General features: G+C 34.0%; 1 protein-coding gene across 2 annotated transcripts; it reads right to left on the bottom strand.

Annotated features, from left to right (window-relative positions):
• Positions 1-38,224: 38,224 nt before the first annotated feature.
• Positions 38,225-119,004, bottom strand: CWC22 (CWC22 spliceosome associated protein homolog). 2 transcript variants are annotated; one of them, XM_074215575.1, is made up of 20 exons: positions 118,925-119,004; positions 106,057-106,211; positions 104,325-104,383; positions 101,900-102,001; positions 99,938-100,192; positions 95,459-95,587; positions 93,710-93,878; positions 93,324-93,377; positions 91,000-91,135; positions 90,704-90,910; positions 90,536-90,598; positions 79,184-79,282; positions 78,301-78,382; positions 72,744-72,804; positions 51,523-51,600; positions 50,685-50,837; positions 48,845-48,972; positions 46,997-47,098; positions 46,669-46,880; positions 38,226-43,814 (listed from the first exon to the last, which is right to left on the bottom strand). In XM_074215575.1, exons 2-20 carry the CDS (start codon positions 106,162-106,164, stop codon positions 43,237-43,239), a joined length of 2,775 nt encoding a protein of 924 aa, XP_074071676.1. In that variant the 5' UTR covers positions 106,165-106,211; positions 118,925-119,004; the 3' UTR covers positions 38,226-43,236. The 2 variants fall into 2 exon arrangements, with proteins under 2 accessions (XP_074071677.1, XP_074071676.1); XM_074215576.1 differs by lacking the exons at positions 104,325-104,383; positions 106,057-106,211 and having other exon boundaries at positions 38,225-43,814; positions 118,925-118,985.
• Between the last annotated feature and the right edge of the window lie 25,175 nt (positions 119,005-144,179).

Genomic DNA, 144,179 nt, shown 5'->3' with positions numbered 1-144,179 from the left:
TGAATTTACATATATTATTTTCATCTTACATGAGTGTTGACCATTGTGGAAAAGCTTTTGTAAAAACCTTTCATACTCAATGGAAGTAATTCTGGTGGTAGCTGTGTGAAGTAATCTATTCACACGTTTGGTTGCTAATATTTTTGGACATAGACTACAGATTTATATGAAAACTGAAGATAGCATGCACTTCATGTAATAGAGATTTCCAATGGTTTCTTTCAGTCTATGTGTTGTTCTAGTTGTTCTTAAGTTATAAAGTAGTCAAATAAATTTAGTTCAACTGATACTGACTGCTATTCATCTTACTATTGTACAGAAATGCTTTTGTGATTATATTTTTAAAAATTATATTTAAGGCAAAATAAGTGACTTGCTCAAGGTCACACAGCTAAGTAATTAAGTCTCTGAGGTGAGATTGGAACTCAGGTCCTCCTGACTCCAGAGCTGTTGCTCTCTGGCCTGAGAAGTTTATATTTTTCTGTGTGCTCTCTGTCTCTCTGTCTCTCTGTCTCTCTGTCTATCTGTCTGTCTGTCTGTCTGTCTGTCTGTCTCTCTCTCTCTCTCTCTCTCTCTCTATATATATATATATATATATATATATATATATATATAGAGAGAGAGAGAGAGAGAGAGAGAGACATGATCCAAAGATCAGTATATTTTAAACTTTCACCAATTAATTACTGTATTGGAAAAAAGTATTTGGTACAATTTTGAATAAATAATATAAGAATATGAGCAAATACATTCTATATAGCCCATAGTTATCATTGACTTTAGGTAAGTTTATTAACCTCATTATTTTAAAGTTTACTTGACTGTAAAATGAGAGGTTGGGGACGGTAATATTAGATGACCTTTAAAATTCCTTCCAACTTTAAATCTGTGATCTTATGATATGAGAAGTAGTGTGGTGCAGTACTGGACTTAGAATAAGGACAACCAGAATTCAACAGACCTTTAATATTTTCTAGCCCTGTGATCATGGGCAAATCACTTAATCTCCCTCAACCTTCTTCATCTATTAAATGGGGATGAAAGTATCACTTCATAGGATTGTTTTAAGGACCAAAGGAAATAACATATTTAAAGGGCTTTGCAAACTTTAAAGAACCATGTAAATGTCAGTTATTATTATCCTTTGAACAGATATTAAAATATTAAAAACAGCCATCATCATTGAACTGAATAATAAGCTAAAGGTTATAAAAACTTTAGGAACAAGACCCATAAACAGGGTAATCATTGAATATGCTAAGCACTGTCTTTAATAAGAAAATGCAAAATTAAGATGAGACATTCATTTTAATAGGAAAATTGATTGCAGGGTAGCTTTAAACATGGGAGAGATTTGTGCAATAAAAATGTGTTGAATTTTCAGGAGGTGAAAAACAAATTTAATTTCTCTGGCAGTTAGGAGAATAAGTATGAGCAGTTGATGCATTGCCTCCCTCCCTCAGTTTTCAAAGCCTCTGCCTACAGATTCTCCAATGGCTTTGCAAATGACTGAATCTGCTGGGAGGCCTCATTTAGTTTCTCAGATGTATTTCCTCATAAAGGAGCTATCGTCTCTAACAAAATCACTGCAAATTTTAAAAGAAAAATGAGAGGGAGAAGCATGTGTGCAATTCCCTATGAAGCTGAGAAATAAAATGCTCTCTCCTTACATGCCTCATCAAGGGCTGCAAAATGGAAAATAATACATTTCTGGATTTTCGATCCCAGATGCCTTCACAGTTGGAGAGATGGAGCTGTCAATTCAGGCTCTTGAGAGTGTTCTTTATGAAAAAAAAATCATCTTCCAAATGACATATATCAGAGATTTACTAACTGTGTGACCATGAGCAAATCACTTGGTATCTCTGAGCTTCTGTTTATATTTAAAATGGGCAAAATATTACTTATAGCATCTACCTTGCAGGGAAATTGTAGGTATTGAATGAGACAGTGTACATAGATGCTTTGACAATCTTAAAATATTATTCAAGTATCAAATAGTTGTTATCATCCGGATTATATTGTGCTTGGAGTTCACTGTGAGAGAAATATTATTAACAAGGAATGACATAGGGAGATCCAGAGTTACCCCCTTTTTCAAAAGTACTGATTTCAAAAGTTCAGTTTCTTGAAGGACATTTCTAATAATGAGATTGGATTAACTTTCCTAAAAAATTGTTCAGATCCCACTCAGATGGAGAAGCACTGTACTCTACTCAGGTTTTGGATGGGGGAGTACATTCTTTGAATAGATAGCCCAAGGTTGGGGAGTAACTTAGAAGCACATGACATAATCAACATTCATTTAAATAGGTTAAAATCCTTATTGTAATATTAATTTTCTTGTTAATTGCTAACCAGTCAGTGCTGATTGCCACTCTGAGGAACACCTGCTCTTCCATGGGCATATAAACTGTGAGCCCTTGCTTGCAAAGGCATGGGAGAGTGCCACTGACCCTTTCTTAAAAAGTGCTGGCATTATTACTAAAATGATTAAATTATCCAGAAATTATGTCTCTAGAACTTTTTAAAATGTCACACCTATCAAGACTCAGGGCAACAGAATACATTAAATGTCCTTCCTACCCACGAAAAAAATTGGGGCAACAAAATCAATTTTGAGCTAAACAATGGGAAAATGCTGATTGATGCAAAAGGTACATCTTAACTCCAAGGCAAAGGTGAGTTCATAGGATCAGAGACTCAGAATTGGAAGGAATCATAGATACTAGTAAGTCTAGCCACCACATTTTATAGATGGGAAAAAATGAGGGTCTTGGAGGTTAAATGATTTCCTCAGAACCACATACTAATGTAGCAAGATTGAAACCTAGATCTTCTTGATAAAGGGAAGCTATTTTTTTCATTTTTTCAAACCTTGGGATCTCTAGAGTTGGTGGCAGGGAGACAGTGAGGCCCCATATTAAGTTGCTAGATAGAGGTTGGTAAGGAAAACTTTAGAGAAGAGGTATAGGTGTTACGAATTTCAGAAGCTACAAGTGATGAGGCTGAGCTTTCTGGATAGGACTCAATCTGATTGTTGGTAGGTACTTTTAAATGAGTGCTTATGCTCCCTGGTCAGGTTCATGGGTACTCCACCAATCTATACCTAGGGTAGATCTTTAAAGTGAGAATAAAATGGAGAATATCTATTAACATTTCAGACAGTTTCAGATAGTTCCAGAGTTCTGATTGGTTTCAGAATGAATTCAAGTTTCTCTGCAAATTGAGTCTTGCTGGGATAGCTAGGTGGTGCAGTGGATAGAGCACCGGCCCTGGAATCAGGAGTACCTGAGTTCAAATCCAGTCTTAGACACTTAATAATTACCTAGCCACAGCTACTTAACCCCATTGCCTTGAAAAAAACTAAAAAAACCCAAAAAAACAGATTGAGTCTTGCTCCAGACCATGTTTTCTGTCAGACAAGAAGCTTTGGACCTGAGTCAAACCTTAGTGTGATGAGATATAAATCTTCTAGAAACCTTAGAGAGAATTCTGATTTTCAGGGTAGAAAAATGGATGAAGATTGGGGGAAACTATAAAACTTTCCAGATCAATTGAGTGAGGGTTCATTTACAAAGACTTCCAAGGGGAAGCTAGGTGGGACAATGGCCTGGAGTCAGGGAGACCTAAGTTCAAATCTGTCTCAGACACTTAATAATTCCTTATTAAGGACCTCATTAAGGTCACTTATTAAGTGACTTTAGGCAAGTCATTTAATCCCATTGCCTTGCAGGAAAAAAGCCCCCCCCCCAACCCATGACTTCCCAGATGAGAGTAATATTTAAATGCTAAGTATGTTATTTATATATATATATATATGTATATATATATGCTAATATGTGTATATATAAATTCTAAGTATATATATTTTCCCCTTATACTCCACATATATTTCCTAAAGTCAATTAAACCCCCTAAATAATTAGATTATAATAAGATTATATATGCTTCTGTTCACTCTCAAGAGTTTCCCCAATGCTTGAAATTCCTTAGTCTCCATCTTGGTAAAGTGAGAAAAGTGCTAGTCTGTGTGTCAATTGACCTGCATTTTCTTTAACTTATAATTTTGTGATTTTTAGATTAATTACTTCATCTCCCTGAGCCTTAAATTAATATTCAGCCTGGGGATTATTCTTCTATTATTTACCACAAAGCCTTATTATGAGATTTCAGAAAGATAATATTTACAAATCACTTTGTAAATCTTAAAGGTCTATATAAAAGTGGATATATATATATATATATATATATATATATATATATATATATATATGTTTTAGGTGCAATAAATTGTGAACTCTTCCATTATATGAATCCTAATCTTCTGTCCTGTCTCTAGGACAAATTTGGGCTGATCCCCATGACCTAAAAAAATTTCAATAAATGTTATCTCAGGAACCTGAAAGTGTGAACAAGTAAATGTGTTTCTGCATCTGTTAAAATAATAATTGTTAGTAATTACATAGTACTTTAAGGATTGAAAAGTACTTTACAAATATAACTCATTTTATCTTTACCACAAATCTACAAAGTAGGAGCTATTATTCCCATTTTATAGATGAGCAATCTGAGACAGAGAGAGGCCAAAAGGATGTGCCTAGAGTCACACATGTAGTGGGTATCTGAGGCAAGATTTGAACTCAGATCTTCCTGATTCCAGGTCCAATGTTGTATCTACTGCTACCTAATTGCCTAATGTACCAGTTAGGTTGAGTAGTGGATACTGCACTGGTCTTGGAGTTAGAAAGATGGGAGTTTGAATCCAGCCTCAGATATTTGACATTTACTAGCTGTGTGATTTTGGGCAAGTCACTTAATCCTGACTACCTCCCATCAGGGCCTTCTCTAGTTGTCCTGATTCATTTCTGGCCAGCACCCAGATGACTCTGGAAGAGAAAGGGAATCTGGTGACTTAGCACTGCACCCCCTCTCACTCAAATCCAATTCAAGTGCTTGTCATGGCATCACCTCCTTGATGTCATGATTGTCTTTGAGAATGAAGGACAAAACATTAATGTATCACAGTGTCATAAAGATTATTCCACTAAGAATACTTGCCTCCTAACACTTAAATTACAAGTTTCTTAGATACATAGTTGTAAGGCAAGCATTAAACCCCACAGGTAGGAAACTCTCCCCATTGGTTATTTAATGCCTTTCTCTTTCATGACAGAGTTGGTGAGTGCTAGAGAGAAGAGACAACCTAGTCTTGTGTCATCCTACTTCTAGAGAGAATATGTACCATTCCAAGTTCTTTTTAGGACACATTGGAGGGAGAAAGACCCTAGAAAGAAGCTAAATTGCAGAGGGGATGATACTTCAATCATGTCAATATTCTCAGCTTATCATACCACACAGACTTCAGGGAATTTTCCCTTGGATGTGATCTGGAATCTAGGTTTCATTTTATCTCTTATTTGAGCTGAGTTATCTCACTTCCAATAGAACAGCTCATTCATTCTGTTTATCACTGGTATGTATGTATGTATGTATATATGTATACATACATATAAATATATATATATATATATTCTACTTTCTCTGATTTCTGTTTGTTGTATGTTCAAATAAATGGGTTTATATGCTATGTTTGTTCATTGTGGAATTGTCATGTGGTGGGAAGGGAATTAAGCCTTGGATATATGGTTTGGGACCCTCCTTCTACATTAAAAAAAATAGGGATCAGGAGTACAGCTTGAATCTAATAATCACTACTCCTAGATTAAAAAATCTTCCTTAGAAAAAGGGAGGGGATAGGGGAGGAGCATCGAGAAGCAGACGTTTTTGCTTGCCTGTGAAAAACCTATGTGGACTACACACATCCTATATGGGCAAAACAGTGTACAAATGAGCAATCACATTTATTTGCACATTTATTCACTATCATGTTATTCATTTGGAAAGAAACAAAAATAACAAAAACATTTTAAATATTATCAAAGAGACTATTATATCTTTTGGGTTCAAGGACTTATAAGGTTGTGAAAATTATACTTTTAAAAAATAATCTATTTGGTATATTTTGTAATGTAGAAGTGAGATTAATAAATATCAAATGAGTAAAAAGTACAAAAGTGAACTGGATATTCAAATCATACAATAGACAAACATTTGCTATTTGGATTTGCCAAGAATTTAAGAAAGATGAAATAGGTTTTTAATATTCAACATTTCTGCCTCTAGAATATTAATCATAGATTTAGAGTTCTCTAATTCCATTCTATTTATCTTGTACACATATTAATCATGTCACTGATGGCATTTTGTGTTCTGTTTTTGTCTGGGTATTTGTTTTTATTAAGGAGGAAAATAAAATATCTTTAAAAGAAGAGAATTACACACAGTGACATCTCAGAAAGCTCGGATAAAAGAAAAATTATTAACAGGAATGGGGTTTCAAAGGAATAAATTTTTTTTTATAATTATCATTACAACAAAGTATAAGGCTGACTTTATTCTTTGTAATTGTCCCAAGAGAATAACACACACACACACACACACACACACACACACACAAATACATATCATAAGATCCTATTTTAAAATAAACTGAGTTAAAAATAGCAACTAAACCCCTTATACCCATGGACATTAAGCACCCGCTTATTCAGTTGAAAGCTTTAGGGATAATAGAAGTATACAGAACCAGCCTTCTTTGTAACAAAAATAATTGATGTGGTCAAATGTTTAAAAGGACAAACATGACCAATGCCAAGTAAATCAAATTTTATAAAATATTTACATTAATTTAATTCATGTAATTTGATATAATACCTAATAAATATAAGAAATACACTATCAAAGCATTAATATATTATTAATCTGTTGATATTTTAAAACTAGTGTTATATATCATATACATCAACACCAAAAATATGTATTTCTGTTCAATATTGTTTTCATCAAAACATTAATCTCTAAAATGAGATCTCTTTCAAAGTATATGCAATGAAAAATAATTCTAAAAGCTTACCATGAATATATTTTCTTTGAAAGTTGGGGTTTCTTTTTACATTCTTTTGATTCAAATAAAAATGTTTTTTCAATTTTTTCATCTTTTTGTCTTCTCCTTTGTCATCATTCTCATCTTTCCACAATGGCCATTTCACTACCCTTTATTGTTCTTAAAAGACAGCATTTTAAAAAAACAAAGCTGTTCATTTTAGTGGGGGGGGAGGGGTTAAGGGGTTAACCCCTTAAGTACTTAATACTTAAGTACTTACTTAATTAATTAATTAAGTACTTAATACTTAAGTATTTCCCACACAGGTGAAATTCACTGGCTGGAAAAAAATCCACTAATCACTTTTTAATTTTTCTACCTGGTTTGTGGTCATGTCTGAATGAGAAGACTAATAAAATACTGTCTTCAGAGGTTGTTTTGAAGGACATATGCTCTGAAACACTGAACTGTGAAAGGTCAAACATAGATCCTTGTATCTATGCTTGCCATTAGAAACTCCCATCTAAGTTTACATTGGGCTACTAAAGACTATGCTTCAACTCTGACCATTCAGGTACTGCCTAATTCCTAAAACCATATGTCTCCATCTTTCCAGTTCCTGAAAATCCACACACACACACACACACACACACACACACACACACACACACAGACTGTCAAATGTTTTACTAAAATATAGGTAAACTATAAGCATAGCCTTATCTTGGCTATACAGTTATGCTTCAAGGAACAGTATGAAATGCAATATGGTTAGACTTGAGCATTAAGGGATTATTATGTCAGCTATGAAAAAATAGATTAGAAGGGGCAGCTAGGTGGTGCAGTGGATAAAGCACTGGTCCTGGAGTCAGGAGTACCTGGGTTCAAATTCTGAGTCAGACACTTAATAATTACCTAGCTGTGTGGCCTTGGGCAAGCCACTTAACCCCATTGCCTTGCAAAAACCTAAAAAAAAAAAAAGAGATTAGAAAGGAAAAGGGGGTAAAAAGAGAATGGATACAGAAAGGCCATTTAGAAAACTATTTCAGTAGTCCAAACTAGAAGTGCTGTGGGCCATCTATCTGCATCTGGGGCCCATCAGCATCTGAGCCCTTGCCAGTTGTCCTGACCTATGTCTTGCCACTGGACTGTGATGACTCTGGAAGAGAGAGTGAAGCTGATGACTTTACACAGCTCTGCCTCATTTTAATCCAATTTACTTGCAAGACAAGACATCATCCTCCTGATGTAATTGGTCCACTTTCAGAAAGGACAAATGACAACAACAAACGTGGGCCTAAACTGCGTTGGTGGCCATGGTTTTAATGAGTTTTTTTGAATTTTGCAGAGGGGAACATGAGGTGAAAAGAGAGTCAAATAATTCTCTAAAATGTTGAACCTAAGTGACTAGGAGAATAGTGATGATAATCATGAAAAAAGAAGGGAAATACTTGGTGGGGGAGGAATGATTCAGAAGCAAACGTATTAAGTTTGGCATGCATGAAGGTGGTTGAAATAGGAGGAGATGCTGAATGTGAGAGAGCTGGTGGTGCTTGAAATAATAGGATTTAGCAGCTGACTGGATCTGTGGGGTGGGGAAGAGAAAGGGTGAAAGAGGATCTATGTTAATCTATGTTAAGCTTCCTCTCCTACCAAAGATATATAGTAAAAGGGTCTTTAGTTGCATTTGTCATCATCATGTTAGCTTAACTTAAAGAATACACTGTTGCGAGCATGTTTTTATCAAGGATACAAAAAGAAGACAGACTGTTCCTGATTGAGTGAGGAGGAGGAACAGCCACAGTGACAACACAAATTGGAGACTCCAAGGCAGAGAATCCAGGGAAGGGTTACATAAAGATTATGACAATTATTTGATTTCTCGGTCTTGTCTATTCTCCCTCTCCATTTCTCCCCTGATATTATAGGATATTATATAAGCAGAGCATGGTCCATGAATATTATTGTATATCTGGAAATTCCTAGGTGGCTCAATGGATAGAACACCAGGACCTGCAGCCAGGAAGATTCATCAGTTTTGGCCTCAGATGCTTAATAGCAATCCTGAGCAGATCACTCAATCTTGTTTATCTCAGTTTTGCTCATCTGTAAAAAGAGCTGGAGAAAGAAATGGCAAACCCTAAACCATATTGCATTTCATACTGTTCCTTGAAGCATAACTGTATAGCCAAGATAAAGCTATGCTTATAGTTTACCTATATTTTAGTAAAACATTTGAATTTTAGTGTGTGTGGGGGGGCGTGGCAAGGGCCCATTGAGCACCAACCCTGGAGGACCTGATTTCAATTCTAGCCTCAGACACTTAATACTTAATTGTGTGACCTTGGGCAAGTCACTTAACCATTATCTTGCAAAAAAAAGAATAAAAAAGAAAACCCAAAATGGAGTCATGAAGTCAGCCAACTGAAAAAAAAATGATAAAAGGGAAATTCTTAATATTGGAAATTTATTAACAAATAATCTTTAGAAGAGAGGCAGAATGGTAAGGAAGGTGTATCAGAGTGGGATATATAGACAATAGGAGAATCCCTGTGTGGACTGTGGGAAATCAAGTAGGTTAGTTAAAGTCTCACGCTTCCTGTCCCTATGACTGAGATCAGTACGGTGGAACCCTAAAGCTTAGATGCATCTATGAACCTCTCTTTCCCTATATTACCTTTTGAATTCACCTCTCTAGAAGATGCAATAGAAGGAGAGCATGACTGTAAGATAGATTGATTAGAGGATTATCATGAAACTTGGAGACTAGGAGGATAACTTACTTATTAACAGAAATATAATAGGAAGAATGGATTTGGAGGGAAGATAATAAGCTTACACATGTTGAATTTGAGGTACCTAAAGATTATCTAGATGGAGATAATCTGAATTTAGTTAGAAATATAGAATTTGATTGAGAAAGTAAAGATAGAAACTTATATTTGCATAGTCTTAGATTTAGATTCAGGGATCACTGATTTCAATTTATTTAGATCATCAGTTTAGAGGAAGAAGGGACCTAAAGGTATATCTAGTTAAGTAGTGTAAATCTGAACCTGAATTAAATTAAAATGAATTGCGAAATGTTTAACAAAATAAAAGTACAAATCTATATAATTTGTGGCTTTTAAGTTACTATGTGAACTTGATACCTCTAACCAAGTCCAATTCTCTCATTTTACAGATAAGGAAATGGGACACAGAATAGTTAAGTGAATTGCCCATAGATTAGATTTGGTGACAAAAAAAATTAGGACTGACCTTGTAACAGTGCTTAATAAAATAGCTGTATCAAGTTGAATGAAAATGTTTCAGGTATAAATATATTAATATTATAGGTAACTGAGTAGGCATATGAAGAACTCTGAAACTACAGCAAAGTTTAATTGTTTGTTGGAGGGTTTGATTCTATCACTTTTATCAAAATTTTTTTTCTGCTGTTCAAAGATTAGGAAAGGGGGGGAAAGTGTGATGCATCAGCTGATAGTGCTTGAATCTATGGAACTGGAAGTATGGCATCCTCAAGATGATTGAGTCTGGGGAAGAGAAGATCATACATCCAGTGTAGAGTCTTAGAGGTTTCTCACTGCTTTTTTATAGTGTCCCATTTGAGGACTGACAATGAATCTGAAACTTGCTATGGGATGGGGAGGCAACAGTGGAGAGGATGAATGGGAGGAAGAATTGTTTTGGCTGCAAATATCTCTAGAACGAATTGAAGTCTGGGCTCAGTAAGGGTTTTTAATCTTCATTCACCCTGCTGATGAAAGCCAGTGAAATTGAGACAAAAGTATTTTTATGTGATTTTAGAAAATGTGGATTGACGTTACCCATTGATTAAGTTTTAAAGATGTCATAAGATATTCAACAGTTCATTGTTATTGGAACTATAACAAAACTAATAATGGAGGTGTTTTTAGTTACTAATCTACCAGACTAAGAAAGACTCATTTCTGAAGTACCCATCTACTCTTCTTACCCTGTGTTTTTATTATATTCTTTATCCCCAGGATCCAACCTGGAATTGTTCTTTTGTAACAAGTAGTACTATGAAGTGCTCTTGAAAGGTGAGCTATTATTTACAGGGGATCATGTTTTATTTATCTTTGAATCTCTCTCAAACACCTGGCACTATGCGGGACACCATCAAAGTACTTAATTCATGTTTATTGAATTGAATCGAATACTGCTTCAAGCTTTGTCCTTTCTTGATTCAATATATTCTGGTTGAAGTTTCTATTAGAAAATTCACAGTACTCGGGGCGTGGGGGGGGGGGTTCACATGTCAGCTTAAGCTAAAAAGGCCACAGACATACACATGACACACTTTTTCTAATTTCTGATAATTTAATTTCATTGCACAGTCTGACTTTTCTGCTCCCATATGTGAGATTCAATTCCTCTCTGAAAGTTATCCTTATTACCCCTACCAAAGATAGTTTTTTGTGGATTGGCATTTATCTGATTTCTTCATCATTGATTTTTAAGTTTGTTTGTTTGGTAGCCAAATCAATAGTTAATGAAGCCAGCAATCCTCAGGTCCAATATTGATTTTTGGTGGGGAAAAATCAATTTAAAAAGACCTTTATCATAATTTTGCTTTGCACTTAGCACATAATCCAGATTTTCACCAAATGTACTTCCCTATACACTCCTCTATGGAACAACTTCTTGAATGGTTAACATATGTGGCTGACAATGCATAAAACAATAGTTCTAAAAATAGGACACTGAAAGATAGAAAATAGGAACTGCAACTCCAGGAAAGTGAGTTGCTGCCTGATGAGACAGAGCTGAGCCAGGCAAAAAAAAAAAAAAATTCAGAAAGTGACCTAAAAGCACAGAGAGCAGAAAGGTCTCAGAAGGAGTAAGACTCTTCTACAAGATGGAAAGGGGGGAAGTCTTCTTAAATATAAGGAACATACAAAAATTGCTTTTTACATCAAATAGGGAAGCTGAGATGACTAGTTTTATTTCTATTCTCCATTATGTTCATGTCTACTATTAAAGTCTATTTGCCTAAGCAAAGTAGCTTTCCTCTCCTCTTTTCCTCCTCTCCTTTTGTTTGTCCTTCATTCTTGAAGACCATGACAGCAGGGACGTGATACCATGACTTGCAAGTCAGTTGGATTTAAGTGAGAGTTTGCTGTGCAAAGTCACCAGCTTCACTTTTTCCTCTGGAGCCTTTTGGGTTCAGTGACCAGATATGGATCAGGGCTACTGGAGATGCCCCTGATAAGTGCTATCAATGGCTTGTAATTATAAATACTTAGTCCAGAGTGATTAAAATGACTTTAATTTACTTATTTTCAAAGCAGGGACATCTCTCAATGTCCAGTCTTATATGCAATTTTGCTTGTTCCTCCCCTTCATATCAATCTGGTTAGGTATGTAAGAGGAGATTACTAGCATATATTTAAACTAACAATCTCCTCTTATGTTCCATGGAGACCAAACATTCTAAATTCCTCACAATAAGTAAATACAGAAAACACAGATTCTCAGGATTTAAGGAAGCTTTAGAAAGGACTTCTTGGGAGTCAAGTCCTTCAAATGAATTATTTTAACCAAGTATATTGATGACAAATTAACTATTATTTTGAGATTGCAAAAGTAATAGACTACTGAGATTGAAAGCAGACTGTTAGATGGGTGATGGTAAAAAGATTGACTTAGCTATTGATTTAATGTGTTATCTGAAAGAAGAGTCAAAATAACATATGTTGGTTTAAAGAGCAGACGCCAATGGAGTGGATTTTAGTCACAGGGCTTATTCATATGAAAAGAACTTACTTTTATAGCTAGCCATAGAAGAGGAAAGATAGTAAGTAACCACAAGGAGAAAATGAGACATATAAAATCCTTAATTTTACCTACTATGAAATTATAGCTCCCCACACATCCTTAGGGGAAAAGCAAATTAAAACTAAAAGTCAGTGCTCTTACAAGACACTATTTGAGGCTTTCTCAAATACACAGTTACCTATATTTCAATGTTATTCTGGACAGTAAAACTGTCCTACAATTGAGCATTACATATTCTTTTTTTTTGAAGTGATGTTAATTCTTTTTTTAAATTTTAATACATATTTATTTATTTTCTTTTTATTTTCTTTATTTTTTAATTTATTTTTATTAAAGATATTATTTGAGATTTACAATTTTCACCCCAATCTTACTTCCCTCCCCTCACCCCCCCACAGAAAGCAATCTGTCAGTCTTTACTTTGTTTCCATGTTGTAATTGATCCAAATTGGGTGTGATGAGAGAGAAATTATATCCTTAAAGAAGAGACAAGAAGTCTAAGAGGTGACAAGATCAGACAATAAGATATCTGTTTTTTTCTAAATTAAAGGGAATAGTCCTTGAACTTTGTTCAAACTCCACAGCTCCTTATCTGGATACAGATGGCACTCTCCTTTGCAGACAGCCCAGAAATGTTCCTGATTGTTGCACTGATGGAATGAGCGAGTCCTTCAGGGTTGATCATCACCCTCATGTTGCTGTTAAGGTGTACAGTGTTTTTCTGGTTCTGCTCAAGTGATGATAATTCTTACATCTTTCAAATTTGTTCTTATAGATTTTTGTATTAATTGTTGTGATTCTCATTTTATTCTTCATTAGTTTATAATGATCCTCAAAACTATTAAGTTTAATAATATTATTAGTATAGCATTAAGTTTTCAGGTTCTACTCACTTAATGGCATATTGCTTCTTATAAGTTTTTTTATGTCTTTTTGAAATCAACTTATTTACTCACTTCTAACAGCATAATAATATACCTTCACTTTCATATGCCACAACTTATTTAACCATTTCTCTATTTTTGGGCATCCCCTTAATTTCCAGTGTTTTTCCCACCCTCTACAAAAAAATGCTATAAATATTTTTATACATATAGGACTTTTTTCCTTTTTTCCTTTTTTCCTTTTTAAATCTCTTTTAGAAATAGGCACACTAGTGGAGCATTACATATTCTAATAACATTCCTTAACTTAGCCCAAAAATGTCCACACAGATGTATTTGAAAGAAAAATAAAATTTTGCACATACATCCTTTCCTTTACATTATTACATTTTTAGAATGCTTATTTTTTTCTGGTAAATTTAAAGATTTTAAAATGCATAAAAGATTCTTATAGTTGGTAGGGACACCATAAGACATCAAAAACTATTTTTTAATATGAGAATCCCTTATACAAAATTTCAGAGAGGAGGGACAGTTTCTGTTTAAAAAGTTTTCCAGGATCAGTGAACTCATCATTTTATGTGGTAGCTCGTTGTATTGTTAGACAGCTCTATCTTTTGAAAAGTTCTTTAACTTAAACTTGCCTCCCTATAAATTTGATCAATTGTTTGACTACATTTTATCTTCAGAGATGAGTAAATAAATCAAATCTCATTTCTATGTGAATACTCTTCAAATACTGAAAGAGTATATGCTATTGTTGCTCATTCACTTTTCAGTTGTGTCCAACTCTTTATGGCTATATTTGAAATTTTCCTTGATAAAATTACTGGAGTGGCTTGCCATTTTCTTTTCCAGCTCATTTTACAGATGAGGATATTGAGGCAAATCGGGTTAAGTGATTTGCTCAGAATCACATAGGTAGTGTTTAAGGCTGGAATTTAGACTTGGGTCTTTCTGACTCCAGTCCCTAAGCGCTATCCATTATGCCACTTAGCTACTTTCACTTTCAAATAACTAGGATAATGAATAAAATAATGACAATGTCAATAGGAGGCATTTGTGTGGTACTTTAAAATCTATGAAGTGGTTTCTTTATAAACATTAACTTAAAGATAACATATAATACTATCTGGCTTTCATTCCTCTATTTTGTTGACAAGTACAGATGCAAAACTTTTACAAGTGCTTTACTGTTTCTTGAGTCTAATTTAAATAGGCAATTCTAAGTTGGAGCTGACACAGCTTTTCTCATCACTTCTTCCTCCAATTCTTGATTAAGTTGTATACAGATTTAAAACAGCATAGACCATAACTTTGAACTAGCGGAGAGAGAGATAGGAACATCCTGCTTTTATCTCAGTCAATACAAAGAAAGACTCAGAATTAAAGACATCAGATGCTGCAGCTGCATTATTTCCCCTACTCTGAACCAATGTACCCTTGCACCCACTCCATTCCCTCTCTCTATATTCCAGTTTAGGTCAGCTGGAGCCAGCATAAAACTCCCCCCCCCCCCCCCCCACAGACGATCACTAAAATATTAAGTAAAAGTATTGGTGACTATATACTTAAGATCATAGTTCTAGAACTGAAAGGGATGTCAAAAGTGATCTAGTTAAAAGGCTCATTTAACATATGAGGAAATTCCTCACACTCTCCAAAATTACCAGACTTCAATCGACAAATCCAATGGGCTTACTCAATTCTCATCCTTCTTTTTTTTTTTTTTTTTAGGTTTTTGCAAGGCAAAGAGGGTTAAGTGGCTTGCCCAAGGCCACACAGCTTGGTGATTATTGAGTGTCTGAGACCGGATTTGAACCCAAGTACTCCTGACTTCAAGGCTGGTGCTTTAGCCACTACACCACCTAGCCGCCCCAATCCTCATCCTTCTTTAGTGCTCTCCAACCTTTGACACTCAGTCACTTTCTTCTCTTTGACCCTTTTCTCTCTGAGTTTTTGGGACACAACTTTATCCTGGTTCTTCTCCTGATTGTAAGACGCTTCTTGCTCAGTGTCCTTTACTGATTTTCAACCAGATTTTAACCTTCTAATAAGGCTCTGTCCTTATGACTTTTTTATTTGTTCTATAATATTTCATTCACTTGGAGATCTCATCAAAAACAAAAATTCAATTTTGATCTCTATGTATATAAGTTTCAAATTTTTCTATCTATCCAGGGTCAAATCTTCAACTTCTTATTGGACATCTCAAACCTGATGACATTTTAAATTTATTATAGTCAAAACAGAACTCACTGCTTTTCCTCTAAATTCTTCACTCTCCATAACTTCCTTAATACTCTCCTCAATACGCATTTTTCCAGTCACTTTCGCTCACAACCTAAGTGTCATCCTTGATTCCTTAATCTCCTACTCTTCATGTCCCATTGATTGTTCAATCAAGTTAATTAGCTCTTTTGTAATAACATAAATGTATTCTTGAATATGTCCCCTTCTCTCCTCTGACAATGCTGCCATACTCATCTCCTCATTTCTGGTTGATCTCTTTGCCTCTAAAATTCATGACTAACTACTTTACCCCTTCATTCCACAAACTCTAGTGGCTCCTAGTTACCTCCAGGATCAAATATAAAATCCTCTTTCTGTTTATTAAATTCTCCATAACCTGTCTCCTTACTATATTTCCAGTCTTCTTCCTCCTTATTTCCCTCCACATACTTAAGAATGTAGTGTCACTAGCCTCTTTGTTGTACCCCCCACAAGTTATTCCTCCCAATAACAGTCATTTTTGCTTACTGAAATTATCTCCTTTTCCCGGCTCCTGTCTTCTTTCAAGTCTCAGTTAAATTCCCACCCTCTGCAGGAAGTCTTTCTCAATCTTTCTTATTCTAGTGCTTCTTCTTTGAAATTATCTCCATTTTATTCTGTATTTATATATATTTTTACTTAGTTGTTTGCAGGTTGTCTCCCTTGTTGGATTGTAAGTTTTTTGAGGGCAGGAAATATTTTCACCTTTCTTTATCTGGTGAGTATTTAGCATAATGCCTGGGACTGTGCTTTATAACTGCTTATTGACTTGATTGGAGAAATCAAGATTCAGAGAAATTAAGCTTTTTTGAACATGGTCACACACACACACACACACACACACACACACACACACACACATATATATATATATATATATATATATATATATATATATATATTATACATCAGAAGTGAAAGTTGAATCCAGATTCTCCAACTCCCAAGACAATGTTTCTTCCACTATACCACATTAGCTATTTTCCAGTTCCTATGATTGTAGGAATATTCTGTCATTTTCACACTCCCTTACCTCTGACTACAAAGGGGGACCATTCTGCCTATTGTCCTAACATTTACATTGTCTCTACACATTTCTCTCATCAATATACATTCAACTCAAAAATTGAGAACTCCTTAAAATGACAAAATGGTTTCCCAGACACCAATAAACGATAAGTGAAATAAAAAAGGGAGAAATATTATCAGAGAGTGAGTAATTCTACTGTAGAGTCTAAAGGTCCTGAGCAGATGGATTATAGAAGTAAAAGTCAGAAACATGATTTTGAATGTGGGCTACAGAAGATCCCAGCCAGAGATTTTCTGTAATACTTGAAATTTCCTTCTTTTCTCCCCCCCCCTCATTTTCTGTTTCTTTCTTTTCCTTCCTCCATTTTTCTTTCACCCCTTTTTCTCTCTTTCTCTTTTTTCCCTTTTTTGCTCTTTCTCCTTTCCTTCCTTCTTTCCTTCTTTTCTTTCCTCCTTAATTTCTTTATTCTTTTTTCTTTTCTTTCTTCCTTACTTCCTTTGTTTATTTTTCTTCCTTCCATTCTTCTTTCCCAGGTTTAACATAATAGTAATAGTTTACTTTATTATGTATTTTTACAGAATGCACATGAAAAAACAGATTAGCAAGACTATCTAAAGGAACTATGAAAAAATTTGTGAATTGTTCAGGTAGACCTTATTTTTTAAAATATTTTTATTCTGAACTAAACAAACGCCAAATTGTAAATTCAACCTGTAGCTTTCAAAGATATACTTTCCAGTGTTTGTTTCTTTCTGGCATTCATTCTGTTCATTGTATGTAAGGGTAATGTTTCAACAGGTAAATATGGGGTACAGCATTCTAAGAACAGTGAATGGTGTTAGCAAAGGTTGAGAGTGGAAAGTCACAAAAGAGTAAGTTGTTCAATTTGACTAGACTAAACCATGAGAAGGAGAATCATGACAGTGCAAAGGGTGGTTGAAACTGAATTGTGGAGGACCTTGAATGATTAGCAAAAAGTTTAAAATAATTTTAAAAAATAGGGAGCCCTCAAAAGTTTTTGAACTGGAGAGGAACATTATCAAGCTCTGCAATAGAAAAAAAAATTACTTTGACAATGGTGAGTAGCATATATTTGGATCACAAAAATACAGTCTAGGAAACCAGGTAAGAGGCTATTGCAATAGTCATAGTAAAAGTAATTATATACTTACTTGGTGGTGAGGGGACATTATAGATGGGATTATCATGAATGTTGTTACTATTAACAGATAGTATGTTAGGAAGAGAAGATTTTAGGGGGAAAGATGCCATGCTCAATTTTGAACATATAAACAATAAGGTTTTGGGAGAACATCATAAGAGAAGATAAGTAAATAACATGGGGTTGGAAGCTCAGGTGTGGAATTTAGAAAAGGAGACATGGATTTGATTTTTTGTATCACATAATTTGAGGACTAGGAAGTAGTATTGCTGAAGCAGTATTATCTCAATGATACTCTACAAATGAGTTCCCTGCTGAAATAAAGTATTCCTGCCTCACCTTTGCTTCTAAAAAGGCCTAGTTTTCTTCAAAAATCAGTTCAAGCACTTCCTCCTAAAGGTCTTTTTTAAAATCCCTATAACTTTCTTTGCTGTCACCTATAAAAATTTGTTTGAATTTCTTTTGTATGTTTTATATATATATATATATATATATATATATATATATATATATATATATATATATATCCTTTTATTTCATTTGTCTTCTCTTTAGGAGTACTGTTTCATTTTTGTTTTTGAATATGCCAAAACTAGAAGACCCATAATGGGTCTTTAAAAGTATCTATTGATAAGTTATATAATATTATTCTATAAGAAACCATGAATGGTTGGACTTTAGAGAAGCCTGGAAAGAATTACAGGAGCTTTTGCTGAATGAAGGGAGCAGAACCAAGAGAACATTGGTCACATTAACAAGTGCATTGTGAGTTGATCAATCCATAAGCAGTTCAGAGAGCTAGGACAACTCTAGGAGACCTGTTATGAACAACACTATCCACATCTAGAGGAAAACAAAGCAAATACTATGTTCACTTTTTAAAAACTTCTCTTATGTTTTACCTTTCTTTTCCCTTAGTTCTAACTCATCATTCATAAAAATGACTTAAATATAAACATATTAACACAAATGAACATGTACAATTTTTACTAGACTTTGTTTCTGAGGGGAGGAAGCTGGGGAGAGTGGTAGAAAGATGGGTAACATAAATATGCAAGTGGATGAATATCAGAAAACATTCATAATAGGTAATTGGAAAAATAAAATAAAATATCAAAAAAGTGTCTGTTAATTAGACAGTTCTAATTGTTAAAAAGTTTGTCCTTGCATAAAAGCTGAAATTTGAATCTCTAAAGTTTCTCATTCCTGTTTTTTTTTTCTTTCTGTCTCCATGTTTGGTTCCTTAAACATTAGAAGACAGCTATCCTTCCCTTCCCCACTTTTTAGCTCTTTATCTATGACCTTAATGGATCAATATTAAACTAGAAGATGTCTAATTAGGACTGAGGGTTCTGTCCTTGGTCTAGCTCCATTTTCTGGGATGAACACATAGATGGTATATTTATAAAATTTGCTGAAACCATAAAATTTGCAGGAAGAAATAGCCAATATGTAAGTTGGCAGCCATAATTCAAAAAGATCATGACAGACTTAAAAAAAGATCCACATCTAATAAAATGAAATTCTAAGCAATAACTATGAAGTACTATATATAGATTAAATATATCAAGAGCACTAGTTCAAAGACAATAATTCATATGTGAAAGAAATATAGGGGTTTTAGAGGACTTCTAGTTTGATATAAACAATTGTGTGACACAGAAACCAAAAAAGTTCCTTTAATCTTAGGTTGTAATGAAGGTAAAGAAATGGCAGTTCCACTGTACTCTGGACTGACCAGACATCCTATGGAGTAATGTATTTTATTTTAAGCACTAACTTATAGGAAGGACGTTGACAAACTGGAATGGCTCCAAAAGAGAGCAGCCAGTAGAATCCATGCCAAATGTGAATCTCCAGGTAGGTAGAGGAGTAGGATAAGTCCAAGGAATAGAGCAGTTTCAGGAACTATCAGAAAAGAGAACTAACAAGTTGCCTCCCATGGGAGTTTTTTGTTATGTATACTCAGCAGCCAATCAAAGAGATATTTTTTTTTTACCACCTGGTAATGAGACAGGGAATAATCATAGAATACCTATGTATCTACATAGAGGATTGCATGGACAAACAGGTTATACTTGCTCTTTTGGCTATGTATCCTAGGTCAGTTTCCTAGTATGAAAGATAGCATGGACTATATCAATTACATAGAATTGAAAATTTTTTGCAGAAACAATTTAAAAAATTGGAAAGCAATTTTGAACTATGTCCCTAAATTCAATAAACTATGCATAGCCTTTGACCCAAAGATATCACAAGTGATTTATATTTCAAAGTGATTAAGGAAAAAGGAAAAATATCAATATGAATACAAATGTACATAGCCACTCTTTTTTGTAGAAAAGACTTGATTGCTGGGGAAATTGATATCATTTAAGGAATGGCTGAACAATAGTTAAGCCATAATAGTGTAATGAAATATTCTTGCAATGAAGGAAATGAAGACATAGTTTAATAGAAACCTGGGAAGACTTATGGAATGAAATGAACAGAACTAAAACAATAACACTGTAAAGAACAACAATTTTGAAAAACTTAAGAATTCTATTATTAAAGAACCAAATCTGACAACAGAAGCCTGTTAATAAATAAGCTACTCACATGCTAATATAAGGGTGATGGGCACATGGAAAATAATGAGACATATTTTTAGATAGGACAAATGTATAGATTTATTTTGTATCTTTTTTGTTTGAAGAATTGTGGGTTTGTTTTGCTTTCTTTAAATTGTGGGAAAGAAGGAAGTTGGTGATAGTGTTGCCAAAAAAAGAAAGAAAGAGGTCATTAAAGCATCTTAAAAATGTACAGAAAAGAGTAAAAAAAAATTTCAGAAACAAAGATGAGCATTAAAACCTTGAAAACAACATGTTGAATGACTAACGTGGAAATATATTTTGTACAAATGCACTTATATAACCTATATCAAATTGCTTGCTTTCTCAATGAGGGATATAGAGGAAAGAAAGGAAAGAGAGAGAATTTGGAACTAAAAAATTTATTAAAATTAGGTTAAAAATATTTTCTATGTATTTATAAAAGTAATATTTTTGAACTTATAAAATGCTTTATTTTTAAAATAAAGCTATACAAAATGGAAATTCCTGACTTTGTATATAATACTGTGTTATATATAATTAATATAACATAATTATATTTGGAAATATTTCTATTGTTCATGAAATTAACTTCAGAAAAAATACTCACAAAACATAACTATTTATGTCATAAACATTTTTCCAATTAATTATTTCTTCTCTGATTTAAATTGATTCTATCTAAATTTTTTGGATTATTTGGAATCTTTAGCTCATTGTTTTACACATAATAAACACAATAGTTTTTCATTTATTCATTCACAGAATAACATCATTTGTCTAATTTTACACTTAAATGAATCCCAGAACAAAATTACTGGAAGAAACATAGTAAGAGAAAACCTACTATCTCCCAAGATTATATCTCTTAATATATGGAGAGGTTACAAACACACACACACACATACATACATACATACATATATAAATATTATAAATCTCTACTTATTAGAGTATTTTCCTTTATATTAAGCTAATGTTTGTCCCCATGCAACTGTGTAATCCTCTGAATTTTGCCTCCTGGGATCAAACAGAACAAGTTTGATACTTCCAACATACATCAGCCTTTCAAGTTTTCTCTTCTCCGTGATTAACATTTTGCATAACAACATGAATTTGAGAATCCTGAGAGAACTTTCCCAGGTACTCTTCTCTGGATGAATTCTATCTTGTCAGAATCCTCTTAAAATATAGTGCCGAATCAAACAACAAATCATAGAAGTAATCAATAATTTCATCCAAGACCATGACAATAATAGGACAACACACCAAAACTTGCAAAATGCAGCCAAAGCAGTCATTAGGGGAAATCCTATATCTTTTAATGATCACATGAATGAAATAGAGAAAGTGGAGATCAATGAATTGGACATGTAACTAAAAAAGCCAGAAAAAGAACAAATTAAAAATCTCCAAATAAAAGCCAAATTAGAAATTCTGAAAAGCAAAGGAAAAGTTAATAAAATTGAATGTAAGATAAACATAGATAGATAAACATTTGGTTTATTTGATTTTTAAAAAGGAGAAAGGAAACCAAATTACCAGTAGCAAAAATGAAAAAAGTGAATTCACTATCAATGAGGAAGAAATTAAAGTAATAATTTGGAGCTATTTTGTCCAATTGAAATGCCAATAAATCTGACAGTCTAAGTGAAATGGATGAATATTTACAAAAAATATAGATTGCTCAAATTAAGAGAAAAGGAAATAAAATACTTGAATAGACCCCTTTTCAGAAAAAGAAATTGAACAAGCCTTTAATAGACTTTCTAAGAAAAAAATGGATCAATTTCAGATCAAAGTGAATTCCACTAAACATGGAAAGAAAAATTAATTCCAATGCTATACAAACTGATTGAAAAAATAGTTGAAGTGGGGGAGGCTAGGTGGCGCAGTGGATAAAGCATCAGTCCTGGAGTCAAGAGTACTTGAGTTCAAATCTGGCCTCAGATACTTAATAATTATGTAGTTGTGTGGCCTTGGGCAAGACACTTAACCCCATGTGCCTTGTAAAAAACCTAAAAAAATAGTTGAAGAAGGCATTCTGCCAAATTCCCGTTATGATATCAATTTTTGCTTTATTACCTAAACCAGGAAGAGCCAAAACAGAGAAAGAAAATTATAGAGCAATTTCCCTAAATGATGCAAAAATTTTAAATAAAATATTAGCAAAGAGATTGCAGCAAGTTATCACTATGATAATACATTATGATTAGGTAAGATTTATGCTAAGAATGCAGGATTGGCTGAATATTAGGATAATAAGCATAATATACAATACTAATAGAACTTATATGATTACTTCAATAGTTGGTGGAAAAAGCCTTTGACATAATAGAGCACTCATTCCTATTAAAAACATCAGAGAACATAGGAATAAATGGATATTTTCTTAAAATGATAAACAATATCAATATAAAACTTTCAGCAAGCCTTGTATGTAATGGGTTAAGCTAGAAATATTCCAATAATATCAGGAGTGAAACAAGGAACAAGGATACCTGTTAAACACCACTATTAATCAATATTAATTAGAAATGTTATCTTTAGCAATAGGAAAAGAAAAAATTGAAGGAATTAGAATAGGCAATGAGGTAATAAAACTCTCACTCTTTGCAGATGATGTGATGGTATATTTAGAGAATACTAGAAAATTAACTAAAATATCTACTTGAAACAATGAGCAACTTAAACAAACTTTCAGGAAATAAAATAAATCCATATAAATCACCATCATTTTATATCTTACCAACAAAGTCCAACAGCAAAATATAGAAAGAAAAATTTCATTTAAAATAACTGTAGACAACATAAAATACTTGAGAGTCCACCTCCTAAAACGAACTTGGAAACTATATGAACAGAATTACAAAACACGTTTCACACAAATAAAGTCAGACCTAAACAACTGGAAAAACTATCAATTGTTCATGGTTTGGCCAAGCTAATATAATAAAAATGACAGTTCTACTAAATTAAATTACTTATTCAGTGTTATACCAAATAAACTACCAAAAATTATTTTATAGAGCTAGAAAAAGGAGTAACAAAATGCATCTGGAACAACAAAAGGTGAGGAATGTCAAGGGAATTAATGAAAAAAAATGCAAAGGAAGGTAGCCTAGCTCCTCCATGTCTATGATGGTATTATTTTAAAGTGAGAGTCATCAAAGTGTCTGATATTGGCTAAGAAATATAGTAATGCAGGGACGGGTGGTTGCTGGGCCTCAGGGGTGGTATGTGGCCTCGGGGCCTCTTGACTCCAGGGCCAATGATCAGTCCAGTGCGCCACTCAGCTATCCTACAAGCACATTTTAGAAGAAGGATAGAGTGAAAGGAGAGAGAAAATATAGTATATGGTGGTGGGGAGGTATGAATGGAGGGAGTTGAGATCAGCAACAGCAAAGGTGGCAAATAAGGAAGTAGCTTTTGTGATGGACTTATCATAAAGAATGTGATCCACCCAAGACAGAACTGATGGTATCAGAAGACAGACTGAAGCACATTTTTTTCTATGTCCCTTACTTTATTTTTCATGAGGGTCTATTTTTTGGGGGGGAGGGGGTATTATATTTACTCTTAAACAAGAATATTTTAATAATGTATAAAATATCATATATACAAAAAAGTCCTTGTCTTTGGAGGCAAAGACCTTAGATTAAATATACATATATATATATATATATATATATATATATATATATATATATATAAAATGGTGGATCAGTGTAATAGATTAAGTGCAAAAGCAACAGTAGTAATGACAATAGTAATTTATTATTTAATAAACTCAAGGACCCTAGCTTCTGAGCTAAAAATTCACTGACAAAAACTGCTAGGAAAACTGGAAAATACTATGACAGATACTACTGGACACAGACCAACATCTCATAACCTATACCAAGATAAGGTCAAATAGGTATATGATTTAGACATAAAAGTTAATACCATCCCAGAAATGTTGTCTCCCAATTCCAGAGCTTTCAGATCAAAGTGAAAACACTTTAAGCAGAAAGAAAGAAACCATCTGAATACCATGGTACCAGTCAGGATTATACAACAATGGCAGCTACCATCTTAAGTAAGCAGAAGTCTTGGAATATGATATTCTAGAAGTCAAAAGATTTAGGATTAAAACTAAGAATAATCAACCCAGAAAAACTGAGTATAATACTTCGAGAAAAAAAATAGATATTTAATGAAAAAGAGGACTTTCAAGCTTCCTAATGAAAAGACCAGAGCTGAATAGAAAATTTAAATTCAAAAAATAAAAAGGTAAATAAATAAGTAAGAGAAATTTTTAAGGCACTCAATAAGGTTAATCTGTTTACTTTTCTATATGGAAAGATGATACCTGTATCTTCTAAGAACATTATCACTTTTACTGAAGTTATAAGGAATCAACATACAAAGAGGGGGCATGAGTGAATTCTATTAATATAGTGGAATAATGTAACAAAATGGGTAGCTGAGAAAGGGGGTTTCCCTGGAAGAATGGGGAAGGGAGAGAAAGAATGGGGGAAATTATTTCACATAAAAAAGGTATGAAAGGAAGATCTCTTACAGTGGAAGTGGAATGATGTATGGAGAAGTGGGAAGGCAATGTTTAAAATTCACATTTATACTGTTTCAAAGAGGCTAAAATATATATTCCTACTCAATTGCTTTAGAAATCCACTTTACCCAATAGAAAAGCAGGAAAGGAAGGGGAAATAGGAAGGTGGAGTTAAAAAAATAAGGAAAACAGATAAAGAAGGCAATGGTCAGGAGCAAACTGGACTTTAAAGGAGTAGATTAAAAGAGGATAAACAGAAGAAAAGAGGATAGAGTTAAATGTATAGTTAGAAAGCATAAGTATGAATTCAAATGGGATGAACACACCCATAAAATGGAAATAGATAGAGAATAAATTAGAAATCAGAATCCAATAATCTGCTGTTTACAAAATGCACACTCGAAACAGAGACACAGAATTAAAATAAGAGGTTGAAATAATTTATTATGCATCCACTGAAATAAAAAAGGCAAGAATCATTATGATATAAGATAAAGAAAAAATAGAACTAATTAAAAGCAATAAGCTGTAAAATTACATCTTGCTAAAGGGAAACATAAACAAAGAAATATTATCAATACTAAAGACATAAGCACCAAATATCATAGCATCTAAATTATTAAAGGAATAGCTAAATGAATTACAGGAAGAAAAAGTCAATCTACATTTATGGGGGTACTCAACTTTTCTAAAAGCTAGATACATCTAAACATAAATAAGAAGGAAAGAAAATGAAAAGAAAATTTGGATATAATAGATCTCTGGAGAAAAAAGAATAGGAGTAGAGAAGAAAAAACCTTTTTTTCCTTCCCAATTCAAATTCCTTCAATTTCTTTTTTTTTCTCTTATTGCTGAAGCTAACATTTCTAACACAATATTAAATAGTATTGGTGATAACAGGAATCATTGTTTTACACCTGATCTCATTGAGAATTCCCCTGGCTTATCCCCATTGCATATACTGCTTTTTGATGGTTTCAGATAGATACTGCTAATCATTCTAAGGAACAATCCATTTATTCCTAAGTTCTCTAGTGTTTTTAGTAGGAATGGGTGTTGTATTATGTCAAAGGTTTTTTTCAGCATCTATTGAGATAATCATATGATTTCTGATAGGTTTAGTGATGTAGTTAATTATACTAACACTTTTCCCAATATTTAACCAAGCCTGCATTCTTGGGATAAATCCTACTAGGTCATAATGTATTATCCTAGTGATAACTTGCTGTAATCAATTTGCTAAGATTTTATTTAAGATTTTTGCATCTATATCCATTTAGGGAGATAGGTCTATAATTTTCTTTCTCTATTTTAGCTCTTCCTAGTTTAGGTATCAGCACTATATTGGTGCCATAGAAAGAGTTATGCAGAGTTCTGTCTTCACCTATTTTTTTCAGAGTTTATATAGAATCAGAACCAATTGTTTCATAAATGTGTGATAGAATTCACTTGTTAATCCATCAGGCCTTGGAAATTTTTTCTTATGGAGTTCAATAACAGCTTGTTGAATTTCTTTTTTTCCTGGTAGGATTATTTTAGATATTTGATTTCCTCTTCATTTAACCTGGGCGACTTATATTTTTATAAATATTCATCCATTTCATTTAGATTACCAAATTTATTGGTATACAGTTGGGAAAAATAATTTCAAATTATTACTTTAATTTCCCCCCATTGCTGGAAATTTTATTTATGATACTAGCAATTTGGTTTTCTTCTTCTTTTTAATCAAAATAACCAGAGATTTATCTTATTTTTTCATTTTTATTTTATTTTATTTATTTTTTAGGTTTTTTCCAAGGCAAATGGGGTTAAGTGGCTTGCCCAAGGCCACACAGCTAGGTAATTATTAAGATTCTGAGACTGGATTTGAACCCAGGTACTCCTGACTCCAGGGCTGGTGCTTTATCCACTGCACCACCTAGCTGCCCCCAGAGATTTATCAATTTTTTTTCATGAAATCAACTCGGTTTTATTAGTTCAATAGTTTTCTTCCTTTTGATTTTATTAATTTATCATTTAATATTTAGAATTCCTGATATGGTATTAAATTGGGGGATTTTAATTTGTTCTTTCTCTAATTTTTAGTTGCATATTTAGTTCATTGATTTCTTCTTTCTCTAATTTATTCATGTAAACATTTAAAGATATACTATATCCCCTGATAACTGCCTTGGCTGTATCCCATAAGTTTTGATATGTTGTCTCGTTATTGTCATTATCTAGGATGAAATCATTAATTATTTCTATAATTTGTTGTTTGATCCATTCATTTTCTTTCCAATTAGTTTTAGGTCAATCTCTCTATGGCCCATTATTACATGTGATTTTTATTGCATTATGATCTGAGAAGGATGTATTCACTATTTCTGCCTTTCTGCATTTGATTATAAGGTTTTTATGCCATAGTACATGGTCAATCTTTGTGTAAGTGCCATGTACTGCAGAAAAAAAAGTATATTCCTTTCTATTTCCATTCAGTTTTCTCCAAAGGTCAATCATATCTAGGTTTTCTAACATTCTATTTACCTCCTTAACTTCCTTCTTATTTTATGATTAGATTTATCTACATCTGAGAGTGGGAGGTTGAGGTCTCTCATCAGTAGAGTTTTGCTGTCTATGTCTTCCTGTAACTCATTCAATTTCTCTAAGAATTTGGATGCTATACCACTTGATGTATACATATTTAATATTGAAATTGCTTCATTGTCTATAGTACCTTTTAGGAGGATAGTTTCCTTCCTTATCTCTTTTGATGAGATCTATTTTTGAAGTTGCTTAGTCTGAGATAACGATTGCTACCCTTGCTTTTTTCACTTCAGTTGAAGCAAAATATATTTTAATCTAACCTTTTACCTTTACTTGATATGTATCTTTCTCCTTCAAATGAGTTTCTTGTAAGCAGCATATTGTAGGATTCTGGTATTTAATCCACTCTGCTATTAGCTTACATTTTAAGGAAGAGTTCATCCCATTCACATTCAAAGTTATAATTACTAACTCTTTATTGCTCTCCATGCTATCTTCCCTCTGTTTGCATTTCCCCCCCTTTTTTCACTTTATCCACATTCCCCAGTATTTTGTTTCTGAATACCACCAGTTTCAGTGTTTTCCCCCTTGTATCTAATCTCCCCTTTCTTTCCCCTTTCCCTTTTCCCCTTCTTCCTTCCCTTCCATTGGTTCCGCTTTCCCTCCCCCTCCCCCTTTCCCCTTTTAATACTTTAAAGGTAAGTTTCTTAATTTAACTGAGTGTCTGTATGTTAATTTTGAGCCAAATCTGATGAGAGTTAAGATTCAAGCAGTTCTCACTTCCTCCCTTCTTCCCCTCAATTGTAATAGATACTTTGTACCTTTTTATGTAATGTGACTTATTCCTTTCTATCTGCTCCATCCTCCCTTCTCTTTACTGTCACCCCCTGTTTAAGGAGATATAGTTTTTTAAATCATTCTATCAGAGTCAGGGATAAGTCATGAGTGTCCATTACTTCTGGCTAAGTATATTCTCTCTAATAGAGTTACAGTTCTCAAGAATCATGAGAATCTTTCTCTCAGGTGGCAATATAGCCAGATTCATCTTATTGGAGGGAAGCTTTTTCTTTACCCTTTTTTTTTTAACACTTTCATATGTCTCTTGAGTCTCCTGTTAATTTTCTATTTAGCTCTGGTCTTTTCATCAGGAAAAGTTGGAAGTCTCCTATTTTGTTAAATGTCCATCTTTTCCCCTGGAAGAGAAGGCTCAAGTTTTGCTGGATAGTGAATTCTTGGTTGTAGTCCAAGCTCCCTTGATCTTCAGAATATATCACGCTAGGTCCTTCGATCTCTTAATGCTGGTGCAGCTAGATCTTATATGATCCTTACTGTTACTCCTTGGTCCCTAAATTGTTTCTTTCTGGCTGCTTGCAGGATTTTCTCTTTTATCTGATAGTTCCGGAATTTGGCCATAATATTCCTTGGGGCTTTCATTTGGGGATCCCTTTCAGGAGGGGATCATGTGTTCTTCAATAACTATTTTGCCCTCTGGTTCCAAGATATCAGGGCAATTTTCCATCACTAAATCCTGTAATATTGAGTCTAGACTTTTTTTCTTTTTAATGTTTTCAGGAAGCTTAATGATTCTTAAGTTGTCTCTTCTAGATGCATTTTCAAGATCAGTGGTTTTACTGATAAGGTATTTTACATTTTTCCTCTATTTTTTTCATTTTTTTTGTTTTGTTTAACAGATTCTTGTCTCATGAAGTCATTAGTTTCTACAGATTTCATTCTTCTTTTTAGAGAAGAAATTTCTTCATTTACCTTTTGCGACTCCTTTTCCAGTTGGTCAGTTCTATTTTTGAAGGAGTTTTCCATTTGTCTAATTGAGGTTTTGAGAGAATTATTTTCTTTTTGCATTTATCTAGTTGCAAGGAGTTAATAATATTCAATATTCTCTCAAGTTTCTTTTCCCAATTTTTCCAATTGATTTTTAAACTCCTTCCTGATTCCTTCTAGGAAGTCTTTCTGGGCTTGAAACCAATTCATATTTTCCTCAGAAGTTCTAGATCTCTCTAAGTTAGGATCTTTGTCTTCATTGTAGTTTTCCATGGACCCCCTTTCCACTGGTCTTTCTTCATTTTCCTAGGATCTTGTGTTAGGGGAGGAGCTGGTTCACAGTCCTTTGGTGTTGAATACCCTAGAGGCTTTTCTCACTTGGCTTTGTAATTTCAAGTGGTCTGGCCAATAGGTGGCGCTGTTTGCTTCCTCTGGAGTGCCTGTGACCTTGATTTGAGACCCACTCCCCAGGCCTAGAGCATGGGGGGTTGGCACAGCTGGATACTGTTGTCTTTGAACAATGTGGGCTGGGCCATATGGCTAGATAGTTGATCTCCCTATTTAGCAGAAGGAGCTCTGCTGTCCTCTCCTGAGCCTGGGGGGCTGTTACTGTGTTCTGGGAAGAGGGCTCTACTGAAACTAAGGGGCCTGCAGTTGCCATCCAGACCAGCCGAGTCCAGTACATTGATGTCCAGCGACATGCTACAACTCTGTACTGGAACTTGCCCTCCAGCCCTGTTAGGGCTCCCCTGTCCCACTGCTTCCACAGTCAAAACCTCTGTGGCTTAGGTTAGTCCTTGGGCTTCACCCTGCTGCCTCTGGGCTGGTTCTCTGATCTCTGCCCCTGGCTCACCAATGCTCCCCTGAGACAGACCTTGTTGATAGATGTTCTTCTCCTAGTTTCTTTTTCTGGATATTGTTGTTTGAATCTCTGTTAAAAGGTGAGTTCATATTAGTTCTGAGGGAAAGCCAGCAGACCTTAGCACAGTGCCTGACTTCTCTCTGCCATCTTGGCCAGAAGTCTCAGGATGATTTCAAAAAAACATGAGAAAACTTATATGATGATCATGTGAAGTGAGTAAAACCAAGAGACTATTGCACACGATAACAATATTGTAAGGATGAACCATTGTGAAAGACTTGGGTCCTCTCATCAAGACTGATCCAAGATGATTCCAAGGATCTATGATAAAAAATGCTATCTACCATCAGAGACAGAAATGATAAGCAGGTTGAACAATGCAGATTGAGACATGCTTTTTAAACTTTATTTTTAATGTTTTATTTTATTTGTATTTTCCTCCTTAACATGTCTAAATTGAAACTATATTATGCATGTATAATATAAATGCATGGAAATAGAATAATCCTATCTTCACATCTATCAAACCACTTACCTTCTTAAGAAGGGAGAGTGACAGGAAGAAGGAAATAATTTTAAAAGTGATAGTTTTTTTAATTTAGTTATATGCATACCTAGGACTTAAGACAATATTTCATATGTAGTTTGACTCAGGGAGAGCACAGTGAGACTGCTGCATTTTTACTCCTTGAAACTCCCTTACATTAAGTAAGGCATGCAAATATATTATAGCAATACAGTATTCAACTGCCCAAAATTCCTCTCCTGTGTTCTCTGAACGTTATGTGAATATACATAGATAATCTGAATAATTAAACATTTTAGAAAGTTAACAGGCATTTATTTTTTCCCATCCAACCTTTCTCCCATTCTACTAGAGATAGAATAGTAACAAAACAGACCAACCCTTATAATAAATTTGCAGTCAAGAAAAACAAAATTGCATTTTAGTCGAAACTATGTGTCTCAATTCACATATTTAGTCCAGTTCTGTCAAAACATGGGTAGCATCATTCATCATTTCTCCTCTGGAATAATGGTTAATCCTTGCATTGAGCAGGGTTCATAAAGCTTTTAAAGTTATGTGTTTTTACAGTATTGATATTGTAACAAATATTATCCTGTTCTTCTCACTTCACTTTTCATCTATTCATAGAAATCTTTTCAGGTTTCTCTGACATAGATTCCTTTCTTATCAAGAAGGATCTTATCCTTTCTTATCCATAATTTATTTGGCCATTCCCATACGATAAGAACCCCTGAAATTCCCACTTATTTGTCTTCACAAAAAAAAAAGCTGTTATAAATACCTTTGTACATATTTGACTTTTTCTTCTTTGATCTCATTGGCATATAGGTCTAGTGGTATGGCTAGGTCAAAGAATAGGTACAGTTTAGTATTTTGGGACTATAGCTTTAAATTGATTTCCAGAATTGATGCATCACTATGGCTTATTTTTCTTTTTCTTTTTTGTCAACTTTGTCAGTTAAATGGGTATATGATGGAACCTCAGAGTTGCTTTGTCCAACTTACCATTTTTTATTGATCATATATTTATTTCTCTGCTAGAACTTACAAAGATTTTCCTGGGTAATTTCTTATTTGTTACATTCTGAGGTGTGTTCAATTCCACCAAGTACTTTTCCACAGCCCTCTAGATAAGTGTACACTTTAATTTTTCAAAGACTATAGTTATCTTCAATTGTAGCTATGTAGCATTACTAAAAGAATATTGATGTTAAAAAGATGAGCATTAATAAAATGTAAAAAGAACAAATCAATGAATTGGCCATGCAATTAAAAAAATTCTACAAAGAACAAATAAAAAATTCCCAGTTGAGTACCACATTGGAAATCCTGAAAATCAAAGGTGAGATAAATAAGGCTGCAAGTACAAAAACAAAATTGAATTAATAAAAATATGAGAATTTATTTCTGGGAGAAATTTAGTCATGTAAAAGTGCCAAGTAATTTATCCAAAATAATCCAGAATCTTCTCATCCAATATTAGGTCTTGGTCATTTTCCATTTGTGTCTGACCATAGTGGAGTACTAATGGGTGAGCTTTCAGGATTGTTTATCCAACTACACATTGTTTACACAACCGGCCTTCTTCATTTACTTTTTCCCCATATTTTTCTTTTTTTTCTTTTCTCTTCTTTTTTGCTTTTGTAGAAAGTCAGTCCAGGTATAAAATATTTAAGTGTCTACCACTGTCAGTCTCTATGCTAAGCAATGGGGACACAAAGACAGGCAAAAAATATTCCCTGTTCTCAAAGAGTACACAAGGAGACCACATAAAAATTACTATGAACAAATATAGCGTAGATAGGAAATAATTCACATTAAGATGATGCTAGAACTTGGAGGGTTAGGGAAAGGTTTCCCAGAAGCTGATTTTAGATGTAACTTGAGCGAAGGTAGGAAGTGCAGATGAGAAGAGCTTTCCACACCTCAGTTAGAGACAGTGAAAATACCCAGAACCAATAGATGGAGTGTTAGTATAGGTGGTAGGAAGGTATAAGTAGACTGGAAAGGTAGTGGAGGCATGATATGAAGGGTTTCGAATGCCAAATACAGAATTTTATATTTGATCCTGGAGATGATAGGAAGCCATCAGAGTTGACAATGATCAGTCTTGTACTTTAAAAAAATCACTTTGATGGTTGAGTGGAGGATGGACTTTCATAGTTCATGGGACACCAACCAGGAGGCTATTCAGTAGTCCAGGCAAGAAGAGTGGTGGCAGTCAGAAGAGAGAAGGGGACACAGAGAGATGAATAAAGCAGATCTTTTTTGAGAGGCTCTCCTATGTTTTGGCGCTTGCCATTTTAAATTGGTTCACCTGAAAAACCTCAGACTATAAGTAATTTATTTTATTTAACTTCAGCTTCTGATATCTATTGTAAGAATGTCTGACTCTGGGCAAACATCAACTGCTACCTGTCTAGTGCTCTACCAATCAAAACTCCAAAAAATCACTTTAATAAGTTAGAAAAAGTTGTAAGTAAATTTATATGGAGAAATAAAAAGTCAAGAGGGACTCAATTGAAAAAAAGTACAAAAGAAGGTGGTGACTTAGCCATACCAGACCTAAAATTATATTATAAAGCATCAGTCATCAAAACTTTCTGGTATTGGTTAAGAAATAGAGTGGTGGATCAGTGGAATAGTCTATGTGCAAAAGCAGGAAATGATTATAGTAATCTGCTATTTGATAAACCCAAAGAGTCCAGCAATGGGGATAAAAATTCTTTCTTTGATAAAAACTATTGAGAAAATTGGTAGTATGGAAGAAACTTAGATTAGACCAACATTTCACACTCTACACCAAGATAAGATCCAAATGGATATAGTATTTAGACATAAAAAAACAATATTATTAGCAAACTAGAAGATCAAAGAATAGTTTCCCTGTCAGATCTATGGAAAGGGAAGCAGTTTATGACCAAGGGAGAGATGGAGAATATCATTTAGAACAAACTAGATAATTTCAATTACATTAAAGCTTTTGCACAGACAAAACCACTGTAACCAAGATCAAAAGAAATGTAGTAAATTGGAAAACAATTTTTAAAGCTAGTATTTCTGAAAAAGGACTCATTTCTAAAATATACAAAGAACTGAGTCAAATTTTCATAAAAACAAGTCATTTCCCAATTGACAAATGGTCAGAGGGTATATGCAAAGGCAATTTACAGATGAGGAAATCAAAGCAATCCATAGTCATATGAAAAATTGCTTTAAATCATTACTTATTAGATAAATGCAAATTAAAACATCTCTGAGGTACCACCTCCCACCTGTCAGACTGGCCAATATGAGCAGAAAGGATAATGATCAATGTTGGAAGGGATGTGGGAAATCTGGGACACTAATACATTGTCGGTGGAGTTGTGAACTGATCCAACCTTTCTGGAGAGCAATTTGGGATTATGTCCAAAGGGCAACAAAAATGTGCATATTTGATCCAACAATACCACTACTGGGTCCATACCCTGAAGAGATTATGGAAAAAGGTAAAAATATCACTTGTACAAAAATATTCATAGTGGCCCCATTTGTGTTGGCAAAGAATAGGAAATTAACTAAATGTCCTTCAATTGGGGAATAGCTTAACAAACTGTGGTATATGTATGTCATGGAACACTATTGTTCTATTAGAAACCAGGAGGGACAGGAATTCAGGGAAGCCTGGAGGGATTTGTGTGAACTGATGCTAACTGAGATGAGCAGAACCAGAAAAACACTGTAGACCCTAACAACAACATTGGGGTGATGATCAACCTTGAAGGACTTGCTCTTTCCATCAGTGCAACAATCAGGGACAATTTTGGGTTATCTTTGATGGAGAATATCATTTGTATTGAGAGAAAGAACTGTGGAGTTTAAACAAAGATCAAAGACTATTACCTTTAACTCAGGAAAAAAAACCGTTATCTTATGTGATTTTGCTGTCTCTTGTACTTTTTTTTTCTTCCTTGGGGATATGATTTCTCTCTCATCACATTTAACTTGGATTGATGTATACCATGGAAACTGTGGGGACTAACAGACTGTGGGAGTGGGGGGAAGGGAAGTTAGATGGGGGGGAAATTGTAAAACTCAAAATAAATAAAAACTTTCTTAAAAAAAGAATGTCTGACTCCATTGGTGAATATAAATTTTCCTGTTTTAGGTCTTATTTGAAATTATGCATATTATATGTCTCAATAAAAAGAGCTTTTTAAAAGCATTCTACAAAAATAATTCTTTTATTTCTTGTTTTTCAACTGCATTGTAGAGCAGATTGTTAGAATAGATCTTCATCAGAGAACATTTTATTAAGTGCCTAATTGTATATTATACAGATTTAGGTGCTGAACAAAGAAAACTACAGTGATCATTAGTGAACATGCTTGTTTAGAGTTAATCAGAGAACAATAATACTGTGCTTTATAAATAAGCCCACAAGCACAAATAAACATAAAATGTATTTTTCCATATCTTATGTGATCTGTAATACAGACCTTGTCTTCAAATTAGTATACGTTTAAAGTTGTGCTTTAACTTGTTCCACCATTAGAATGTGGGGGTGAGGATTTGAGGAATATGAGGATGCATACAAGTATATATAGTATATGACAGACACTATGGTAAGTGTTTCAAATATCTCATTTGATCTTCACAATTTTGTGACATGAATATTGTCTCCATTTTACAGTTAAGGAAACTGAGGCAGACAGTGTTAATTGCTTTGCCCAGAGTCACATAGCTAGTGTCTGAGGGCAGATTTCAACTCATGACAATGAGCTTTCCTGACTCCAAGTCCTATCTACTGTACCACATGGTGGCCCTTCTTTCCACTTTAATTAAGGGCATGTTGAATTTGGTGGGACTTGAAAGTAAAATGTCAGGTAGTAAGTTGGAGATTTTGTGCAGGAAGTTGATGATCTAGGAGACTTAATGCAATCTGAGAAAAAAGAATTTGAGCAAATCATAAATGTGCCCCTGAAGGGTAAAAAGGCAGAATTGGAACTAAATGGATTCATAAAGAATGAAACATTCAAAGAAGAAACAATTTCAATTCTACAAAATTTATTTGAAAATAGGAAATAAGTCCTATACATTTTTTCTGTGATAAAAATATGCTCCTGATAGAAGAAAATAAAAATTTAATTTAAAAGACAATAAGTATTAAATTTTAAGACAAAGCTTGAGAATTCCCATTCTGATATATAGAAGTGAAAGAATAAGAAGCAAACAGAAATGAAGAAAATTCAGTAGTTTGGGGATATCCTCAGAGCAATGGCAAAAATGTAAGAGGGATAATGCTTTTCATTGTTTCCTCTTCCATTCTTGCACAGGTCTAGTTCATTCTCTACATTATCTTTCTTTCCTTGGAGAGGATATGGGAAAACTGGGACACTATTGGCGAAGTTGTGAGCTGCTCCAACCATCCTAGAGAACAATTTACAACTATGCCCAAAGGCCTATAACTGTGTATACACTTTGAAACAGCAGTATCACAGCTAGGTCTAGGTGTCTAGCCTAATGAGTTTTTATTTTTTTTTAAATGGAGAAAAGAAACTGTAGAAAAGTATTTATAGCAACTCTCTTTTTTGTGGTGGCTAACAATTAGAAATTGAGGGATATCTAACAATTGGAAAATGACTGAACAGGCTGTGGGATATAATTGTAATGGATACTATTGTGGTATAAGACATGACAAGTTGGAAAAACTTGCGAAGACTTATATAAGTTATGCAAAGTGAAATGAGCAGAATTATGAGTGACTTAGCTATCCTCAGCAATACAACAATCCAAGACAATCCCAATGAAAAATTGTATCCACCTCCAGAGACATATTCAAATATTCAAATGAGAACTATGAAAGCCTTGGTGGAGAAGGGTTCCATGTGAACAGTGGTTGAACATGGATCAGTAGGTCCTGAGAAATAGGTGAGCAACAATTTGAAGGGACAGGTAATGGCTTCCATTAGCCTCAGCTAGGTGAAAGGGAGTCGAGTTCATATTTACAAATCCAGTGTTGGAGATACGTGTCCTGGGAATTGTCCTAGTGTTAGATGAGATCCAATCCTAGGAAGAGTACTACAACTAACAAAGTAATATAGAATTATGAATGGCAAGCTGACATTTTCCTAGTGTTAAAACTGTTGCCAATTGTGTCTAAGGTCTGAGAAGAAACCCAACTGATAAGTTCATCAAGAGACAGGTCAGGATTTATTGAGTTGTCTCATTCTGTAGCCAAATATCACATGTTGGTGATTGTTCTGCATTGATGAAGCACCATGGTGCCTCTCTGATTAGGAGGAAATGAAACCAATTTAAAGCCAAGTGATTGTCACAGCAGCCAGACCATCTCCAATAGTCGTGTTTGCTACAAATCAGGATGAAGGTGGAACGATTCTGGTAAAGGCAAGTGGGAAAGATGCCTTACACAGCATACCCACATCATAATAAACATAACTGTGCAACTCATGCCACCAGTCACTTGATTGGTTGGTTGATGTGATCCTCTTCAATGCTGAAAAACTAGTAGTAGTAGTAGTGCCCTCAGTAGCAATAAAGTCTGGAAGAAAACGGTTTTGGAGTAAAGATAATAAATTTAATTTTGGACATGGTGAATTTAATTTATTCGTTCAGTTCAATAGGCATCTGGGGATTTGAGACTGATGATCAAAAGATCAGGGCTGAATTTGAGAATCATTAATATAGAAATGGTAATTGAATCCATGACCCCTGATAAGGTCATTAAGTGAAAGAGTATAGAGGGAGAAGAGTCACAGAGAAATATGGGCTGAAACAAATTCTATATGCCTCAGCTGAATACAAAACAAAATGACAATGGAATTATTATTTTGGATACAGCAATAGTAAATGTAATCTAAACTAAAAGAGATGAACTAGATCTTGCTGAAAGGTAAACTGGACAATGAACTGATTTCAACCCATTAACATATATGGACCCAATGGCATTGTTTCTAAAAATTTAAAGGAAAAGTTCAATTCACTGAACTTATAACTCAATAAGGAAAAATAGGCCATGAAATTGTAACAGTGGAAGGGGGGAGGAGTTTAATTTATTCTTATCAATCCTACATAAATCTAACTGAAAAAGAAAAATTAATTATCTGAATACAATTTAAAAAAATATTAGAAAAGATTTACCCCTAGGGATCACTCCATGGAAATAGAGAATAGAACATATTTTCATCACTTTAACTCAAATAAATCCAAACATTTCCACGATAGACATTAGGAACATAAAAACATCAGAACAAAAAATGAACAAAAGTAGAATTATTACACCCTTCCTGATTGCAATGCAATAAAAATTAAAGAGAAGTTGGAAAAAAAAGTATTAAAAGGTAACTGGAGGCTTTTTAACTTAGAATTTGCGGGTCAAAGAACAAATCATAGAAAGATTATTTCATTAAAAATGACAATGAAATAATCTATGAAAATTTGTGGGATGTAGACAAAACTATCCTTTGGGAAAATGTATATCTCTAAATATTTTTGAACAAAAAAAGGGAAAGGAAAGATAAATGGATTGAGTACAACTGAAATAACTAGAAAAATCAATAAATTAAAACTCCCAAACTCCAAAATAGAAAGTGAGAATCAAGAATGGACAAAATTGAAAACTATTACTTCAATCCTTCAAAATTTTGTCAGATGAATACTTTTTGGACATAGATAAAATAATAGATGAGAGCTGTCTGGAACACATAAATCAGAGAGAAATGTAAAAGGTGAAAAGTAGTTATCAAAAAAACTGACCAAAAAGAGATGCATTGGTCACATAGCAAGAGAAAGGAATGCCTGAATGCTTCACTGGTAACCTTGGAAGGTTAGAAAAGGTTAGAAGAAATCTCAGGTTGTTGGGTTGGCCTGCTGTGGTGAATTTGTAGAGGACATGGTGGTGGTGGTGGTGGGGCATTAAGTTGCATAGGAGGACAATAGAAATCACAAATTCACTCAATATTCATAGATCTGATCATCTCACTCCTTTTCTTAGAAAATCTTAAGTGGCTGCTATACTAACTTCAAACTACTTTGCCATTCTAGATTTTCCCTAATCTGGCATTTTAGAATTATTATTCTCTATACCTCCATTTCAATTCTGATAGGTTATACTCAAGCAGACCTGAACAATTCTACTCTGAACTGCCTTTGCTCATTATTCTCTATGCTTAAAAATATCCTTTCTACTCCTTTCCCTGTCAAATTTTGACTAGTCTTTTTAAAATTAAACTCAAATGCAACCACTCTTTGAAACTTCCCTGATCCCTCATCAGTTACTTTTGTTTTCTCAGATCCCACCTTTCTTTGTTCCTCTAACACTTATAATTTGTATTCATATAAATTTATATAATTATTTGCACAGGTATGATAATCTTCCCCTCCCCCAAAAAGTGAACTCCATGAAATCTTTTATTTGTCCCCAGTGTGTGTTATACTGTAGAAACCAAAGATGCATTGAATTGGTATGGGAATATTGAAATACTAGAGAACTATAGACATACTGAACTTGAAAGAAACAAAAAAACCTTTACAGTTGAACCACAAATTTGAAATGTTTGTAAACATCAAATACATAACTTTGGTCACAAAGGTGGTACTAAAGAATTACCACATCTGGAAATTAAAAGTTTGAATATTGTTATCTTTATTACACCTTGATTCCCAGAGAAATTGTTTTAAATCAGTAAGCATAGCTTCATTCACAAAGCTACCTACTGTTAGACTTGGGAGAAAACAAGTTACATTATGTTGTACCATTGCTTAGCCAAGAGATTTGAATCTTCACAATGTGCTACACATACTTCCCCCCCGCCTCCTTTAGGTTATAAATGTGCAGTCATGCAAAACATTTTCATGATAGACATTATGAAAGAAAACAGATGATCCCTCCAAAAAAAAAGAGCTCAAGAAAAATAATTTTTTTTAAAAAAAAATTATGTTTCAATCTATATTCAGACACCATCAGCTTTCTCTTGGGATGTATAGCATCCTTTATCATAAATCCTTTAGTTGTCTCTACAGTAACAGTATTGGTGAGTAAAGCTGTCATTCACAGCTAATCCTCCTACAATAGTTATTTTGTACACATTTCTTTTCACTTTGCATCAACTGTCTTTAAATTTTTACTCACTATTTCTTATACCAGAACAGCAGTCATTTTTTTGTCTTCTTAGCCAATTTAATAAGTATAATATAGTATTGTGCCTCATTATTGTTTTCATTTGCAGTCCTCCAATCTATAGTGAATTAGAATTTTTATAAGGCTTTAGATAATATTAATAACCTCAGCTGAAAACTGCTTAACTTTAGATTATCAATTGAGGAATAACTTTTTACCTTTGTATGATTCACTTGAGTGTAATCTAAATTTAAAGATCAAATTTTCTATTCAGCTTGTCATTTCATCAGGAAAACTCGAAAATCCCCTATTTCATTGAAAGTCCATCTTTTGCCTTGAAGGAATATGTTCAATTTTATTGAGTGGTTGATTCATTGTGATCCAAGCTCTTTTGCTTTCTGGAGCATCATATTCTAAGCCCTCTGTGGAAACTGCTTAAGCAATCTTGTAACAGTCAGCTCCATGATACTTGAATTGTTCTTTTCTGGCTGCTTGCAATATTTTTCTCCTGACCTGGAATTTTGGAATTTGGCTAGAATATTCCTTAGAGTTCACATTTTGGGATCTCTTTCAGGTGACTGGTAGATTCTTTCAATGTCTATTTTATCCTATTTATACCAAGGAAGTTTTCCCTTGCTAATTTCTTGAAAGATGAGATCTAGACTTTTTTTTTGGTTTTGTTCATGGATTCTAGGTAGTCCTGTAATTTTAAAATGACCTCTCCTGGATATCTTTTCCAGGTCAGTTGCCTTTCTGATGAGATAATTTAACATTTTGCTATTAAGTTTATATGTGGCCTGCAAGGATTCTTATGTATGGACCAGTCATCCCATTTCTATTTTAGTCTGACTACAATGTTCCATGTAACCTTTCACATACTGAAATTCAGATCTTTCTGTATTGAAGTGTTTTGTTAGACTTCAAGCTGTATTTAGGCAAAAGTAAATAGGATAGTGAATGTAAATAAAGGATTCAATTTAAGTTGGAACTTAATAGCAACACTGGCCTTTAGCAAATTATTTAGATAATTCATCAAAGATAAAGAAATGGTTTTGACAGATACTTCCATTTAAAGATACTGCAATTCAAATATTTCATGGCAAACATAAAGAACCATTTATAATACTGAGAGATATTAACTCAAAGTTAAAGCAACTAATAGAGGGAGTGGCTATAATTTCTAGTTACTGTCCCCTCAAATCTTTATTTTGATCAACTAAGTACAATGAATAAGCAAACTAAAATTCTCATTTCTCTATGGAAAATAACATTACCAAAAGATGGCTATTACAATCCTGCACTAACCTAATGTGGTTCCTTTAAAAAATATTCACATTTTAACCAAACACTAGGAAAACCTAATAAGACTATTTCTAAGCTTCAATTATTAATATATAGGTATATGTATGTATATGTCTAATCATCCTGCTAGATTGAGTTGACAGGAATTTAAACAAATATGATAGCTTTTAAATCAGTGTCATTTTCAAATAAAGATGGTATTTTATTTCTATCTCATTATTTCTCTTCAAATAAAGATGGTACTTTATCTATATCTCATTGTTTTTCTTAAGCCTTTCAGTATCTAATCTAGTACAGGTTGAATTAAAGCAATTCTCACTGAGACAGGTTCTATGGAGAAGATTTCCGTAAACTCACAAAAATGTTTTCTAAATATAGTTATTTCATTTTCATAGAAAGTAATTTACAGTATTTGTAAAATACAAGAATTTTATGTAAGGCTATTCTGTCTCTATTGGATGTGTCTATGTGCCAAGCTTCAGAAGGCCCTAGATCTGATTCAATCTAACTATGTAATCCCAAAATTAAACAACTTACCTTTTCCAGATTAATGCTTTTTTTCCACTATGTGCATGTGTTACATATAATCGTTGAGCCTTCCATTTGAAATTTTTGGAATGTTAATTTGTATTAGTGTTAACATAAATGTCTGTGATTTATCTTTCTCAAAACATTAATAATGAATTATGGCATTCTTTAGGCAGAAAAGGAACTTATACCCCCCCTCTCCTTTCTGTAAATTCATCACTATTATTTACATTTGTTTGCACTGAGGAAAATATCTGCAGATATATACTATATAGCAATGTCAATTTTTATACATGTGGAACTTGGAGATTTTGGTAGATTCAGTTTGTTTCACCCTGTTAGAATCTCAGTGCCTTGAGCTCTCAATGTATTTGTGGGTAACTTACTTTTATTTTCTCAATATTTAAAAAAAAGGGCTATATTTGCATCTTCCTAAATTGTCTGGATGAGGTGATATAGGGAAATAGACCCAAACAAGTTCTTTCTAGGCTTATCAATCTATTCACTAACTAAACATATACTAATCAAATATAAAATTGAAGCTACGCTAGTCAAAAGATTACTTTGACCTTGTTAACTTACTTTCGGTCATGTGTTTTTTGTGCCCAGGTTTTATAATAAAAGTCAGAAATCTGAATCCTCATTTGCTAAAAGCAAAATATTAAGAATTTAAAAAACACACCTATTGGTTAAAATGAATTTCATGCCTTTGAGATAACTAACAGAAAATAAGGGAAAATTTGCGTCAGAAAATCTGATTTCTCAGAGGAAATATTTTATTTTTAAAAAATAAAATAAGTTGAAGTATTTCAAATGGTGGGAATTACAATGAAATCCTTTAAAATTAAAGATAACATTTACCTAACCACTAAAATATTCCTTGGAGGGGAAAAAGGATGTGCTTGCCTATATTTGTACAAGAAGCAATTTACAACTTGTAATTAAGTCTCTCTCACTTTCAAAAACTGCAATAAAAAATGAATAAATTCATATTATTATGTCCTCAGACCACCAGAAAATATTTACAGAAAAACAATTTTGTTATAGATAAATACTCTGATTCAATGAGAGTTTGACAATTTTATTCACAAAATATAAGCAAGCATTATGTTGTTCTCCTAAGTGAAAATGTTCTCTTCAAATATGATTAACCAAGTTTTTTCCTGGGGGAGGAGGGGGAGAAGGGTGTAGAACTGAATATAAAACATCTTTCACTAAAAACCTCTTAAAAATGTATAATACAAACCAATACTTTATACAAAGCTTCTTTTTTATGAAATAAAGTTCAGCAATTAATGTAAAAAAATTCTTCTTAAACAGAATGAAAGGCATTTTAGTATTATTTTCGCCTTGTTGGAGAGCTTTCTCTTCGTCGGCCATGATTCCTCTTTGACTCTCGGGACTGTTCAGAGTGTCTGCTATGTTTTTCAGATTCCTTTTCTGTCCCATTCCAATGCCGATTTTCCTCATCTCTGGGGTTTGGATGATTTCTATTCCTTTCTCTGGACTTTGATCTCTCTTTTCTCCTATGATTCTCACTGTCTTTGTTTCGGTGTTTTTCTCTTTCATTTTCAGAAAAAGAATTTCTTCTTTCTCCTCTCCTCTTCTTGGTATCACCAGTTTTATTTTCTGGCTCTATGTATTCATCACGATCTCTATCCTTTAAAGCCCTATAATTGTTTCGTTCTACAGGAGGATCTCTGTCAGAAGCCTGTTTTGATGAGTTCTCTCTTGAATTTGAATCTCTTAAATTTTGATCTGTATTTTTTTCTAATCTTCTCTCTCTTTCAGTTTTTATCTGTTGTCTTTTTTCCATTTTATTTTCCATCTGTTTCTTTTCAGTTTTCTTTTTCTTAACTGTTTTATCGGTTTCTTTATTTTTCTTTTTTCTTTGTCCTTTTTTCCTTCTATTGTCACCTAATAGTGAAAGTATAGTACATATAATTAATATTTTAATCTAATTTTTAACTTGTGATAACACATAAAAATGACATTTTCAGCTGTCCAATGGAGAAAAATTTTAATAACCTCAGAGGAATTGGGAGGAAAGTCAAGTTTAACTGAGGAAAAACTCTGAATTATTTATTTTTTAAAAGATCCATGATTGTGATCCTCAGGCACAAAATAATAATATGTAATGTCACAAATGCTCTTTTGTTTTGTTTCTTATAATAATGTAAAAAGAAAGATGACAGATTTTATACTAATATACTAATGAGACTTTCATGTCTTTCTTAGAACTGTTTTTCTAAAATGGAGTTGTGTCTATAAAGTAAAAGAAAGAGCCATTCTCTCCTCAATAATAAGGGATCTATACTGTGCCAGATTTGCCAGGAATCAAAATAAGACCACAACACTGAAAATGTGGGAAGATGGAGAAATACATAAATACAGTAAATATTTATGAAGCATTTTCCATGTACCAGGCACTGCACCAGCCGGGACACACAAAATGAAAAACTAATTCTGGCTCTTAAGGAGCCTGTATTTAACTAATGATTGCATTATTTTTAACTTTAGAATTATTTATTTATGGAGACTGTCTCATTAATGTGACCATGCTGATGATCTGCATGGAGCCTGACCTGCTCCTCTGGCTGTATGAGTGTGGACATCTGGTTGGCTTTAGTCATCCTGTAGCTCAGAACCCTCAGCTCAGGGGATCTACCAACTTCAGACTCCTCAGGTTCGAGATTACAGGCATACTGCCACCTTAGATGAGTTTTAAAACGTCTAGGGTATAGGGTTAAGAGTTGCACATTAGTTAACATTTTGATGATTTTATATATATTGATTATGTATATATATATGTATATGTATATGTGTGTGTATATATATATATATATATATATATATATATATATATATATATAGTTCCCACACACAAAGAACTAAACACTTCTGAGAGATATTTAGGACCTTGATGTGTTTCTGTTAAGCGAAATGGAATATTAATAGCAGAGTAGCTAAAAAAAAAGTTTTTTTCCTTCAAATTGAGATCCTTAATATGGCAGCAACAGTTTTGTTTTCATGTACTATCAGGGCAGCATTAATTACATGGATGAAATAAATGTTAAGCTCTATTAAATAAAAACCATAATATTAATAAGCATTTCATTTCTGAGAAAACTATCTTAAAATAACTTAGGCCATTTATGAGTTGTAAAACTAAATATTTATGTCAAAGTTACAACCCAATATTTAATCATTTTTGCTTTGCTTCTCTAGTTTGGGTACATAAAACAAGTTAAATAGCTGAGATAAACAAAATCATTCTCTTTATGGTACTGGCTCATGCACAGCCAAACAAAAATATAGTAGAAAAATATCTTAAATTAAAAATACTGTCACTCCATACCCACCTAAATCATTCCCCTTCCAACACTTACTCCAGCAGGCTGTAGAATTGGTCATCAAGCAGCTCAATTATGCTGCAGCTGTCCATGCAGAAGCCAGCCAGTTCTTAGCTTGAACCACTATTTCTCTGACCCTGATAAACCATGCCCTTACCTTGTGGTTTACTATCACTAATGCTTTACTATCATTAATCCTTTGACTTTACAATGATAATGACTTCAGGTATTGTCAATCTTACAAGTTTGCAAACAATTTCACTATGATGACATTATGCCATATGCATAATTCATCTTGCTTATATAATGATTACTGACTTATTTACAAAAATTCATTGTTGAAATCATATAATAAATCAAATTAAGTTTGAATCAGTAAGCTTCCTTACTACAGAAGTTCATGCTGTGTTATCATCTGGTCTCAAAAAAGACTCAACAAAAGAACAAGATTTTTTTTTTTAGAGTTAGACTAGATGAACATTAAATGACCATTATTTATCATAGATTATGTCAAAAACAGGCTTTTCATCAGAAAATAAAACATCTTTTCTGAAAAACATAATGGATCCCCATAATCCTGACTATTATATTGTTTGCTCACATCTGAAAAGGAGTACTACATCCCCAGAAACTTTTCAGGAGCTAGCAAACAACAAAACCTCCTATCTAACTTGATACTGCATGGCAAAATACTACACTGCCTCCCGGTTCATTGGACAAAAAGAAGAGGATATAGTCCACAGATATTGTACCTTAAGAAGTCATTAAGAAAGTAAAAAAGAACTGCTATAAGGTGAAAAGAACAAGTGGCTTCTAGAAGAACTAAAGCTAGAATGATTCATACAATGAAAAACCTAAAAACCTTTTAACAGTTTTTCCTATACCAAAAAGAATTATGAAACACACACACACACACACACACACACACACACACACACACACACACACACACACACACAAACGTGTGCATGCATCATTATCATCTGTGTATCATGTCTGTGCCAAGAAAAGTTTTGGATCGTAAATACTGGGGCATTTCAGAATCTCAAGGTAACGTTTTTCATCAAAATATAATCACTGACTAGTTGAACTCCTAAATCGATAATATTCTCTTCCTTGGTTTCTATTGAATTAATTCAAGAATGTAAGCTCTTTGAGATTAAGATAGTTTCTCTTTTTTTTTTGTATTTCCAGTAATTGGAACTGAATAAGTGCTTACTAAGTGTTGGCTGAATGAATGATTTATTCTCTTAAAAAAAAGATTTTAAACTAAGAAGATGGCAGCATTATGAATATCATCTAAGGAAATACTGAATTAAAATACTGAACTCATTAATGATACAACTTCACAAAAAGCATCATGAGTACATGGGGCCCAGAAGAGGCAAACTCAATTTCATCTATTCGTCTTTTACTACCTGAGTCAGAGCTATGGTCACTTGTGGATGAGGAATCACTGCCACTGGAGGAGTCTGAGCTACTATCACTGCTGTCAGAATCAGAGGCTGAGGAGTCAGAGTCGGAGTCTGAAGAGGAAGAGGAGGAAGAGGAGGAATCTGATGACTCAACATCCGGCTTCTTTGCTATGATGATCTTAGGTGCATTTTTCAGATGTTCTCGTAATTCATCCCTATCCAATAAGAAAATTTCATTTAGTTTTTTTCTTTTCCCCAAAATAAGTATTGATTAACTTTAAAGAATATACAATTAAAATGTAACAGAATTTCAGAAAAAAAAATGTCTTACGTTAAACCTCCAAGACCTATGGAAGTAAAGAAATTGATGGCAAAGCGAGTGTTTCTTGGATTATCTCGGGGTAGTAATCCTTCAAAGAATGGTTGCAATGTTCTAATAAAGATAAGAATCAAAAAGGAAATTGAATGTAGCATAATTTGAAGACTGAAATACAAAATTCTTGCTTTCCTAATATTGAACTACTCCTGCCTACCTGATATTTTTTACCTGATATGGTATTTTAACCTAATCTTTTTGCTAAAATTTTATTTAGGAATTTTGTAACAATATCCATTAGGGAGATTGGTCTATAACTTTGGCTGTTTTGGCTCTTCCTGGTACAGGTATCAATCAGCACTATATTGGTGCCATAAAGGGAATTTGGCAGAACTTCTACTTTTAAAAATAGTTTATGTAGAATTGCAATTAATTGTTCCTTAAATGTTTGGTAGAATTCACCTGTGGTAGAATCTATTTGGGTCTCAAGATTTTTACTTAGGGAGTTTATTGATGGTTTCTTCAATTTCTTTTTTCTGAAATGGGGTTATTTAAGCATTTTATTTTTTCTTCTGTTAATCTGGGTGGTATATATTTTTGTAAATATTCATCCATGAAATACAAAATTCTTAAAGAAATCATCTGAAAATGTACCGAGATTTTTAAAGTAATATCTATCTATCTATCTATCTATCTATCTATCTATCTATCTATCTATATCTCACAGCCAAATAAATAATTTTCTCAGTAACAGTGACAGTAAATCATCACATGATGGACCTGAATGTGAGATAGTGTGGTGCAATGAAAAGAGAATTCAACTTTCTCTTGCGGAGATAATTTCAGCCAAATATCTGTGTAATGCTGAACAAATCATGTAAATCTCCATGAGCCTCAGTTTCTTCATATGCAAAATGAGGTAAGCACTTAACATTGCCTACTTCACAGGGTTGCTGAGAGGAACAAATCATGTACCTGAAGGTACTTTGCAAGCATAAAGTGATGTAGAAGCTATGAGTGAAGCTTTAAAGTTTAATTCAGAAACATAAATGTTACAAACTTACAAAACAACAACTTATAAAAAGTAAATTACTTAAAATTTTAAATGCTGATATTACATATATATATATATATATATATATATATATATATATATATATATATGATATGTCTTTAAACTTTGTAGAAATGTTTGGCATTGGTTACTCAGTGATTAAAGGTTTCTATTTGTTATCCTAGTCTTAAGGTCAGCCTAATGCATAATGACAGATTTGATGTTACTCCACAAGAAAAAGTCTCTAATGGAGATATATCATCTTACCAAGGTGGCCAAGAAGGATAAATTCCTTCACTGATTTTGCCAATCTGAGAAAGAGTCATCTGGAATCAATGCATAATGGCAGGGTATCAGCTTGCTAAAATTATAACTTTGTGATTTTAAATTTACCAAGTTAAAGTTTGAAAGAAATTTAAATTTTTAAACTTTCAAATAATAGTGTTTTTATTTTTAATTTTATAGTGGTTAAATTATTCAATCTTAAAAATGCACTATGACCTTTGGAACATGCTGCATAATAATAATAAAAAAGTTAAGCTTAAATAGAACGAAACCACATAATGCAGTATGAATTCAGTGTTCTTTCTTCCAACTGTGTCAATTTTGATTCATATCATTGACTTTGGCTATCTATTCTAAGCCATGGCTTTTGGGATTTCAAAGATTTATCTAAGTGAACTTGCAATTCATATTTTTACAATTGAGTTTTATGTGGGTGGGGATAATAGGTAAGAGGCAGATGTATAAAAGGTAGGATTCCCCAAAATAATAAAGATAAAGAATGAATAATAAAATTATCTGCTTACTCATCCTTCAGTCTTGCATTAAGTTTAGGAAGTCCCATGTATTCACAAAGTTCTTGAAAAAATATTTTGACAAAAATTCTGCTGGAAGAAGTAGTAGTTTCTTCACTCAATGTTATACATTCAAGAACCTGGAAATGAGAAAAAAAGCAGACAATTTAACTTTAATTTTCAAAACATGGAAACAAAAGAAACATCAGAATCAGGTTTGACTAGATAATCTAGAGATTGCCTCCATTTCTGAGATTCTATGATCTATACTTACAAGTGCTATTAAAATCATAGTAAACATTAACTTTATATCAGAAAGTGTTTGACTAGAATTTGACTTTTATACAAATGACCACTTGGTGAAATTTAAATATTTTTCTGTACTAGTTTCAAAACACAAAGGATATCCTATGATTGGGCTCATTTTTTTCTTTGAAGAAAACAAACTGGAATCCCATGGAAGAGATTTCAGGAAATCCGGCCTACTTCTGATAATGGAAAAGATGTGTGAACAAAATCCAAGTACCTTCATATCTTTAGGGCTCAGTTTTCTTATTTGTCAAATGAGGGGGTAAGAGCAATGGCCTCAACAGTTAATATTTTCTAATTTTTGACATGTTTTTTTTCTATCAAGAATATTCTGGCTTCTTCATTATATAATGATGAAACCAAATATTATTTAGGTCCTAAAAATTTTGGAGTTTTACAAAGAATAGAATCAATAGATAACTACTAATATAGTCTATAGGACTAATCAGCACTTCTGTGCAATATATGGCAAATATTCAAATAGACTATGAAATCATTAAGAGAGAGAGGATAAGGTGAAAAAGAAGTTAGCTGTTCAGAATATCATATCTGGAAATCATCCCTTGATCCATGAATGAATAAAATTATATAAGAAAACAAAATAGAGGCTACTTCCAATATATGAGTAGCTTGTAGCAAAAAATTAGTTTAAGGTAGTATTCTCTAGAAACTACATCATAAATGGGTATTATGATCCCAAGCTCAACTCACAAAAATCTATTTAATTCCATATTTGAGAATACTTATTATTTGTAATATTGTTTCTATGGAAAAACAGAGTTCCAACCCAGGATATCTTATTTATCTCTTCTTATTTCATATGGCAGTACCAGAAAAAAAAAAAAGGTCAAGTAATTCACTTGACTCTTTTCATCATCCTAAAAGAAAACACTTATTTAAGTGAAATGCTTCCCAGATGAACTATACTAAGAAATAAGGGCTGTTACTGCTCTGCTGGAGTCAGGAGTTTAGTATGCCAAGGACTGCCAACTTTACAAAGCAAACAAAACAGTTTACAAGGTAAATAAAAAGTACTTTACACTAAACAGGCCCATAGATTATAAAGTCTAAAAGATGTCAGGACATTTTTTTTTTATTAAATGTATACATTACAATCTGTTGACAGTTTACTTAGAGATCTTGGTAGAACATTTTTACATTTTTGTGATCAGGGTAATGGAGAGGAGATAGTCTCCTAAAGATATTCTCAGAGCTACTGTCAGAGATAGACCCCTGAAATGACACTGGATGTCTTGTGTACTTATACTAACTACTCATTTTTCAGAATTTTTCTTGTGAGAAACATGGTAGAACTTTCAATTTCATTTTTAAAGTTTATTTCCTCAGAAGTAAAAGTATGGGAACAGCTGGGTGGTGCAGTAGATAGAGCACCAGCTCTGGAGTCAGGAAGAACTGAGTTCAAATCTGACCTCAGATGCTTAATAATTGACTAGCCGTGTGACCTTGGGCAAATCACTTAACCCCATTGCCTTAAATAAATAAATTAAAAAAATTAAAAAAAAATGCAGAGTTTACTACTTACACTCCATGGAAGTGAATCAGTATATAAGAGATGAGCAAACATTTTGGCAACGTTTCGCAATTTGTTTGTTTCCAAGCGATGAATGGTATCATACTGTTCCTTAAAAATACCCTCAAAGGATTCCATATATTCCTTTTTTAGCATGCAGAAACGCTGAAGAATAAAAACAAGTAGAATAAATTCTAAGGACAATGCCCCCAACCTAATTAATAAATTAAAACGTGAATTTCCTACATCAAATAATACACACACACACACACACACACATATAAAATGATGATATATGCTATCTAGAGAAATAACAATGAAATCTCAACTTATTGTAGTTGTTTCATAAAGTCAAAAAATGTGTGGCCCTTACTGACTCAGAACTTACATATATTCTTAAAGAATTATATTTGCAAAAGATTATGGATTATTTGTACAGAGAAGCAATACTGCAACTGGAGTTGAGCTTAGAAGATGATTGAATACAGATTTTTAAATATTTCCTAGATCTTTGAATATGCTGTCTGATATAAGGAACAGAGGGAAAAATAAAAACAAAACCTATACTTAATTATAGTAGGATGGGAAAACTACCAGAAAGAAGTAGAAATTTCTAGAAGGATGATCCATTACATCACTATGTTAGGGTGTTCTGAGCAGTACAATGATGCATAGGAAAGTGTGTGTTTAGAAGTGGTCTTGGGAAAATCTTTTAAGAGAGCTTTAAACTTCTCTCTCTCTTTCTGCTTTTTTAAAAATTAAAACATAGTTTGTTATTCTAAAATATTCATGATTAAAAAAACAAACTGTATCCTGTGTTATGAATTAAAGACTGAAATATGAAACTCACCCCTGCCAACAAGCCAAAAAATTTTTCATATGTCCTCTGTTGGGCACAGCAATCAAGTATCATATTGCAAAGTTCTTTCTAATAGGAGAAAAAAATTAATGCAATTATTAATTCTCAAGAAAAACTTGCATACAAATCTATCCAAATATTACACTGTTAATTTTCAACAATGTGACAAAAAGCTCTGTTGTAGAAAGGCAAATTAAGATCAACAAACCACAATAAACACCCAGTTTAAAAAAAAAATCACTTGTCCTGCTTTTTCTTATAGTGCTAATCATAGTAATTAGAATGAATTTTTTTTTGAAGGGGGAGGATGGTCCAGACTTGAGATATCATACCAGGAAATCACTACTAAAGTAGATCTGAAGATATGCTGCAACTTAGTTTTCTTAAAAAAAAGTTGACTGGGGCAAAAAAGTGACGTTGAAACCCTAGAAAAGCCATGTTTTCTCCAAGGTCAGCATTGTATCCATTGTACCATCTCACTTCTCATAGCTACTTAAAATGTACATAATTTTGTTCCACTTGAAGGAAATCTGTTATATAAGAATCTAAAATTATATGACAAATCATGGGGTAAATTTTCACCAAGTTTTTGTTTTTTGTTTTTTTTGGAAGGACTTCCTTCAACAAACATTTTTCAGGCACTGGGCTAGGTCCTAGGAATACAAAGACAAAAATTGAAAATCTTTTTCTTCAAGGACTACATTCTAATACAGTGGGAGGGAAGAAGGCTATGGAGAAACAACACAAATTTTTAGGAGATGATACTAGGAAATGCTGGGGAGGGGATCAGAATGGGTTTCCTTCTGTATGAAGTGACACCTTTAATTGAGCCTAGATAAGGTCCAGGATTCCAAGAGAAAGCATAAGAGTAATGCATTCTAGGCATTGGGACTGGAGGCAGTCTGGGGTAGGTGGAACTTTGCATTTAGAGAACAGCATAAGGGTCAGTGTAGCTAGAATGTGAGGTGCATGAAGAAGAGTTATATACAATAAATCTGAGTAAAGTGAAATGGAAGAAAATTGTGAGGAGTTCTGTGTAAAAGAAAATTGGTCCTTTCCTGTACATGTTAAGCTTAAGAGGCCCAACAGACAGGTAAGAAACTGGAGTGAGATTTATGAAAGAAAGAAATGATGTTTAAATTGCTGGAGATAATGGAATCATCAAGCTGAGGCTATAAAGAAGGAAGAATAGGGCAGAGGATGAAATCCCTGTGGCCAACTGTATAGAGGAGGGAGCATGGAGGATGATGTGCCAAGGACACTGAGAAATAGCAAGCAGTCAGGAGACAGGCTGCCTAGCAGGAGAGAATGGTCTACAGAAGGATAATAAAGAAGTGTCACCTGATCTGACAATTCTAACCTTGGAGGGAGCAGTTTCAATTGAGGTTAGAAGACAAATGGGAGATGAGAAAATGGATGCAAGGAATGTAAATAGCTTCTTCTAGGCTAGAGGCTGTTAATCTGTGTACTAGTTTGCTTCCTTAATCTTACTTATTTCATTTTATCCATTTACATATTTTTTTGAGAAAAGAATCATGAGATTTCACCAGAATGAAGTACATGATACAGAGTCAAGAATACTTCTTTGAGGTGTAGGCTGTGAAAGGGAGCAGGGACATAAGACCCTAGAAGTGGGATGGGATATATATCTAGGCATATTTGTGAGTAGTAGGAGATGGTTGATACTTAGGAAGAGGAAGGGGCAAGCACATGAAGAAAGGACACAAAAAAAGCAGCTGGAATTTGCAAAAAGAAAGGCAAACTTTTCCTACAACAAGAATGAGGAATGAAATTACATAATGAAATACAGACTTGGGGAAAAGTCAGTGTTTGCAATAGATGGTCTCAATTTTTTTAATGAGATGACTCATGGTTCCCTTTTACATTTAAAACAATTCAAAGGATCAAGATTACATTTACTTTATGGAATACAAGGTATACTTACAAATGCTCTAAGTACCAGGATTAGCAGTTTTATTTTAATTAACATTTAGGAGAAGAATGTTACCAATAATGCAGAAAATATTTAAAAATGAATAACCCTGCAATAAACTAATTGAAAACTGATTCATTAAAATCACTGGCTTTTGCGCAATCCTTATTCTTGCTGCCCCCCTCTCCGGTGTTGGTCATTGACTAATGGCTACTTCTTAAGTGTTTTCTTCAAGATCATCTTCCATGTTCTTGTCTCTAAGGGTGGGCATCTTGAAATCCTTAACTCCCTGCAAGGCTGAGATCAAGTACATGAGGTTTTTCCTGATCCTAAATAGTCCCATCCCATCCTTCTGAAATTACTATTTATATAATTCATATTTATTTTATCTAGGTATATATGCATTTTAACAACCCAGAAGAATTCAAGTTCTTGTTTCTTTTTAGTCTACCTTTAATAAGTAGGATAAGTACACTGCCCCAAGTGAGGGCATAATAAATGCTCAATCAACGATTGATTTCTTGAATTATAAATGATGTTGCCCATACAACGAAGAACTTCAGGGACCTTTCAAAAAAATTGAATTATAAATATTTTCAATTAATAAAAAACAATTTTTTTTCTCTCTCAAGTCTCTGTTGGGGAAAAAGAAGAAACATAAAAACTATGAAATGTTCAGAGTAAAGCAAAACAAATGCCTGCACTAGTATTATTTAAAAAAGCATATGTCTCATCTGAAACCCTGGCTTCATCAACTCTTATCAAGCAGTATGCTTTAGGTGCAGCTAGGTGGTGCAGTGGATAGAGCTCTGGCCCTAGAGTCAGGAGTACCTGAGTTCAAATCCGGCCCCAGACACTTAATAATTACCTAGCTGTGTGGTCTTGGACAAGATACTTAACCCCACTGCCTTGCAAAAACTAGGGAAAAAAAAGTATGCTTTGTGATTTCTCCTCTGGAATTCAGACTCTTCACTGTGCAGCTCAGAATTAAATCTTTTGAAGTTGCTCATTTTTACAATATTGTTATTGTATAAATTTGTTTTGGGTTCTATGCATTCCACTCTGCATCAGTTCATACAAGTTTTCCTAGATTTCCCTGAAAGTGTGGCTCATATCTTTTTTCTTATTCATACTTTCATACAACACAATTTATTCAACCATTCCCCAATTGATAAGCATTTTCTTAGATTTAGTTGTTTACCACAGTATCATCTTGCAAATGTCTTTAGTACTGACTTTTTAATATTTCCCAATTGCTTCAATACTTGTAAATTTACAACCAAGTTGTAATTTTGATTTCTTTTATTAGTCATTTGGAGCAATCTTTCATGCATCTTGAGTTGGAAATATCTATTCTTTGGAAAACTGGTTCATATTATCTATTAATCAATTCCCTATTTATCCCAGAGTTTGATAAAATCAAGATACTTGATTCAAAAGCCATATAATAAGATTCTCCAATTCAAAAATTGAAAAATACAAATTAAAGCAATTCTTTAAAAGATTCCTCCTTACATACCATTAGGTGATAAAGCTGATTGAAAAATGTTGGAAGAGAAGAGGAAAAACAAGCACATGGGTATACTGTTGGTAGAACTGTGAATTGGTCCAATTATTATGGAAATCAATTTGGAAACATGCCAAAAAAGTGACTAAACCTTTTGACCCAGCAATACCACTAAAAGAGATCATTATGTACAGACATAGCAGATTTTTTTGGTGGCAAACACCTGGGAAGTAAAGGGAAGTAAAGGAGGTCAAAAACAAAAGAAAGGTCTTACATGTGCTAAAAACTGCACAGTGATATTGTTTATGGAAGCAAAAAACTGAAAACAAAATAAAGGTCCAAGTATTGGGGAATGGCTAACGAATGTAAGAATTGGGCTACTGTAAGAAATGATAACTGAGAATTCAAGGAAATAAAGAAAGGAAAGGCTCAACGATCCCTTAATGGGTATGTGATGGTAGGTGTTCTTCTTTCAGGCAAGAGTTGGATCTCAGGCAAGCTGCTAAAGCTTCTGCCATCTCTGAAATTCTAAGATTCTGTGAAGACTTATATGATAAATGAAGGCTTTCATCAATTTGGACTGATCTCCTCTGAAGAATTTATGGAAAAAAGACCACTAAGAACTATACAAGAAAAGGAAGAATTGAGGGGTTGTAATCTGCAGGGGAGAAAATACCTATGCTAATGAAAGCATGGATCCAACAAAGTTCTAGGTGCTCAATATTCATACTTGATTTCAGGGAAAGGTTTTATCTTGAGTATGATTTTTCTGGGTATAGGACTCTTAGAATTTTAAAGTAAAATAGGTTTTTTTATGTGGGAGGTCAGGTGAGTATTAAAATAAACTTTACATATAGCCCCTAACTTGCATATATTTACAACCTATATCACTCAGAGGACTGATTTTACATATAGTACTTGAAATTCTTGCCTTATAGAAATGTACATGTTTTGGTTAAAAATGGTTTAATATGTTAACATTTTGTTAAAAGCAAATCTCTGAAACACAGCAGAAAGATTCTGATCACACAGCATAATAAATTTAAAATTTGTAAATGTATGTAAAAATATACTAAAAGTATTTCAATCTAATCAGAAAAGTATCAAAACTTAAAGTCATAGTTTTCTTGAACTATGTCACATTACATTAGATTGATGTATTAAAATGCACACTAACATTTTATGCTTCTTTCTTAAAGAGTAAAACTGTAGTTCATCACATTTTAAACAATGAAATTGGTTAAAATACTGATACCAGTGCCAACAAAGTCAGCAGTACTTGCAAAACAAATTACTTTCCCCATTCTACTCCCAAGTCTAAATGCAATTACAGTACTGTGATCCCCTGTGGCTTACAATAATTAAATATTTTAACATTTTAATTAAATATTACAATGATTTTTAGGAGAGCATTGCAAATAACATATGCATGATAAAAGATTTGCTCAGAAAAAATCTTGCAAATGTTATCAAGAGAATGAGAAGAGTTCTAGGATAACTATCCTCTGGATTAACACTGAAGTTTATAATACTTTAATTCTATTTTTAAGTGATGTGACAAGTTCACATAGTAATTTTGTCTTCAATTAGAATTTTAAAGGTTAACTCATTAATATATTTACTTCCACTGATATACCTCTAATAAAAACCAAGGGACAAATATGGATCTTTAAATTTCATTATGTAGCCAATTAGCTTCAGAGGGGGAATTAAAAAAATTGTCGGGCGGGCGGCTAGGTGGCGTAGTGGATAAAGCACTGGCCTTGCAGTCAGGAGTGCCTGGGTTCAAATCCGGTCTCAGACACTTAATAATTACCTAGCTGTGTGGCCTTGGGCAAGCCACTTAACCCCATTTGCCTTGCAAAAAAAAAAAACCCCTAAAAAATTGATTATCCTGTAAATTTAAAAAAAATATTATCTTTGTTCAGAATTATGTGATATATTGTTTTCATAAGGTAAGAACAAGGAAGGAAGCAAAAATGTCCTTCTGAACATAATTTCAATGTGCAAGATCATCTCTGATTTCTTAGCTCATGTCATATATAACAACTTTGGGAAAAAAGGATGGCAGGGAGCACTAAAAGTAAGTATCTTATTAAAAACAAGTGGTAGCTGTTAGCTGACATCCAGGGAAGAAAGAATAGAACTCTAAAAGAGGGTATATTCAAGGTGTATTACAAGATGAGGCACACTGCTCAACAAATGTTATAGAGCACTAAGAAACACCACTACATGACCCTAAGTGAACAAGAGAAATTTAAATTCCATTTTAAAAAGCCAATACATTTTGGTTTGGAATACATACACATATATTTGTATATATAATATATATATGATGCATATGTATATATACTATATTGGTTTTGTTTTCATTAAGGATTCTTAAAATTTAAATACTTTTGCTTAAGTGATCTAAAAGTTCCACTTTGTAATATATTTTCTGGTAATACTGGGCAAACGAATGCTTCCTTCCTACAAATATATTCCATACTTTAAAGCACATAATCTATTTCAATACATATTCAAAAATAATTTAAAGTCATATCTCCTTAGGCAAAGAAAATCAGAATGTTTGTGATTATCTGGATAAATGCTTCAAATGTCAAGTTTTTGGGGGTGATGAAGGCATTTTACAAAGATACTTGAGTCTAAAACAAAGAATCAGGATTGTTAAATATGAGATGAAGAATCATAGCTATCCAACTTTTCAAGAGCATGGTCTATTAACCAAAGAAAAAGAGACACAAATGCCAGACCAAAGACAATCAAGAGATATGTCTGGTCACACTTCCTCTTCCCTTTGAGTAACAGAAAAGATTTGTATAAATCATGATACTTTTCAGATGCAGAGTTTGATTACTCTTATTTTTGATAACAAAAATGTGTTCCTTCTTTTCACTACATTTTTATCGAACTAGAATAAGTTCTCTGTCTTGAGTCATTTTGTGCTTATACTTTCCAACTCTTTGACAAGAGGTGTTAATAAACTTGAAGGCAGGGTGGCTAGGTGGCACAGTGGATAGAGCACCAGCCCTAGAGTCAGGAGTACCTGAGTTCAAATCTGGCCTCAGACACTTAATAATTACCTAGCTGTGTGGCCTTGGGCAAGCCACTTAACCCAATTGGCCTGGCAAAAACCTTAAAAAAACAAACAAACCGAAAACCAAAAAAAATAAATAAATTTGAAGGCACCATTATAGTAATTTCATGTTTCAAAAGCTAAGGGGGGGGGGGGGGGCGGAGCCAAGATGGCGACAAGAAGGGATGGAGTCTTAGGAGCTCTCTGATAAAATTCATCAGCTAGAGAGACAGAACCCACAAAGGGTCCCAGTGAGGCAGTTCTCCTACTCAAGGTAACCTGGAAAAGAGCAGAAAGGCTCTGCTCCCCGGGATTGGAGAGGCGGCCCACCAGAGCCAAAGAACCTCAGCCTCCCAGAGGCAGCCCCAGGGCGCTGGGAGTCTCAGCTCACAGCAGCAGGGGAGTCTCCTGTGCTGCACCCCGAAGAGCACCGGCACAAAGTGGGGGAACAGCGGGGTACCTCTGCCAGAGCGAGCACGTGGAGCACAGCACTCAGGGCACACAGAGAGCAGCTTGGTCTTTCCCCAGCCCTGATCCACGAAACAGAAGCAGGTGGAGCCTGTAAGCAGGTAAGCAGGAGCCTGCAGAGCATGAGCCCATTGAGCTGAGGGAGGGGAGTGAAGAGAGACTGCAGAGCTCTGTCCTCTGCCTCTGGAACAGGACTCTGGGGCTCTGACCACACTCAGATCCTGATCCCAGTCTAGGCCCCCCCATAGAACAGCAGGGCCCCCTCCACCTCAGCCCCATGGCAGAGGGAGGTGCTTATGGCCATTCACAGACCAGGAGGGAGGACAGAGCCTCACACACTGAGACCCTTGTGGGAGTGTCCCAAAAAGTTCAAGAAACACCCCAAACCAGGCCCAGGCTGGGAAAATGAGCAAGCAGAGAAACAAAAAGAAGACTATTGAGAAATATTTTGCAAATGAGCCCAAGAAGGACCAAAATACTCAGTCTGAAGATGAGGAAGCACAAGCTCCTGCATCTAAAGACCCCAAGAAAAACAAATTGGGCTCAGGCTATGACAGAGCTCAAAAAAGACTTTGAAAATCAATTGAGGGAGTTGGAAGAAAAACTGGGGAAAGAAAGGAGAGAGATGCAGGAAAAACATGAAAATGAAGTCAGCAGCTTAGTCAAGGAAATCCAAAAAAATGCTGAAGAAAATAGCATGCTAAAAACCAGCTTAGGTCAAATGGATAAGACAGTTCAAAAAGTTATTGAGGAGAAGAATGCTTTAAAAAGCAAAATTGGCCAGATGGAAAGAGAGATAAGAAAACTCTCTGAGGAGAACAAATCCTTCAGACAAAGAATAGAATTCAGGGAGATTGATGAATTTAACAGAAATCAGGAATCAATACTTCAAAACCAAAAAAATGAAAGATTAGAAGAAAATGTGAAATATCTCATTGAAAAAACAACTGATATGGAAAACAGACTTAGGAAAGATAATTTAAAAATTATTGGAATACCTGAAAGTCATGATCAAGAAAAGAGCCTTGACATCATTTTCAAAGAATTACTACAGGAAAATTGCCCTGATATTCTAGAAGCAGAGGGCAAAATAGAAATGGAGAGAATCCACCAATCCCCCAGAGAAAGAGATCCCAAAAAACCAACTCCTAGGAATATTATAGCCAAGTTCCAGAACTCCCAAGTCAAAGAGAAAATATTACAAGCAGCCAGAAGGACACAGTTCAAATATCATGGAGCTCCAGTCAGGATCACACAGGACTTAGCAGCAGCTACATTGGAAGCTTGTAGGGCTTGGAATACAATATACCGGAAGGCAATAAAGCTTAGAATGCAGCCAAGAATGAACTACCCAGCAAGGCTGAATGTCCCCTTCCAGGGAAAAAGATGGACTTTCAATGAACCAGGGGAATTTCAAATGTTCCTTTTGGAATGGTCAGAGCTGAACAGAAGGTTTGATCTTCAGATACAGGACTCAGGTGAAGCATGGAGATTGGAGGAGAGGGGGGAAATATGAGGGACTTAATGAGGATGAACTGCATATATTCCTGCATAGAAAAATGACACTGATGATACTCATATGAACCTTCTCAGTTAATAGAGCAAGTAGAGAGAGCTTTTATAATTGAAGCACAGGAGAAAGCTGAATTCGAAGATAAAATATGGTGTAGAAATGGAATCGATAGAAAAAAAGGGAAATGGAATGGGAGAAAGAAAAAGGAGAGGGGGAATAGTCCAAGATATTTCACATAAGATTTTTTTTTTTATTACAATGAGCTGTTGCAATGATATGGAAGGGGGGAGGCAAGGGGGAATGAGGGAAACTTTGCTCTCATCAGAAATGGCTAGGAGAGGAAACAGCAAATATACTCAATGGGGTATAGACATCTGGAGTAAGAAGGAGGGGGGAGCAGGGGGAAGGGGTGGGGATGTGAATAAAGGAGGAGAGGATGGACCATGGGGGGAGAGTGGCCAGATATAACACATTTTCTTTCTTACTTCTTGCAAGGGGCTGGGAATGGAAGGCCTGCCCAGGACCACGGGGCCAGGTGGATTCTGGGCCTAAGGGGTGGTATGGGGGCTCAGGGCTTCTTGGCCCCAGGACCAGGGATCTGTCTGCTGTGCCACTCAGCAGGAGAGAGAAAATAGAGTACACGGTAGTGGAGAAATACTCAGTGGAGAAATAAGAAAGGAGGGAGTTGCGATCAGCAATGGCAAAGTTGGAAAAATATGGAAATAACTTTTGTGATGGACTTATCATAAAGAATGAGATCCACCCATGACAGAGTTGTTGGTGTTGGAACAAAGACTCAAGCACATTTTTTGTTATTATTATTTGGGGGAGGGTGCAGGGCAAGTGGGGCTGGATGGCCTGCCTGGGGCCACATAGCAGGGTGATCTTTAGGTGTCTTGGGCCGGATTTGGACCCAGGCGCTCCTGGCTCAAGGGCCAATGCTCTGTCTGCCACCCAGCCACCCCTACTATTATTACTATTTTATTTTATTTTGGGTCTTTTTTTTTTCTTTCTTTTTTTTTTGGTTTTTGCAGAGCAGTGGGGATCGGGTGGCTTGCATGTCACACGGCTGGGTGATTCTTGGGGTTACGAGGCTGGATGTGGACTCGGGTGCTTGTGGCTCCAGGGCTGGTGCTTCGTTCATTGCGCCACCTGGTCATACCTACAATTATTACTATTATTATTTTTTTATTTTAATTTCTCTCCCCTTTACTTTTTTCACCCAAACAAGTCTATCTATATTCATGGGGGAGGAGGGGTATTTTGTTTACTTGTAAACAAGAATATTTTATTAATGTAAAAAAAACATTTGTACAAAATGAGAACAAAAAATAAATTAAAAAAAAAATAAATGGCTGAGGCTGGATTTGAACTCAGGTCTTCCTGGCTCCAGGTCCAGTACTCTATCCACTGTGCTATCTATCTAGCTGCCCCTAGATTTGATTTAATATGCATTTCGTGTATTACAGACTTGTAGCATTTTTGCCTGGTCTTTTATATAATTTATAATTCTTTTGAAAACTGTTCAGATTTTTTGACTTGTTATCTATTGGTGAATGCCTCTTAGTCTTATATATTTGTGCCAGGTCCCTATATATCCTGGGTATTATGCTGATATCAGGGGTATTTGCTGAAAATATTTTTTTCCTTCCCTACAATTGTTTTTTTTTTTTAAGTTTTTTGCAAGGCAATGGGGTTGGGTGGCTTGCCGAAGGCCACACAGCTGTGTGGTTGCTGGGTGTCTGAGGTTGGATTTGAACTTGGGTGCTCCTGACTCCAGGGCTGGTGCCACCTAGCTACCCCTACAATTGTTATTTTTAATTGATTTTATTTGTATGAAAAACTTCTTTAGTTTTATTGATCAAAATTGTCTGTTTTGATTGCTTCTTTATATATATTAATTAAGAGTTTTTCACTTAAACACAAATATAAGCTATCTCTTTCTGTTCTCCTATAACTTCTTTAATCACCTTTTATATTCTGGATTCATACGCATATTATATGTTTAAATTTAAAAATGACTCCTCTTGAGATTACTTTGTAACTCTCTAAATAAACAATGTTATTATTTTTGCCTAATTCTATAAAGTATCCCCTTGGTACTTTTATGGGCATAGTATTAAATAAAACATTTAAATTAAATGTTACATCATTTATTGGGGAAAATTATGAAACTCAACATAAACAAAACCTTTCTAAAATTTAAAAAAATAATAAAATTTTGTAAAATGAAAAAAAAAAAGCTAAGGGAGGGCAACTAGGTGGCGCAGTGGATAGAGCCCCGGCCCTAGAGTCAGGAGTACCTGGGTTCAAATCTGACCTCAGACACTTAATAATTGCTTAGTTGTGTGGCCTTGGGCAAGCCACTTAACCCCATTTGCCTTGCAAAAAAAAAACCTAAAGAAAAAAAAGCTAAGGGAAATTGCTGCTTTGGAATTTATTTTCCCAAAAAAGAAGTAAAAATCTGAGAGGCAATGATAGTTCCATCTTAAAGTTGGCTTAGTGGACTCCTGGTTTGGGAATTTTTTACTTGTGTGACATTGAGACATTTTATTAGGGCAAGAACATCTCTGAATTTCATTTTCCTCATTTGTAAAACAAGAGGTTTGGCTTAGGTAGTTTCTAAAAAGATTCTCTTTCAGTTTCAAATTCTATGAATTTATGATCCTAAGAAATCACTTATGATGCTATATCTGCAAATGATTTATATGAGGAAGGAAAAGGGGAAAAAAGACTCATGTGGGGAACTTTCTTTTTATAAGTTCCAATTAAAAAAAATACTTTTCTATAGTAGTGATCAAAAGATGGTTTTCAAAAGTTATAACCATTTGAAAGACTACTCTAAGCTACTATTAATAAGGAAAAGGCAAATAAATTAAAACTCTGAGCTTCATCCCATGAAACTGACCCCCCCCCCAAAAAAAAGTGAATAGAAGCAGAGTATCTAATGCTGGAGAGAGTTTATGGGAAAAGAAGGATGTAATTCGCTGTGTGGAGCACTGGAAGATGGTAGAACTATTCTGTTTGGAATTGGATCAGGAAAAAGGCCATTCAACTACTTTTACTCTGCTAGACCTACTAGGGAAAGGCAAGGAGTAAGTAGGTATACTAATATATCAATCTTTGTATTTTTGTGATAGTAAAAAACTAAAACAAAATGGGTATCAACTGAGCAAAGGTTAAAGATTCTGTTGTATAGGAAAGTAACTGAATATTATTGTATTTTAAAGAATAATTAATTTGTGAAATTGAGAGAAATACAAGAAGTTTTATGAAGTTAATGAGGAATGAGAGATGAAGATTCAGGAAAATAATATATACAACAATACTATAAATAAACATTAAAATGAACCTGAATTCTTCACTAATAATTGTCTGTGAACCTGGAGAGGAGATAAAGAAGTTACTTGTAAATGTAAGTCAATTTCTTTGAAGAGGTGGAGGACTATGGTTGAGGGATATTGCATATGCTGTCAAATGTGGAAGCAAGTCCAATCATTTGCTTTTTTGCTTTGTTCCTATTTGTTTCAAAATAAGGTTCTTTGGGAGAGGGCTAGAAAGAGAAATTCAGAAATTACTATGATCTAAAACAATAGGCACCAAATAAACTATAAAGAAATAAATGAAAAAATAATAAAAAAATCAATTTTTCCTCATTCCATAAAAACACAATTCAAAGATGGAAGTGGGAATGGATAAGAGGACAAATATACAAGGTTGGCATAAATGTTAATGTAAACATATTGTTGGGAAGAATGAAAACTAGTATGAATTGTTCTTTATAATTTTTTTCTGTTTGCATATTCCAAATTGGGAGTTTAATTATTATTATTATTGACCGAGTAGCATTTGAAAATCTTTACTCAATCCACATATTCTCTCCTTTGAGGAAAAAAAAATGAAACACTGGCTCAAGTATTAAAGATTTAATTTTTCTCTACATCTATCATAATACATTTCAAGTCCTCCTTTATTAAATTCAATATTAGCAACTGAAATTGCTCAGAATAAAAAAGAGAATATTTTCTTATTAAGGTAGTACATATTGAAACAATTTTTTGAAATGCTTACATTTTCTTGTGACAATAGTGCCTTATACCTAAGTAGGAACTCTCTTATTTACCCCCAAACTAGGTACATACATGTTTAATAATGATATAACTTCATTACCTATGCAGCCTTTTAAGAAGATGTAGTTTCCTTCATTGTCCCTTTTAATGAGATCTATTTTTCTTTTGCTTTGTCTGAGATATCATTATTAAACATGTATGTACCTAGTGGTATGGTGCTCAAATTCTTAAGAGGAGAAGCTGAGTGAACTACAAGGAGAAACAGATAGCAAACTTTAATAATGGGGGGCCAAAACCTCCCTCTCTCAGAACTAGATAAATCTAACCACAAAATAAACAAGAAGGATGTTAAGAAAATGAATGAAATTCTAGAAAACTTAGATATGATAGACATTTATAGAAAACTTAATGCAGTATATGGATCCTATACCAAAATTAACCATGTATTAGGGTTTAAAAAAACCTTACAATTAAAATGCAGAAAGGCAGAAATAAAAATGTATGCTTTTCAGATCATGATGCAATAATAATTACATGCAATAAAAGGCCATAGAAAGATAAATGGAAAATAAATTGAAAACTAAATAACTTAATTTTAAAGAATTAGTGGATAAAACAACAAATCACAGAAATAATGAATCATTCCATCCAAGAAAATAACAATGAAACATACAAAATTTATGGCAGCCAATGAAGTTTTTAGGGAGAAATTTTATATCTCTAAATGCCTATATGAATAAAACAGAGAAAGAGGAGATCAATGAATTGGGTAAAAAGCTAGAAAAAGAACAATACCAAATTAGAAATTCTGAAAATCAAGGCAGATTAATAAAATTGCAAGCAAAAAACCCATTGATCTAATAAATAAAACTGAATTGTTTTATGAAAAAAATAAAATAGATAAACCTTTGGTTAATTGATTAAAAAATAAAAAAACCAAATTACTAGTATCAAAACTGAACTAACCACCAATGAGAAGGAAAATAAAAAGATGATTCAGAACTATTTTGCTGAACTATTTGCCAATAAATTTGATAACTTGAGTGAAATGGATGAATAGTTACAAAAATACAAACTGTCCAAATTAACAGAAGAAGAAATAAAATACTTAAATAACCCCATTTCATAAAAAGAAATTGAAGAAACCATCAATAAACTCCCAAGAAAAAGTTCCAGGTCGAGCCTGATTTACAAGTGACTTCTACTAAACATTTAAGGCACAATTAATTCCAATTTTATGTAAGCTAATTTAAAAAAATAGAAGTTCTGAAAAATTCCTTTTATAAAACCAGTATGTTGCTGATACCTAAACCAGGAAGAACAAAAAGAGAAAAAGAAAATTACAGACCAATCTCCCTAATGAACATTGATGCAAAATTCTTAAATAGGATTTATACCAGGTAGGTAGGGATGGTTCAATATTAGGAAAACACCTAACATAACTGAACATATCAATAACAAAACCAATAGAAATCCTATGATTATGTAAAATAGATGCTGAAAAAGCCTTTGGCAAAATTAACATCTATTCCTATTAAAAAGACTAGAAAGTAAAGGAATAAATAAATGGAGTTTTCCTTCAAATGAAAAAGCAATATCTAAAACATCAACAAATGTATGCAATGGAGATAAACCAGGAGCATTTCCAATAAAACCAGGGTTTTGTGAAACAAGGCTGCCCATTACTATTGAATATAATATTAGAAATGCCAGCTTTAATAATAAAAGAAAAAGAAATTGAAGGAATCAAAATTGGCAATGAGGAAGCAAAGCTTTCACCTTTTGAAGATAAGATACTTAGAACACCCAAGAAAATCATCATAAAACCTATTGAAACAATTAACAAATTCAGCAAAGTAGCAGAATATAAAATAAACCAACATAAATAACAGCATTTCAATATGATTAACAAAATTCAATAACACAAGATAGAAAAATATTCCATTTAAAGTAACTGTAGACATCAAATACTTGGGAATTGACCTTCCAAGACAAACCTAAAAACTGTTTAAACACAATTACAAAGCTCTTCTCCCACAAATTAAGTCAGATCTAAACAACTGGAAAAATGTCAATTGCTCGTGATTAAGTTGAGCTAATATAATTAAAATGACAATTCCACCTAAATAAAAATACTTATTCAATGTCATAACAAACTACCAAACAACTATTTGACTGAGCTAGAAAAAAGTAGTAACAAAATTCATCTTGAACAATGAAAGGTCACGAATATCAAGGAAACTGATGAAAAAAATGTTAAGAAAGGTGGCCTTACTTGTGTCAAAAATTGTTGGGAAAACTGTAACAGTAAGTCAAAAACTAGTTATATAGACCCACATCTTACTCCCTATACCAAAATAAAGTGAAAAATGGGTTCAGGATTTAGACATAAAGTGTGACACCATAGACTAATTAACAGACCAAGAAATACTCTACCTGTCAGATCTATGAAAAGGGAGAAATTTATGATCAAGCAAGAACTAGATTACATTATAATTTGCAAACTGGATGATTTTGACTATACTAAATTAACCAATATTTGCACTAATAAAACCAAAACTGACAAGATTAGAAGGAAACAGAAAGCTGGGAAATAATTATCACAGAGTGTTCTGATAAAAGTCACATTTGTTAAATAGATACAAAATCACACCAAATTTATAATGTGAAAGTCTGCTACTTTCTATAGCATATGATTCCATTTTGATCAGTTCTTATTATTATAATTTTCCCTTGATGTAAACCTAAATTTCTATCTCTGCAACTTAAATTATGAGAAAATGTCAATTGTCAAGAATTATCTTAGAAGAAAAATTCTATTAAAAGTCAGTATTTCTATTAAATCTTATTTTCATTTTGAATTATTCAAAATGAGATGTAAATATATGCTACACACTTTTAGCTTATTGCATTAAAGTTTGATTTATAGAAAAAGTAAAACCTCAATAGTCACTTTCTTAAAAAGCAATAGTGATATTTATGTTCTCAGTAGCTAGCAACAGATTTAATGTCTCTATACACAGGTATATAATACTTTTTTTTCACAGATCTTAGTCCTTTTTTTCCTAGGATTTTATGGTTTTCTAAGAAGTACACTTGGTAAGAGAATAACAAAACTCTACCCAGGATAATACAGTTCTGGCTATCAAATAAGACTTTAAAAGAACAACAACAAAAAAATAACTTTCAAGTTTGCTAAATTATATTAAGACCTTGCATTATATTAAGAAAAATCAAAATTCTGCTTATAATTAGTTGCAGTTTGCATATTCATTGTTATCCTGTTCTGTCAGTAACTATTCTATCCAAGAGCTATCAAAGATGTCTAAATTGACGAATCTTTAAACATTTTAGACTTATAATCCATTACTGTAGGTTATAAACAATTGCTGTATATTTATAACCTACTATCATGCCTAGCTAATACAATGCTAGCACCATTTACATTGTAACCAACTAGGCAAACCAATCAATGTGTAGTAAGTCTTCTATGTGTCTTTCAGGATACATGAAACTCAGGTACTCCTGACTGCAGGGCTGGTGCTCTATCCACTGCGCCACCTAGCGGCCCCAAGTCACTTTCTTAAAAAAAATATTACTTAGTATTTGACTTTGATCCAACTCATGTAAAAACATTGTTTAACATGTTTTAAAAACCTTTTTAAATTCCAAATTCTCTCCCTTGTTCCCTTCCTATTTCCCTTCCTCTCCTGTTCCATTGACAAGGTAAACAATTTGATTTAAGTTATAAATCTGTAGCCAAGCAAAATACTTCCATTATTAATCATGTTATGAAAAAAAAACAGCCCCCCCAAATTCAAGAAAAATAAAGTAAAAACCTATGCTTCAATCTATATTCAGACATCATGAGCTCTTTCTCTAGGAATGTAAAGTATTTTTCATCATAAGTTCTTCAGTGTTGCCTTAGATCATTATATTGCTGAGAATAGATAAGTCATTCATAGCTGATCATCTTACAATATTGTCATTACTTTGTCCACAATACACACTTTGCATCAGCTCTGCAAGTCTTTCCCAAGCTTTTCTGAGTGTATCCTGCTCATCATTTCTTAAAACACAATAGTATTCCATCACAATCAAATCTACATTTTCCCCACATGCCTTCCTACATTTATCATTCTCCTTTTCTGTCCTATTAATCAATCTAATAGGTATGAAGTAGTATCTCAGAATTTATTTGTATTTCCCCAATCTATAGTGAGAGTAATTTTTTTCATGTGGCATTAGAGAGCGCTGATTGCTTCATCTTTTGAACATATATCAACTGGGGAATGGCTCTTATTTTTATAATTTTGGCTCAGTGCTCTATGTTTTAGGAATGAGACTTTCATCAGAGAAAACTTGCTCTATTTTTTTATGCTAGTATTGCTAAATTTATTTTCCCCCATTCTATTCCTCCCCTCTCGTTTATTTTTTTTTTCATATTTTTCATTGAAGGTCCATCTTTTCCCCTGAAAGAGTGTGTTCAGTTGTGCTAGCTGCTGATTCTTTATTGTAATTCAAGGTCTTTTGCGTTCCAGAGTATCATATTCCAAGCCCTATGATCCCTTAATTATAAAGTGCTCTATTTTGTGTTATACTGACTGTTGCTCCATGATATTTGAATTTCTTTCTGGCTGCTTGCAATATTTTCTCCTTGACCTGAGAGCTCTGAAATTTGGTTATGACATTCCTGGCAGTCAGTTTGGAATCTCTTTCAGGAAAGATCAGTGGATTCTTTCAGTTTTCATTTTACTCTCTGCTTCTAGAATGTAAGGGCAGTTTTCCTTGATAATTTCTTGAAAGAGAATGTCTAAGCCCTTTTATGGATCCTGGCTTTCAGGTTGTCCAATAATTTTTAGATTATATATCTTGGATCTATTTTTCATGTCAGTTTTTTCCAATGAGAAATTTCAAATTTTCTTTTAGGATTTCATTCTTTTGGTTTTGTTTTATTGGTTCTTGATTTCTCATAATGTCATCAATTTCCCTTTGCTCCATTTCTCATACATGCACACACAATACATACATACATATACATACATACACACACACACATATGTAGTAGGCAATGGGGTTAAGTGACTTGCCCAAGGTCACACAGCTAGGTAATTATTAAGTGTCTGAGGCTGGATTTGAACTCAGGCTCTCCTGACAGCCAGAGTCAGTGTGCTCTATCCGCTGCGCCACCTAGCTGCCCCTCCATTTTATATTTTAAGGAATTTTTTTCTTCAGTGAGCTTATTTTTGTATCTCCTTTTTTCCATTTGGTCAATTCTGCTTTGAAAGGCATTCTTCTCAAGACTTTTGGACCTCATTTCCCATGTGGCTGAGGCTGGTTTTTAAAATGTTGTTTACTTCAGTATTTTTTGTATCCCCTTCACCAAGTTGCTAACTTGGTTATCATGATTTTCCCATATTGCTCTCATTTCTCTTCCAAATTTTTCTTCTACTCCCATACACGATTTTTAAAATCTTTTTTTTGAGCTCTTCCATGGCCTTAGACCAATTCACATTTTTCTTGGAGGCCTTGAATGTAGAAGCTTTGACTTTGTTATCTTCTTCTGAGTGTGTACTTTGATCACAGTAACTGTCTATGGTCATATTCCCTCAGCCTCTGACTTGATTTTTACTCTAGGCTTCAGCCTGTGACCCAGAAGAAAAGTTTGGAAGAGAAATGACATCTGTCCAAATCTGCAATAAGCATAATGTTAGGAAAGTATGATCAATGTCCTCTACTAAGCGTGGCAACATGTAATACATTACCATGCTGTTTTCTCTTTTTATCTTAATTGAGATACTCTTCCTCCATTCAGTTTTAAGTTTATAGATTTCACTTTAACTTCTTCATGTAAAGAGGTAATTTTCAACCCTCTCCTATAAAATATATTTATTTAGACCAAAAACTGTAGATATGAAACTTATTCAAACCATCAGAGCTAATGGTCTGAAGCATTACAGATTCTCTTTCCACACAATTTATCTATCTTATTTATCACCTATGGTTTGGAATGAGAACCTATAATGCTATTCAAACTATAAGGTCTTAAGTTTGGACTATGCTTTAGTATCTAGTTATAGTCAATTCTCATATATTATTAATGTAACATTTATTTTCTATAGTATATAAAATACTATATTGATATTTCTAAATTATATTATATGGATAGATGACCACATATAGACAGATAAAAAAGTCTTTCTAACTACTTATAGGAGATGGAATGGAAGCTTTTTCAAATTAAAAGTTGAGGGTTTGGATATGTTTCTTATCTAGCTATATTCAATAAATATATTCAACATACACAATATATAGTTCTCTCTCTCTCCTTGTTATTTTCACCTGAGAATTAGTAGGCACCATCTTAATTTTTTCTTGTTAAGTGACAATCTTCCATATTATTATTATCATTAGTTCTGCCATTTCATCTACCATAGTTTTCTCCACATTTCTCTCAATTTAAACTAATCTCATTTTTTTCATTCTAAGGTTACTAGATGTTAGGTAAGGGGAATGTTGTAATACAGCCTACAAAGATTTTAACATAGTAGTCAATAAAATATTGTGTTTCAGAGAGATATAGGATGAAGTTTAGATAAATTTGGAACTGGTGAAACAGATTCAATCAAAATAATAATAATGAGGCTGCTGGGTGGCAGAGTGGCTAGAGCATCCTTCCTGGAATCATGAGGACCTTAGTACAAATCTGGCTTCAGACACTTGATATTTATTTACTAGTTGTATAATGCTGGACAAGTCACTTAACCACAAATGCCTCACCAAAAGGGAGAAAAAAATTAAATCTACCTAAGATGAGGTCTCTAGTGAAATAAACTACTTTTGCTTTTGTTATATTTAATACTGTCCATTATTTGAAGAAAGCAACCTAACTTTAAATTTGTAGGTGATACAAAGATGGAAAGGTTAGATAACATGCTGATGAATTTGTATTTGAAAAATCTTCTGCTCACATCACTGCTCCAGCATTTCAACTATTGCAACTCTGATTTATCCTTAAAATTATGCACAAGTCACAATTCAAAAAAAAGTATTTGTGCTAAAGCTGTGTGAACTCAGTCAGGTTACATAATCCATATGGGTCTGTTTACTAATCTCTAAATGTAGATGATATTGGTAGTCTCCACTTCAAAAGAGAAGCTGATCCTGGGCAAGCTATAAAGTTCACATGACATAATGTAGGTAAATCCCCTGATCTTCTAAAATGTGGAATGGAAACCTAAAATGCTCTTCAAACTATAAGGTCTGACAGGTTGGATATATCTCATATCTAGTTATATTCATTATATACCCAGCACTTGTAGTCTAAAAAAAGACTATGAATTAGAAATAAATTTATTTCTTTTTTAATAATTCTTTTTTGTTAAGAGAACAAATAGCAAAGGGAAATGAGTCACAGATACCTATGACTTTTCTCATATCAATACAAATATCCACCTTTTCTTTCAATAACCTTTTGATTTCATCAATTGGTATATCCCTATTCATAAACCACATCATTTTCCACACTTCAATATATGATATTTTTTTTTGCAAGGTGATGAGGTTAAGAGACTTGCCCAAGGTCACACAGGTATTTATTAAGTGTCTGAGGTGGAATTCGAACTTGGGTCCTCCTGACTCCAGGGTCATGCTTTCTCTACTGCATCAACTAGCTGCCCTCTCAATATATGATTTTTATAAATGGGTATGGCCCATGATTTTTATCATTTAATGGTGGTTAATATTCTGGTGATAAACTTCTTGACAAATAGTGAGCTTAGTTCTGTTATGACAATCTTTTACTGGATCCAAACTCCAAGTCATGGAGTCTTTATCTAAAACTTAAGAAGATATTGCCTACTTCCTTTCAGAGCACTTGAGTCACTATCACAATAGGAAAAAAAACCCCAAAATTTTGTGACTGATTTGTTAAGACTACTATTTCCAAAAGAAGAGTGAGATACCCCAATTGTGATAGAAATATTGGTAAGACATGATTTGGCTCATTGAAATTACATCATGTTAAATGCAATCAAGAATAAATAAAAAAATAGGAAATTTGTTCTCTGGTGTCAAAGAACTTACAATCAAATTGGGGAGACTAAAAATTAACACCAAATAATGAGAAAAATAGTTGATAATTTCCCACTCAATTCCCCTACCAGACTAGGAACTATTTTATATTTTGATAATTAGAAAATTTTTTGGTATAAGTACCTAAAAATAGAGGCAAAGTAGTGGGGAATTATTTTCTGCACTACGGATACAATGTGATAAAACAGCAAGACGCTGTGGATTTTTGCTGTTTTTGCATTAACAAAGAATTTTCACTGTATTAAAAAATTCAACACAAATCAAATTCATCAAAGTATTTAAAGAATCAAATTTACATCCAAATTTTCAAAAAACATTTATGCATGCAAACTCCAAATTTGATGTGTTTTCCCCTTTACCAATAAACAAATTAATATGGAGGATAGGTTACTATACTATACCTCTTGTAATATCAATGCTAGGCTCTGTAATTTAAATCATTAAAGCAAGGAAAACTAGTCTTTACTGAATAATATTTTCACAGTTCACAAAACCTAACTTTGCTAAACATCATATTATACTTTTCCTTAAAGAAAATGACACCTTACTGTTTGACTGTCTGGGAATTCCATTTTCAGTAATTTGTGAGCGCATTCTTCAAAATCTAAACTGTAGACAAAAAAAAAGCATATTTTAGATTTGGAAGTCACAGAATTTGTTTAAAGAACACAAATGAATAGCACAGCACCTCCTTTCATTGTTAATCTTGTATGATTATAGTTTTGTGCAATTTCAGTAGTCTGGTATTATCTGAAGGAAAATAAATGATATTTATCAGATACATAACTATCAAAGATAATAATTAATATTACCACATATGATTTTCAGTGTTAAGTCTTTGTATTTTAACAGTAACTCTAAAGAAAAGTCCTTTAATTTGTTTTGATTTATTTATTCAGTTCATTGTCTTTAGTTACAAATTTAGCAAAATAAATAAGTCTAATTCAAGCATACCTCCTCAGTGAGAAAAAATTTTGAAAATACAAAAGAATAATGAAATAAAAACTAAAAAATTATGAGTCTTTGCATATTATATACTCTGAAGTATTTCTTGAAATTTTCAAATTAAACAATCCAGGAATTCAGTCTAAAAAAAAAATAGTTTAGATGTCTGAATTTTAGGACATCAGACTCCTAGGTTCCACACTTTAAAAATATGGTATCTTATGATGCAAAGTAAGCCAGTTTTTCACATAGCTGCTCTAGAAAAGCATAAAGAATAAGAGAGTTAAAAAATGTTTACCTAGATAAAATTAAGAAAAATGAAATAGTAAGGACAAGGTAGAAACAGAAAGAAGATGGAAATTTTTCAAGTTGATGTTATTATTGGGGGAAAACAGTCACATCACACATCATAAAAAAATATTTAATTCAGTGAGATAGTCTAGTGAAGTCAACAATGATTTTAATTCAGTGAGATATTCTAGTGAAGTCAAAAATGATTAAGTACTTATTATGTGGCAGGTATACTAAGCATTAGTTAAACAAAAAGGGGACAAAAATAGTCCTTGCTCTCAAGAAGCTCATAAGTTACTGACCCAATCTTTCATTTTGCAGACCCAGAAAGGTCACATAACTTGCTCCAGGACCACAAAGATATTAAAGTAACAGAGTCAGAATTTGAATTCAAGTTCTTTGGCTTCAGGTTCACTGCTTCTTCCTTACATCTAATTAATACCAGAAACTCTGAACTTCATTCAAGAATAATGTTAACACTTTGATGTGATTTTTACAAGAGGTATGTTTCCTTATTAGTTCTCATTCTGCTTAAATTTAGAACTGAAAATATAAAAAAAATCAACAAAAATTACATTACATTAACTTCACCCCTGACTACCAACTTACCACTACAGCTGAATTTTATAAAACAATGCATTAAAATAAGGCATAATGAGGAAAAACCACTGATCTAAATGAATCATTAACCTTTATAGTTATGCTGTACAAAATATAACTTGAAAAGTCAAAGTCAATTTTGAAGAGATCATTTTCAAAAAAACCCAGAAATATTAAAATAGCGTTTCTTCTTAATTTTCTTAAAAGAGAATTTAAATTATAGGAAAAATCTAAACTTTGAAAAAACAAATCAAGTAGTTGATGGAGAAAGTAATAAATAGCTGTCTCCCTTATTAAATTTTATTTTCCTTCTTGCCTAGTAAGTGAAACATCATAGAGAAAGCCAGCTGCATGAAGAGGCTTATTTTTCTTGTTTCTAATTTTATTTATAAAGTACGTGGTCATTTTCCAACATGAGAGGTCATGTTGAAGTTATACTCATTGTTCTATGAAGTATTTTAAAATTAAATTTAAAACCTCCGATATAGATTAGTTCCTGGCATAAGTTTTCAATTTTTCCAATAGCTCCAATAAAATAAATTTTACAACTGATTCAAAATTATGAAAGTTAATTATTTTTGACATTGCAAATTTACACATAAAAACAACAAATTCACTTTATGTTTAAGTCTTAATGTCTCAGGTTGTGTTAGAAATGAGTGAATGCATTATTAGTGGTGAAAGAATGAGTAAAAAAGGGCATACTTGGTCAAAATAAAATCAGCAGAGTATCAAGCCTACCTACCAACAAATCTAAAATTTAAAGAAAAGGAAAGATTCAAATCATATAAAGTCCTTGGAGATTTGAAAAAAAGGTCAAACCAAGCTGAACTGAACTAAAACCAAAAAGACACTTAAAACATTTTCAAAGGACAAGCCAATCCTCAAGGAAGGAAACACTTGTTATCAGTCAAAATTATTCAAGTGGTCCAACAAAAGTGGAAGAATAAGGCTGTGCTAAGATGAGTCTTAATAGACCAATACTAAATAAAGACAAGATGGAAAAAGTTATTTAACTCAAATATTTTGCAGAAGTTTGTTCAAAGATTACCTAATAAAATTGGTTTTGATTTGCTTAAAAGGCCCCACAAGCTACCCCACACAACGAAGTGATGGACTTGGGAGGTAGAATGAAACATATATTTAAAGTAAGATTAATGAGGGAATTGGCATTGCCTAACAAAAACTAGGGCTTCAATTTTTTTACTTTTGTTGTAAAGGTGGGAAAGGGAAGAAAATAAATTCTTGCTAATAAAAAAAATTAAATACTTTTTAAAAATGTAAATTCTCAAAAAAATAAAAAGAAAGTAAATTCTTATAATAAACTTTATTTTGGTACAATAAAAACACTGTATCTACATCTGTATCTACTGTAGCAGCCCGCTACAGGTCTTTTTAAAATTTAACTAGTCTTTTAAACAATGCCTTTTAGACTTCAATCTCTCAACAATTTCTAACAGCCTAAGGCAGTAGCCAAAGTCAATTTAAATGACATATTTGTGTTAGGAGTAAAAAAAGATAAAAGAAATATCCTCTAGCTCCAAAAACTTTTACACTGGTAGGAGACTTAAGCTATAGAGAAATGGCTTTAGTTTGAAAGTAACATCCTAAAGCCATGTGCTAGGTTATTCATTAAAAGGTTATAGATTAATTAAGTGGTTCAAAGGACCAAGGTTCCTTCTTGGTCAACTTGATCATTGTTCCTACTCTCCTTTCCTGAGTCATAAATATGTTCAGGAACAATACAAAGGTCAAGATGACTGGAAATGTCCAAGGGTGTAGCAGATGAGCTTGGTGTCTTCAATGTCTGATCAAGCTCTTAAGTAATCCATAGTGCCTAGCTTCATGGTACTTAGAACAAACTGCACATGCCCATTCTGTCATGAGAAGTGTTCATATGATTGGGTAGATACCCTCCTAACTCAACAATGAATTTGAGGTCTGTTGGTTATCCTCAATCTAGTTTTAGGCTGTCTGCTGAGATGGTTTTAATTTTACCTGGCTGCCTTTGTGGCTGCTATGCATGTTGAGGCTTCTTAGAGCCAAAGATGAGAGAAGGGATTATAAAAATAGTAAAGGAATAAGGGAAGTTAAACTTCTGACTTGTGACTAATACCAATCGTTTGACCAAGAATGGAAGGTACTATCCCCTACCAATAGATACCCATTTTCTGTTCTGCATACTCTTCTTCTGATCTAAGAAAACTCTTTTTTATTAACTGTCCAATGGATCACAACTTTTGTATTTTGTTCTATTTTAAACATTAAATACCCAATCAGTCTAGTCAACTCTGGACTAGTATATGGCTGTAATAAAAATAAGACAATAAATGCAAAGAAGAGGACTCTGTGAGGTGCTATGAACAATTCAAAAAGGAACCAGAGAAGGCTTCATAAAGGAAATGGATTTTCAGCTGGTCACTAAAAAAAGGAAAATATTCAACTGGAAGAAGTAATGGGAGATGATAATCTGACGGTGTCATATATTTTAGGAATGTAAAGGAAGGGGGATAAGAAAAATAAAGACATCCAACCTAGCAAAAAGAAAAGTTTATCAGTACCTTGGAAGACATTTCAATGGTTATCATGATGGAAGTCAAATGGTAAGAAGTTAAAGAAAGGGTAGAGAGTAAATGGAAGTAGCACGTACATCTTATAATCTATTCTTTCTAAGACTCTGGAAGTAAAGATTATAAGTAGGAAGGAGGGGGACTAGTAGTGGTGAAGGGGACAGGACAGAAGGTGAGTAAGACTAGAGAAGATGGGAGAGGGTTTAGTCAACTAGGTGATTATAAGGGGAAAACACAGATTTAAAAGATAGAAGTTGAGGAAGTACCTGTTAAATGGCCTGAATCACCCTATTAAATGACAAGAAGAATATTAGTCAGCTAAAAGGTGAAAGAAAAAGCACTAAAAGGGAGGAACAACACAAGTGTAGAGTGGCTGGGTGACTTGGGCCCCAGGGGAAGGACAGTGATCTAGAGCAGAGACCTCCAAAATGGTGTATCCTCATAGCTAAAGTTCTTGTATCCTGATAACCTGATATTGAGGAGAGAGGTGGAAAGAGGGAAATTATATTTATAATATTAATTATTATATAACATTATATTACCTCTACTACAATATTATTTATTCATTATCTTTCATTTTCTCTAAAATTGCATGTTTTAAAGAAGAGGTCTTTCAAGTTCTTAGAGTGCATAGCAATTATAAAGATTGTTTACTAAGTTCTAAGAGTGATTATGATCCTGCTTAGGGTGGTAGAAATAAACTAAATTATGTTTTGAAGTGCTAAATAAATAATTTATTTTATTCAGATTATTAAGAATATGTGGACAATCTCAATAAAAAAAAGGGAAGGCTCTTCCATAATAGTAACAGGGGTTAATTTATAAGAATTCAATAGAAACTGATATTTGTTTAATAGAAAAGACCAAAACAAAATGTCAATCTATCTCTATGGAATGTCAACTTCATTAAAAAAAAGTTTAGTTTTCTATGACAATTTAATCTGAAAAGAATAAAGTATTTAAAGGGATTTTCTTCCTCTCAGGAAAGAGGTGAACTAATAGTCAAGCCCAAACCAAAAACTCTTAACCAATATTTTGCTCTGTAACATTCTAGCATTTGAAGATGAAGCTAAAGCCAAGAAAATTTTCAGACAGAGTGAAAACAAGATGACTCCTACTTATGAATCATAGCTATTACATCATACTAAGTAGAAATAGACAAAACCTAGTAACAAAACAAATCTGGGAAAACATTCTGCCTCCAGTATAAAATGTAAACACTGGCTCCACCATCTCAGTTTCTTCACTTTCAAAACAACAGATGTAGTAATTATTTAACATTTCACATAATTCTTTTCATAATTAAACTCAATGACTTCTAGTCTAAAAGGAATTGCCTTGTTTTCAAAAGTAGTTATTGCCTTTATTTAATCTCACTTTGAAGGGTCTTTAAAATTTGAGGACTTGTTTCTAGTATTATTCAATTTCCATGTACACAGATCTTTTCCCATCTGTACTGCAACACACAAGATGAAAAAGTTAGCAGAGAACTCCTTTGCTTAGAACTAGAACTTGGAATCCAAACAAGTAAAAATAAATCATTAAATTTCCACTATATCACTGAAGGAGCAGTTCTCGAGATTTTGGTTCACGATTATATTTAACTAGAAGAGAATAAGATGGTAAATAGTTTTCTATTATAAAGCAAAGACTATCAAAGTTACAGAGATGTTTTTAATACATAATGGTAGGAACTTACCTTGACTGAATAGCAAGATAAATTGTTCGACGAAATGATACAAGATTGATTTCTGTTTTGTCATGGATAGTCACTTTTTGTCCTGGAAGAAAAACATCAAAATGAGTGTGAAACAAATGCGAACACACTTTGTTTAATTGTATTTTATTAACATCAAATCAGATGGATTTGTGCAAGATATTTTCTCAGTTGCAGGATAGGTGAACAGTTCTAGAATCTGTAGTCAGTAAATTTACTGAGCCATTAGGCTACAATCTAGCATGTTCTATGTCAGTTTCTAGGAAGAGAATCAACTTAATTTGTAAAATCCTTTAAAAAAAATCCCACAAAAAAAAGAAGAAAAAAGCCCACAATGTCAATCTAATTGTGGTGTTTTTTTTTTAAAAAGAGAAAAATAACAAAAATAAAATGGGTGGGCAATTTTGGTGGGCAACTTCAAAAAGTTTCTGATCCAAATGAAGGAAACCCCTTGCTACTACCTATGTACTTTCCTCCGATTATAGAAGGACTTCTTCCAGGTTACTGTAAATAACATTTTAAAGGTGGACATAGATGTAGATCTTTTGGAAGAAGTAGATGCTTTAGAAGAATTCATTCTCTTATGAATTCATTCTTTTATTTCTGAGAATAAAGGACTCACCATAAAAAAATCAATAAAAATACATAAATACAATATAAAGGTAAATGAATGTGAGTCACATTTGTTGTCTAATTCATGAAAATTTTACTCAAATTTGCTTTTAAGTTTGAAAATGAGGCACAGAAAATACAAGCATAAAAATCAATTTTCCCTTTAAAAAATATAACAGACTGATTCTAAGAATTAATTATACAAATACCTTATTTTCTTAAATACTACTGCAATAACCTGGGAAAAGTTTACCTTCTTCATCTTCATCCCCTTCTTCTTCCTCTTCATCTTCTTCACTACTTCTAGCATCTTGGTCTGTGTTTGAATCACTGTCACCCTCATCAAGAATTTCTAGAAAAAACAAAGTACATAATAAAATCAAAGCAAAAATGTAAGATCACATGTCACCTGTATCACATTTTTAAACAGTATACCTGGTTCATTCTTTGTTTCAGGGCAGTTAGAGAGCACCAACCCCTTAGATAACATGAGCCAAATCAGCGTGCTCTCCTGGGAAAAAAATCATATAAATTATCCTTCTGTCAAAAAAAACTATGTAGTCATGACATAAAGACTGAATAAGGAGAATGAAAAGAAGTAGATAGTTTTCAAAACACAATGTGAAAAATTTTAGAATGGAAACTGGCATATTTTGAGAGGCAAAAATTTCATTATAAGGAGAGTTGTCAACTATGAAGACCAGGGTAGGGTAGAGAAGATGAAATAAGACTGCTAAGGATTTCAAGGTTCTCAAATGCCTTTAATAAAACAGGAAAAGGGGGAAAATGCCATTATTTCTTTATTATTTATTTCATGCCCTACATGGGTTGAATATCAGAAACTTCTGCTATTCAAAGTCCATGCCTAGGTGAATATATTTGCTGTTTGGAAAGATTTTCCTCATTTTAAAACAATTGCTCTAAGGGACTTCTGGCCAAGATGGCAGAGAGAAGACAGGCACTGTGTTAAAGTCTCCTGATCTTCCCTTATATATAATATGAAACAAACCTCTTAGCAGAAATCCAATTGACAAAACCCAGAAAGAGAAGCTAGGAGAAGAACATCTACCTCAAAGTTTGTCTTTTCAGATCGTGGGTGAACCAGGTAGCATAGGGCAGACTCTGCTGGGAGCACAGGACAGTATGAGAGCGGGACTAGCCTGATCCGCCACAGGGGCGGGGACCAACTGGGCAGCAGAGGAATTGGTTGTGGCACTGACTCTGTGGAGCTTGCTGGCAGGACAGGAGGGTGAGTTCCAGTGTAGGACAGGTGCAGACACTGATCCCTGGGCTCCTCTGGTCTGGAGGAACTCAGAGTCCATATGTTCATTTCAGCTGAAGTTTCATCCCAGAACAAAGGCAATTACAGTTCACCTCTGCCCCAGAGGTGTGAGCAGCAGAATTCCCTCAGCTGTGAATAGGGACAGCAATTACCTTGTCCTAGGGCAAAGTCCATCATTGTTCAAAGATAAAAATAATATTCTTCAGCAGATTTAACCACCCCCTCCAGGCCAAGAGAGAAGACCTCAAATCAAGGTCACAGACACTCCAGAAAAAGTAACCAGCGCACCACTGGCTGGTCCATGTGGAGTTACTAAACCCAGTGAGTAAAGCCTTTAGGAATCTCAACACCAAATCTCTGCAAACCAGTCCCTCCCCAACACAAGGTCTTAGGAAAATGAAGAAAGGCCAGTGCAAAGGAAGGTCCATACAAAAATTCCTAGAAGGAAAAGACCTAACTCAGAGAGACCTAGAAGCTCTGAGGAGAATAAGATCTGGTCTCCAGTGCAGAAAGACTTCCTAGAAGAAATCAGGAAGAAGTTTAAAAATCAATTGGAAAATTTGAGGGGGAAAATTTGAGGGAGAAAATTAACACCTTGCAACAAGAAAACAAATCCTTGGAAAATACAACTGAACAAACATAAAATGAGAAGAATTCTCTCAGATCCTCAATTGGTCAAATGCAAAAAGAAAATAATTCTCTGAAAACCTCAACTGGTTAAATGGAAAACTCTTAGAAAAACAGAACTGACCAAAAGGTAAATGAAGAAAATTCTTCTCTAAAAAAAGAATGGAGTTTTAGGAAACTAATGATTTAATGAAATAGCAAGAGTTTGTTAAACAAAACCAAAAAATCAAAAAAAATTTAAGAAAATGTAAAATATCTTATCAACAAAACCACTGACCTACAGAATAGATTGAGAAGGGACAACCTGAGAATTATTGGTCTTTCTGAAAACATTGAAGAGAAAAAAGCCTGGACTTAATATTATAGGATTTAGTGATGGAAAACTGCCCCTGATATCATGGAACCACAGGGGGAAAAATGGTCCCTTTCCCTCTGGAAAGAGATCCTAAAATGAAAACACCAAGGAATGTTATGGTCAAATTCTAGAATTATCAGATAAAAGAGAAAATCCTGCAAGCAGTCAGAAAAAAAACAATTTAGATACCAAGGAGTCACAGGCAAGGATCACACAAGACCTGGCTGCATCTACATTAAGGGATCAGAGGACCTGGGATGAGATATCACAAAGAGCAAGGGAGGCTGGAATGCAGCCAAGAATCTACTACCCAGCAAAGCTGAGCGTTCTCTTCTAGGGGGAAAAAATGGACATTTAAAGAAATGGGAGGATTCCAACAATTCCTGATGAAAAGACCAGAGCTAAATAGAAAATTTGGACATCAAACAGGAGGCTCAAGGAAGACACATAATAATAAAAACAGGGTAAAGAAAAAACTGCTATCAAAAAGATGAAACTGGCTATATCCCCACCTGGGAGAAAGATTCTCATAACTCTTGAGAATTGTAACTCTATTAGAGAATATAATTAGCCAGAAGTGATGGACACTCATAACTTTTCTGTGACTAAGATATGATTTAAAAACAATACCTCCTTAAAAAGGAGGACAGTGAGGAAATGGGAGGATGGAGGAGATTGAATGGGGTCAATCTCATTACATTCAGAGGTACAAAAGAGAGGAGGTGAGAAGCACATGAATCTTGCTTTCCTCAGATTTGACTTAAACTAACACACACACTCAGTTAAGAAACTTATCTTACCTTTCAAGTATTAAAAATGGGAAAAGGAGAGGGGGGATGGGGAGGGGAAGAAAAAGAGGAACTAACAGAAGGAAGGGAAGGAAGAAGGGGAAAAGGGAAAGTGGAAAGAAAGGGGAGGGAGGTTGATATAGGAGGGCAAACACATTGAAAGGGGTGGTATTCAGAAACAAAATACTGGGGAATATGAATATAGTGAAAAAAGGGGAAAAATGCAAACAGAGGGAAGATATCATGGAGAGCAATAAAGAGTTAGTAATTATAACTTTGAATGTGAATGGGATTAACTCTCCCTTAAAACGTAAGCAAATAGCAAAGTGAATTAAAAACAGAATCCTACAATATGCTATTACAAGAAACTCATTTGAAGCAGAGAGATACATGTAAAGGTAAAAGATTGGAACAAAACATATTTTGCTTCAGCTGAAATGATAAAAGCAGGGGTAGTAATCCTATTCTCAGACAATGCAGCTGCAAAGATAGATCTCATTGAATTAGATAAAGAAGAAAATTATATCCTCCTAAAAGGTACCATAGACAATAATGTAATTTCAATACTAAATATGTATGCACCCAACAGTACAGTAACAAATTCTTAGAGGAAAAGTTGAAAGAGCTACAGGAAGACATAGATAGCAAAACTTTACAATAGGAGACCTCAACCTCCCACTCTCAGATAAATCTAATCATAAAATAAACAAGAAGGAAGTCAGGGAGGTAAATAGTGTTAGAAAATGTAGATATGAAAGACTTATGGAGGAAAAAACTGAATGCAGATAGAAAGGAATATACTTTTTTTCCTACAGTACATGGAACTTACACAAAAAAAAATGACCATGTACTAGGTCATAAAAACCTAATGATCAATTGCAGAAAGGCAGAAATAGTGCATACATCTTTCTTAGATTATAATGCAATAAAAATCACATGTAATATTGGGCCAGGGAGATATAGATGCAAAACTATATTGGAAAGTAAATAACCTTATTTTTAAAAATGAGTGGATCAAACAACAAATTATAGAAAGAATTAATTATTCATCCTAGATAATGACAATAGTGAAACAACATATCAAAACCTATGGGATTCACTCTAAGTAGTTGTCAGAGGATATTTTATATCTTTAAATGCTTACATGAATAAATTAGAGAAAGAAGAAATCAATGAACTAAACATGCAACTAAAAAAATTAGAGAAAGAACAAATTAATCCCCAATTAAATACCAAATTAGAAATTCTAGAGATTAAAGAAATTAATAAATCAAAAGCAAGAAAATTATTGAATAAACTGAATAAATAAATAAATAAGTTGAATAAATAAAACCAAGAGTTGGTTTTAAGAAAAAATCCAATAAAATTGATAAAGCTCTTGTCAATTTGATTAAAAAAAAGAAAATCAAATTGCTAGTATCATATATGAAAAAGGTGAACTCAAGACCAATAAGGAAGAAATTAAAGTAATAATTCAGAAGTATTTTGCCCAACTCTTTGTCAATAAATGTGACAATCTAAGTGAAATGGACAAATATTTACAAAAATAAACGTCACCCAGTTTAAATGAAGGGGAAATCAAATACCTAAACAACTCTATCTCAGAAAAAGAAATTCAACAAGCCATTAATGAACTCCCTAAAAAAAAAAATCTCCAGGGCCTGATGGATTCACAAGTGAATTCTATCAAACATTTAAGGAAAAATTGGTTCCAATTCTATATAAAATCTTTGGGAAAATAGGTGAAATTGGAACTCTGTCTAACTCTTTCTATGACACCAATATGGTGCTGATACCTAAACTAGGAAGACTTAAAACAGAGAAAGAAAATTATAGACTGATCTCCCTAATAAATATAGATGCAAAACTGTTAAATAAAGTCTTAGCAAAACGATTATGACAAGTCATCACTAGGATAATACATTATGATCAAGTAGGATTTATCCCAGGAATGCAGGGTTGGTTCAATATTAGGAAAACTGTCAGGATAATTGATTATATCAATAACAAACCTATCAGAAATCATATGATTATATAAATAGATGCTGCAAAAGCTTTTGACAAAAATGCAGCACCCATTCCTACTAAAAACACTAGATTGTAGGAATAAATGGATTGTTCCTTAGAATTAATAAACAGTATCTATTTGAAACCATCAACAAGCATTTTATGCAATGGAGATAGGCTAGAGGCATTCCCAGTAAAATCAGGGGTGAAACAAGGATACCCACTATCACCATGACTATTCAACATTGTAGTAGAAATGTTAGCTTCAGCAATAAGAGAAGAAAAAGAAATTGAAGGAATTAGAATTGGGAAGGAAGAGATAAAACTCACTCTTTGCAGATGATATGATGGTCTACCTAGAGAATTCCAAAAAATCATTTAAAAACTACTAGAAATAATTAGCAACTTGAGCAAAATAACAGGATATAAAATAAACCCTTATAAATCCTCAACATTTCTATATATGACTAGCAAGATACAGCAGAAAAATCCCATTCAAAGTAACCTCAGACAAAATAAAATACCTGGGAGTCTACCTGCCAGGGGAGACTCAATAAAAAATCAAGAATTTCCAGGGATTCAATGACAAAAAGTGCAAAAGAAGGTGGCTTAGCCTTACCAGATCTAAAATTATAAACCATCGGTTATCAAAACTGTCTGGTATTGACTAAGAAATAGAGTGGTGGATCAGTGGAATAGACTAGGTGCAATACCAGGAAACGATTATAGTAATCTGCTGTTTGTTAAATCCAAAAAGTCCAGTTATTGGGATAAAAACTCTCTTTGATAAAAACTATTGGGAAAACTGAAAGTTAGTAAAGAAGATACTTAGATTAGACCAACACTTCACACCCTATTACCAAGATAAGATCAAAATAGATACAGGATTTAGTTATAAAAAACAATATTATAAGCAAACTAGAAGATCAAGTAGTTTCCTTCTCAAATCTATGGAAAGAGTAACAGTTTATGACCAAGGAAGAGATAGAGACCATCATTCAAAACAAACTAGATAATTTTGACTACATTAATTTAAAAAGCTTTTGCACAGACAAAGCCACTGTAACCAAGATCAAAAGAAATGTAGTAAATTGGGAAACAATTTTTGTAACTAGTATTTCTGACAAAGGACTCATTTCTAAAATATACAGAGGACGCAGTCAAATTTTCAAAAATCAAGCCATTCCCCAACTGACAAAAGGTCAAAGGATAAGCAAAGGCAATTTACAGATGAGGAAATCAAAGCAATCCATAGTCATATGAAAAATTTCTCCAAATCATAGAGAAATGCAAATTAAAGCATCTCTGAGATACAACCTCGTACCTCTCAGACTGGCCAATATGATCAGAAAGGACAATGATCAATGTTGGAAGGGATGTGGGGAAATCTGGGACACTAATACATGGTTGGTGGAGCTGTGAACTCATCCAACCGTTTTTGGAGAGCAATTTGGGATTATAACCAAAGGGCCACAAAAATGTGCATATCCTTTGATCCAGCAATACCACTACCAGGACTATACTCTGAAGAGATGGTTAAAAAAGGGTAAAAAATCACTTGTACAAAAATATTTATAGCAGCCCTGTTTGTGCTGGCAAAAAATTGGAAATTAAGTAAATGTCCTTCAATTGGGGAATGGCTTAACAAACTGGGGTATATGTATATTATGGAACACTATTGCTCTATTAGAAACCAGGAGGGATTCAGGAAAGCTTAGAAAGAGTTGCATGAACTAATGCTGAGTGAAATGAGCAGAACCAGAAAAACATTGGGGGTGATGATCATTTTTTTTTTTTTTTTAGGATTTTGTAAGGCAAATGGAGTTAAGTGGCTTGCCCAAGGCCACACAGCTAGGTAATTATGAAGTGTCTGAGACCAGATTTGAACCCAGGTACTCCTGACTCCAGGGCCAGTGCTCTATCCACTGCGCGGCTGCCCCTGGTGATGATCAATCTTGATGGACTTGCTCATTCCATCAGTGTAAAAATCACAGACAGTTTGGGGTTATCTTCAATGGAGAATACCATCTGTATCCATAGAGAGAATTATGGAGTTTGAACAAAGATCAAAGACTATTACCTTTATTTTAGGAAAAAAACTTGTTATCATACTGTGTAATTTTGCTATCTTGTATATTTTTCTTCCTTAAGGATATTATTTCTCTCTCATCACATTCAACTTAGAACAAGGTATACCATGGAAATAATGTAAAAACTAACAGGCTGACTTCTGTGGGGGGTGGGGGAGGGAAGCAAGATTAGGGGAAATATTACAAAACTCAAAATAAATAAAATCTTAAAAAAAACCCTGAACATTAAAATCAATCATATAGGTCAACCAAAGAATGGTCATATGTAAAACAACAGTAGCAGAAATTTTATTTTGAAAAAGAACTATTTATTTATGAGTTTTACAATAGAATTTACACTAGTTTAAAACCCAGGACACTCCTGGCTTCTAAAGTAATTTGTTTGATGATATTGTCCATAAAAATCAATGAGTTTATCAAATCTTTTCAAATCTGTAATTTCAACAGCATAGGCAACAGCACTGTGCTTACCTAAGGTTTTTTCAGATGGCAATTTTCTAATGATGAGGCCTCTAAACACATCCAGGCTTAAATTCAGACAACTCACACAGTCTGTAGCTGACCCTATATTCAATTCTAGCTTGAAAAGGCCTACATTATCTTATATTAAGCTGGCAAAGTCTTCAGGAAACTAAGTCAGGTCCATGCCATAATGAGGCAATCAGAACTTTCTTTTTAGGTTCTTTTCTTTTTTTTGCAAGGTAAACGTGGTTAAGTGGCTTGCCCACAGCCACACAACTAGGTAATTATTAAGTGTCTGAGACTGGATTTGAACCCAGGTACTCTTGACTCCAGGGCCGGTGCTTTATCCACTACGCCACCTAGCCACCCCTGGCAATCAGAACTTTCAAGTCAGAAAAATGTCACAGGATCATATTCAAATAATCCTTGCTTTCTTTTAAGGATTCTAAGTCACTTATAGTAGGTAGTTTACATGTAAATGTATACCTGAAAGCTTCCAAACAAATCATCTTGGCAGAAGTATTATTACTTAAATGGAGAAGAGTATGATACTATTTCAATGGTTTTCTAGCAATAAAATTTGCCAGTTCTCTTGAAGGAAAAATTATAAAATTTAAAGTCCAAAATTTCACAACATAGCTTGGATATACTTTTTAAAAAAGAGAAAAATACTAAACTTGAAAGTCAGTCAGTAATAAACAATGAATAAGTGCCCATCATGGCCTAGACAGTGTGTTAAACACTGCTGATACAAAAAAAGATGAGAGTCCTTGTTCTCAAGGAACTTGTAGTCTTATAGGATTGAAATAACACTGAAAAAAAAACCCATAGAGAGGATAAACAGAAAAAATAATTCATAAAGACAAGATATTAATAATGAAAGGGATTAGGAATGGCTTCAAATAGAAGACAAGATTTTAGCTAGAACTTGAAGGAAGTCAGGGAAGTTAGAAGATGAAGAAAAAAAGTATTCTGGCATGGGGAACAATGGGTGGAAATGACCAGGGGATGGAATGTTGAGGTGTCTTACTCCAGGAACAGCAAGGAAGTCAATGGGGCATAGGTAGGGTGTAAAATGGACAAAGACTGCTTAGGAAGCTGAGAGAAGGGATAGGTTATAAAAGGTTTTGAGTGTTAAAGAAGATCTTATATTTGTTCCTGGAAGTGTTAGGGAGCCACTCAAGTTGGGGGAAAGAGGAACAACAAAGTCAGACAATTTAGAAAGATCACTTTGACAGGTGAGGGAAGGATGGACTAGAGTGAAGAGAGATTACTGAAATAGTTCAAGAGTGAAATGATAAGAGCCTCTACCGGGGTGGTAGTAATGCCAGAGTAGGGGCATATATGAGAGATGTTACACAGTTGCAAGAGTTAGAGCTGGTTAAGTAGGTTTGACTATCATAAGCATAGAGATGATAACTGAATCCAGGTGAGCTGATGAGATCAACAAAGGGTATGGAGGAAGAAAAGAACAGTGTCTAGGAAAGAACCTTGTAGGATTCTCATACTTAGCAAGAACAACCTGAATGAAGAGGAGACTGAAAAGGAATACATGGAAAGGCAGAATAGAACTAGGAGTGAGCAGTGTCACCTGAAGAGAACACAGTATTCAGGAGAAGAAAGAGATCAAGAGTGCTAAAGGCTATAGATAAGTCAAAAGGACTGAAGTGAAGTCACTAGATTCAGTAATTAAAAGACAATTAGTAAACTTTGGAGTGATGAAATCAAAGTCAGGTCTACTGCTGTTATTATTTGTCCTTTGTTCATGAAGACCACCACATCAGGGAGGCAATGCCATGACAAGCACATGAATTGGATTTGAGTTAGGAAATGCTGTGCTAAGTCACCAGTCTCACTTTCTCCTCTAAAGCCATCTGGCTCCAGATATAAAATATGAATTAGGATGACTGGAGATGGCCCTGGATATCAGGCAATCAGGGTTAAGTGACTTGCCCAAAGTCACACTGTCAGTAAGTGTCAGGTGTCTAAGATCAGGTTTGAACTCAGGTGGTGCTGATGTCAGGGTTGGTACTTCATCCACTGCTCCATCTAGCAGTCCATTTAGCATCCAGGCTATAGATAGTTAAGAAAGTAGAAAGAATACCTTGCTTTCCAAATGCTACCAGACATAAAGCAAACACAACTCATTAGATCACTCCATATTATTAATAATACTATGCCCATCCCTTAATACTGTCATTTTTTGGTAACCAGTCCCTAGTGATGCAAAATATTTTTGAAAGAATGAAAGTCAAAGAAAATGCAGTGAGTAGTTCAATTAGTTTCTCCTGACCTACAGTGAATTCTACTTAACTGAGAAAGTTGATTAGATTTCATTTTTAATAACTAGGTAATTTTAAAAAAAGAGATTACAATCTCAAGGGGAAAAAGGCATAAAGATGAAACTTCTTATTTCTTTGGGAACAAATGTTAACAATAAGAAAAAGAACTAACAGTTAAAATTTTCAGCTATGTCAATAACCTAAGGAAATAAACTTGTAATTATAATTAAAATGTTCTTTAATTTTGATTCCTCAAATCAAAATATCCAATTTGTATCAAAGAAACAAGCAAATGGTTTGGGCTTTTCGTCAACCCATAGACATTTAATATGCATTTACAATGCATTATACTTGTTGCTAAAAAAGTTAAGTGAAAAAAAGTTCACTTCAAGTCACTTTCATTCTAGGTATAGAGACAATATTAAAAGACATAAGAAAATTAGGAAAAATTCAAGATAATATATTAATAGCTGAATTATATAATACAGCCTTAGTGCTATAAAGGGTATTTTAGAGGGTTAGGGAGACAGATAAATGAAATAAACAGTCAAGGGTAGGACATGCTGGAATAGAAGGGCTAAGGCTGAGGAAGAAATAGAGAAGTAAGAAGAGTCAAATAACAGGTATCAGAAGGAAAGTTATCAAAGTATTATTTTAGAAAAATGCATCTGGAAACTCAATTCACTAAAGTTAGTGAAATCAGCCAGGTAATTGTTCAGTAATGATAAAAATAATTTCTAAAGACAATGTGAGGAAATTCTTGATAGGACTGGGAGGATTGATTAGATTGAGGTGATTAAGGAGAGATAATAGTCAAGGATAACTCAAAGTTTTTTTTTGGTCTATGACATTTGAGCCACCTTGTATATATCACTTAATCTCTCTTGGCCTCTAAAGAAGTAACAAGGTAATGGAAGGAATAAATTAGACAACTTCTAAGATATTTTAATACTCTAAATCCTAAATAACAACAAGAAAAGGGAGCTTTAAGAAGTGAAGCTGATTTGAAGTCATGGTTGATGGTTCAATTTCAGACATGTTTAATTAGAGACAGGATATCTGAGGCGAAATGTTCAGGTGAGAGATGGAAATGGAGATGACACGAAAATAGAGGTTGAGGATGAAGAAATGAATGTCATCGCCGTTTGAATTTGGCTATGTGGTTGATAAAAACAATAGAGGTAAAATTCACTATGTTTTTAAAGTAAACACATAAAAAAATTATGTGATATTATATATAGATGATAGGATCATAGAGTTAGAAGGGATCTCAGAGTTCCAAGCTACTCAACATACAGATGAGGAAACTTAGGCCCAAAGAAGAAAAGTTTATTTGGGGGTTACACAAGAGCTTTTTTTAAATATCAAAAAATGGAATTTGAACTTAAGTCCTCTGACTCAAAATCCAGCATTCTACTCACTGTGCTAAACTGCCTCCTGTAAGGCCAAATGCTGGCTCAGAAGAAGACTGTCATGTTAAATTCTCAGTCTCCTTATAGTCTTATCACCCATATCAATTCAATTAACATGTTCCAGTTTCTAAACAGTTTTTCTGTTATTTAAAATTCTTAAGCTTTTAAACAAAGGGCATAATTCTTAAAAATTAAATATTTTAAGACAATCACAAAAATGAATGCTCCATTAAAAATATAAAATTGCAGTTGTCTAGATTTTTTACACTTGAGAATCAACTAAAATAAAATTCTACTGACCTTTCTTAATAGTTTTATATTTTTCTTCATTTTCCATAAAATTAGGATCCAATTTGAAGACATCTTTTAAAAAACAAAAACAATATATTTTAAAATCATGAAAACACTCCTGATATTTATATTAAACTCCATGCTTTGATAATTTTTTTTTTTCTGTGTCTAACTTACTAAGGACATCCTCTGGATTATAGTCATCTTCCAATGGAAGCATATGAGTGAACTGGTCTTCTTCTTCTACCAGATCAAGTCCATCCAGAATAACAGGATGATCCTTGAATCCATCCTTACGTACTGCAAACATCACTTCAATCATATATTGAACTCTTTTGTCAATTTCAGATTCATGGAGAATGTTGCGAAGGCGTTCAAATATAGCTATAATTCAAAAGAAAAAAGTTATCTGGATAAAAGACTCACACAATATTCAACCAAAACCCCAATTCTATAGTAAAGAAAATACTTACCATTAATTCCCCTAGGTGATACTTCTGTTAATTTTAGGCCACACTCTTTAAGAAATCCAATTGCTACTTCAACACTATCATCTGTTGGTCTTTCAAGAAGTAAGGTGAGCATCTCTAAACATAAAACTTCATGTGCCTGTAAGAGTTGGATTAGTATGATGAAAAGAATATGCTTCTGGATAATTATTAAAAAATAATACTTTTAAGTTATATAATATCAATGAAAATTTCTTTGAGCCACTAAGTTCTATGACCTGCTACAGATTAGTTAACATCAGTAACTCACTTAGTAAATTTATTTCTTCTACTTCTGTCTTCTACTTTTGTACATCTTAAAATCTGTTAACAAATGTCCCAAAATTGTTCAAAAACATTAACTCAGATTAAATAGAGGGACTGGTAGACCAGGTGTTCCTCTTCACATCTGCTACATGCCAGGTTCCTTCTACCAGCCTAACTCTTCATCCTGGAACCTTAATCCAATCTTGGAATTTTTCACTGGATATCACCTCTGTCCTTGAGACTTTCTCTCTAATTGGATGGATGGCTTCTTCCATAATGTCTAATAAAAGAGTGCTCCAAACCAACCCAGACTAATTCCAATCCAGGGTTCACTCCAGACGTCCTACACAATGGAGGAATGGCAAACCTTTATATTTCCTCCTCCTCCTTCTTTCAGTTTTCCTTTTATGGGCAGGGGCTGTCTTTTGCTCTACTTATTACCAGCACTTAGCACAGTATCTGTCACACTGGTGTTGCTGTGTAGTCATTCAGTCCTGTCTGATTCTTTTTAACTTCTGGACCACAGCAGGCCAATACTGTTCATGGGGTTTTCTTGGCAAAGATAATAGGAGTGGTTTACCATTTCCTTCTCCAATGGATTAAGAAATACAGAAGTTAGATGACTTGCCCAGAGGTCTTCCTAACTCCAGGTTCAGCACTCTAACTGCTGAACCACCCAGCTGCATCTCACATAAGCGTTTAACAAATAGTTGATTGGCTTATCAATGCCATTATTTTGGAAATATTCTAAATGCCATATTTTACCATCTTCAATCTATAAATTTCAGTTTTCAAGTAGAGAGTACTTTCAATAATTCTGGATTAGGGGCAGCTAGGTGGCACAGTGGCTGGAGCACCAGGGCTGAAGTTAATTCAAATCTAGCCTCAGACACTTAAACATTACTGAGCTGTGTTCGACAAGTCACTTAACCCCATTGCCTTAAATAAATAAAATTTTAAAAAATTGTGGATAGGAGTATGTTGTTTAGTATAATTTTCTGATTAAATCATATGCAACTAATAATTTAACCTTATAAGATCTCTCATTATATGGTCTAATGTTTAAAAAAAAACATGAATTTTGGGGGTAAAGGGAAAAAAACCATGTAATTCTATAATAAAAACTATCATAAAACCAATATTTCTTATAATGGAGCCAGACAATTTAGACAATCTTTATAAAAATCGCATGTATATTACAAGAAGGGAAAAAAAGTCTAAATTTCATCATCATCATATCAAATAATAATATTGTATCAAATAAATAAAATCATATCAAAATAGATTCAAAGGATAATCTCATCCCTATAACAGAAAAATAATTATTCCACTTCACAGAGAGGAAAGAAATGTAAAATACCCCAATTTAACTTTTTGGCAAAAACCCTGAACATATCTTCAATTAACTTTATACTATTCACTACAGTGTTTGCAAATCTTGTGCAATTTTGCAATGTCTCAGCATATGCAAAATCAATTGTCTAAAGTATTAAGGAATAGTTTATTTGTACTCTCATGATGGTTAAGGAAGTGGATCTCAAATTTTTTTCATGAGTACGAGTGAATCCCAATAATTAAAAGAAATTACAGAAGGAGACACTGAAACTGGCACTTAGTAACCCTAAACAAACTTGATTTTCATTTATTATTTCTTCTATTTGTTTAAACTGAATAATCTGAAGGCAGAGATGCTCCCACAATCATGGTCTAATGAACAAATGAGAAGGAAAAATAGCTTTCAGTTTTACTCTCAAGATTAAAAAATAAATGAAATTACATTATTTCAAAGTATATCAATTTGTAAAGTGTTCACATGGAGCTTGCTAGCAATATAAAATGTAAATGTTAAAAAAATCTAGATATTTTCTAGTTCTATATCAAAAAATATTAGGTATGTTCATTACAGTCATTAATTAAAATACTTAAGAAAAAAATAAATTAATTCAAATATTGTACGTCACAACAAAAAAGCAACAAAGGATGTTACAGAGTTAGATTCCTTGCTTTATGGAATAGATCAAAATTTCAAGAAAACTACTTACCACATTCTGGTTGATAAGATGTGCAACAAATTTTGAAGCAGTTAGACAAAGTTGCTGTAAAATGAAGCAACAGAGTTAAGATAGAAAACTGGAATTCCTGAGTCTTAAATATCTTCATTTAGCTACAGAATACATAGCATTTTAAGAATTTATCTAAAATGTAATTAGTATGAAAAACTTATTTTTTCAAGTAGGAAAATAAGTACATAATAAATAACATTTGCATATACAGAATAAGTTGTTAGGGGTGTTAATTCATTGTGATTTATCACTGGAAAAATTCTATAAATTATAGGAATTTAAGTATTATTAACCTTGCTCTGCATTGTAGTTCAGTCTCAGATTATTACCATTACAGAATTTAGAATGCAAAGTTTATTACAGACCTTATCATTTCTTCGATAGCCTTTTCGAAAATTGAGAATTAACCTCTTGAGGATAAGTTCTCCAATATTTGGAAACTTTGAGTTGATAATTGCCACAAGGGCTGCATAAACATGTGTAAAGATTGGAGATGCACTTTGTGCTTGCAAAACAGATCGAGACAGCAATCCCCTGTGATTTAAAAAAAAAAAAGGAAAAATAAATCAAAATTTGGTTTAAAATAAAAAAACTGCAATAACAGAAATTTTCTCCTATAAGCAACAGTGAGAACCAAAGATAAACCAAATTTTTCATCACTTTAAATAAACACATACTACGTGGTCTTCATAACCCTAAAATAAGCCTATTTCTCCAAATCTAGGAGTAGGCTGTTATAGGTTATCTCTTTTAGCTCCTAATTTCTGTTAAATCATGACCTATGGCATTCTGAAATAATTTAAAAGTTAAGATACTGGAGTGGTGTATTTTCCTCAGGCAAGGAAAGTTGAAGTGACCTGCTTAGGGTCACACAGCTAAACACCAAATTGGACTTCAGAAAGATGAATCTTCCTGACCACCCTAGCCATGGTACACTACACACCATGACATGAAGTTGCCTTTCACACATTAGCTACAGTACTAACTATAAAATATCTATGGTATCAATGATAAAGGCAGACTAAGAAAAGATTTTTCTATGAAACAGAGCCTACTGTCACCATAAAATAAAAATTAGTCAAACTTTGTTTGGGAAGACCCTTCCATCTCATCTAAAAAAAAAATCTCTCTCCCATATCATGACAGTTCTTATTTTCATTCACCAAGTCTCCTGCAAATCTATGCTCTATTAGTTACCTAGAGCTATCAAAACCTTCAGCACCATGAAGTAGTTTGCCTCACCACCCCCCAACCTCCCTGCTCCCCAATCAAAATTCATCAATCTTAGCTAACGAAACTCAGAGGAAAGCTAATAGACAAAATTATATTGCAGTCCAAAAGCTCCACAGAATTAAACTTTCCAATAGGGTACTCATGCCTCCCTCTTCCCCAAGAAATGGCAAGATCTTTCCCTTTTTCTTTCTCTTTTTAAACAAATAATACTTATGATAAGTGAATGAGGTGTATAGAGGTACTTCAAAAACTGTGAAGCATCAATGAAATATAAAGCTGAATTATTTCTGTTGTTCTCTTAGCCTTGTGACAACACAAGGTCTAGGACAACAAAAAGGTTCATCATCTTTGAAAAATGTTTCTAACTTTCCAAATTCTCAGCCCATTCTCAATTTATTTTAAAAAGGTTTTTGGGGGGCAGCTAGGTGGCACAGTAAATGGAGAACCAGCCTGGGAAGATCTGAGTTCAAATCTGGCCTCAGACATTTAATAACTGTCTAGCTATGTGACCTTGGGCAAATCACTTAACCCTATTGCCTTAAATAAATAAAATCTTAAAAAAAAAAAAAAAAAAAGAAATAAGGTTGTTAAAAAGTTTGACCAGTTTAAGACAATGGATATGAAAAATAACAACTGGATAACAAGTTCTATTAAAAAAGGTTAAGTGAATAATGTGTGATTATTATTATTATTACATGGAGACCTATTACAATCTAAGTCAGAAAGAATTCAGTTTAATTAGCAGTTCAGATATATACCACTGAAAGAAAATGACACAAAATTAATAAAGATTAATATTTTAAAATAGTCATGTTTGTTTTTGTCATTGTTGCTAGGTTACTTTCAAAGAAATTTTGTGAAATGAAGTACTTGATACTTACCTGCCCCTCACTATATTTTCCTGAAGGAGTTCTTGAATGATAATTCCTATGTTAGAAATGTTCACTTTATTGATAAGACCATTGATTGACTTCTTTAAGGCCTCCCAGCTCATTCTTTGGTATGCCAGGCTATAAAAAATTTAAAAACAGGAAACTCTCAGAATGTTATGTTACCTTCGAAATCTACTCATAGGTAAATGTCAAGTAGAAATATGAAAATTAATTCCACAATACTGTTTGTTAAAAAATGTTCACTTTTACCATACACAAAATACACAATTCAATATAATGAGACCACAGAAATAAAAGTCAATTTTCCTAAATTAAAAAAAAAAACCCTATCTTCCTGTACATATTCTAAAGTGCAAAACTGATACTTGCTGTATTATAATGAAAAATTTTCCATACATGGTAGAATAATGCAGAAGGGTTATAATCTCTTCTTAGATATTGCAATTTTCTTTATTTCTGTCTTTTTTTTTTTAGTTTTTTTGCAAGGCAAATGGGGTTAAGTGGCTTGCCCAAGGGAACACAGCTAGGTAATTATTAAGTGTCTGAGGGCCGGTGCTTTATCCACTGCGTCACCTAGCTACCCCAATATTAAAATTTTCATAAAGAATTCATTTCTTAAAAAAAATTTTATTTTTCCCCAATTACATGTAAAAACAATTTTTATTTCTTTTTTAGATTTTGGATTCCAACTTTGATCCTTCTCTTCTTCCCCTCATCCTTATAATAGTAAGAAATTTGATATAGGCAATATATGAGCAATCACATTTCCATATTAGTCATTTTGAGTAAGAGTCAAATGAAAATATTCACTTTGTAAAGATTTAATGGGTAAATATACTCTTGTATTTCATCCCTTCATCCAACAATCCAACATTGTTATGTAGATAAACTAAATTTTTTCCCTAATAAATGCAAAAAACTATTTTTTAATTGCAAGATAAAATTAAAAGCAAAACATGTTATACATTTTATTTACAATGAAGAAGCACTGAGGGAACAAATTCACATCATGTAAAAAAACACAAATAAAATGAGGTTAGTAGGAGGGTTTAGGAGATACTGAAATCTCCCTTAATAGCAATTTTTCAAGAAAATGCTAGATGACTCCTTCTGAGGTATGTTATAGCAAACAACTATGTACATGTATAACTTGTACCAGGTGGTCTCTGTAAAATGGACATATGTGATTCTGTGATATTTTTCATAAATTCATATATAAAAGACTAGATGTTACTTGATTTCTTCATTACCTTTGAAGAGAACTATGTTAAGCAGATCAGAAAAATGAATATCTTCGCTATTTTAAAAAATTGCTACTTGACCTTAGGCAAACTACTAAATGTCCTCTGTAAAAATGGCAGAGAACTTATGACTATGTACAAAAACTGATTTCATATCTTTCCATGTGAAATGTGTTCTATGGTTGAACAAATCTGACAATAGATCTTCCCTGAATTATTAGAATGAAATATCAAAAGCTTATTAAGAAGCTTAAATTTCATGTCTGATTATTAAATAACAAATAGCATACAATAATAGCAATAACAGTAATAAATAAATAACAAGCATTTACAAAGTGTTTTAAGGAGTACAGAGCACTTTATATTTAACTGACTTAGTCCTCACAACAATCTTGTGAGGTTCAAGTTATTACTTTATCCTCATTTTACAGAAGAGGAAAATGAGGCTAAGAGTCAAGTGATTTGTTCAGTCATGCGGTTAAGTGTCTCAAGAAGGATTTTAACTTAGATCTTTCTCACTCTAAAGTCCAGTGCACTCTATCTACTATATCACTCTGCTGCCTCTATTCTGCTTTAAAAGAGATTTTTTGGAAGCTGAAAATTATTAATTTTTTGGTAGCTGAAATTCTTATTAAAAATTATAAGGAAACTAATAATTACTGGAAATAAAAAAAAATGAAGGCAAGCAAAGACCAATCACATTTCCTGGAAAACTCCATCTGAAATGGTTGCCCACAATAATGTTCTAATTTCATAGTGCTCTTGTTTTATGATTCCATGAAAGGATGGAAAAATGGGAGATGATGAGTAAGATATGAGCACTACACTGGTATACATGCAGATGCTACATACAATTCAACTGTTAATGGCACCTGTCCAGATGATCTAAAACAAGAATTCCTCCTGTACAAATATGATCTTTGCCAAGTAATAGCTGTTCAACCTAGTGGCATCATTTCTCTGAGTCTATTTCCTCATTTATAAAACATGGGCATTGACCTCTGTCTTCTCAGACTCCTTTTGATCCTAATGACCAGGCTCATTTTAATTACTTCTGGAGTGTTCAGCTCATTATTTTATCAGGATGCCTGTCCTGCTATTTTATACCTGTTAAAAAGTCCTTTCCTTACAATTAGCTCAAATCTACCTCTCTGTAACTTCTATCCTTTTATCCTAGTTCCAAATAGAAAGACTCTTTATTTGTCCTTATAGTACCTTCAAAAGTGGAATGAATGCTCCCTCTAATTGTAGCTTTTCCAAGCCAAAGAATCCCAATATCTTCAACCATTTTTCACATTAACAGTTTCTAGACCCCTGACCATTCTAGCAACTCTCTAATGGAAAACTTCAGTATATCAAGTGTTCCTTTTATGTAGTGATTGACACCTAGAATTAATGAACTAACATTGATAGAATTAAGAGGAGCTAGTTTCCTCTTACTCTACAGGTTTGTCTAAAGAATATTTCAATGGAGTAACAATAGAAAATCTGTTTAAAGGGAATTACTTAATGAAATCAGTATATTTCATGAGCATTATTTTGATAAAAGGTAACAAATTGTAGGAGTAGAAATTAGAAGCAGCAAGATAGGAATTTTGTTCTAAAGTGATTAAGAGCTAAACTAAATTAGTAGCTAAAAAAATAAAGATAATGGTGAACTGGATACATTTCAATTGAATACACAGTGCTTTTCATACAACAGGCTCTTAATAAATACAAAATGAAATGTTGAATAATCAATAAAACTCAATGGCTATGGTAATAAAAAAACAACATTCTTCTTGGTCAACATTTCCCTCAATGTTTCCAAACAAATTATGATGACTTTTGCTGAAGTGGATGTTTTCAAAATCTGTGGGCAACACATAGAACTCCAGGGGATAGCTATTATGAGAAATGAAAGAATTAAGATTCATAATGATGTTCATAGATTAGAATACTGAGTCCAAATTAACAAAATGTCATTTCATAAGGATTAAAAAAAGGAGATTCCTTCAAGTAAACTAAAATAAAAAAATTGTAGGACTGATAGAAATTAGTAAAAAAGAGCAGATACATAACATCTGGAATTAAAAACTGCATATTCACAGCCGTTCTATTTTTATAGTAAAAAAAGCAAACACCCAATATTCCCCACAATTAGGGAACAGAGACTAAATTATGATATATTATGCAACAGAATGTTATATTGCTATAAAAATTACAAATGAAACATACAAGAAAATTTGGAAAGATATGTGTAAGGTACTACAGAATAAAACAACTAGTATCAAGATCATAAATACACTGGCTAAAACTATATGGAAGGAAAATTCCAGATGGCGGAATTTAGGGCAGGTCTTGAGGAAAATAAACAAAAGCATCTTATTTGCTTGGCTTTGTTTGCAAATTCCTTTGATTCTACCCTGTTAAAGGATAGGTTTGGCTAAGATCTCGAACTTTCTTTTGTATGTATATTTGACTGCTTGCCTTTGATGCTTAGTCAGCTTGGAAAAGAAAAAACTTTGTAAAAATCAAAGCTATCCAATTATGCATCTTACAGCAGTAAAGAAGCAGCAACCTCTCTTACTATCATTCCAGCCTAGTCTAAAAATTGGTCAGATTTGTTGCAAAGGGAATTACTCTGTGCCAAGAAGAAGCCTGGATTGCATAACCAGCTACGGTCCCTTTTAACTCTGCTTCTGGCCCATTGAGACAATATGTCAAGAGTTATGTCTATGATTCTATTCTTAACTAGTAACTTCTTTCCCTTTCCGTTTGTAGAGAGATGAAATAGGGCAACCTACAATGTGATGTTTTATTATAAAATCAGATTGCTATTGGGTTGGAATATTTTCTCTTTCAATACTAAAAACAAATCTGTAATACTAATGCCCAGATTTATCCTTACACAGGTTGCCTTCAAAAAAGTTCATAACCATTTGGTAGTAAGCATGGATATAGCAACTAAATATATACCAAAGAAAAAAGTACAATTCATATTGTCTTTGTTCAAAATGTCTATTTCATTATTATCAAGAAGAAGCGAAATGATGAGATTGGTCAATGTTAGTCTTCTAAAAGAGCAAGAGGAGCAAAGTAAAGTTCTCTAAATACCATCATCATTTCTTTCCAAAAATTTTTTTGCACCTATTTGAATTCTATAAACAAATCTATTACCAAGTAATAGATTCTCTACCTCTCTCTCATTGTCTAATTGGACACATTAATGATAATGTGGAAGTACCTGTTTTTATCTGTGATCTGTTCTTGCATCATCCTGAGCTTTGCTGGAGGAATATAAGCACCGCCTGTGCGAGTGAGGAGAGGATCCACATCATCTTTCTTCTTCTTTGTCGGGGGCTCATCCTGAGCAGATGAGCTCTGAGCTGCTGTTCTTTCTGTACTCCTGCCTGGTGAAGGAGATTTTCTGTACCTTCTTCGATCAGAATCTCTTTCTCTTTCTCTCTCTCTCTCCCTGCGTTTTTCTCTATCTCTCCCTCTGATGTGGATAAAGAAAAACAACGGGAAGAAAAAAAATTTAAATATAATTCATTTAGTAATACCAATGCACAAAACATATTCAAAAATGCTAGATGGGGCAAGGCATAAGAAACAATATAATATAGCTTCTATCAAAACTTAGAACCTGGTTCAGGAGACAACCATACAAAAAATAAAGGGTTAGAGAAAAATACAAGAGATGTGACAATATACTGATGCACCTGATTAGGTACCAAGCAGTAAAGGTGCTAATGAGAATTTGAAGAGAGCAGGCATTCTTGGGTAGAAATAAGAGAATAGTATTGACAAAAAGGAATCAATGTGGCATGTTCTTGAGAGAGCAAGAAGACTGGCACGTGTGGAAAAAATTTTTGTAAAATAAAAATAGGAGAGAACTTTATATAAATGTAGACTGACATTATATTCAAATATAAGAAGATTGAAAAAGTATAAAGTATAAAGTCTCTCCTCCCTTGCTCCAATCCTCAAAGTTGTTAAATTCAGATTCCTAAAGCAAAGGTTTAACTGCAATGCCCATGCTCAGGGGCATTGTGATAGGCTTCCTCTATGTGATATTTAAAATTCTTTGCAATCTAGTCACAACTTGTCTTTTCATGCTCACTGCATGTAACTTCCCTTCATATAATTTACTTCCAGCCAGACAAGTTTAACTGCTGTTCTTTGCACCTGACTTTCATCTCCCAAAGCTATGCCTGTGCTCAGTCCCCTACCATTTCTAGGATGGACTCTACTTCCATGTTAAACACTCCCTAATTTCCTGAGGGGCTCAATTCCTGCAACTTAAAATAAAAAAAAAGAATAATCCTAAATCCCCTCCTATCCTGACGCTAGTCTTCTCAAAAGCCTATCCCTTGCCCAGATACAATGTATGCTTCTTGATTCTAATTATTTCACTTGTGTCTTTGTACCTCCACATCATATCACAGTGTTGGAACATACTAAGCTAAAAAATGATTGTATATGGTAGGTTACAGGGTGAGTCTCAAGTATTTTTGACAGGACGTTAATGTGATGAAGCAGATATTTTTAAAAAATGTATATCATTTAAGGCATACACATACTAAAAAACTGGTGAAACATTTTTTGGAAGAAATATAAAATATGAAGTTCTCAATTTAAGTTGCAATTTAATTCAACAAACACTTATTAAACATTTACTAGAGGCATAAAAGGACAAAAAAATCTAGCCTTTTTTCAAGTAATTTATATGCTAACAATATAAATATGTAAATGTGAAGCAATTTTAAAAGAAGAAAGTATAAGCAACTTGGGGAATAATTAACAGTTTTACTTAAAGGTGATATATAAGCAATCTTTAAAGAAAGTTAGGATTCTGAAGGCAATGATTACAGTGGAGAAAATCATTTTTGGAATCAGGGACACCTGGATTCAAGAGTTCAGTAGCCTAGGATTCAAAGGCTCTTTCTGAAAACTGGTTCTCACCAATTTTAAGATACCACTCTCTTTTGTTCCAACTTTCCTAGGCTGAAGAAGAGAGGTATTTAATAAAAATTTATGTTGAACTACAATGCATGCATTAAGTCTATTGCCATCATGGTATCCAATCTTAAAGAAGCTTATTATAGATTCCCTTACAGGAAAATTCAAATGCTAATTTCAAACTTTTAAGAATACAAACCAAAAAAAAAAAAAAAAAAAACCAATTAAAAAAAAGAATACAAACCGAGATTCTATGGTTCTATCATTGGAATGTCCTCGTCCTGAGTATTCTTGATCTGACCTGCTGTAATCTCTGTCTCGAGGAGATCGCTCCTGTTCTTCATATCTAAGATAAAAAAAAAGCAAAAATGATAAGATGGAAAGTTATATGGTATTAAATATTGACTACTCAAAATCTATTAGCATATGATCAAATCAGTTTTGATCATATCTAGAAGACCACAGGTGGAGTAAGTACAACGACAGCATCCTCCCTATTCAATATAACCCAGTCTTTCCATATCACTACTTTCAGGATCAAATTCAATACCCCCTTTTTGACATTCAAAATCCTGTAGAACCTAGCCCCACTCCTACTTTTTCAATCTTCTTATACCTTACTTTACTCTATCTCATCTTCTTTCATCTCCTGACACTGGTCTCTGGATGTTCTATGAACAAGACATACCATCCCTCAATTCCAGGTATCTTCCCTGCTCTTCCTTGTCATCTGTGCTTTCTTGCTTCCCTGGCTTCCTCTAAGATTAGAGGTACAATTCCATCTTCTTGAGGAAGTTTTTCCCAACTCCTCTTAATTCTGATTCCTTTCCTCTTTTACTTATCTCCTATTTCTCCTGCATTTAGCTTGTCTGCATATTTTTGCTTATTACTTCCCCAGTCTTTGGTCTCATTTGGTTTCTCCAGCCCTTAGCACTGGAAAATAGTAGGTATTTAAAATTGCCTTCTGACTGACTGCTCCTATTAAAAAAAATTGGCAGTTTCATCTGTAAGAGCTCATCCATCTAACAACAACACAAGGTTATGATCAACCATAATAGACTTATTTATTTCAGTAACACAATAATCAAAGACAATTTGAAAATGAAAAAAATACCATCCATATCAAGGAACTGTGGTGTTTGAAATGAAAATCAAAGCTTATTATCTTCAATTTTTAAAAGTTGTCTTATGTAGTATCTCTTTTTTCCTCTCAAATGTTTTCTTTCTTAGATCTGAATCATCTCTCACATGACGTTCAAAATTGAGCTATGTTTAGTAGGGTTATAAATATAGAGCTTATATCAGATTGGTTTCTATCAGGGGAAGGGGGAGGGAAGGGAGGCAGAGCAAAAAAATTGTAAAACTCAAAACTTTGTAAAAGAAATGATTGGTTAAAAACTACCATTGCATGTAGTTGGAAAAACAAATAAAAAAATTTTAAAGACTCATCCATCAAGTCTTGATATGGTCTTTGGCTTATACCAGGATCACAAGCTCAAAAATCAAGAGCTAGAAGAAGTCTCAAAAGCCATCATGCTTCATCCTCTCATGTTACATGAGGTAACTGAACCCCAGCAAGTATAAATCATTTGCCCAAAGCTACACAAGGTCTTCACAAGCCTCAGTTGTTGATCCTGGGTCAATTTGCCTTTGGTTGCACATGCACAACTCAATTTTCCATTTGGGAAGGCACTACGCTAAAGAGGTTCCACCACTGCTTGATGTTTTGTTCTGTATTTAGATGCCAGCACAAAAGTTTAGTTGCCAGGTGAATTTTTCAACTTTAAAAGAAAAAAAAACCCAAAAGAAAAAAAGCAGATCTATTCCCTAATTCTCTTTACCTCAACTCAACCCAACATAAGAAAATCATGTTCTAACTTCACTGTAGTTATACAACTTAAAATAGCTTAAGCAATTTAAGGACCGTATTATGAACTTGCATCATATAGGTATATGGATAGATATTTAAGTACTCCTATCAATTCTGACTTATAATAATGACAGTAGATTACTCAATAGGGAAAAGAGTAACTTTTATACACTTCATTTCTTCTTTCAATTTATTTCTTTTTCACTAGCATTTTATAATGAGAAAAATGAAAATATTTAGTTGACACATATTAAAATGTTTCATTTAGATGTAAATATTAACTTTTACCTAAAAATTACAAGCCACAATTCCATATGAAATCAATCAATAAATATTTATTAAGCACCAGCTATGTGATAGGCACTATGCTAAATGCCAGGGATTAGGAGGCGGGGAAAAGGGCAAAAACAGTCCCGTAACTAAAGGAGTTTACAATCTAATGAGGGAAACAATATGCAAACTAAATAGCAAAGCAAGCATTATGCAGGATATACAGGAAATAATAAACAAAAGGAAGGCACTGAATTAAGAGGGATTGGAGAGGCTTCATGTAGAAGACAGAATTTTATTTGGGACTTAAAAGAAGCCAGGAAGCTCATTCGTTGGAGCAGAGGGAAAGCATTACAGGCATAAGGGACAATTGATCTAATAGAAATAACTAAGGGCTTTTTTGGAAAGTAGTTTCACATCTCAGTTGGTCAGAGACCATGGGACCTGCAAATAGTATACTGGAAAACCAGGTATTTCTAACATCTCTAGATCACGAATTTTAACTGCATTTGGAACAGAAAGTTTATACCTATCTTCTGGAGAAGAACTCCTCTGAGAAAGCTCTCTTCTTTCATGACCAGAATTATGCTTTAAGGAGAAAAAGGAAAAACAAAAACAAAACATAAGAATTTCTTCCACAAACATTTGTGGTTAATAGTACTGAATGTTACCTAGACATATTTTTTATTTAACTATTTAGGAATATGTTTAAGTAAGTCCTAGGCTTCATATGTTTGGGGAAAAAAGAGGGAATTCTCATTTTGGTCACTTATACTTTATTTTTAATTTATGCAGTATTTTCTCATATTATTTACAACATGCGGCTTCTGTGATCAAGATTTGCACCTAATTGAAGACATTGGATGTTGACCTCTACCAGGTTCAAGAGCCACTTTTGCTGGTCTGCCAACCATTCATTATAATATCTCTGTGTTCTCTCACTGAAAAGTAATTCAACTCATATGGGATAACTTTTTAATCTGAAAACAGAAACTACACCTGTATAACTATGCAAATGTGGATAAGCAGAAACACAACCAGCTATATTTAAATGATGTTAGCTGGAAAACCATGAAGATTTCTTTTTGGGGGGTTTTTGCAAGGCAAATGGGGTTAAGTGTCTTGCCCAAGGCCACACAGCTAGGTAATTATTAAGTGTCTGAGACTGGATTTGAACCCAGGTACTCCTGACTCCAGGGCCGGTGCTTTATCCACTACTCCACCTAGCTGCCCCCTCCATGAGGATTTCTTAACAAAGACAAGTAGTATTCTGCCAATAAATTGATTCATAATTATATAACATATCAAACATATTCACAGCTTTAGGATCTAGCCTATCTACTTCTGCAAATTTTCTGATAAAAAGCAAGTAAAAATGAGCCACACAAGTCTCTTAGCAATTTCCCAAATCAGGGGTTATTCTGGAGACATTTACAGACATCAAACTACATATAACTGTCTTTTCTGGTTTATAAGATTGACATTTTAATGGAGATATTTTAGCTTTTTTACGTAAAGATTAAAATTCTGCTAGATGTAAAAAAGTTACTTTCTATAAAATAGTTAAAAGAAAAATTTAAAAACAATGTATTAACTCAATGTTCAAGTAAAACCTTTAGTGAAATTCTTCAAATATTTTCTCCATGTTCCTGGAGAAAAGAGGTCTACTGTGCAACTGACTTGCATACTTATCTATATGTATAATTTATTTTAAGGTAAATAATTACACTTGAAAATTTTTCTTATTTTTTAGAGTTAAGTCATTGATTCATATTATTCTAAGTAGCAACAAAAGAGATAAAATGGGGATCTGCTGGAGAGTCAGATGCTCTTTGTATCACATCCAGGTGTCTCTTGCAAAGTACAAACAGTAAGAGAATGTCTTTTTATCAAGTCTTCAAATATTACAAGGGTTTCGTTATGTTTTTTTAATTTTTTATTTCTTTCTTTATGGCAATGGGGTTAAGTGACTTGCCCAAGGTCGCACAATTAGGCAATTATTAAGTGTCTGAGGCCGGATTTGAACTTAGGTACTCCTAACTCCAGGGCCCGTGCTCTTATTTACTGTGCCACCTAGCTGCCCTGGGTTTCTTTATGTTAAAAAGATTGTTTTTGCATTTTCCCACTGTAAATATTCCCAAATCTCTTCTTTTCCTAATTGTTCATGGACAACTATGATACTGACAAATGCTTCATTCAATGCCATTTTTAAATGGTGCTGATCTCTTTAACTTGCCTAATAGAAGCCTAAAAATACTTACTTTTATATGGGCCACACTACTTTTCATTTTCTGTTGTTTACTTCCGTCTGTAGCAGACGGTAGCAGTACACTAACTACTCCAAATGGGCATAAAGAAATCAATAGCATGAATTCACAGATAGTCAGTTTTCCCCTCCTGATTGGAGAAATTTCACCTGTAAAATACACAAAAAAGTCCACTTTTGACAATAGTAAAAACTGTGATTATTAGTACATGAGTATTGTGTGTGTGTGTGTGTGTGTGTGTATTCAGCAAGACTTAATACATATGGCACACTTAGTACATGGCATAATATGAAAGATTAAAAGGTCCACTATGTAACAACAATAAAATGAAAAAGAAATAGCTCATAGAGTTCCACATTCCTGATAATGTCTGCCCCTCATTCTCGAAGAAGACCACAAAATCAGGGAGGTAATGCCATGACAAGCACATGAATTGGATTCTAAGTCACCAGCCTCACTTTCTTCTCCACAGTCAGTCCAGTATGGTCCAGTATGAATCAGGATGACTGGAGGTGATCCTGGATGCGAGGCAATCAGGGTAAAGTGACCTGGTCAAGGTCACACAGTTAGTGTCAAGTGTCTGAGACTGACTCCAAGGTCAGTGCTCTATCCATTTCACCATCTATCTGTCCAATCCATATCCCCAATAGATGTTAATTGCCAAAGATAAAAATAATGGAAAGAGTAAGTTTTCATTTTTTTGTTCTGTCCAGAGGACCACAAGAAACAAAGAAATGGTGGGAACTGAGGCAGAAACTGCAGGGGCAGAATGAGTGACTGCGAGAATGATTAAGCAGGTGGCAGCAGTGGGCAGAAAGAATTCTTGGGAGACACTAGGTTTGCAGGCTCACTGAGATCTAAAGAAGATGAATACTAACACTAAAATTTCTTCATCTCATGATTTAGGAAAAAATACTTGCCTATTAACTTTATCATTTAAAATTTTTACTGAAACCCACACTGACGTTGTAAAAAACTTTATTACTTGAAATTGAACTGAGGACTTAACAGTTTGATAAGAATTCTTTTTTTTTTAAAAGCAAAATTCCCAAACTTCTCCACTTTAACTTAGAAAAGTGTAGACTTGATGAAATAAGTATATATCATTTAACTGTACAGGACTATAAAAGCAAATGCTAGCATTCAGTTGAAGGAATACAGGACTACACATCAGAGGAAGTAATTAGCTCTCATAGTCTCTCTCCATGACCTGGGCAGGCATTTAATTTCACAGAGATCTGAACTGTAGGACTTTCAATTCATGCCTAATATTTACTGTGACCCTGGGAAAATCACTTAATCCCTCTCAGACTGTTTCAATTCCAGAATCAAATATAAAATCTTTTGTTTGGTGTTTAAATATTATATGATTATATCTTACAGCATGTTATCTGGAGCTATCACTGAAAATGTTCAAAAATTTATAAACTTCATTGTAATGGATAGATTTTAAGATACTTTATCATTTAGCTTTGACAAATGAGTTTCAAACTCTAAACTTATTTCTTATATGGAGAGAGTCTAGGCCATGTCTATTTTATGATGTAGTGATTTGTATTCAGGCTATTCCTCAACAAGATTATCTCTTCAACTCCCAATTCAGGGTATTTTACCAGGCTGTCTGTCCCTCAAGTCTGGCATGCTCTTCATCCTGATCTTCCCTAACTACAAAAAGATTTTCCAGGTCCCCCTTCATTTTTGTCTTCCCTTTGTTGACTATTTCCAATTTAGCCTGTAAATAGTTTGTTTTATTGTAGCTCTTTGCATGTTGTCTCCCCTGTTGAACTGTGTACTCCTTGAAAGGAGGGAGGGGCTGTATAGCTCTTCCCTTTCTCTGTAACTCAAGTGACATGTAGTAGGCATTTAATTAATGTTTACTGACTAAACTGGGACTAAAAGCACCTATCTCACAAATGTTGTGAGTATCAAACGAAAAAATATGGAATATATATGCATTTGGAGAATTAAGTTTGTATTCTTTGAAACTCAATTATCAAAAACAATTGATAAAACATCTCAAAATCTATTAAAATGAAGTTTATAAATTTTGGAGCATTTCTAGCAACAGCTCACAGATAATATGGCAAAAGGTATACTTGTAAAATATTTAATTAAACATCACATAGATGCATCCATTTATTTAATTTTAGAGGTGTTTGCTCCCAAATGGAGGAAATAAAATGGGTAGAAGAAAATAATCAAGTGTTTTCTTCATTGTTAATTGCAGTGAGTCTAGTTTAAAAGAGATATAAGATGAAAGATTTTTAAAATGTTTGTTATTATTTGTCAGCCTGATACTAGAATAGAACTAAGGGAGGATTATATTATTTTTAAGATTCCTTTCATATTTCAGAATCAAATGATCACAGATTTAGAGACAGAAGAAATATCTTAGGATTCGTTACTTTAGAAATAATGGAACTATTATTATTGTCATTTATAACAGTATGACATCAACACTGTAGTGATTATTAGCCTTGTACTGCTATAAAGGCTCATGTGCAGTTTCATTGTTTATCAGTTGCTATTTGTAACTGTATCAGTTATTTGTAACAAGGCTTCTATCCTTAACTACCAACAATCAAGACTTGTCTCATAAGCAGCAACACTTTCCAGTTGTCCAGAGCTATACCACATTGAAATTACATTTCAGGTGATCTTTGAAACATTTTTCCTACTACCTTATGATTACAAACTTTTAAATTCCAAGCCCTGAAGAGATAAATCCAGATCAAGAATCCTTATGTTAAAGCACACACATGCATATATGTACACACACACACAATGTATGTGCATACATATATATTTCAATATAACTGCCTTAATTTATAGTGCCAATTTATTTTATTTCATGCATTTAAAAAATTATGAGAAAAGGTCCATGACAAAAAAGGCTATGAACCTCTGTTACAGATAATTTTGAAATCTAAACCGATTATAGGCATTGCAATCTCTGGGCACTGCTGATTCTCAAACATAAAGAAAGGATCAACAACAATGAGATCCCAGATGACAATCAGAATATCAACCAAGGATCATTACTATGATAAAATGATCAAGGTGGGGGGAGTAAAGTTGCTAGATAATTATAATAATTATGGTTATATTTATTTAACTTTTACTGTGTACTGGATACAGTATTAAGTTATTTACAATTATTATTTCATTTGATGTTCACAAGAACCTAAAAAGTAGATGCTATTTTTCATCTCCATTTTTCAGATGAGGAAACTAAGATTAAGTACTTGTCCAGGGACATCGAAATGTGTGAGGTGCCATTTGAACTTGGGTCTTCCTGACCCTCATTCAATTCTCTTAAATTACCCAGCTGTTTTAGTACAGTTCTGCATTTGAGCAATATAGGATTTACAGAGTAATTCCTCCAGTGGCTTACTAGACGAGCTTTTATTAGAACATTCCAGCAACTAAGTTTGATTGTTTTAGAAAAGCTTCTTCAAATAAACACAATAAAAATTTCAAAAGAACTTGATGGGGAAAATATGATCACTACTGTTAAAGATATAAGCATTTCTTTGGTAGAAAATTCAGTAACAGATCCAAATGATAAAATTTCCATGAAAAATAAAATGAAAAGAGAAAAGAAAACAAAGAGAGATTATATGCAATTTCTTCCTGGTATTTGCTGTTTTTTGTTAGACCAGACAACTTACCCACCTTAAATTTCTTTTAAATCTAGATTAGCACTTAATTACTATTTATAAATGTTAAATAAACACCTATTTTACATGTATATGCATGTCTTATAAGGGTTATAGGCACAACTTTTTTGCAAGGGTAGATCACCTCCAATTTTGAAAAAAACTTTCCATTTATGTATTGGTATAAATAAAAAAGACTGTCTCAAATGTTAAACTAGCTTGGATAGATAAACTTCAAAACCAGACTAGATTTTTTTGAGAACGTTTAAAATAGTAATAATGTGGATAAAGTAAATTTATGAGAAAGAAGTTGGCAAAATTAGATCAATAAATTTTTATTATTACCTTTAAATCCAATAAATATTGTACAAAGATTATACTGGATAAAAATTATCATTTGACACACAGAGAACTGAGTCAAATTTATAAAAATAAGGATCATTCTCCAACTGATAAATGGTCAAAGGATTTAAAAAGGCAGGTTTTTGAGGAAGAAATAAAAGTTATCAACGGGCATATGAAAATTCTCAAAATTGTTGCCAATTAGAGAAATGCCATTTGAAACAACTTTTAAGGACCCAAGCAGATTGTCTAACAAGACAGAAAGAGAAAATGAGAAATGCAGTAGGGATTATGGAAAAAGGAATATGTACTGTTGGCAGCATTGTGAACTAGTCCCACCAATCAAGAAAAGTTTGGAACTATGCTAAAAAGCTAATATATATATATATGTATATCTATATATCTATATATCTATATCTATATGTATGTATGTATGTATGTATGTATGTATGTATACAACTCTTTTTGTGGGGGCAATGGTTTGTGGTGCCCATCAATTGTGGAATGTCTGAACAAGCTGTGATACATGATTATGATAGTATACTACTGTGCTATAAGAAAAGAAGAGGGTGATTTCAGAAAAATGCAGGAAGACTTACATGAACTCATACAGAGTAAAATGAGAAGAACCAGAGAACATAGCAATATTTTAAGGATGATCAACTATGAAAGATTATTCTAATCATGACAATTTCAAATTACTACTGATGAAAAATGCTATCCATCTCCAGAGACAACTGATGAACTTTGAGCACAGATTGAAGAATACTATTTTCACTTTCATTAGTTTTCTTGCCCCCCCTTTTTTGCAACATGGCTAACATAGAATATGCTTTGTATGATTAAACATGTATAATTGATAGAATATTGGGGAAGGACAGGAAGAAGGGAAAGAATTTGGAACTCAAAATTTAAAAAAAAATGAATGTTAAAAGTAACAATACAAATCAGCAAGAATGGAAAATAATATCATTTGAGATTTCATAAACCAGATGATCTCTAATGCATTCTTTAATATTCTAGGAGAAATGCAAAATTTTTCACACTAGCTCTAATATTAAAATTGTCAGCTTGTGCCAGAAATTTTCCAACCAAGATAAATGCAATGCTCTGCACCTTCAAAGTTGACAATGAAAAAATTATCTCAGCATATTAACAAACTATCTAGCTTCTTTGCTAATTCAATAGGGAAAAAGAAACGCAGTTAGGAAGCACTTTCTAAAGAATCACTGAAAGCAAACTTTTTTAAAACTACTAAAGGATCCTATATCAACACACACACACACACACACTTCATTGACTGAGGAGAATACTTTCTGCTACTAATTCTAATCAGTTCTAAACCATAATTTTCTGAAAAGCATGTTCTGCTTTAACTTCAGTGCATATCTCCAAGACTGAATTTTAAGGTAACCTTTCAAGGATTCAAATGGTACTTTTGTCCCCTCCAAAAAATGTTTTATCTTGAGGTAGAACAAGGAATATTAAGTTAATTTTGCCAAAGTTGATGAAAGGTTAATAAAACATCCTCACAATTACCGGACTGAGAATCTCTCAAATTTAGTTTATCTACATCAACAGATACTTTCAAGTGCTCATCAAAATTCCAATCAAAAAGCACTTATTAAAACCTACTATGTAGCAGGGAACAGGTTGTCAAGAAGTTCAAAATCTAAAATGCTCTAACAAATATGTACAAAGACATAGAGGACAAATTGGAGACAATAACAAAAGTAAGGCATTACCATCAAAATGACAAAACTTCCAAGGCTAACATACTGCTGGGAGACACAGCCTGTACTCAATCAGGTAAACTCAAGGAAGCCAGAGACAATCATCTCATTCAACTCAGTCATTTTATAGATCAGGAAACTGAAGCCAAGGGAGTCAAAGAAACAATGAGTAACAAGAGATTAGAAAAGACTTTGGAGAGAATATTTCTGAAGGAAGCTAAGGATTTGTAGAGGTGGTGACTTGGGAGTTCATGGAGATGGGGCGGGGGGGGGGGGGGGGGGGGAAGAGACCAATTGGAGGGAAATTAGGTAGTGCAGTGTGCACAGAGCACTAGCCATGACACTGGGAAGACCAAGCTTAAATTCTGCCTTTGACACTTAGCAGCAATAATTTTAGGCCAATCAGCTCATCTTCTTATGCCTACCTTTCTTCATCAGTAAAACAGGCAAAACAAAATGCCAATCTCCCAGGGTAGTGGTGAGGAACAAATAAATTTACTTATATAAAGTGTTCTGCAAATTCCAAAGAATCACCCACAAATAATATTTATCACTGAAAAGAGGAATAATATTGACAGATTCAAGTCTTGAAAAACAGAAAAAAGTCCATGATAATGGAGAAAAACCCTTTTAAGGACAAGTGGAGTTCAACAGGATTTTAATATTTCTCAAATTGTTCTCCAACATATTATAATTATCTTAAGAAAAGGAAGAGGATACTGGCTTGGTCTTTCATTACATAATCATCTTAATGTTCTGGAACCAACAAGTAATGATAAAATCAAATGCATATGTATAAAATAGACACCACACACACACACACACACACAAAAACACATATCTATATGATTAGGCCAAAACTTTCTGGTTCATTTGAGTAATAACACTGTACACCAATTTGCCAAATATAGTAAGTATTGATTTAAAATAATGAAAAACATAGAAAGGAAAAATGTATTAGAAAATACTATTTGAAATCATTACATATTCACTGGACTAATAGGAACAATCAATGATGAAAGGGTTATGGAAAGAAAGACACAAATACATAACTGAGTTGGAATGGGTATGATTATTTTGTGTTTTTGTTTTTGCAAGGCAAATGGGGTTAAGTGGCTTGCCCAAGGGCACACAGCTAGGTAATTATTAAGTGTCTGAGGCCAGATTTGAACCCAGGTACTCCTGACTCCAGGGCTGGTGCTTTATCCACTGTGCCACCTAGCCGCCCCCAGTATAACTATTCTTGAAATCATTTTGGAAAGTGGCTAAAATGTCCTGAGATTATTTTATTTCTAAGAATATAGTCCAAGGGTAAGAATTTTATATTGGTCTGGAGGACAAAACCGGAAAGAAAGCTGATGTCCTTTATTATCTTTTTTTTTTTTTTGGCAAGGCAATGGGGTTAAGTGGTTTTCCTAAGGCCACACAGCTAGGTAATTATTAAGTCTCTGAGGCCGAATTTAAACTCAGGTACTCCTGACTCCGGGGCCAGTGCTCTATCCACTGAGCCACCTAGCTCCCCCTCTTCATTATCTTTTGAGGAATGATGACACAAACTCTGTGGTACATGAATACAAAAAAGTAGTAAGGACTTACATAAATCGATGCAAAGAGAAGTAAGCAGAACCAGGAAAACACACATAATACCTGTAATGTCATTGGAAAGAAGCACCACCATGAATCAATTGAAATCAAATGCTATGACAGCATAAAGAACAATCTTGGCCTCAAAGAAAAGACATGATTAGACCCATCTCTTGCTCCTTTGTAAGGAGTAGATGGTGGATAAACTAGTGCAGAATACAGAATAGAATGTTCAGATTTGGGGAGGGGGGTCAATTTCAGTGTTATTTTCTTTTCCTCTTTTTCCTCTTGAGTAGGAGTGATACCATCAGGACCATACTTTAGGACTGTCAATTAATTTCCTATTATTGCTAAAGGTATTTATTTGACAACTGTGCACCCAACTCAAAAAGGGTAAATAAAACAAGCTGAAAGACTAATTTATTGTCTTTAGAAATTAAAAAAAATTATTACGGGGACAGCTAGGTGGCGCAGTGGATAGAGAACCCATGGGCCCTGGAGTTCAAATCTGGCTTCAGACACTTAATAATGTCAGGTCCTCCTGACTCCAGGGCTGGTGAGTGCTCTATCCACTGCGCCACCTAGTTGCCCCAAATGGGAGATATCTTATTGGAGAAGAGCCTTTGATTTGTTATTTTGCCTCCTTACAGATCTTAAGTAGAATGGGATTCTGTATTCTCCACAACTTTTGCTAAATTATGATAGTATATAAAATATAGACTAAATGAGTCTATAATCATTAATATCAAAGACGGTATTAACAGAAACAAACTCAACAAAGGATATTGTTACTGTCCAGAAGATCCAAGAGAAAAACCAAATTAAAGAGAATGACCTATCTATAGATAATAAAAGTCTCTAGATGTGACAGTAAAAGTCCTCCAGAAGTCTTGGTTTATGCATGGCTAGTACTAATTACATAAAGTCCCAGAGTACTCTGATGCCTCCTAAGTGAAATTCATATCACACAAACATAGAAAAAAAGAAATGGATGAAGAATGCCTTTGTCCAGACAATAGTATCCTTAACCTTATTTAGAGCATGTCTGTGCATCTTTGATTGGTGCTGCAAATGGACAATAAGTTGGACCAAGACTTGAAAAGCAAAAAATACCACCTTTAAGAAAGTACAAAAAGAATTTGTACCCTAAACTTCCTCAAACAAAAGTATTATAATGCAAATCGTGAAACAAGTTTCTAAGAACTTAAGTTGAGCAACACCCAAGGGAAACAAGGAAGCATGTAGGAAGAGGCTGTAATACAATATAAACAATTAATAAAGAAAATCAATATAAAAAGTGTTATGAAATGATGTATGATCAAGAAGAAATCTATAATCTTATTAAGTAAGCTATAAGAATGTTACATTTTCTTTTGCTATTCTTCTTTAGACTTTACTATTTTTTCCCAAATGAAGTTTTAAAAATATTTTTTCTTTTCTTTTAGATCTTAGGATATATAAAATTTCTTTTCTTTCTCATTTGCAGCATTTTTTTTCTCTTTTAACTCCATTAAGTCATTTGTTGGGCTACCAGGAAACAATCTGCATACAACACTCATATCCCAAAATGTAAGTTTACAAATGTTAAGATTGTCAAAATACATTGCTGGAATAGTTCCACCAAAACAATGAATACAGCAAAAGTACTATCTAAAATTATGCAGGAGAAGCCTGTAGGGAAATTCTTATAGTTCAATATATGCATGTTTAGTACTTGGAGTAATTGGAAATTCCTAAGATGAGGGTAATTTATATAAAATTTATAACTCTCTCTGCTCTTCTTAGAATTACTATGTGGGTTTTATGAAATTTCATAAGTAGTCTGTCATCTTGTCACAAGTAACCAACTCAGCAACACTACACCTGCACTTTCCCCACACAAAAATATCTCAGTCACAAAAATACTAGTTTCACATTAGTTTTGAGTGGGATTTCCCAATACTTAGTTTCACATGGGAAGTATCGTCCCAGCAACACATGATTTGCTTTTTAAAAATCAGATTAACTAAATAGAGGGAAGTTCAAAACCAGATTACTTGATGACTTTTTTGAACACATCCACTAAAGAAAGAAAAATACAAAAAAAAAGCCCTTAATCCTGTACCATCCATTCTACAAATGAAAAAAAATGAAGACTTCATAGAAATATGCTAAGATTTATATGAACTGATTCAGTGAAATAAGGAGAACCAAAAGAATACACAATGAAGATCACTAAAAGGAAATCAAACTTTAAGAAATTGGAAACCAAGTTGTCTTTGTTTCTCCAATACTTAGTATATTGCTGGGGTGGGGGGCAGCTAGGTGATGCAGAAGATAGAGCATTGGTCTTGGATTCAGGACAGTCCTCTGAATCTGGCCTCAGACACTTGACTCTATCTAGCTGTGTGACCTTGGCCAAGTCACTTAACCCTGATGGCCTCACTTCCAGGGCCATCTCCAGTCATTCTGCTCCATATCTGGCCCCTGGACCCAGATGGCTCTAAAGCAGAAAATGAGGCTGGTGACTTAGCACAGAACCCCCCCCCCCCCCCACTCAAATCCAATTCATGTGCATCCTCCCTGATTTCATGGTCTTCGAAAATAAAGGACAAAAAAAATATTATATTGCCTGAGACATAATAAAAATTAAATATTAAGTACTGATTATTGGACTTTCTGCAGGTCACCTTTTCTGGTCCTCCCAGTAGCTAATATCAGTGCATGATTTTTACCTGCAGACTTCCCCATTTGAATTATGTACTCCAAGTAGAAACCATTTTTTAACTTTTCATGGTATCCCTAGCACCTAGCACAGTGTTGGTACACAATAGGTGCCAAAGAAAAGTTTGTTGACTGAATATCTGAAAGAATAAGCTGCTATGGTAAGACCAATTCTTTAAAGGCACTTTATTCAGCAAATATATGTATTCCTTGCCAAACATTGATAGTCACTAATGGCAAAAATAGTTTAAAATAATTGTCTGTTAGGGGAAAAAAGATAAATAATGGAGGATGAAGCCACTTCTTTATTCTACAATCTAGCAACACAGTTTTTCTTGCTGTTCTTTGAATAAGGCATTCTATTCCCCCAACCCTCAGGTCTTTTTACTGACTATTCTCCATGCATGGATGTTCCCTTGCCCATCTCAAGCTTTCTTGTAAGACACAGCTCAAATCTCATCTTCTGCATGAGACTCTTCCTATAGTTTCCTAACCAAACCTTCTCCCTCCTCCCTCCTTTGGCCTTCATGTTGTATTACACATGAGAATATATGAGATCCTTAAGGTCAGGGGCCATGTTTTTGCCCATTTATCCCCAGCTACAACTGTTTAAAATATGCTTGAATGATTCCATTTCCGATCTTAACCCCATATTTAAATAGCTCAATTATATATGCTCTACCTTTGAATCTGTCTCCTAGTCCATCTCTTCTCAACATTTCTGCCCTAACCTTTCCAATCCTGGGTTATCCAAACATCTCCCTTCTCTATTATTATTCATGAGTTGCTTAATTAAGATGAAGAAGTCACATAACTAAGTTGAAATTTAATCTTTGATGCAGCAAGATAATCCTTTTGATCTTTTCTAATAAATTAATCCAGTTCCCCCAAATTGCTCTTAGTAACATTTTTTTTCTCTTTTACAATTACCTCTTCACTCTAGAGATGAAAAAGGTTGCTTCGTATTACTAAGAAAATGATTATTCACCATGAATTTTCTTTCATAGCTCAATTCCCCTTGAACTCTTCTCTCATTCTCTTCTTCTAGGCTATGGGGGGCGGGGCTCTCTCTTTTGGCAAGCAGTGGGGTTAAGTGGCTTGCCCAAAGCCACACAACTGGGTAATTATTAAGTGAGACAGGATTTGAACTCAGGTAGTCCTGACCCCAGGGTTGATACTCTATCCACTGTGCCACCTAGCTTCCCCTATGCTATGGTCTCTTAAAGAAGCCCTTCTGCCAAGGTAAACTCCACTGGTCTTTCCTAGCACTCCAGTCTTCTCTTTAAGTTTGCCCCAGCAATCAGGTACTCTAATTTGCAATTATCTCTTAACCTTTAAAAGTCTTCACTTGACTTTTCATGCATTAAAACTATTACCCTCTTGTTTTTATTTTTTAAAAACTTCTAGAAAAAGCTTTCTATGTTCATCACCTCCATTTTTTTTCACTATTTACCTCTGAGTCTTGCAATCTGGTTTTCAAACTCATCACCTGACTTAAATTAAAAAAAAATTTAGGTTTTTTTTTAAGGCAAATGGGGTTAAGTGGCTTGCCCAAGGCTACACAGCTAGGTAATTATTAAGTGTCTGAGGCTGCATTTGAACTCAGGTACTCCTGACTCCAGGGCTGGTGCTCTATCCACTGTACCACCTGGCTGCCCCTCACCTGAATTAAATTAACAGCTTCCTCCAATGTTCAGGCCTTTTCTCACGGCACATTTCCTCTGTTAACACCGTATGCTGATGGCTTGCCCAGTTCCTGAATACTCCAGGTCTCCTCTGCTTGATCATCAACCACATATCCTAACCCTGTATAAATGAAGGCTCTGTCCTGAGTCCTCATCTGAGTGACCACCATCAGCTCATTTAGGTTCACCGTAACCTTTCTGAAGATGATTCCCAGATACCTGTCACAGTCCCAGTCTCTCCCCCTGAGCACCAATCTCCCATCACCAACTTTTTATTGGACATTTCCAACTCAAGCGTTTAAATCTAATAACATTTTATACTCAAAACCTCATCCTAATTCCCTTGTTTTCTGAGGTCATCACCTTCTAAGCACTTATATTCACAATCTCAGTCATCTCAGGTCTTTCTTCTTTCTCACTCCTGGTATCTAGTTGACAAATTTAATTCGTTTAATCTTTTAATCCATCTCTCGATTTTGTCCCCTTCTTAATACTAATAAGGTTAACTTGTAGTTGAAACTCTGATTCTCTGGATTCTCCTCCCTTAAGTTAAATAATGAATAAAAAACGAATAAAAAATAATGGAAAAAAAATGAAAATGTCCAAGTCCCCAATTAAATGGTGAGCTCTAATTCAGCAAGAACCGTATTATATGGTGACCCCATCTCCATAGAGAAAAGTGTAAAGTGGAATAGAGTGGGAAGAGGAAAAAAGTGGGAGAGGAAAGAGTAGGAAGAGAACAAAAGAGAGAAAGCAGAGAAAAGTGGAGGGAAGATTGGGGAGAGGAGGGGAGGGAAAGGGGAGAAGTGGAGGCGGGGAAGGAAGCCAGGGAGGGAACAAGGGCTTCCTAAGGCCGGCGCTAGGCCCCCGAAGAGGCGCCGCAGTGGGGGAGGGCTGCGCCCGGGGAGGGGAGGCAGGCAGAGCCCCGGGACGGGAAGGGCCCAGCCCGGCGGCCAGGCGCGCGCTCCGGGGCCGAAGCAAGAGCGGCGCCCCCGGCCCGCACCCCGAGAAGCGACGAATCAACCCCAAAAGCCTCCCTCACAGCCCTGAGCCGCCGGGGTCGGAGGCGACGCTCCCTGCTCCTCCCGCCCCGGCCGCCGAACAGCCCCTCGCCCACGCCGCCCCTCCGGTCCTCGAGAACGAGTCCTGTAAATACCTGGAGCTCCTCCGCGCCGCCATGATGCTGGACCGCGCCACTTCCGCTTCCGGCGGCCTCCGGCCTCACCTCCGGGGGAAGGGGGGGAGGTGCGTGAGGAGGAAGCGAGAGATAAACTGATTTCAAAACCCGAATACGGAGTAACCGTCGGTATTTCCAGAGATGGATTTTTTTCTTCTTTACTAAAATGATTCCAAATCTCAACCCCAAGCTGGAGAAGAAAATTACCGAACTTTCCACTTCACGGAGATGGTCTTGCAGAAGTGTTCGAGGAAACTACAAATCCCGGCGTTCTCCGGCGGAGAGGGGAGAATCGCCGCAGTGCATGATGGACCTTGCAGTGCGGCCCGCGGTGCACCCTGTGTCCGCCCAGTTCCAAGCTACCTTCCTTTGCTTGAGGAAGTAGACTGTCCTGCGGAGACGGCTCCTCAAAGACACCCCGGGAATGCCTGACGGCGTAGTGGCCCCCCTCGTCTAATGTAGTTGGAAAACTTACGTAGCAGGACCGGGTTCAGCCATGCAGGGACACGTGGCAAAAAGTGACGCCTCGGTTACGAGATGAGAGGTTTGAATCGGAGCCCTGTGAAATCTGTACTCATTGGGCGGCCCGCTTATTTTAACCCTTGTTCCTTGTGAAATGGGAGCAGTAAACCTTAGGGCTTGCCTCATTATGGCATGAGGGATGGAAAGGGCTTTCTTTGCAAAAAAAAAACACCTAACAAATCCATCCCTTTTATGTAAAAAAGAAATCTACTCAAGGGTGATAGGGAATGGAGCATTTTGATGACTCAAATTATGCTATGTATAGCAGTAATTATCAAAATAAACTTGATACTAGTTAAAAATAGACAAATCAGTGGAAAAACAAGAACCAGAAATAAATTAATTTGGAATAGTTATTGTTAAAAGCTAAAATGATTTACTTACTATTCAGGACTGAAAACTAGTTGGGCAGAAATTATGTGGAGACCCTCACATCTTCCAAAGTGTTCCAAAATAAAGTCCATATGTGTACACCAATTAAAATGTTATCTCTCTCTCTCTCTCTCTGTTTCTGTTTCTGACTGTCTTTCTGTTTGTCTGTCTCTGTCTTTTTCATTCTCTCTCTGTCTCTCTGGTCTCGGTTTCTGTCTCTGTCTCCCCCCCCCCCCCCCCATATACAGCCTCTAGGAGAAACAGAACAATTATGTTTAGAGGAAGAATTCTGAACCAAGGAATCGAGATGATCTTAAGAACTGAAACTTTGACACTAACAAATCAATACAACTAGGTAAATGAAGACTTCTTTGATTAAAAATCTTTGTCTCTTATTTATGTTCAAAAATCAACACTCAAGATATATAGGAAGCAAACAAATATTTAAGGCCTAACTATTATTATTTTCTAATGAATAAATGATCAATGGATATGAACAAATTTTCAGAGGAATTTAAACTATTAAACATGAAACGTTGCTTCTCATCACTAATAATGCTTTCAAATCCAAATAAGTTTCAGGTTTCACCTCATATGCAGTAGATTGGCAAATATGACAAAAGATCAGCATAGACAATGTTGAAAAGGTTATAAGAAGACAATGCACCAATATGCTATTGCTGGAACTATGAATTAATATAAAAATTTGGGAAATCAATTAAGTACTATGTTTAAAAAAGGAACTATATAAATACACATACACACACACACACACAATGTGTGTATATATACACACTCACACAGAGGAAATAAAGAATCAAAAGAAATGTCCCTATATACATCATACTAGTCAGGGAAACATATTTTGTAGTATCAAAGAACTAGAAACAAAATAGCTGTCCAATTAGCAAAGGGCCACACAAACTGTTAGACATTAATATAGTGGAAATGGACTATTTTTTTGTGTAACAAAATAGTGAATATAAAAATTCAGAGAAGCATTGGAAGACTTTGACTGATGCAGAGTAAAGTAAAATAGAACAGAAGAAAAACAGTATGTACAACTATAGCAATAAAAATGAAATGAATGAAAAAAGACTAATTTTGAACCTAAAGAAAAATTTCTAAAATGCCCCATTTTCCCTGTCAACAATCACAGCTGTAGAATATTGTATGTTCTCCCATTCTGAGTCAATGTGTTGTTAGTTTTTCTTGAATTGCTTTTTCTCTTTTTTAAGATTCTTCAATACATGGTCTGAATCATAAGGATATAAGAATATTCTCAGATATGAAGGTGATATAATCATGATAATAATAATGATAACTAGCATTGTGATAATGGCTTTACAAATATTATTTTATTTGATCTTTACAACAACCCTGAAAGGTAGATCCTAATATTATTCCCATGAAATTAATAATACATTTATAGAATCTACTTGCTAATACTTTTTCCAAACACATAGAAATATGTTGTGATTTTCTCAAGGCCCTGCTACTTACTGCATGGTTATAGATCTCTCTCCCTCCCCCTCCCCCTTTTGATTTCTTTGAGGGTACAATCTTAATATTAATACCATGGGGGGGGGCGGCTAGATAGCACAGTGGATAAAGCACCAGCCCTGGAGTCAGGAGTACCTGGGTTCAAATCCAGGCTCAGACACTTAATAATTACCTAGCTGTGTGGCCTTGGGCAAGCCACTTAACCCCGTTTGCCTTGCAAAATCCTAAAAAAAAAATACCATTGGGACAGAATGTGTGCAGTTTAGTCACTTTTTAAATACAGTTCAAAATTGCTTTTGATTGGACAGTTTCAGTGTTCTACAAAAAATCCATTCCTCTGCTTTCCTTCTCATAGTTTCTCTAGCAATTATCATTCTCCTTTTCTAGTATCATTGCCAATTTGATAAGTTCAAGGTGGAACTTTTTTCTTGTTATTAGGTATTTGCAGCATTATTCATATGGATGTTGGTAGCTTGCCTTTCTTCTAGGGCTATTTATAAACTGAGGATCAATCTCTATTTCCTAGTTAATATTAATCAAACCTAAAAAATTAGAGCATGTTAAATGAACTGCTAATAATAACTAAAAAACAAAGTACATAATAATGCAAAGAGTCACAGGAATTACATAAAGTTATAAAAAGACCATAAAAGAGCATCAAGTTCACCTTCTTTGCACAGGTTTTAAAAAAAGCAATATCAATCAATCGATTTATCAGTGGTTCAATATAGAGATGGTATCCTTAGGATGCACTATCTAGACATAGTGTATTTAGAAACAAAGAGGCAAAAATAAGGTTACAGTTCTCAAGAAACTCCCTTTCTAATAAGGAAGACAACATGCAAATAATTATATATATATACTTACAAAATATATTATAAATGGGATATGATCCCTGAATGAAGGCATTGGGGAGAGATAAATGAACCATATATAAGACCTCTGCTTTTGGGTCTCCTAGGTTTTTGTCATTGCTGTTTGTTGAGTTTTGTTTTGTGCAAGTACTTGCACATTTTTGAGTGGGTGTATATTTTCATTATGTATGTATATATATGTGTGTGTGTGTGTGTGTATTTACATAAATATTTAGATAAATACTTTATATATAGATAGATATTTTGAATTTCCAGATAGATACTTTGCATTACTATATAGACTTAGAAATTTATATTTCTGTGTAGACTTAAAAATACTTTGTATTTTTATATGGACCTGGAAGATAAAATTTGAACTGTCTTTTTTTTTTTAGGTTTTTGCAAGGCAAACGGGGTTAAGTGGCTTGCCCAAGGCCACACAGCTAGGTAATTATTAAGTGTCTGAGACTGGATTTGAACCCAGGTACTCCTGACTCCAGGGCTGGTGCTTTATCCACTGTGCCACCTAGCCGCCTCTGAACTGTTGTTTTTTTTGCTGATATTTCATTTTATTTTTCCACTTACATGTTATGAATATTTTTAAGCATTCATCCACCCATTTGGTGGCATGGTAGATAGAACACTGGGCACATCATTTAACACCATTGCCTTGCTAAAAAAAAAAAAAAACAAACCAAAAAGAAAAAAAAATAGCTTACACATTTTTCTACCACCCTCCCTTCCCAATCCCCTCTCCTCAATGGCATACAGTCTGATAAAAGTTGTACATGCACATTTATGTTTAGCATGTTTGCATATTAGTCATTTTGTGTTTAAGGAATTGGGACTAAGGGAAAAGAAAGAAAATCATGGGATAAGAAGGAAAAAGATAAGAGAAGTTTTAAAAAAGTGAACATATCCATTCAAATTCTGAAGGCTCTTTTGGTTTTTTTTTATGTTTTTTTCTTGGGATGTGGATAGTGTTATCCATAACAGGTCTCCTACGGTTATCCTAGCTCTCTGAATTGCTGAATGGAGCCACATCCATCATAGTTGTTCAATTCACAATGTTGTTGTTAATGTATACATTGTTCTCTTGGTTCTGCTCCCTTCACTCAGCATCAGTTCATGTAGTTTTTAACCATGCTTCTCTAAAGTTCATCCATTCACTCCATCACATTCATATACCATAATTTGTTCAGTCATTCCCCAGTTGATGGACATTCCCTCAATTTTTAATTCTTTGCCAGTGCAAAAAAAAGAGCTGCTATAAAAAAAAATTTTGAACATGTGGGATTTTTCCCATTTTTATGATTTCTTCTGGATATAGGCCTAGTATTGATATTGCTAGGTCAAGAGTACATTCTGTTTTATTGCTCTTTGAACATAGTTCCAGATTGCTCTCCAGAATGGTTGGATTAGTTGGATCCACCAACAGTGCCTTAAAGTCCCAATCTTCACAAACCTCACCAACTTTGATCATTTTCCATTTTTGTCATCTTAGACAATCTGAAATATATAAGGTGGTATCTCATAGGTGTTTTAATTCATATTTCTCTAATCAATAATCATAGGAGCATTTAAATATGATTATATATATAGATTAAGTTTCATTTGAAAACTTTGTTTATCAATTGGGGAATGATATAACCTTCTAAATTAGATTCAATTCTCTATTTATTTTAGAAATGAAACCTTTATTAGAATTCCTAGCTGAGAAAATTGTTTCCTAGCTTACTGTTTTACTTCTAATCTTGCCTGCATTGGTTTTATTAGTGCAAAGACTTTTTAATTAAACATAGTAGAAATCATCCATTTCACAATTTATAATGTACTCTATTTTCTTGTTTGGTCATAAAATTTTCTCCTTTTCATAGACCTGACAGAGAAAGTATTTCTTCATCTAATAATTGGTCCACTTTTGCCCTTTATGGCTAAATCTTGTATTCATTTTGGTCTAGGGTATGAGATGTGGGTCTATTTCTAGTTTTTGCCATGTTATTTTCTAATTTTTTCCAGCAGTTTTTTGTCAAATAGTGAATTTGTCAAACAATAGATTACTGTAATCATTTACTACTGTTTCTTTTGAATCTATTTTAGTCCACTGGTTCATTACTCTGTTTCTAACCAGTACCAGGCAGTTTTGATGACTTCTACTTTATAGCATAGTTTTAGATCTGGTATAGGTAGGCTACCTTCCTTTGCATTTTTTTCCATTCCTTTTATTCCATTCCCTTGATATTCTTGACCTTTTGTTGCATAATATGAATTTTGTAACTATTTTTTTCCAGTTCTGTAAAATAGTTTTTTGGTACTTTGGGTAGAATTGTCATTTTTATTTTATTAACTCTGCCTAAACATGAGCAATTGATGTTTTTCCAGTTATTTGGATCTCACTTTATTTGTGTAAAAAGTATTTTGTAATACAGGCAGTTTCTGGGTTTGTCTTGGAAGATAGATTCCCAAATATTTTATGTTGTCTGCAGTTACTATAAATGGAATTTTTCTTTCTTTCTCTTGCCCTTGGGCTTTGCTGTTCAGATATAGAAATACTGATGATTTTGGGGGGCATACTTTATATCCCGCTACTTTGTTGAAGTTGTTAATTGCTTCAAGTAGTTTCTTAATTGATTTTCTAGTGTTCTCTAAGTATATACTATTACATCATCATCATATCATCTGCAAAGAGTGAAAGTTTGCTTCTTCATTGCTGATTCTAATAGGAATGGATGTTGTATTTTGTCAAAGACTTTTTCATCATCTATTGAGATAATCATATGATTTCTATTGGTTTTGTTGCTTATATGTTCAATTATGTTGAATATTTTCCTAATATTGAGCCATCCATGCCTATCTGATATAAATCCTACCTTGATCATGATGTATTATCCTAATAATAATTTGTTTTAATCTCTTTGCTAAATTTTTATTTAAGATTTTTGAATCAGTGTTCATTAGGAAGATTGGTCTATAATTTTCTTTGTTTTGGCTCTTCCTGGTTTAGGTATCAGCATCCTAAAAGGAATTTTACAGAACTCTTCTCATATTTTAAAATTTGTTTATGTAGAGTTGGATGTTCCATAGATGTGTGGTAGAATGCACTTGTAAATCCATCTGAACATGGAGACATTTTCTTAGGGAGTTTATTGATTGTTTCTTCAATTTCTTTTTCTGAGATGGGTTTATTTAAGTATTTTATTTCCTCTTCTGTTAATCTGGGTGGTTTACATTTTTTAGATATTCATCCATTTTACTTATGTTGTCAAATTTAATGGCATACAGTTGTGTAAAATAACTCTGAATTATCTCTAATTTTTTTCTCTTTGGTAAACTCATTAGTTCACCATTTTCATTTTGGATACTGGTAATTTGATATTCTTTTTTAATAAGATTAAAGGTTTATCTATTTTATTTTTTTCATAAAAAACCAACTTCCAGTTTTATTTATTAGGTCAATGGTTTTCTTGTTTTGAATTTTATTAATCTCTCCTTTGATTTTCAGAATTCCTAATTTGGTATTTAATTGGAGATCTTTAATTTGTTCTTTTTGTAGCTTTTTTTGTTACACACCCAATTCATTGAGGTTGTCTTTCTCTCTTTTATTCATATAAGCATTTAGTGATATAAAGTTTCTCCTAAAAATTGCTTTGACTGCCTCCCATAAATTTTGGTATGATATCTCATTGTTATTTTCATAGATGATATGGTTGATTATTTCTATGATTTGTTGTTTGATCCACTCATTCTTTAAATCAGATTATTTGGTTTTCAAATAATTTTTGGTTTATCTTTCTGTGGTGCTTTATTCCATATGATTTTTATTGCATCATGATCTGAAAAGCATGCATTTATTATTTCTACCTTTCTGCATTCGATTTTAAGATTTTTATGCTCTATTACATTATCAGTTTTGGTATAGGAGCCATGTACTATGAAGAAAAAGGTATATTCTTTTCTATTCCCATTCTCTTTTCTCTAGAGTTCTATCATAGCTAAGTTTTCAAAGATTTTTATTTACCTAACTTCCTTCTTGTTTATTTTGTGATTAGATTCGTCTAAATCTGAGAGAGAGAAATTGAGGTCCTCCACTATTATAGTTTTGGTGTTATGTCGTCTTGTAATTCATTCAGCTTCTCCTTTAAGAATTTGGTTGCTACACTACCTGGTGCATATGTATTTAATAGTGATATAACTTCATTGCCAATGGTGCCTTTTAAGAAGATGAAGTTTCCTTAGTTTCCTTCCTTATCCCTTTTAATGAGATCTAATTTTGCTTTTGCTTTGTCTCAGATCAGGAATCCAATGCCTGATTTTCTTACTTGTGCTGAAGCATAGTGCTCCAGCCTTTTTATCTTTATCCTGTGCATATCTCTCTGCTTCAGATGTGTTTATTATAAACAATGTGTTTTAGAATCCTGGTTTTTAATTCATTCTGCTATCTGCTTCCGTTTTATGGGAAAGTTCATTCCATTCACATTTACAGTTGAGATTGGCTCCATGCTATCTTTTTCCAGTTACCATTTTCCCTTTTCTCTATTCCTCCTCAATAATATTTTGCTCCCCTTTCACTCTAACTTTTCTTTAATTTTAATTTTAACTTTAACTTTTACCTTCACCTTCCCTTTCATCAGTTTCTTCTTTCTTTCCCTTTCTCTCCCCATTTCCATGCAGGATTTGATGGATTTTTAAACTCAGTTGAGAATGTATGTTATTCTTTCTCTGAGCCTAATCTATTAAGAGAAGGATTACTCAGGGTTCACACTCTCTCTTCTTTCCCTCTATTATAATAGGTTTTGTGCCTCTTCACCAGGTATTATTTATCTATTAATGCCTAGCTTTAGCCTTGTGTAGTCCTTTTTATGGCTTTATTGTTTTAACCCTCTTGTACCTACAACTCCTTTGTGAAAGTAGTCTCCTTTCATCTGTCTTGATAGAAGTATCATTCTCAAAGTCTGATTGCTTGATTGATTGATAAACTGAATTGCTGCATAGTAAGTACATTCCCCTCTTCTCTCCTATTAGAAATATACTCCCCAAGAGTCATAAATCACATCAAATTATAATTGATTTATATTGCTCCCCCCCCTTTTTGGGTACCCTCCATGGACACATAATCCTCATGAATTAAATCATCATGCAAAGCCAAATCATTTCATGGACTGTTTATACCTCCCCCTCTCCCCAAGCACACTCCCTCCAATTGTAACCAATGCATTAAGTAAAGCAAAGGCACTTTATATATTCATGTTTAATCCCTCTAAGAATACTCTCTCCTCCTTCTCTATAGTACTCCAACCATAGTCCTATCACCATTGCCAACCAAAATATCAGTTATACTTTCTCCCTCTGTCCCTTTAGCTCTCCAACCATAGCACTATAAAACTTGTTAATTGAAGTATGGATTAAGGCAAGATTACTTCCTATTCTATTTATGTCCCTCTAAGTACAATTTTACCCTATATCTCAATTGTACTACAATTCTCCTCAAATAAAGTATCTAATAAAGTAAGATCACTTTATGATTTAATTATGTATATATGTATATAATCAACAATATGTATATATGTATATAATCAACAACACTTCATGTCTCATTTATACCCATAACCTCTAAGTACAATCCCTTCAACTATATTCATCCCTTTAACTCTCCTAAGAGAAATACAATTCTTAAGAATTACAAGTGTTATCTTCCCTTGTAAGTAAATATACAGTTTAATGTTCTTAACTAGCATGTTTTTCACCCATTTTTCATTTACCATTTCTGCATCTCTTGAGTTTTGCATTTTAAGATCTTATTTTGGAAGTCCTCTATTTCATTGAAAGATCATTTTTTTCACCTGACAGAATATGTCATTTCTTACGCAGGGTCCTTTGCCCTTTAAAATATCATATTCCAGGCCCTCTAGTCCTTTAATGGTTTTTTTAGGTTTTCGCAAGGCAGCTAGGTAATTATTAAGTGTTTGAGACCGGATTTGAACCCAGGTACTCCTGACACCAAGGCCTGTGCTTTTTCCACTACACCACCTAGCCGCCCCCTCTAGTCCTTTAATGTTGAAGCTGATAAGTGCTGTGTAATTTTGATTGTGCTTCCTTTGTATTTAAATTGCTTCTTTTTGACTTCTTGTAGTATTTTCTCCTTTGTTTGAGAATTCTGGTATTTTGCTGATATTTCTTGGAGTTTTTATTGTGGTATCTCTTTCTTTAGGTATTCTTTTGTTTTCTTAAACTAGTATATTATAACAGTTTTCCAAGATAATTTCCTGAAGGGTGTTCCAGGCTTTTATTTTGATCTAGGCTTTTGGGTAGACCAATGTTTCTTAAATTATTTCTCCTGAATCTATTTTCCAGGTCATTTGTTTTTCCTAAAAAGTTACTTTGCATTTTTTTCCCAATTTTTTTCAGCCTTTTGATTTTGTTTGATGGAATCTTGGTGTCTCAGAGTCATTAGTTTCTATTTGTACAATTCTAAAGGGTTTTATTTTTTTCAGTTAGCTTTTGTGTTTCCTTTTCCAATTGGTTAATTTTAATTTTTTGATGAGTTGCATTCCTTTTCCATTTTTTTGGTTATTATATTCTTTTTCTATTTGGTCATTTTTGCTTTTAATGTTAATTTTTTAATCTATTTTTCATAATTATCCTGTATCATTTCTTTTTTTACCATTTTTCTTTTTCTTCTCTTCTTTGCTTTTTAAAATCATTTTTAAGCTCTTCTATGAGGATTGGGATTTGAGTCCAATTCATAATCTCCTTTGAGACTTCCCATGTAAGTAATTTGTCACTGCTTTCTTCTTCTGAGATGTCATTTATATCATCTCTATCTGAACAGTAGCTTTCTATGTTTAGGGGTCTTTTTGTTTTTTTGCTCATTTTGATAATTGAACTCAGGAGTATAGTTCTGAACTTTTTGTACAGGTCTGGGATCTGGTTCCTGGCTTATCACTTGCCAAGTTGCATATGCAGTCCAGATGTTAACTATGCAGAGATTAGTTTCCTCCTTTATGTCCAGGCTTTGTTCCCTACCCAGTCCTGTCTGTTGCTCCAGGGTTCCTAGGGCTCATACTTTGTTTGGAGTTGGGACCCTCCCTGCTGGTCAGCTGTCTAGCTGCCTGGACCTGGGCTGCTCTATGGCTAAAAGCCTACCCCTGGCTTTCCGGTTCTCCACCTAGCTGGACTAAATTTTCCTTTCCCTTCAGAGACAGACTTTCACTGAAGATCCTCCATGGCTTCTAGAGTTGAAAATTTGTTTTGTTCTTTTTTTTTTTTATGAGATATCTTTCTCTGTGTAGAGGCTTCATTTAATGTTATGTAGGGGAAAGCTCTGGGAACATGCTGGGTTCACATTGTCATCTTGGCTCTGCCCCAGAAGTTCTCTGACCTAAATCTTGATGTAAACCTGAGAAATGGGATGGTGAAGGTACGGGAAGAGCATTCCATTCATAGGGATGGTCAGTGAAAAAAAGTCGTAGACTAGGAAGTTGTAGCATCTAGTGTCAAGAAAATAGAGGTCAGTGTAATGCAATAACTGAAAAAAAATCAGATATATTCAGTATAATTTCTAATAAATATTTGCTAAGTATAAGGCACTCTACTAGACAAAAGACAAATGCAGCTCAGTTTCTGTCCTCAAAAACCTTGCTTTTTAAAAATGCTGGGAAATGGAGAGTTCCTAAAAGGAACAGAATGACTTATTTCTTTTCCCCAGGCTACCTTAGGCTCATGTGATTATGTAGGTCTCCCTAAAAAACATGAGACAAATGGGCAAAGTTCTAGATTCTAAGTTCTGGGTCAGACTTTTCCATATTATGTCAAGATAATATTGAGGGTCAGACTTAAAATATTATTTTAAGATAATAAATAACACAGATATAGGGTTTTTTTCCTGGTCTAAATAAACAATATCCTATGGAGTAGGGCTTGTTGTTCAATCATGTGAACAGCCATTTATGTGAAAGTAATGACCTGAATATGTCATGAAGGGGGGAAGTTCTAAAAAAAATCCCTTGCAATACTCAAGCATTTGTTCTTTAATCTTTGGATTAAACTTGAATGAAAACCTCAGGGGGGGAAAAAAGCAATAAATGAGGATTCTCCTGCTAGAGTTGTCATGTTAGATTGAGTTAAAATTTAATGCAGCTTGGTGATTACCTAGTTACTCTGGTATTAGTTACTTTGGAAATTCTATAAAATCTGGAAATCAAAACTGCATTAGAAAAAGTGCTGATGATTTGCATGACCTGTAATAGGATATTCATATGTTAGAACATCTTGAAGGTAGTGGTAAAAAAGTAATATAAATGGTATTAAATGTTTGAATTTAAAATCAATCAACAATCAACATATATTTTTTGAGTATGTTCTTGATGAAAGACGCTGTCTGGGATTGTTGGGATTAAAAGAAATACATATAATAACCATATACTAGAGAACTTGAAACTCATATATAATATTTCTTCCTAATTAGTTATTTATATATAGATATAGATATAGATATAGATATATATTGTATATTTTAACCAACAGAAGACCATGATGCTATCTCTGAGTTATTTTTTATATTTTTTCTTATCAAAACTTTTCAAATTTAATTGCACTACACATTGCCCATAGAGCTTTAAAGATATTTGTTGAATTTTGACCCAAGATGCTCATTATCATAAATTTTAGAAGGGAAAGTTAATTTTTTTAAAAAAATTATTTATTTAATTATACAGTACTGAAATAATCTTATTATAAAAGTAAACATGATTCTCCTCTCCCCCACCTACAAAAATAGAAAAACCTCATGAAAAATAAAGTGAGAGAGAAAAAGAAAAACAGTGCTTCTCTGGGATGAATTGCATTCTATCTCATAAGTCATCAGAGAAGTTGCTACAATATTTTAATACTACAATTGCTATAGCTAATTGTATTTCTCTCCATCAATTCCCCCCCCCACTCCCATTTATTCTTTTCTCTGTCTTCTTTCACTTTGTCCCTCCTTGAAAGTGTGTTATGGAGCAGCTGAGTGGTGTAGTGGACAGACAACCAACAATCACCCAGCAACGGGCTCCCAGGCAGGCCACCCAATTCCATTACCTTGCAAATAACAAAAAAGTGTATTGTATCTGACTACCCTCTCCCAAGATCTTCCCTCTCTTATCCTCTATCACCTATACCCCCTCTCTCCCCATTCTCCCCCCATTTAACCCCCCCATTCCCTTTCTCCCATCCCCTTCCTCTCCTTTTTCCTCTAGGGTAAAATACATTCCTATACTCTATTAGTATGTACGTTGTTTCCTCTTTGAGCCATTTCTGATGAGAATAAAGGCTCACTCATTCCCCTTCACCTTCCCCCTTCCATTCCATTGCAAAAGCTCAGCCCATTCTACCTCACCTTTCCCTTTCTCCTAGTACATACCTTTTTCATCCATTGACTCCATCTTTATAAAATATTATATCTTCATATTCAACTCTCTCCTGCATATTCAACTCTCTCCTGTGCCTTGCCTATAAATGCTCTTTCTAACTGCTCTATTACTTGAAATGGTTCATATGAGATATCAGTAGCATCTTCCTATGCAGGAATATAAGCAGTTCATCATCATTAAATCCCTCATAATTTGACCTTCTCATTCACCCTCTCTTTGTTTCACCTGAGTTCTGTACTTGGAGATCAAACTTTCTGTTCAGTTCTGGTCATTTCATCAGAAAACGTTGATTCCCCTATTTTATTGAACAGCCATGACTTCCCCTAGAAGAGGATGTTAAGTTTTGCTGGGTAGTTGCTTCTTGGTTGAAATCCAGACTCTTTTGCCTTTCAGAATATCATATTCCATATTATGTCCCCCATAATGTAGACACTGCTAAGTCCTGTGTAATCCTGACTATATTTGAATTGTTTTTTTCTGATTGCTTATATTTTCTCTTTAACTTGGGAATTCTGTAATTTTGTTTCAATATTCCTGGGAGTTATTTTTTTGGGATCTCTTTCAGGAGGTGTTTTATGTATTCCCTCAATTTCTATTTTTGCCCTCTGCTTCTAGGACAGGGCAATATTCCCATAGCAATTCTTTAAAAATGAAGACAAGGCTTTTTCCTGATCATGACTGTTAGCCCAATAAGTTTTAAATTGTCTCTTCTGGATCTGTTTTCCGAGTCAGTTGTTTTTCCAATAAGATATTTCACATTTTTCTTCTAGTTTTTCATTCTTTTGGTTTTGTTTTATTGTTTCCTGATTTTTCATGAAGTCATCAGCTTCCCTTAGCTCCATTCTATATTTGAAGAAGTTGTTTTCTTCAGAGAGCTTTTTTTTTCTCCTTCTCCATCTGATTTTTAAGGCATTCTTCTCCTCATTAACCTTTTAGCCTGCTTTTTCCATTTGACCTAAACTGATTTTTAATATGTTGTTTTTGTCAGTATTTTTTGTAACTCCTTGAGCAAGTTGTTGACTTGGTTTTCATGATTTTCCTGCATTGTTCTCATTTCTCTTCTCAATTTTTCCTCTACCTCCCTTACTTGATTTTCAGAATCTTTTTTGAGCTCTTCCATAGCCTGTGACCAATTCCAGTTTTCTTGGAAGCTTTGGATACAGAAGTTTTGACTTTGTCATCTTCTGAGTGTATATTTTGATCTTCCATGGGATCAAAATAATATATGGTTAGGTTCTATTTTTTTCTATTTACTCATTTCCCCAGCCTATGATCTGGTTTTAAGGTGCTTCCCAAGCTTATGAGTGTTATTGGTACATCCCCACAAGGGTATTCAGTTCCTTGAATGTCTTATAAGAGGCTCTGACTATCCTGTGCTCTGATCTTGGATGACCATAAGCACTCTGCTCTACCTGGGAGCTATGAGGATGGTTCCTGATCTCCTGTCCCAGGAATAGTGGAGAGACCTCAACAGTCTCCCCCCACCCCCTCACCTTCTGGGGACTGAGCACTCTGGAAGCAGCTATGGGGCAGCTCCCTGCTGGATGGCTCCGCAGGCCTGCTTCCATTTTCTAGTCCAGGGTTGTGCTGACCTGGGCTCCAGATCTGCATTCATTCTGGCAGTTTTCCTGCTGATCTTCTAAGTGGTGCTTAATGATACCTGGGTTTGGAGGTGTGGAAATTGCTTCTGCTGCCAGCAATCCAGGTACTCCTGGGTCTCAGGTGCCCCACAGGTTATTCCTGGAAGTCTGGAGCTCTTTTGCTCTGGCATTATACAATCCTGGCTGCACTGCTTCCCCTTCTGATCCTGGTGGAACAGAGCCTTCACACAGAACTTCTAAGTTATCTTGAACTGGAAAGTTGTTTTACTGGGTCTTTCTGTGACTTCTGCCTCTCTAAAATTTGATTTGAGTCATAATTTTAAGATTTTTCAAAGAGAGCTTCTGGGAATTCCTGCTTTCACACTGCCATCTTGGCTCCAATTTCGTCTCTGAGTTATTCTAAAGAGTAAGCAATGGCAAGGAACTCTATTTCAGAAGCTGTAGTAGCCAGAGAAGAATTTCTGCTTCCTTAATTTTATGGGTACTCAGGACATGAAAAATAAATTAGCATTGTTTGACTATTGTCATGTCATCTGACAGTAGTAGAACTATGCTAATTATGCCAATTCCTAGAAAAAATTGTTAAGATTTTTAGTTATTATTTTTAAAAGGGGAGGTATAGACTGAACCACATTCAGAATGCAGTTGGTTTATTTTCTAACTCCCTTTATGTCTGGGCACAGTTCAGTTGAGGAGAGTCTTGAGTCAATTAAAGAACTTTTGATAACCAATCCATTCATTTAACTATTGGAACATGAGTACCTAACCAAAGATTAAAATACATACCTCTACTCAACTGGAAACAAATATAAAGCCCTTTTGGAGCCATATCAGTAAGTCAGTCAGTAGGACTTTTGGTTTGGATATGAAGTGATATTCTGAATGAGGAGGAAACAACCTTGTTGACCAATCTCAAATAATTTGCTTCAAACATCCTAAGTAGATGTATAATGTTTGCTTAACTGTGATGAGGTATTATATTATAGCAACAGTTTAGATAAGGTTCATGTGAAAACATCCTTAAACTCCACTGAGATAAATGTGATTCGTTGTCAGAAATACAGTATCTAACAATTTATATATATTAAAAAAGCTGATGCAAAGCTATGCATAGTTTTAAAATAAGTCCTTTTCCTCAATGGTCCTACAAAAATCAGTAATATATATATTTTAAAACCCCTAACTTCTTGATGGCTTCAAATGGAAAAACAGCCTGATGGGTGATGTTGAATAACTAGATAAAGAGTATATTTCCTTAAAGCTTTGACAATCAATTCCCTTAAATCAGACATAATTTCTGGTCAGTGATTCAATGTAACTAATTTCTGGATATGCTGTATATACCATTACTCGGATAAATGATTTCTGAAGTAAGAAGATGATTCTTTTTTGGGATAATGCATTCTAATGGCTTGTGAATGAATCAAATTCCTCAGACATTTTTTGGTTGACTAACCTTGCACAACCAATTTCATGGAATGTCCCTACATCCTTTTAGATTAAACAAATAGAATTAAAGTGGAACTCTGATACTTGCCCTTAAAAGTTCTCCTATTTCATGCACTGTGCTCCTCACTGGGTATATAAAAACAATAAAGACTATATTAAAACAGGACTTAGAGAGTGTATTTAGCTAGGAGAAACAAAGCTGTGTGTGTGTGTGCTTTTAATAAACATATAAAATCCCACATATATATATATAAAATATTTTATTTGCATATATAAATACATAAGCATATTTCAACACTTTATATACATATATATATATATACACACACATATGAAATTTAGGTATCACCCCATGTTTTGTAAATGTTTTATAGATGCACTTATAAATATTATGTATATACATTTATCTGTATATAATTTGTATATGCACATATCACATATGTGTAATTTTATATGCATGCAAATTATGTGTGTATACATGTATGTTCAAAGTTTTACAAAAGTAATTCTTGTTACTTTTAGAGGTGGGATAGAGAAAGCAATTAGGTGGGGCAATGGAAGAGATCAGGAAAGGTTTCATATAGCAGATGGAACTTGGACTGAGCTATGCAGGAAACCAAGTATCCTGAGAGATGAAAATGAGGAAGGAATGCATTCCATTCATGAATGATATTGAAGGAAAAGACACAAAGGTCCTGGGGAATGGATTGTTGTATATGAGGACCAGTGAGAGTAGAATGTGAATTGAGACAGTGAAGATAACTCTGAAGTGAATTTTGAGGATTTTTTAAACTAGATGCATCAATATTTGAATTTAAGGTCATAAAGAACCACTCTTCTTGTTGTTTATCTTTTATTCTCAAAGAGGACCAGTGACACATGAGGGTGATACCTTGAGTTGTGTGTGTCAATTGGATTTAAATGAGACAGAGTTGCAGAAAATCATCAGCCTCCCTTTCTCTTCCAGAATAACTGAAGTCTAGTGGCAAGACTAAAATCAATATCACTGGTGATGGCCTGGAATATGATGGGTGACCTTGACTTTGGAGCTTACTGAAAGATGCATGAACAGTAATTTAGGAAAATCATTTTGGCAGCTATATAGATAAATTGAAATGGAGAGAGCTTTGAGCCTGAGAAACTGTAATGTTGCTACTAATGTAGACTAGGCAAGAAGTACTGAGAGCCTAAAGTAGGGTGGTAAACGTGTGAATAGAGAAAAGAGAATATATGTATGTAAGAAAGGATAAGGAGATTGAAAAGATAAGATCTGATAAATGATTAGATATTCTGGGTGAGTGAGAATGAGAATTTGAGGATTATACTAGGGTTGTGAACCTAGATGACAAGAAGGATGGAGTTGCCCGTAAGGGTAATAATGAAGTTCAGAAAAAAAGATGGGTTTTTTTTGGGGGGAAAGACCATGAGTTTTGTTTTGGACACAGTGAGTTTGAGATTCCTGTGAGAGACATTCATTTTGAAATATCTAGTAGGTAGTTGGTGATGTCACAAAAAAAGCTTAGGACAGAGATAAGGACTGCATATATAGATCTGGGAAGCAAATATGTAGATGTGAAAAAAAATTCTGTGTGAACTAATGAAGTTACAGTGTGGAGTGTAGAGAGGGAAGAGAATAGGGCCCTGCTCAAAGCCCTGAGTGTTTCCTCAGTTATTGGGTATAACATGGATAATGAATCATCAATGGTGACTAAAAGGTGATCAGGTAGTTAGGAAGAAAAGACTATTATAGTATCTTCAAAACACAGAGAGTAGAGGGGATCCAGGAAAATAGAGGGTGGTCAAAAGTATCGAATGAAGCATCAAAGAATGAAAGAATATGAGAATTGAGAAGAAAACAATAGATTTAGTGGAGAGTTCATTTGTAAATTGAAGAAAATTATTTTAGTTGAGTTGTGAAGTAGGAAGTCAGGTTACATGAGGTTAAGAAAACAGTTAAAGTAGAAAAAGTTGAGGGAATTCTATAGATAATTTTTTCCAGTAGAATTGATAAGAAAATGAGGAGTTAGAGGCAATAGAGGATGATGGTCATCAGGAATGTGAGGATAATTAATGAGAGCTTAGTTTATTAATATGAGTGAAATTGGGGTATGTTTGTAGTCAGCAAGGAAGGAACTTGTAGACAGGAAGATGTTGAAGATTAAAGAAGGGAATGATTGATTAGTTAATCTGCTAGAGAAGATGATAGGGAATAAAATCAAGAGTGCCTCTAAAGGGGTAAATTTTGTGAAGAATTTATTAAGCAGCTATTTTTGTTCAAGGATCTGCTAAACACTAAAAATATCTGATTTGATATTGAGGTATGTCCTCAGATGTTGAGATGAGGGGTTGAATGTTGAGGAGGAAATTAGATAACTAACTTTTTCAGTGAAGTATGGGACAAAGGCCTTGGATTAAAGATTAGAGGAAGATGATGCATTTGAAGCTTGAAGAAAGAAGGTTTGGAACAGCTGCTGTGGTGACTGAGATAGAGAAAATTAGGGATAATGAAAAAATTGCCTTACTACAGTGAGGACACAGTTGAAATTAGATAAATTTGTCATACAATCAGTTTCAAGACTTTCTATATAAGTACTTGACATGTGATAGAAGTAGACAGTTATAGTAACCTAGGGTTGAATTTTGGTGAAGTATGAGTTATGAGGGACTGATTAGAGAAAAAAGGAGAATGAAAATTTGAACTGGTTCCCTAAGTAGCCAATGGGAGGAGAGAAGTCTGTAGTCAGAGTAGAGTGATAGATAGCCTGGGAAAATATTGAAGTGGGAGTGGAAGATGGGAAGAAATGTAGAGTTTAAGAGAGCTGCAGATCAGGGCCAGGTCAGAGAATAGGTTTGAGAAAATTGAGAAATATGAAAGGATATCAAAATTTTGTTTAGATAAGAGACAATTTTTTCACATAGCTGCTTTAGAATAAGAAGTAGGTTGTAGGAGTTGAGCAGATTGAAGAACTGTGTGATTAGGATGTTTGATAGAACATCAGTATGCATGTTAGAAGTGCCTTGAATTTGGACTGAATATGAATTCTTTCTTTGTCCACCATTGTTATAGCATAGCAAACCTAGAAATAAATCTTCAGGATTTCCTATTTGTTAATGGCACCTTAAACTCCAAGTCACACAACAAATTGCAGAACAAGTTCCACATGCACTGCCCACTGCACTGTCTATCTTGTCATTCTTCTATTCTTCAAAACTATACTAGAGTCCATCCCCCATAAAACTTTGCTTTACTTCAAAAGATAATTTTTTCTACCACTGAACTCAGGAATTATTGAATATTGTGAGGAATGTGGGTATTTAGCTTCCACAGAATGTAAGGAGATTGTTAGATAAATACATACATACATATATATGTATGTATGTATATATATATATGCATTACAAAGACTGGGGTCTGCCTGTGATTGTGTCTATGGTAAGGTAGGTGAGTGCAAGACAAAAGAATTGACCCTGACCTAATCAAACCTGAGATTAGATCAGGCCTGCCCCATCTGGTTCTGAGTTGACCTAGGGTACTTGTTCCATAGTGCACCTGCTTAAAGAGGTTCATGCATATTACTGTTTACTTTCCTGTGCTCATTATTATAATGAGCAGGGTGGGGAAAACATATAGAAGTGAATGTATTGATTAGATTGTAACCCCAGCTAATGATTGGCAGAAAGGGAAGGATCAAGCCTTTCAAACTTCATATAACATTGGACATTGTTGCAATTCAGGGCTTTCTTTCACTGGGAGAGATGGTCCTTCTTTGCAAAGAAGAGTTAATAAAAGTCATTTTAATCACCCTGGGTCTAAATATTTATAATTACAACCACTGATAACAACTATACCACCCATGTGCTAATGAATGTTTTCTCATAACAGATTATTTTTGAATTTGTTATTTAATTACATGTGATTTAAATTTCTCTTCTAAATACATCCCTTTTCCAAACTAGATTATAAACTGTTAAGCAGTTATGTCTTATATTATATGGCCCCCCTCCACATACATAGTTGGTGCTTATATATTTTATTTTACTATCAAAATAATAAAAAAGGTGTACAGAAAATTTAGTGTGTGACCCAGCTAATTCAAATATCTCAAAAGCATTTATAGAAAAACATTGAAAGAAAAGCAGATAGTGGAACAGATGTATCAGTCAGTGTTTTTATACTGTACTATTTTCATCATTACTAAAAATATATCCAATTATTTTGACCAACACCTCAATACCCAATATACTGAAGGAAGAAGTAGAAATAGGACTTAGGAAAATGAAGTTGAGTCAAGTGATCAGATGATCAGACTAAATTCACAAAGAAAAGATCCATGTTGAAAAAACTCTTTAAAAAAATCTCAGATGCTATTTCTGAAAAGACTATCAAGAGATCACTGGTAACTGCTGAGCCTTATGCCTACCTTTTCACCTTACAATATTTTAGAGAATTATCTTCATATGAAGGGTATTCTTGGTATAAAAAATGAGAGCAGAATTAGCAAGGTTTTGTAGATTATTTCCTATAGCAGGTCATAGCCTCACAGTCACAATTGACTAAAAGATACAAAGAATTCAGGATCCTGTTATTAATGAAAAAAGTATTTGACTTGATACAGAGCAAAACACAACCGTAAAGACTCTTCTCTGGGATGAACTGAGAGGTAACTACATCTATTCTTCACTTTTCACTTTATTAATCTACCTCCGCAAATCCACAGCCCCCAAACCCCCAACCCTCCAGATCTAGAACCAGGAAGTACTAACCATTATCAAATAAATTCTGCCACTGTTCCTGGATTTGGTTTGCTATTTTACTCCCCTATGACTGAATCCATTATCCTAAATAGCTTTTCAAATTGAAATACCTCTCTATTGTTCTCATTTCCATATATGTATTTGTCTCCCTTTATTAGAATGTAACCTCTTTGAAGGTAGAGAATATTTTTTAGAGTTCTTCATAATAAGTGCTCAATGAATGGTTTTTAAAAAAATTCATTCAATAATTAAAAATAACTTTAACTCTAAGTTCAGATTAGATTAACTAAGAACTGAAATTAAAGGGCCTCTAAAATATAAGGTAAAAATGAAGAACTCATAGAAATTGAAAAGCTCCAGGAATTTTACCTTAATCTATAATTTCAGGTCCTCCATAACTGGGCTCCAATGTTCTTTCTAAACTTATTTTATATTACTTTCTTTTACACCCTTTATGTTCAAGCTAATCAGGACTAATAGATGTTCCTCCAAACTGTACAATCTACTGCTTTTGACTTTTTATTAGGTTTCCTTCAAGTCCAGAACTTCTCTTCATTTTTCTCCCAGTATTCTTATATTCCTTCAAAGGTTAGATCAGGTAACACCTCCTTTGTAAAGCCTTCAATGATTCTCTCGGTTATTAACTTTGAACAATTACATTGTTTACCTACCTGAGCACAGATTGCAAAGGTTTTTTGAGAGGAGAGACTATTTCATCTTTGTTTTTGCATTTCTAGAGCCTAGAATAGTAGTTTATACCCAATAGATGTCTAATAAGTATTTGTTGAATAAAACTGATAAGTGAATATTTTTATTTTTATTTTTATTGTACACATAAAGACCTTGAGCTCTCTCAATTGCTAGGTGGCATGATCGGGAGTACAATCCAGGCCCTCTGACTTCATATACAAAGCTATTTTCACTATTACAGTCTTTCCCCAATTACCCTTTATTAAAGGTACATGGTATACACAGTTAACCTTTAATAAAGGACTTCCAAACATTGGATATAGCTGAAAGCCTGGAAAATCTAATGCTGGCCATAACTATAGCAAAAATTAAGAGTTTTAAATAAAAATGTTTGGAGTATATATCACCAGGAAAAAAATTCTAAAGACTAATAGATTATCCCAGGAAGAGAAAAAAAGTATTTTTTTTCTTAGACCAATGATTAAGTGTGTGTATAAGTACTGTTTTTCTGGAAGAGTTAAAACAATCTCAGGACTTAAAGATAAAAAGAGATGGCAGAACCCAATTCTTCATTTAAAAGTGAAACCATGGCATTTTAGCTATAGATTCCATCTGAATTCCATCTGAATCTTCTAATCTAAAAGCAGAAAGAAACTTTGTTATTACTGGACCAATGGAACCACTTGACAATGAACAGAACTGGAACAGTTCACCACCCAGTGGGAGGGAACAATATGCAAACCATAACCATATGCAACTAAACTCTCTATAGAGGATAAACTGGAAATAATGAACAGAGGAAAAGCCCTAGCATTAAGGGAGACTGAGAAAGGTTTCCTGTAGAACAGGGGCCAGAGCCATTTGGATTTTTATAACATCATTTATCTGCTTTATTTGGTCAAACATTTAATTAACTCCTAAAAATACTCCTAGTTTTATTGAATTTCGAGTCCCACCTGCTATTGCCATGGCAGCATCATGCCAAATAATTCTGAAGGCCTTATATAATGGGCTAGATGTTCCTCACCTCTGCTGTAGAAGATAGGATATTGGAACTTGAAAGAAGTCATGGAAGCTGGGAGTAGGAGATGAGGAAGGAGACCATTCCAGGCATGAAAGATAGTCAGTGAAAATATCCCAACAGGAGATGGAGTTAAGTGCTTAACAAATATTTATTGATTTATTGAATAAGACTCTACAGTCTAGTTGAGATTATAATCAATTTATAAATGCCTAGAAGAGATTGTAGACCTAGTAGAGAATACATGCCATAAGAGATTAAGGAAGAACAGGCCTAAGTAGGGGTACCATGGTAACATCATTAAAGAGTTCCCAATTGTAGGTATTTCCTTACCCTAACTACTCCCCATGTGTATTCTTTCCCATCAGCGTTCCCTAAATATTTCTACTTTTTACTGCTGGTTTGTGTATTTCTGATAGAATATGCCTTAGATTTATGGAGCACACATGGAATAAGCTATTTCCATCAAATGCTTTCTTTGAACTAATTCTAACCTCTGGCCAACTTAAAAAATAATGTCAGTGGGGAAGTATGATCCATAGTTTTTGGTGGAAGTGGACAAATGGAATAGCTTGAACATTGAATAATTTGTTTTGGGGAACTGATGTGTGAATTGAAGGTTGCCCATTGGTGTTCCATAGGGAAATGAACAACTTTTTCCTTGAATGCAAATGCCCAATTAGCTGCTTCATTAGAGCTCCTATTTCAATGACAGGTTCTGATCCCATATAAATTAAGATTTAACAACTAAGGAAGACATTTATAAAATTCATTTGACATTCTAACACAAGACAGTATTTTTCTTCAGTTCCTTTTCCCCCCTTTTTTCTGGATGACCTAGTCTGGAAAAAATACTAAAGTACTTGTGTCTTTGGGCTTCACCATCCTGTTAAAGTCAAGCAAGGTCTATAACTGTATTGCTAACCAAAGAAGAGTTCTGAGGCAATTCAGTGGTATTTTCAGGCAAAAATTCATATTTTTCCCCTCAGATAGGTAATGAATGTTTGGATTTATTGACATCTGTCTCTGTCTCTCTGCTTCTCTGCCTCTCTCTGTGTGTCTTTCTCTGTCTCTCTGTCTCTCTGTCTCTCTGTCTCTCTGTCTCTCTCTCTCTCTCTCTCTCTCTCCCTCCCTCCCTCCCTTTCTCTCTCTTTCCTTTGATTATTCATTTCTGAAGGCCAAACTGGAGAACATTTTGTAATTCTGCATCACTCTGTTTCCTTTACAGGATGGGTGTAGAGAGCCACAGTTCAAATTTATAGTTCTGCCTGGCAGACTACCTCAATCATTTTTAACTCAGTTGCCAAAGATACTTTCTGACACCAAAATTGTGCAATCATGTCACACATAGCAATTCCCTCTATTTTGGAAAAAAATGAAAATACAACTTGGCTACATTTTCAATGCATAATTTCAAGATATTTTGAGCAAGCCTACATGCTCAATTATATCCATATGTATGTGTTCATGTACATATTTAAGTATTCATGGGCATGTATGTACTTGTATGTATATTTCAGTAAGCATTTATTAAGTTTATAATATGTGCCACACACTATGCTTCATGATGAAGATATAAGACACAAAATTTTCTTTTTTTAAATGAAGTTTTACTTTTCCAAATACATGTTATGAAAGTTTTTTTTAACTTCATCTACATGTCTATGCATTTTTCTAAATTACAAAATTTCCTTCTGCCCTCCCTTCCCACCCTCTCCCCTCAGCGGCAAAAAGTCAGGTTAATATTGTACTTACACATTTGTGTTAAGCATGTTTACAAGTTAACCACATTTGGTATGAGGAATTTGGATTAAGGGAAAGAAATACATAAGAGATATTTTTTTTTAAAATGTGAATGTAGTGTTCCTCAGATTCTGAAGGTTTTGTTTTGTTTTTCTTCCTCTAGTTGGGGATAGCATTGTCCATAGACAGTCTGTCTAATAGTGTTGTCATAGCTCTATGAACTGCTGAGAGGAGCTGTATCCATCAGGGTTGATCATCTCACAATGTTGTTAATGTGTACATTGTTCTCTTGGCTCTACTCCCTTCACTCAGCATCAGATCCTGTAAGTCATTCCTTGCTTCTCTGGAGTCTGATCATTTATGGTTTCTTATAGAACAATAGTATTCCATAATATTCATGTACCACAATTTTTTAATCATTCCCCAGTTGATGGGCATACCCTCGATTTCCAATTCTTTGTCACTATAAAAAGAGCTGCTATGAATATTTTGGAATATGTAGGACTTTTCCCATTTTTTTTATGATTTCTTCTGGGTATAGGCATAGAATTGGAATTGCTGGGTCAAAGGGAATGAACAGTTTAATTGCTCTTTGGGCATAGTTCCATATTGCTCCCCAGAACAAAGATCCAGAATTTTCAAGGAACTTCCATCAAATTGAGGAAGATATCATGAACATTTATAAAAATATACAGAATGAATATAGACTGTATACATGGAGAGGGACCATGCTAGCAGGTAGGTAAATTAGAAAAGACTTCAGGGAGAAGGAGGAAGTTGAGCTGATTTTTAAAGGATTTTATGAGGTAAGAAAAAAGACCCATCTAGGTATATAGATCCAGTGGGAAGGAACAGAGATAAGAGAGTTTGTCTATAAAAAAACAGCAATAAGGACAAATTTTCTGTCTTTTTAGGGAATCAAAAGTATCTAATATATACAAGTATGCATAAATATTTCCTGCAAATTTCATTTAAGGATCAAAAATGAGGATATGGAAGCCTATTCGTTTATCTAATATACACAAACATCTGCAATAACTCAAAACCATTATAAGAAATATAATCAAGACTCAGTTGTTAGTTTAACAGCACTTAATAGAACTTAAAAAGTTAAGGTTAAAACTTAAAACCCTTAGAAGAACCTTAGTGCAATTTGTTGACAGTGAGACACAAGCACTACAAGTTCTAAATTGAATCCACCCTCAGATTTTGGGTACAAGCAACTAGCATTTTTGCTGAGAAAATAAATAACATTGATCTTCAAAGTATTGTTTGCAAATTATTTGGGGATGGTGTAAAATAATCATTCCATTT

This window comes from Macrotis lagotis, chromosome 1, assembly GCF_037893015.1.
Source record: "Macrotis lagotis isolate mMagLag1 chromosome 1, bilby.v1.9.chrom.fasta, whole genome shotgun sequence".
Taxonomy (NCBI): Eukaryota; Metazoa; Chordata; class Mammalia; order Peramelemorphia; family Peramelidae; genus Macrotis; species Macrotis lagotis.
The sequence above is the reverse complement of the archived record's forward strand: the minus strand, read 5'-3'. Positions and strand labels throughout refer to the sequence as shown.

Coding starts and splice junctions, on each gene's coding strand:
- CWC22 (XM_074215575.1), bottom strand. CDS start 106,164: ATGCTATTGATTTCTTTATGCCCATTTGGAGTAGTTAGTGTACTGCTA. Junction 51,601..72,743: donor AATTCCCAGACAGTCAAACA/GTAAGGTGTCAT, acceptor TTCTCCTATTAG/AAAGAACTTTGCAATATGAT. Junction 47,099..48,844: donor AATGCAAGACTGAAGGATGA/GTAAGCAGATAA, acceptor TATCTTTATTAG/AACATTGCAACCATTCTTTG.